Source organism: Xyrauchen texanus, chromosome 13, assembly GCF_025860055.1.
Source record: "Xyrauchen texanus isolate HMW12.3.18 chromosome 13, RBS_HiC_50CHRs, whole genome shotgun sequence".
NCBI classification, from domain to species: domain Eukaryota; kingdom Metazoa; phylum Chordata; class Actinopteri; order Cypriniformes; family Catostomidae; genus Xyrauchen; species Xyrauchen texanus.
The window spans coordinates 5,273,582-5,417,760 of record NC_068288.1 but is presented as its reverse complement, the minus strand read 5'-3'; the positions used below and the strand labels follow the sequence as shown (position 1 = coordinate 5,417,760).

At 37.6% G+C, this 144,179-nt stretch overlaps 2 protein-coding genes across 4 annotated transcripts; both read right to left on the bottom strand.

The window, feature by feature from the left end:
• Positions 1-8,138: 8,138 nt before the first annotated feature.
• On the bottom strand, positions 8,139-30,667 carry LOC127654199 (RNA-binding protein 26-like). Of its 2 annotated transcripts, none has more exons than XM_052141274.1 (22): positions 30,312-30,667; positions 28,911-29,029; positions 26,713-26,849; positions 26,487-26,578; positions 26,151-26,395; positions 25,800-26,063; positions 24,912-25,151; positions 20,464-20,604; positions 17,716-17,850; positions 17,485-17,596; positions 16,056-16,215; positions 15,806-15,970; positions 15,387-15,506; positions 15,247-15,306; positions 14,981-15,103; positions 14,163-14,237; positions 13,732-13,899; positions 13,160-13,264; positions 12,766-12,969; positions 12,587-12,673; positions 12,174-12,287; positions 8,139-8,957 (listed from the first exon to the last, which is right to left on the bottom strand). In XM_052141274.1, exons 1-22 carry the CDS (start codon positions 30,368-30,370, stop codon positions 8,868-8,870), a joined length of 3,015 nt encoding a protein of 1,004 aa, XP_051997234.1. In that variant the 5' UTR covers positions 30,371-30,667; the 3' UTR covers positions 8,139-8,867. The 2 variants fall into 2 exon arrangements, with proteins under 2 accessions (XP_051997234.1, XP_051997235.1); XM_052141275.1 differs by having other exon boundaries at positions 26,487-26,575.
• Positions 30,668-32,172: 1,505 nt separating this feature from the next.
• LOC127653892 (neurobeachin-like protein 1) lies at positions 32,173-143,886 on the bottom strand. Of its 2 annotated transcripts, XM_052140713.1 has the most exons (55): positions 143,654-143,886; positions 142,976-143,151; positions 142,789-142,878; positions 126,935-127,026; positions 120,509-120,670; positions 118,877-118,958; positions 118,382-118,509; positions 115,258-115,340; positions 114,576-114,661; positions 113,169-113,511; positions 111,839-111,945; positions 108,687-108,770; positions 100,559-100,642; positions 100,071-100,169; positions 99,390-99,964; positions 97,944-98,076; positions 97,714-97,833; positions 94,709-95,095; positions 90,950-91,039; positions 90,636-90,810; positions 90,066-90,199; positions 89,767-89,926; positions 86,388-86,490; positions 86,089-86,245; positions 69,415-69,573; positions 68,256-68,415; positions 66,914-67,002; positions 65,747-66,316; positions 64,066-64,241; positions 63,550-63,838; positions 61,079-61,390; positions 58,825-58,974; positions 58,512-58,669; positions 55,929-56,053; positions 55,659-55,782; positions 55,346-55,494; positions 55,085-55,218; positions 54,741-54,842; positions 53,211-53,306; positions 53,000-53,124; positions 52,040-52,180; positions 51,719-51,849; positions 50,557-50,666; positions 50,101-50,218; positions 46,522-46,619; positions 45,844-45,960; positions 45,537-45,626; positions 44,726-44,835; positions 42,966-43,138; positions 42,739-42,833; positions 42,481-42,597; positions 39,826-39,987; positions 39,566-39,714; positions 39,234-39,369; positions 32,173-36,568 (listed from the first exon to the last, which is right to left on the bottom strand). In XM_052140713.1, the coding sequence occupies exons 3-55, from the start codon at positions 142,837-142,839 to the stop codon at positions 36,467-36,469; spliced, it is 8,202 nt and encodes a 2,733-aa protein (XP_051996673.1). In that variant the 5' UTR covers positions 142,840-142,878; positions 142,976-143,151; positions 143,654-143,886; the 3' UTR covers positions 32,173-36,466. The 2 variants fall into 2 exon arrangements, with proteins under 2 accessions (XP_051996673.1, XP_051996674.1); XM_052140714.1 differs by lacking the exon at positions 108,687-108,770 and having other exon boundaries at positions 142,789-143,151.
• Positions 143,887-144,179: the final 293 nt, after the last annotated feature.

Below are 144,179 nucleotides of genomic sequence, written 5' to 3'. Positions count from 1 at the left end.
AAATTCAAGAACTGACTGTTCACTTGCTGCCTAATAAATCCCACCCCTTGACAGGTGCCACTGTAATGAGAAGATAAATGATATTCACCTGTCAGTGGTTTTAATGTGTGGCTGATCAGTGTATACTTATCCTGGTTATTTTATTGAAATTAAAATCTTTTTTAGGAGTTATTTTCTCTTTTGAATGAATTCAGAAGTCTCAATTTAATGACATACAGAGAAACATCTTCTGGAGTTAATTCACTCTACTAAAAACAATAAAGCTAAATGTGACATTTATTGTTATAATAGGTTTTTCTGGTGTTTGATATAATTTTAAGTTATAGAATTTGCAAATTTATCAATTAAATTATTGTTTTGATTTTCTATAACATTTTTTATTTTTATTTTGTTAATAAATGAAAAATTAATGACAAATATATCTTTTTTTTTTTTCCAATGGTTTCACTTTCTTTTAATATAGCAAGTGTTTAATACGGAAAATAACAATATTCTGAATCTATATTAGCTGGCTATGTTGAATGATATAAATAGTAAAAAAAAAAAAAAAAAAAAAAATACCACAAAAAAACACTATCTAGGTGTGGCGGGGGGGGGCTGCGGGAGAGCGGCAAGGCTCCTCGCCAGGGCCGTAATTATCTCTAAAACCTGTCTTTCATTAAAGTGATGGTGGAAGGAGACCTTAAAAGGCACGCCTTATGCTTCAGATCAGCAGCAACAGGTAAAAATATAACTTGTTGCCTTGAGCGGCGCATTGACAGACATTCCACGGGAGAACTCCAACAAGCTAGACAGCTGCAGAAGCCCCACGTCAGTGCCATGCATCACGCATTTGGCTTTTAGGTGATAGTTAAGACTTGACGTGCTTCTGTGGTAAATGTATTCCGCACTAAAGGACACAAAGTGCTTTAGATATATCACAAGTCCCATCTGGGTTTGTTTTGTACATGGTCCTTCCTTCATCAAGTGATCATCGACACGTACACTAACGTGGTGTGTACGTTAGTGTAATGACAACCAATTTTTCAAACTTACACAGAGCTATATTAAATGCCAGAATCTAATACCAATATATGCGTTCATGTAAAAAAAGTTACATTTTAAATTAAACGTGTTAAATTTGACTGCTCCAAGTATAAACTAGGTCTGTCGATTTAACTGGTTAATTCAGTGCAATTAACTATATAAACAATTACGTGTTTAAAAATGATCGCAATTAATCATTTCTCTTGACCGTAATTAGGAATATTCCTGCCATCAGAGCAGCTGTACACAACAAAAGCACACTCAGCTTGACACTAAGGACAGCATAAGATGAGAACGAGTTCTTGTCATTCAACTTAGAAACGCTTGTTATGATACGATGAAACCAAAGCGTTGTGAAAGTGACCATCTGACCTAATGTGTACATTGACACGTCCTTAGAAAAACCCTTATAATAAATCTATCTCTGACAGATTGACAAATTCAATTGAAAAATGTATTTCTGTACACTGTCAGTGATAGGCTTATGTTCAATAATATAGAAATAAACAATAGATTGCCTTCTAAAGAAAATTTTTGTCTTATATATGCAAATATTTATATATGCAATTAATTGTCATGTCATGTAATTAATAAGATTGAAAATATTAAAACAGATCTGTTGTGAGCTCCGGGTTGTTAATTGATGGTATATGCTTCTGTTAAAGCCATCAGTATGGGTTATTTCAAATTAATAATAACAACACAAAAAAATAGTTTAATAGTGAAGAACTACACTACCCATGATCCAGCAGAGAAAGACGCACCAATCAGAGAATCGTGCAAACAAAGTGAGCAAAGAGAGCTCTGCAGCAATCGCCAGCAATCCAACTTTTTCCTACGTCCTGTGATGCTTAGCACAAAATGTGGATGTTACTTCCATTGTCAAGTAAACACAGTTGTTGTTGTTGTTGTGGCATACGTCCATTCATTCCTTCATTGTGGTATTGAGATTTTGAGGAGAGGGTGTCTGATTTCATGATAACATACACCAATCACTATGTTAGTTAATAGTCATAAAGACAAAGAAAGTGTGAACAAAACCGGCGTGCTGTTTCTTCCAGATGCAGTTGAAATTGCACATTTCAAAAAGTGCAAATGCAACATTTGAGCAAAATTCTCAAGAGTACTGTTAGTTCAGCTTCAAATGTGAGAGCTTGTCATCTCATCACCCTGCATGTTCAAATCAGACAGACACACTGAAGATGAGCCTTAAAATTCTCGTGTTTGGGTACGTAATCGCTTTTTCAAGTTATCATTAAGTTATTTCTTTTTAAATCCGCACGCAAGTTTAAACTTTTGTTCAGAGGGTGATTTACAGGTGAGAGGTGGTGCTTCGCTGCCGTCCAGTACACAACAGGACAATGTTTAAACCTCAAACGTGATGTGGTAACATGCTTTTTTTTTATGCAATCACAAATCGTTTTGCACCTCGTTTACATCTATATATAGTGCTGACCATTTGTGATCGGATCATCTGAAACACGTCTTAATACCAGCTGTAAACAGGGTCTAAAATGAATGCAGCCACAGCTAGCGAATGCTATAGAACAACTTCTGGTGGAAGTCGCACCCACATTAATTTCCCCAGTAAGACCCGTGAAAAGGTGGATAGACCTTTTTCACACATCCCTGTGTCGTCAGGTCTGACTCAGTTTTGTATCGGAACTTCAACATGCATTCGGTCAATGGACGGTTGTCATTTTTTTAACTACCTTGACTGAACTTGAGACATTTTAAACTGATTATTTAGCTTGACAAGGAGCTTTACTATGCGTGTCATCTTCAAAAGTATCTGATGTGTAAAATAGAGAGTTGATTTTCTGGTAAAGTGTTACAGTCCATGAGGAAAAATGAGGAGCTGAACAATGCTCATGTTCTTCTCAGAGGAATAAACATAGCGAGCTCAAGTCTGAGAAGAACCCTTTTAAAGCCAACACAATCCTCCCACTCAATTTACCTGAAAGTTTAATACATTTAAAACAGTGTACGGGAATACTTTTATTGGTTGGATCAAGTTACTTTATAGACACCCTGTAGCAGCGGTACAAACAAATGGATTAATTTCAGATTATTTTACTCTGGATAGGGGCACCCGGCAGGTGTTTTCTCTTTCCCCCCTTATGGTTCTGTCTTGCCCTGGAACATTAGCAGCCACGAAAAGAAAGGAGGATAATTTTCCAGGGGTGATGGCGGGAGGTGTGGCGCATTAGCTTTACGCAGATGATTTTATATTATTCGTCTCCGACCCCACTAGATCTATGCCTTGCCTCAACAGGATTATTAGTTCTATTCTAAGTTCTCAGGATACTGCTTTGGCCCTGACAGCGAACTGCCCATTAACAGTTTTTCAGCTGGGCGCCTTCCAGTGGCTCAAACAGGGCATTATTTGGGTATATTATTCCCAGCAAATTAGTGTGATTTAGTTTACTTTTGACCATTTAATAAAAAGGTTTTTGAGTGATGTGGGCAGGTGGGCTTCATTACATTTATCTATGAATGGGATGGTTAATGTTATTAAAATGAATTGTATTCCAAAATTCAACTCCCTGCTACAGTAATTATGGATTTATATGTTTTTAGCATACTACCTGTTGTAACCGAGGTATAAGCTGACTCCAATCATTGAAAATTAATTCACATCCCAAGGTATTAAGGTAGAATCACCACGCTACCATTTTTTTTTTCTTTTTCAAATCAGTGGTTCAATTGTCATCATTGTCTAAAGTTTAGAACTCATAAGTATGCAAACTCAATCACTGATTCACAAACATATTTTCCAGGTTTTTTTTTTTTTTTTAAAGAATAAGATAAACGCACCAACTTAAGCCATTTGAATGATTCAAGTATGGCAAATTATCTGCACAATTGTGAAAATTTGCTGTAAAAATAATATTTTGTTGTGGCTTGCTTCTGTTTCGCAAATGTATTCAGTTATATTAATTGACTAGTTTAGTGACCACACTGGATATGCCACTTGGTGGCAACAAATGGACAAGTGGTGCCTTATGTGGGTATGCGAGTAATTTAATTATTTTGAGATGTTCACAACCAAAATCTGACAAGAGAATTTTCAGTTTGTTTATGAATGACAAGTTTCATGAGTGCCGCTTCTCACTGTGCACACGCTGCTGTAGCAAAGCATGCGATTGGCTGTAGCTGTAACCAATTAAGTGATCTGCCTCGATTGAACCGTGATTACCAAGCACACGATTGGCTGCTGCTGCTGTAATCAATCACGATGGTGTAAGTGCCTTTAACCACTGACGTTCTTTCCCAATGCACAGCCAGCAGCAGTGACCAAACGATACAAATTTGTGTATATGACTTCTATTCTGGGTCCCGATAGTTATCATGTTTGAATACATGTAACGAAAACCTTGCTAGCTATAGAAAAATTATATTACTCTAAAATATGTTCCAGGACAAATAATTATTTTCCAGGACATTTAGGTATTTTTCTAAATTTCCCATGACTTGAAAACAGCATTGCAAAATTCCAGATTTTCCATGACAGGTGGGAACCCTGTTAAATGTTTCAGATAAATCGTACATCAAAAGCAATAATTCCACCTTGTGGGTGCTGCCAACAACACTAAACAGAACTAGCATGGGTTTGAGTCAGTCTGTCTGCGCTTATAAACTCAACTACATATTTTTATATATTTTGCAATTTCCATTATATTGATTCTCTACTTACATTCAGCAACTTCAAATAAAAAGTTTTATATATTCCCAGCTTTTGAATTGCTTTAAATCTCTTGCAATGGGATTGTACCTTTGTTTTCAAACACTTTTTTGCTTAATGTTTAAAGTTGGTAATGTTGTGATTCGCCTCAGAACTTGTAGGCCGTGTTTATGGCTCTTTTATTAATGATTTTATGAAATTAATGGGAACAAAACGTCTGGAACCAAGAAGGCACCGTCAGCTGGGTCCTTCTCTGCATCAATAAAACAAAACAATATGCTTTTGATTGACTGGTGTTTCCTTTTTCTATATTGAGTGGTATAAAACCCAGTTCAAAGGAACCATTTCTTCCCCCTTCTAAGATATCCAGAAAAATGCCCTATCAAAAATGTCTCCCCGGGACTGTATTATGATATAGGGATGGAGATTTAGTCTCAAACTGAGCTCTGTGCATCTGGCTGAGGGGGTCCGTTTATTTTAAAGGATGTTGGGGATAAACACTAAATTAATCATGTTTTGACTGAACTTGCCAGGGACTGAAATTTGCTTATGAAGGCCTGTGATCACATAAAATATTTAAGTGTTGTTCTCTGTACTGGCAGGAGGGTATGAGAGGCTGGGCAGGGGGACACCATCATCACCCCTCACATTCCATTAACACAGAGAAACAAACACCAGACAAGTACGTTTGCAGAATGTTTTTATGAAACAAAAGTGAATAAATGAGACTTAAATTATTTCATGAGAACTTAATGTGAGTTGTATATAGATTGGAATTTGTATCACACAATGATTTACAATACATGAATTTAGCAGCAATGACTCAAATCAGGAAGATACAGAGAATATCAAAAAGGGATAGTTCACCCAAAATTGTATATTCTCTCATTATATACTCACCCTTGTGATATCCCAGGTGTGAATGACTTTCTTTCTTGAAGAAAATGTGAAAAATATATCAGTAGGTCCTTAAAACACAAGTGAATGGTGATCTTATTTTGGATGCTCCAAAAATCACAGATAGCATAAATGTCATCCATAAGCCTCCAGCTGTTAAATAAATGTCTTCTAAAGTGACACGATCGCTTTTGATGCTCAAAAGATAAATATTTAAGTACTTTTTTTTTTAAACTCTAAATCATGCTTCCAGTCAGAAGCAGTACGCGAGCGTGACCTAATCGCATTGACATTTGAAATGCGAGAACTGACGCACGCGAGTCAAAGCTGGAAGAGCAGTGCTGTTTCGAGTGATTAGGAGGAACTCTGTACAGAAGCTTTGTTGGTTTTGGATTAGATCTGTTTATATTGGTTTCTTTACTCACAATGGTGGGTTTGTGCATTTTTCGTGGATGTCTCAACCAAAAAGGAAAACATGATATTATATCTGTATCATGGCAACGGTAATGTGTCCACTTTCATTTTAAGGACCTACTGAGATATTTTTCTTCAAATGTGTTCTAAGAAAGTCATGCAAACTTGGGAAATCATGAGTAAATAATGAGAATTAAAATTTTTGGGTGAACCATCCTTTAAGTCTGTCTTGATGGTAATTTCACACCTTTATATATGAATACAAATCATTTATAGGAATACTTCTGTGGAACACAAAAAGAGAATTTTGAGGTTTCTCTTCACATTACTTGTGCTTTAGACACCAAGTCTTCTGAAGCCATACAAGAAACAGTACAAATTTGAAATTGCCTTTCACTGATAAACAAAAAAACAATAAATATTCATCATATTATCCTTCTCTGGCTTTGAGCGAACAAGACATAGAATTTGCTTGAATTTTAGACTAAATAAATAAAAGTTCTAATTTTGTCATTTCCTTTGATCAAATATTAGAAATGACATTTGAGTGAAAAATTACAATATTTTAAGTTTTAGGAGAATTATTCCTTTTAGATATTCTCGATTAAAATTTCTCAGTCAGATATCATTTACTTTTTTTAAATAAACTCATTTATCTTACTGACACAAATTACAAATTAAAGAGTCTTTACAAATGACATCGCCAATATAAACACTTTAGCTGCAGCTCTCCAAAACTCTAAATTCGTTAGCCAATGCTTCTTGCCATAAATGCATTACGCGGCGTATTCCGCTGGAAACACGCTTGGCTTAACAAATACATCACATCATTACAGAGCAGTTGGGCTGTGGGGGTCCACGACGCAGTAGCCCTCAGATTAAATAAGCCTATTTAAGAACCGCATTTTACATCTCTCAAAAAAACGTCCTGAATTCTAGGCAATTTCCATAGTGACGACCCACACATTAACTGACCCAAAAAAGCTTATTAAAATGTTATATTACGTTGAGATTGAGGTCAAAGGTCAAATTTAACTAGGGACGAATGGGCGCACACACACTTTAGGCTTGAACGAAAGTGTATACAAGAGAGATCGGGTCCTAGTCATGGAAGAAGGGGGGAATTGGGACAGTAGTACAGCATGAGACCATGAACGAGGGGGTGAAAGTGGGGAACATGTCCATTTAAGGGCCCCCTTGCTGGGCTGGGTGAGGTTTAGTTGGTGGGGGTAAAGCTGAGCTTCATGACACACTACAATAGCAAATCAAATTTCTCACAATTAGCTGAGTTTCTCTGACAGGCACCAAGGTGGGAGAGCCACATCACCAACTGCTACAGCTCTGACTGGGTAATTCGTTCTCCATTATGCAAATGTAATGCTCTGGGTTTGAGGGGGAGCCGGATGCATGGAGCCTGGCTAGCGTGCGAAGGCACCAAGGGTCAACAAATATTGTAAAAACTGGATTCAGTGTCCTGCAGGAGATAAAAGTGTACAATTTTATCAGAGGTTGACAATGAAATGTTGAAAAAAAAAAAAAGACCATCAAGAATGTGACATATTTATCGATTAGTAACATGAAGGAAAGAAAGAAGTGTTTCAGAAAATTGTGATATGACATACGTGGCTCAAGCTTCATCCATGCATAATTTTTTTGGTCAAATTTTTATGTAAATCATCCCTCGTCAAAGCACATTTCAAATTAGAAAATAGTAATTTTTTTCTCCTTTTTTCAGATTTACAAGAAACTTTCTGCTTACCTTTGTTTATGCTGCTTGTGCTGATATCATGGTACAGTAGTTATTTTTGGAAATTTTCTTTTGACCTATGATGGGTAAAATGCAGAGTTAATATTTAATAATATTATAATTATTATAATTAACTAAAAAAATAATATATATTTATCCATATGTAAATAAATTGCAAATATAAAGGAAAAAAAAGGCCATATGTAAATAAACCTCCATGAACAAATGAAATAAAAAATATAGCCAGCGCTAAACAAAAAAAAGAAAAGAAAAACTTTGTTTACCTTTGTTTTTGCTGTGTGTGCGCGCTACTTACCTGCTGGCATGTACAATGGAATTATTTTTGGAAAATTGCTCTTTTTGTGAGGATTGGGGTTTGGGGATTTTGAAATGGTCTCTATTCAGCTGTATAGATATTTTTCTCCTTAAAACTGCTAATGCAGCAAAATATTTTTCTCTTTTTTTTTCTCTTTTTTTCTTCCCATCAGCTGATATTTTTTTCTAGACCATTTCAATTCTTTATTTTAATTATTTTTTACATTTCAAAACAAAACCCAGCAGAGTAATTCAGAAGCAAAGAATTCTTACAAACCATTAAAATTCATACATAAAATATGTACACAAAAGCATCTTCCTCATCAGGCTGATTATACTAAGGAAAGCGTTCATTATGTTGTCATAACAATGTCTCAAGAATGCTCTGCAGTGATCTTTGAATTGGAAAAAAATCCTCATATTTTTGTCTTAAACTATCAGTCTAACATTTTCAGAAGAGTTGAAAAGAAATCTGGGACAGCATATTTGACCAATAAAAAACAAATGCAGCAGGCAAAAGTTAGTCCATGTTTCGACAATACAAAACAATAGATGAGGGCAAAAAAACAAATCGTTCATGTTATTTTACATCTCAATCTTGTACATTTACAGTCTTTTGATAGGAGCTTTACTCCATTTACTGCTCAGGGTTTCTAAGTAAAATAAAATATCCAATGAAATTTTATTAAAAACAACATTTTCCAAAACACAGAACTGCAGATCAGATGCTCTTGCTCGGGTTATGGGATGCAGTGCCGCTGGAATGGAGAGAAGACTTTGTCTTCATCTGCGCCATGAGCGCGACTCGTTATCTTCTTCCTCCTCGTCATCGTCCTGCAGCAGAGAATCGTCCACGAGGGAATCATCGGCAAACTACAGCCAATCAGGACACAAAGATTCAGACATAATGAAACACAAATATAAAACTTTTACAGATAATCAATCGCATACAGGACTGAGCAGTATGAACGTATATGACGTGGTGTGACCTGAGATTCTGCGATACCATTTATACAGTAAATTACCATACCATTTATGGTAAATATATTTCCTCGGCTATCAGTGGGCAGGACTGCTTAACATTTTCCTGAGCAACAAGTGTAATGTGAAATTACAAAGTGGGACATGTCCCAAACTTGTACTGTGACTTTAGTTGTTTGCAACTGTCTATTGTTTTTAACTCTGGTGTTATACTAATGTCAGGCTAGAAGTACACATTATATCAGTTTTACTGATTAAGAGGTGCCCATAGATGCTTTTTGGAACTATCTGTTATCTGCAAAAATCTAGGCCAATAGTTGTGTTCCTCAGTGAGCAGCACTAGAAGATTCTACAGTTAAAATGTACATTGTGTCTCCAACTTAATATCTTGTGAATAATAATAAACATTATTCCTCATTAAACCTCATATGGAAATTATATCTATATACACACACACACACACACACACACACACACACACTGTGTATATACACTCACCGACCACTTTATTAGGTCCACCTAATTCAGTTAATAACATTCATGCGATTATCTAATCAGCCAATCATGTGGCAGCAGTGCAATGCATAAATTCATGCAGATATGGTTCAGGAGTTTCAGTTTCTGTTAACATCATCGATCAGAATGGGGAAAAGTGTGTGTGCGATTGAGTGATTTTGACCGTGTCATGATTTTTGGTGCTAGACGGGCTGGTTTGAGTATTTCTGTAATGGCTAATCTCCTGGGATTTAAGCGCAACTGTCTCTAGAGTTTACTCAGAATGGTGCCAAAATCAAAAAACATCCAGTGAGCGGCAGTTCTGGGGAAGGAAAGAGCTTGTTGATGAGAGAGGTCAACGGAGATTGGCCAGACTGGTTCAAGCTCACAGAAAGGCTATGGTAACTTGGATAACCCCTCTGTACAATTGTAGTGAGCAGAATAGCAACTCAGAATGCACAACATGTCAAACCTTTTGGCGGATCATCTACAACAGCAGAAGACCACATTGGGTTCCACTTCTATCAAGAACAGAAAGCTGAGGCTGCTGAACCAAAATGGACATTTAAAGACTTGAAAAACATAGCCTGGTCTGATGAATCTTGATTTCTGAAGAGGTTCACCGTTGGTAGGCCCACTGAAGCCTCAGCTTTCTGTTCTTGTTCTTAATATTTATATACATACACAAAACCCCTCACCTGGTGAATATTAGGGGTGTAATTGTTCTTAGTAAAAAGCCGAACCATACAGTTTTCCAAACACGGTTCAGTAAGCATTTGCTCTGCAGTTCATCTCTAGTTTAATAACATATCTGGATCATACAGAAAATAAATAGACATGCGCAGTTGTAACCTCCACTAATACACCTGTATAGATGTGTAGATAGACACAGTTCACCGGTTTCATGTAGGTCAACTATCTACAGAGAGAAGCTGTCCTATTAACTGTTAGTATGTTAAATCAGTTGATAACATAGGGCGGGGCCAGGTCATGATTCTACACAACAGGCCCCTTATCAGGCTAATCAAGCCTCCAAGTGTGATAAAGGCCGACTGAGGTGCAACAGAGAGAGAGCATTTACAGGCAGCTGTCCGTCATATGTGTGTGTTTGTGTCTTTTGGTTTAAGTTCTTAATTAAATATAATTTATTCTATCAAGCCGGTTCTGCATGCGCTTGTTGGCAAAAGGGCAAGCGGAGAAAACAAGCCACAATTCTTCTGTCTGGGAACTTTTTCTTTATGCAGTCAATTACAACAGCCATGGACAAAAAACATTTCCAACACAGGCATTGTTTGCAGACATTGCTAGACGCGAGTGCTGTATTCTGGCAATATCGATATTTGCTTAGCTATTTACACTGACATCACCCATGGATATATAGCACGCGAACAGAGCCGCAGGCGAGCCGAAACTGCACAGACACACTTTAAACAGGCACTCTGTGCTATTTCAGAAAGACATGAAACAAGAACTAAACCGCTTGGGGTGTTCATAGCCAAAGTTAAGTTGCACTTACTCTATTGACGAAGATGTGGGATTTCCACGTATGATTAAAATACTCTAGGCATGTTACAACATCCACTCTCTTATTCATTTTAATAGCAAGTTTATTTCTTCTATAGTGATGTACAGATTCTGAATGTTGAATAACCGTCGAGTTGAGTTTGAAACACACTTTATGTTGATGCATGCAGCGTAATAATGCAGGTATTAATTTAAAATGTAGAGTTAGTAATTAGAGACAGTTTATTTTTAGTTAAGGACACTAACGAAAATAAACCATGGTTTTACTATAGTAATATTGTAGTAGCCATGGCTGAAGTAACATTGACTACCATGCTGTCACCATAATTTTCTAGCCAGAAATCATAGTTTTGTTACAATTAACCATTGCTTTACAACAGTAATACTGTAGTTTCCATATAGTAACCTTGATTTTACTACAGTACATTACTAAATAGTGTATTTACACTTTGGATTTGAAATACCGAACCGTACCGAAGACATGACCCTAAAACCTTGATACAACCCCGAACCATGAGAAATTTAAACCAATACACCCCTAGTGAATATACAGTCAGTAGGCACCAAATAATTTTTTTTCTGGTAGTTATTGGGATTTTGGGTAAAAAATTATTTTTAAATGTATTCATTTTGGACCATTTTGGTATGAACCTGATTAATTGGTTCTCCACCTTTTACACTAGATTAGTTATTGGTCTCTGCAAAATCCACCATCTTTTGACCTGGATGCCAGACTTGTATGTTATGAATTAAGTTATCTTTTAGTCTGCATCTATCATCTTCCAAATAATAGAGAGAAAATAATCAAATGAGATTATGTATCTTTCATTTAATTCACTGGGTTACTGAAAATTAGGCCTTACAAATTGGCTATTTAATGTATAACCCATTTTATTATTGAACTCCCAGAAAAGCTAACTTTATCGTAATGTACACAGTCACGTGATATAAAATTACTCATACTGTAATTTAAGATTTTAGAACCACCCACCCCTAATCACAAACAAAGGAATTGGAATACAAATAGCCCCGAATTATCAACAAACACAGCAGTCATCACACATTTCAACTGAACAGTGAAGGCTGTACCTCCTCATCCTCAGGTTCGGCCTCATCTGGGTCTGTAGTGTTGAGGGAGAGCGCAGGTTTGTGCCAGGCCAAACGGAGTTCTTGATTATTTAACCGGACACCATGAATTGCTGCCTGAGGAACAGAGTTGCTTTAGAGTCTATATAAAGTGTGTGCATGTGGGTAGTTGACATGAAACACTTTTGGGAAGTTGGCAAGTCCTACAGTGTGATATCCTATACTTTACAACCTAAAACTACTTTAAACAGCATTTTGCTAATATGTAGCTTTTATGAACTTTTTAATTAAGAGACAAAGAATATTTGTTCTTTTTAGAAATTAATTTATCAAAAATCACAAAAGCCAAAGTAAACAAATTATGTGTCAACCATTCATATGCATGTGTGTGGATGTTGTGGGAAGCACATGAGTACCTGTTCTGCCTCAGCGCGACTTTTGTACATAATGATGGCACTTAGTCTAGAATCCTCCATCTGGCAATCTTCAATCTCTCCGAATTGCTGGAGGACCATAGGAATATCAGTTAAGACTCAAATACATGCTCTCCTCTCTTTGCAAGCAGTTTGTTTGCATGCACTTTTAAGTTACTTACTGCAAAGTGAGGCAGCAGGTCGACTCGATCGGCCTCACTGAAGCCACTGATCTCTAAACCTCTGGGTCGATGGTCCACCACAGCATGAGCTGGAGCTCCTCTCCCACGCCCCCGAATACCCCGGCCCCGGCTCCTCAGGGCCCCCCGACCCCTGGCGTGGGCCCCCCTCCCACGGCCTGGAGTCAGGAGCCCCCTTTTGGCAGCCTGAACAAATTAAAGTTTATGAAGTATTATAGTGCCTCATTGTGGCAGGTTTGAGACATCAATTTAAAATCTTAATTACTGACATATATTATTCCCCTCTAAATATTCACATTACTGAAATGTAAAATGTTTAGTTATAGGTGTTGTACATTCACACAATTAAAAAATGAAATTTCTCCTGGTAACATACCTCTAACTGTAGCTGAGTGCATTTGATCTTGAGTTCAGCAGTGTCCTCTCCTGCCTGTATTTTCTTATAGAGGTCCAACTCAGTGTCCAGGAGCTCCTTCTGAGCCTGTGAACATGTCCATCAGAAGAAAAAGGTAAAAAATCGAAAAAAACAAACCCTCATTAGTCCATATATTACCAGAAATCTAACATTTGCACAAACAGACTTTCTTTAGTTAACTTTGGTACCAATTCAACACCAAATTGACTATACCACTCTTTCTACAGTATTCGAAGTACACAGTATTGCATTAGTAGTCTTGACACTGCTGTATGATACCTAAAAAAATGTAAGCACTATTTACTTAATTTGTATCTTTGTTCTACTGTTGTTATTTGTTATTGTTTGTGATTATTTTATGCTCTTTATTTTATTACTATTTATTTCTCTTGAGTAATTACTTGAGTTAAAACCAATGTTTTTATTTATATTTAATAGAGAAATACTTAAAGAATGAATCGTTTAAATTGAATTTGCTAATATTTATTTTCAAACTTGACTAGGCTACAAGGGGTGTGCTCAAAACTATGTACTTGGGCTTTGCTCTTGGGCGTGCTCTTGAGTGCATTGTTACAGGACAGTCCTTTGATCTCCCCCTGTAGTTTGCTGATGCTGTTGGTGAGTGTGGTGAGTGTCTGCATGATCTGAGCTTTATCCTCTGCCTTCATGGACTTGTTCTTCTCCAGCTTACATATGAGCAACTGAAGGACACACACACACAAAACAAAATCAAAACTGATGAAATCATGTTAAGTCGGAGAGAAAAATAAAACTGCCAAACAACAACAAAAAGCTAATGGTACTTCATACTTATGAAGAGTTAATTCGAGACAGTTCAGATATGTTCTGTAGTCTAAATGTTATGCAAATAAATTTTTATCTTGGCAGTTATCACTAAAACATAAACAGAAGTATATTTTTATTTTATTAATATGTGGTAACAAAGATAAAGATTAATGCACACCTTCTGCGTCTGAATGTGCTTCTCCAAAATCTCCTGTTTCTTTTTCCTGACATCATGCTGAAGCTTCAGCGCCTCCTAGTGAAAGAACACAAAACAGATATAGGACAAACTTTCCCTAAAATGCAATAATAGTGCTTAAAAGTCTGGTTCCGGAAGAAAAAAAATCCCCTAAATTGTTTCCATAGATTTTCAACGATAGCTTACAAACATTTTAAGAAGACAGACCTTTCCTGACATTACCCATGGTACAGAACGGTTCACTAATCAGAGAACAGTGGCCGAGAAAGCCAGCAAAATGTTCCTCGGAGCAATCGCCCACTCCCATGATGCACTGTAAGTGATGTAATCGAGTCATTATCCCTTTAAATGAATGATCTAATTGTACATATCAGAATATTTTGGAATAAACTTAAATGTTTTTCTATGCTTATAATCAACAACCTAAAATCAATAGCTTGATACATTCCCAATGTTTGTTATTCAGTTACAACATTTGCAATACTTCATGGTATTGCAGTTTGTAACCTTGTGAAAGATGTTAAGTACACAGAGCTTTGTACCTTTGTCTGATTTTCAATTTTTTTTTTGCCTCAAAACAAAGTTTCTGATGTTGTGATTCACCTCTGAGCTGGTTGGTGTGGTTAATGGCTTGTAACTCTTTTAGGGAGGATTTTATGAAAAGCCTATGCAAAAAAACGAATGGGAAAAATACTTCCAGAACCCAGGCGCTGAACAAGTGGGTGGCCAACTGTTGTGCTCTCTTGTGCCTGACAAGTAAATGTCACCTGCAAGTTGCTTTGTAGCATATTTACACAAACCTGTTTCCTCTTCAAGGCATCCTCTTGGCTGACAGCTGTACTGAATTGTAACCCCTTCTGACCTGCTTTCAATGCTGCTGGATTATAAACCGTCTTAGTAAGGCCGGTGGATGTGGAAAAGACCTGTAAGGATGTGCAAGATTTTACCAAGAATGCTGTCTGAGAGATTAGCCTGGTCACTATTGGACAAAAAAAGCTGCAATGTGGATCAGACTTTGTGAAAATAGTCAAAAGTCTGGCATCTCAGATACTACAAGACAACAAACCTTTCCTCCAAGACCAGCTGGTTTAGAGAAGCCCAGACGTTCTTTCACTGAAGTTGTATTCTATAGAAAATAGAAAAACAGACATTGTTAGACTGCAAACACAGAAGAACCCATACACAAACATAGACGGGTTCATTCACCTGTGGAGCAACCCTGCAGTCCTGTAGGGGTTCAGGGTGGGGTGTGGGCAGGGGTCCGAGCCGGTCTTTGACTGACTGTTTAAGTGTGGTCACTGGAGGCTCCTGGGTGGCCTGTAAACTCTACACAAATGACAGATCACAATCAGAGCTGCACACAGACAGCACTAGTAAATCTATATAGTCTCAGTTTGTAGAACCTCAAGGTGTGCATTTAAAATGTAGACTCTGTGCTACAATTGAAAATAGCTCACAAAATAGATTCTTAAACATTATCAATTTCTCTGATTAAACTGAAATGTTTCTTTTTGGAATTGATACATTAAATATTTAGCTTTTATGTTAAACAGCATTTTGCTAATTATTATGCAGCATTTGTAAATGTATAAATCATATAATTATAAAAAAATACATTTTCATACCGGAAGTGGTGTGGGATGTGCGTGATCTGTTGTGTCCTCTCTGTGCCAATGTACTTTGATGAACCGGTTATTCAGCACAGCCTCAGTGCTCTGTATAGCCCGTTTCGCTTCTTCAGGGGAGGCAAACTGGATAAGCGCCCCCTCCGGGTCATTGTTATATGCCACCTTAAACAGAGAAAATATGTCTATAAGCCTTCTGTGACCATGAAATACCTCAGACAATGGACACACTAGAGGTTAATCACAGTACCTGCAGGTTGACGATGGTGCCAAACTTGCTGAAGTGCTCGTTGAGTTTGCTGATGTTGTTGAGTTCAGGTGGAATCTGTCTGATGGCCAGTTTGGTGTTTGCTAAAGAGTAAGGAACCTTTCTTTGAAAGCCATGATGGTTGGGCTTGTTGAAGTTTGGTCTGAGGAGCAAACGAAAATTGTTTTTAAAATATTCAGTTAGGTCAATTAAACAAACAGAGGACAAATAAATGCACATTTTAATAAGCCCTGCTTGTTAATACAGAATCACGTTAGATATAGGAATTAATGTATGAATGAACATTACATTTATATAGTGCTTTAAGACACTACACTCAAAGTTTTTTACACATTGAACGGGTGTGACTCCTTAACCACCACCAGTGTGCAGCATCCACTTGGCGCACACTCACCACACACCAGCTACTGGTGGAGAGGAGTGAGTTATAGAGCCAATTAATGGATGGGGACAATTAGGAGGCCATGACTGAGAAGTGCCAGTTTGGTGAATTTGGCCAGGACACCAGATTTACACCCCTACTCTTTACAAGAAATGCCCTGGGATTTTTAATGGCCAAAGAGTCAGGAACTCTGTTTAACATCTCATCCAAAGGACGGAGCCTTTTAGTGTCCCCGTCACTATACTGGGGCATTAAGACCCACAAAAACCGCAGGGTGAGCACCCCCTGCTGGCCTCCCTAATACCTCTTACAGGAACAACCTTAGCTTTCCCCAGGAGATATCCCATCCAGGTACTAACCAGGCTCAACCCTGCTTAGCTTCAGTGGGCAAAAGGTATTGAGCTACAGGGTGATATGGCTGCTTATATATGCTTTCAAATTATTGCAAACATTTAAAATATTCTAAATAAATTGTGTATTTTTCTCAGATAAAGTAATCACTGATTACATTTAAAATATTATACTAAAGGCTCTAAAATGTTATAAAATTCAGACATCGCATTTGACCATTAGGACTATATTTCCCCCACAGCATTATATTCAAAATTATATATAGGAGATTAATCTAGCACTATTCTGTCATAAGACTCATAATTTTTTCTCGCAGTGCATATTCACTCTCGCGCTTAAGATGGACATTTGATACCTTTTCAAAGAGACCGACTTTCAAAGAACAATGACTTAGCTTTCTTAATTTGTATTATAGCGACCACTGCCACCTCGTGGTCGCTATAATGTGGTTCGCTCTCAGTGGGGCACATGGTGAGTTGTGCATGGGTGCCACAGAGAATAGCGCGAGTCTTCACGGTAACGCCACGTGATATGCATGGATTGATGGTCTCAGACTTGGAGGCAACTGAGATTCGTCCTCACTACGCCACCATGAGGACCTAGAGCGCATTGGGAATTGGGCATTCCAAATTGGGGAGAAACTCTAAAAATTATTAAATAATAATGATGCCTTCATACTTGTCAAACCAGGGTTTCTTTGCAGGAATCACTCTGTCATGCATTCCAGCCCCTCTCTTCCTGGAGTCTGTTTCCAAAACTATCCGCATACTGTTGCTGTTTGACATTTTCTCTAAAAGAATTACACACAATAAAGAGCACAGCAAAGAGAAAGAAGCGCTCTTATTTAAAGAGCGCAAGACTTATATTCATAAAGAGCCAGTTTAGGAGAGATGACTGTTCTTCTTTTACCTCTAGGGGGCAGATCCACTTCTCCCATGGTCAGACCAATAAGGTTAGGCCGCTGAGCGTTTACCCGGTGTCTGTACATGGGCCGCGAGTTCATGCTGGGAGCTTCGGGATTATACACATCTGGCTCAAAAGAGTCTATATCAACAAATAAAATAAAAACAACAAGTATAATGCCATAATTATAAAACAACAACAATTGCAACAATTGCAGCATTCTAGATTTAAATATTTCTGTACACTGTAAACTCTAAGGTTGCCAATACTGGAAAAATCCAGTTGCCTTAAATCTGAAGTATTTAACTTTTTATGTGTTAAACTACTTTCTCCTATCCCAGCTTAATATGCAGACAACTCAAATAAAGCCATTCACAGGTTAATTTTCTCGCAAACTGAAAGCACTGCGTTTCTTTGGCACTAAGAAAGTTGCTCTGTTTTGAATCCGCACCAACAACGTTACTCAACCAATGGCACGAGTTGGGGGCAGGACTATCTATTTGTTTGACCAACGGCAAATGTGGGGCGTCTTCACCATTTTAAGAAGTTTATTTTTGCACTAGACCTTTTTCCACACGCCGGGTTATGGAAGGCGTACGTAAACGATAGCATGGTAAACTTCAACAGCAGTGAATGGGAGACCACAGCAAACATTATTTTCACTGAACCATTTGCTCCAAGAGCAAAAGTAAAAATCCACTGTTACACTTGAATGACTTTCCAGAAGAGGAAAAAAATAGAGTGGTGGATCAAGACCAAATTTACTGTCACTCTCTCAACTGTAACTGAAATCCCCTCATTTTATTAATATTTTATTTATTTATTTATTTTAAACAAATTCCAGGGTAATATAACAAAGCATAACGGTATAAATTTACACTCAATATTTAAAAACATTTATAAATTTACACTCAATATTTAAAAACATTTATCATCTAAAAATAAATCATGAGATTTATGCTGCTAAACAAGAAAGAAACGCATCACAGTCTGTGAAAATGGTCCATTCCATTTGGTGGCGCTAGTGTCGCAGGAATTACATACTTCAGATTTAATTTCAAATTACTTGAGGTCAAGTTTGAACCTTGAACTTATTTTTCTCAAAAATCGATAGACTTAAGGTTAAGTGTAAATAACTCAAACTACAAAACTGTGGCTATGGGGAATACCCACACTGCCTTGCGCTTGAATTATTTAATTATGCTTCCTTGGTCAAAGGACTCATATTGGGGCATTTAATAGTTATTAATACATGCATTTCTTTGGATAAATAAGTTTATTTAATGACTGGCCCCTGAAACAGTTAAATCTTCATTATTTTAGCAACATTTTTGTCAATTCAATTAAAATTATTAAGTTCAAACAACATTTAAACAGCAAATCTGATATAAGTCTACTTGCATCTAGTTACCCTAGTTTAAATTGTTAAGTTCATTCTATATGAACAAGTTAAGTGAACTTAATTACACAAGTTTTGGTGAAGCTATGACTCAATTCAATTGAGGGAGCGAATTTACTCAGAGTAATCTACTTATTAGGGTTTTCAGTGTATAAAGACCTTAAAACTGTATAATTGACGGCTGTCTCAGGTAACCGATTTTCTGCATTGCTAGTTTCATGCATCTTCCATCACTCCATGCGCTCTTCTAAAACAATAATTTTACCTCTGATTACTATTCCATGTCCGTTAATATATTTGTTTGGATGAGAAGCTGCCTGTCCATATTCTACACCAGTGGTTCTCAACTAGTTTTGCTTCGGGACCCAGATTTTACATAGGAAATCAAGTGGCAACTCACCATAGTAAAAACGTAACCTGTATTTAATGTATCCTGAGTCGCATTTCCTTTTATCTTGTGTAGTTTTGTTCATGGTTTACAAGTATAAGGGCATGCATCAAGTTACATTATTTTTGCTATTGATGTCAACAACCAAAAGCTACAGGAGGTTTTCTCTCCCAATTTAAAAATTTAAGAGCATATTTATTTATATGCTATGAGCCCATTATTATCCCGTTTGTTTCCTAATTTCCTAATTGTTTCCTAACCTCATTGAAGCAAAATTACACAGGAGGAAAGGCTCCTCATTACCATTGTTAGGTCAATGTAGCTAGTCTTAAATAATAGTAGGCTAATAATAATAATAAATTATATATTGATGAAAAAAATAAATACTAGCCGAAGAACATTTCGAAACTTTAACACTGACGCTGTTGATATAAAAAAAGAGAGGTCTGATAGATTCTACCTATAGATTATTTCATGTGAAACTATAACTTTGTCAAAATAGAACAGTTAATTTTACTAATGTAAAACCGTGAAACAACTTTGTAAAGGTGATGATGTGTAATGAATGCACAGTGTTGCTCTTTTCCTCAGTGCTTTTTGGCATGTCAGGGCTGCCTACTGTTTCAGAGGTTTGACTTGACTTCCTCCATATTGCTTTAAACTAGAAAAGTCTCTTGAATTGAAATTGGTCACATCAGTTTTGAGGTCTGCGTGCAACAATAGAAACACTTCTACACTATCATATCCGTTTCAAAAGTATCAAAGTCCACTTACAGTGTTATTCAAGATTTCTTGCACTAAAAAAAAAACAGATTATTTACTTTCATTTACACAATTCCTCATAAGGGGAATTCATTTGAAAATGAATGTGCAGGCTCAAGATTTGACATTACATGTCAACAACTTATGAGCCATCACTTTATTACTGGATTATAAATAAACCCTGCTGTGCATCTAGAACACATACCTGATGTGAAGAGGGAAGGTGGGGGCTGAGTGATCGGAGGCCGGATCCCTGAAGTCACTATAGTGGGCACAGAGCTGGTTATGGAGTTTGGAGGGCCGTCCATACCAGACGGTTGCAGAGCAGGAAGAGGAGGAGGAGGACCTGAACGAGAGAAGTTAAAGGTCAGAACAACTGTGTCAATAATTATTTTTCAAAGGCCAAGCAAAGAAAAAAAAAAACACATTAGAATAGAACAGAATATTGCTTGTACTTTTTTTTTTTTTTTTTGATTGGCACAGTTTAAAGCATTTCAAAACTTAAACACGACCAATGCTGGTGGAAAAAAGCTATTAAATTCTTATCTAAATGGATCTTTATATCACATAGTTTTCATACCATACATTAGGGCTGCACGATTTGGGGAAAATGTCATTATTGAGGCTAATATTGCGATATAATAAACAAATGGTAACATGAGTCAACTTGCTTGGTTATCAAGTAGGGCTGTAACGATACGCAAACCACAACCGAAATCGCGATACAAACATCCACGATCCTGTGTCACGGTTCCTGAAGACCGAACACACGCCCCTCTCCAACCCCAGAAGCCTGCCAACAGTTACAGATGCAGCCCCTTGAGCTCTTTACACACACTACAATAAAATTCATTTTCAAATTTCACAGTAAACATTACATGTAAATCATTAAATTATTATGGAGGTGGCAGTGAGAGAAGCTGGGTTGTCTCCTCATATTAAGGGTTTTGCATACATTTAAACTTGCTTCGCAAACAGGATTGCATGCTCCTTGTATCAGTCGATTGCTTTGTCACGTGAGGAAAGTCGTGGCTTTCCTTCACCGCAGTGCCACAGCAACAGCTGCTGCTCAAAAGATGCTTGAGATTGCATCACAATCTTATCATGGATGTTTTTACACGATGGAACATCTCAATGGAAATGCTGGAACGCTATATCGAGCAACAAGCTATATCGCTATATCGAGCAACTATAACGTCAGCCCTCTTGAGCACAGAGGTGCACAAAAATGCCCGTCAACTCGATACTCTGAATAGCGCCGACATCAGTGATGCCTAAGAAATAGTAAACCTTCTTAAACCGCTAAAAAAAAAAAGTCACCACCGTCCTGATCTAATGAAAAGAGCGCCACCCTGTCACTCATTGTGAACTTGAAATCCACGTTCGAACAGAGCATGACGAGAAATACTCTACAAATATAGCTAACATGAAAACAGCCATCCTGCAAAACCTCTCAAGCAGATACACAGAGGAACAGAATTATCTGCTAGAGTACTGCCTTGGACCCCAGATGTTGATTGTTGCCCCACTTACTCCCTGAACAACGCAAAGAGGTTATCCTCCGGTTGAACAAATCGAACCAGTTACAGCAGGTATGTATGCATTACTAATTGTGTGAGAAACTGTGTACCGTAATTTCCGGACTATAAGCCGCAACTTTTTTCCCACGCTTTGAACCTCGCGGCTTAAACAATGACGCGGCTAATATATGGATTTTTCCCGCTTTCAAATTTTATAAAAAAAATAAATAAAACAAACATTCTGTGATGTGCTCAGTTTTTTGCCGGCGTGAAGCTTTCATTAGACCAAATTGCCGAACGGGTTAAGGTCAAACAACTTTTTTTGTTTACCGTTTAGATTAAATCGAGCGCGGTCAAACTTCCGATAATTCTGATTACGGTAGTCATTTTGTCACCCTCATCATGGCAAAGACATGGAGAAACGCATATGATGCTGCTTTCCAGTTGAAGGCGATTGATCTGGCTGTTGGAAAAGGAAATAGAGCTGCTGCACGGGAGCTTGGTCTTAATGAGTCGATGATAAGACGTTGGAAACAGCAGCGTGAGGAATTGACTCAGTGCAAAAAGACAACTAAATCTAAGGCTATTCTGAGGCTATTCAACTCCGACACCGAAGGAGATGACTTCAGTGCACAGGACGAGGAAGATAGTGACCAATGTCTTTCTTGGTAGGCTACTGTTTACTGCTAATTTTTTATTTTTTGTTACAAGCCATGTGTGGCAGCGGGGGCGTGGTCAAGCACCCGTCCGGGAGAGAAAAGCGGTAAGGGCACTTACACCTGAGCTAAATTACGTCTAACACCGGTGTCTAATTTCAAGTGCCCTGCTTCATGTGTCCTTCTTAGGAAAACTGTCACACGGGGACCAGTGTGACAGTTTTCAGCAGGGCACTTGACGTTCCAGGTAAGGCTTTTAATGGCCACAGCAATGTTTACAATCAAAGTTTCTCAATTCTTCTATGCGCCAACACTAGACTGACGTGTGTCACTCTCTCAGCTCTGTGGCTGCTGCCTTTTTATGCCACTCTCCCCATGCTTACTGAAATTAGACATAGGTGTTAAGACATAATTTAGCTCAGGTGTAAGCGCCCTTACCGCTTTTCTCTCCCGGACGGGGGGGCTTGACCACGCCCCCGCTGCCACACCGTGTTTCGTTAAAGCATATTTATTTTTGTTACAAGCCGTGTTTTGTTAAAGCCTGTGTAAAGTTCATTTGTTTCAATGTACCGGTAGGCACCTGCGGCTTATAGACTGGTGCGGCTTATTCATGTCCAAAATAAAAAATGTAAAAAAATTCAGTGGGTACTGCTTATATTCAGGTGCGCTCAATAGTCCGGAAATTACGGTATTTGCATTTGTGTGTGTTTGTCAATCCATTTGCATGTTGGTGTACTGTAACCGTAAGTAATCCAAACAAACCCACAAGCGGTTTGTGTTGAGTTGAGCTTACTTGAACAGAACAATATTTGTTTTAATGTTTTTTATTTTTGCACTTTTACTGCTTTAAGAGTTTCTCTCTTAGGCTTATCTTAATTCTAATTTCATGTTAAAATTAAGTTTTATTGTTCAGTGACACCTAGTCAATTGTTAATTTACATATAGAAGGTTAAAATACAACAAAGAAAGTTATTGAAAATTGTTAATGCTTTGGAAATAAATCTGTTATTTGAATGTTTATTTTTTTTTAAATTTTGTTCAAAATATCGTGATGCGTATTGTATCGTTAACCCAGTACCGTGATACATATCGAATCGTGCGTGTGCTGAGTGTATCGTTACACCCCTATTATCAAGGAAAATGCACAAATGTAGAGGTACTGATAATGCTGAAATGTGTATTTCTCAAATCAAACATACAAACTAGCAACAACAACTATAAATGCAGTGTTTTCAAATAAAAATATTTTTACAAAATTAAATAACATCTTTGCATTACTGCAAACTTGTTATTTTCTCAATATTACACCTAAATAAAATGGAACAATAAATAAGAACACACACATTTTCATGAAATTAAGATTGTCTAAACAAACATGGACATTTAATCAGGATGTAACATGTACTTTCTATAAACTCTTTTGAAAAGGAAACTGGATATAAAAGTGTGGTTCACTCAACCACTAAAACTGCTGTTGGTTGTGTTTTTTTTGTTTGTTTTTTAAATGACCAACTGGTATTTCCAAATCCTCTTTCTAAAAAGTTCTACTTATCGCTGGTACCTCGTCCAGTGTGTGGATCATTTTCTGAAATCCCACTTTGCTAACGGTGCATCATGACTCTTTATGTCTCTGTGAAGACTTGTCATATTGCGTGACACTCGCAAACACATCTGTAATTGTGCTTTGTTTACTGGGCTTTTTAATGTAGTTTTAGTCAATGAAAACTGTTGACATTTTAGTCATATTTTAGTAACATTTAATCATATTGATATTTTAGCCACTGAACACTGTAAACATTTTAGCCATAAGAGTATTATTGATAAGCATTTGTCAATCTTGTCCATCCAAAACCATTATATATATATATATATATATATATATATATATATATATATATATATATTTTTCACATAAGATTGATCTTATCACGATGCTCATCAATGATGCTACACGTTGCAAGCAGCGGGGGTGAGACAAGCGTCTCCGTGTTAGAGTGCGCATCACCCGGCAGAACTTTATATCTCTCCCGACCGCACAGAGAACAACAGTTTTGGAGTTTGTGTTTATTTGCATGGCACACTCCCCGTATTATATGAACTTGAATTAAGGATGAAATAAAGATATATCGCCAAGCCGTGATCGGTGTTATTTTTTTTGGCCATCAGTTCAGTGCTCGGCATCCATCTTCACCTGATTTCCACGCTGCACACCGGAAACTCACATGACATGACCACACGTGCCACTCCCTAAACTGAGACTGACTGGTCATCTTTTTATTAGCGGTGTAGAAAATGGGCAAACAGCTCTCAGAGAGAATGGGCTGTCATGTCCACACATGCACTTATTTAATTTAATCACAGCATTTTGCCATCATATAACCGCACAGGACGACATCGCGATTGCGATATGATTAATCGTGCAGCACTACCATACATCATCTATTTTTGCATACAGTTATGCATGTGATGGGTCGTACCTGCAACAGGGGGCAGGCTGGGAGGCATGGTGCCCGGTGGGGGCACAGGGGGTCTGAGGTTCACTGGTGGGTTCAGGAGAGAGGGAGGAGGTGGGAGGCCAGGCGGAGGTGGCCCGTCCACCACAGGAAGTGGTGGCGGCTGGAAAGGAAGTATGCTGGGAAGATTAACGTCCTCCACCACCACTGGGTCACTGCCATGGTCAAAAGGACACATGTCTCCTCGCATACAGAAGCCTTTCTCTGCAAGACAACACAATCAAAAGTTGCAATCATTGGTTACTCTGTAACGAACTTAAGATCTGTTCTAAAACCAAGTGAGCTGCCTTGCTGTCTACTGCCTACATACTAGGCAGTACTATGAATGAAACCTCTTAAGCAGGGTGGCCAGGGGTGGGCCTGGGCCCATCCAGAATATCAGATATTATTTTGACTTCAAATATATTTTTATAAAATAGTTTAAAAATGCATACATTTTTATTTCGGAGTGTGACTGCTTTACTGTTGTTAAGGGAAAATTTAGTAAAAACTCATTTTGGTGAAAACTTAGCCCAAAAGATTTTTTTGGCTTTTAATTAATATTAATATCTTGATATGCCCTTGCTCTTAAGAGGCCGATTTGGAATGGTACATAGGAAGCAACTACACTCCAAAGCTCCTCAAAAACTAGACCCACAACTGATTCCTTGGAGCAAGCATGTTGCTCAGCAAACACCACAACACTTTAAAAGGCATAAATTACATTGGAAAAGAGCCACATTCACTGCAAACTAATGGAAGTATAAGCATTCTAATTTATAACGTATGGATATTTTCACATTGCAATAAGATGTTTATGCATTGGAAACAACTAAAAAGGTCAGCAAGTTAAAAACTCAAGAGGTTCATTACCATCATAGTCACGGCAGCGTTTCCTTGGTGGGCCACCTCTGCCGAAGGGCGTCTGATCCTGAGGGAACTCCGACCAGCTCTCTGTGGTGCTGTTTCCATGGTGGCTGGGGGCGATGACAGTGATCGTGCTACTGAGGGCAGGCACTGGGAAATGAGCAGAGGAGTTTCCAGGAGTAAGAGGTGTGGGGTTGAAGCCATCGGCGGCAGTCCCCTCCTGACGCTCAGGACGACTGTGGTCGTACTTTGACTTTCCAGAATCTCGCTCTAGAAAGGCAATAGGTTTGAAAATATATCATGCAATTTATAATAGACAATAAACTACGCCAAACTGAGAACAGTGAATAGTCACACCTCTGCTTCTGCTACGACTCCTTGAGCGAGTTCGTGATCGGCTGCGATCTCTATCTCTGTCACGATCTCTCTCTCTGTCCCGGTCACGGTTGCGGTCTTTACTCCAGCTGCGACTACGACTGCGACTGTAACTGCGGCTGCGTTCTCTCCTGCGGTTGTAGCGCTCTCTGTACGAGTCTCTTCGGGGTGGGTTGCGATCGTAGTCTCGCTTTCTGGAGCGGTCATCTTTCTTGCGGTCATCTCTCCTGCAAATGCATTTAAAGACTTTAGACACTGGTGACAGTGTAGCTAGTATGGCATTTTGGAAAAACAATGACTATGGAATGTTAGTCTCACCTGGTGTCTCGGCCATATCTGGAGCTAGACTGAGGACTGTGGTTTATTCTCCTGGGGAATTTTTTTTCTCTTTCCTCATCTCGGCTTGGCTGCTTTTGCACAAACAGAAATGAAAAAATAAAAATACAAAAATGTTTAGGTTAAATTTAAGGACATACTATCATTTAAAATGAATGTTGACAAATATCTGATGGAATTTTAGTTTCAATTATTTTTTTTATTTGACCTCTTCTCTCTTTGATTCATCCTTCTCTGTGCGCTGGATAGTCTCAATTCTGCTTGTGGAAGCTGGCTGCTCGGGTTGAGGTAGGTAACTCTTTGCGTTCACAGATTCAAAAAGTTTATCCACAAATGTCTGTGTCTCTGCACAACCAAAAACATGTTAAAACAAAATTGTTCACCCAAAAATGAAAATTAAAAATTATTTACTCACCCTCGTGCCATTTCAGATGGCATGACTTTCTTCAGCAGAACACAAATGAAGATTTTTAGAAGAATATCTCAGCTCTATAGGTCTATACAATACAAGCAAATGGTGACCAAAACTTTGAAGCTCTAAAAAGCAGATAAAGGCAGCATAAAAGTAATCCATTTTACTCCAGTGGTAAAATCCATGTCTTCTGAAGTGATCCCATCTATTTTGAGTGAGAACAGACCAAAATATAACACATTTTTCACTATACATCTTGACATCAGCAGTCTCCTTGGCAATCATGGTTTCAAGCTCGATTACACTTCTTAACACCATCTATCAATCACACACATGTGTAATCAAGCTTGAAATCATTACTGTGCCTTGAGACTGCAATGGAAAAACATACAGTGAAAAAGGAGTTACATTTTGGTCTGTTCTTACCCAAAACCTATTGAACCACTTCAGTAGACTGATTAAACCACTGATTATGGATTACGCTGCCTTTGTGCTTTTTGGAGTTTCAAAGTTTTGGTTACCATACACTTGCATTGTATGGACATACAGAGCTCAAATATTCTTCTATAAATCTTTGTGTTCTGCAGAAGAAAGAAAGTCATACACATCTGGGATGGAATGAGGGTGAGTAAATAATGAGAGAATTGTCATTTTTGGGTGGACTTTTCCTTTAACAGAAATAGGAATTCATAGAACACAGACAATCCTGAAAGTCTGTATACATTTATAGCAATTTTTACATTTAAACAAAGGCCATTATGATCTTCTCCTGGCATCAAGGATTAAAAGGAAAATTTCAACCCATAATGAAAATGCTCTCATTATTTAGTAGGGATGGGACAATTTATCGAATTTTGATATATTGCAAACAAACAAAAAATTATGCACCATATCAAGGCAAAACTCGATATTTAGACATTTGAAACATTGTTTTCAGTCCATGTGATCATAAATGAAATGATCCATTAAACATCATAATCTCGCTATCACTTGATTATACCCCTGCTTCGCTTTTTTCTACGCTGTTTACAGGGTTCACGCAAGGTCCTTGAAGTGTTTAAAGTGCCTGAATTTAGCTTTTAGGAATTTAAGTACTGGAATACCTGGAAAATCACCTTGTTTTGTTGAAAAGTGCTTGAGATTACAACGGACCATTTTTTCCATGTAATTTGTGTCCAAAGATGAGATCCCACACTCCACTTTCATTGAATAATGTGCCTTTTAATATCCTTTCTGTTCTTTACAGTCAGATAAAAAAAGTAAAAAGAATTATTAATTTTAATAACACGGATGCGCTAAAAAAAAGAAGAATTCTCTCATGTTAATAAATGAATAGAAACACCTGTGTGAGTCTGTGAGATGCACATTAAACTCTTAAAGTGACAGTACCATTATAGCACTTGTTATATGAATGTAAACTTAATGTTATTACTTGTAAATTGTACACATTATTTCAAACATTGACAGCTCATATCACTATTATATTATCTGTTCAGTTCTATTGGTTGCTCTGCACCCAATCAGCCTAAATGTAGTCCACTATTTTTGAAAACTTTTTTTTTGTGATCTATTCTTATAGTGAAAGGTATGTGTGGAACTCTTATTATTTAAACTTTGAGCATTTAAATTGTGTATTAAAGAACTATATTTTGATAAAAATTATAAATGTACATTTTACATAAGGATTTTTAAATAAACAAAATTTTCTGCCGTACTTTGTCATTTAAGTGTCATCATATCGAATTTGAGATATATTGAATCGTGAACCTCATATTGTATATTGATAACCCTATAAAAAGTCATGAAAGTCAGGAGTGAATAAATGACTATGTCTTTAACCTATCAACCAAATAATGGAGTCAGATCTAACTTCAAGGAATAAATGCAACCAAATTGACATCTAGATAGGGGTCTTGTCTTAGTTTGAGCAACAGCCCCCTTGAGAACTGCATCACCACCATTTTATAACCATGAGCTATACAGTGTAACTTTACCTTTCTGGAGAAATACATCCAATTGGTCAATGCATAGTGCTTTCAACTCCTTCTCGGATTTGTCTTTCTTCACCAAGGCAACCACATATTTCGCAAGTGCAGAAGGATCGGCATCACATCTATGGGTAAAATACATTTAATTTACATTAAACCCAAAAAGATCTGCTGTCACACAAGTGCAAACATAAGGAAAACGGTTGCTTTACAGTTGTGATGGTGTTCTTCGGCTTGCAAGCCTCACCCTTTTTCCTTAAAATATAACGATGGTCATTATGGCCAAAAAGTTCAAGTTTTGTTTTATCAGACCAGAGGAAATTTCTCCAAAAAGTAAGATCTTTGTCCCCATGTGCACTTGCAAACTGTAGTCTGGCTATTTTAAGGCGGTGTTGGAGCAGTGGCTTCTTCTTTGCTGAGCAGCAGCCTTTCAGGTTATGTTGATATAGGACTGCCTTTACTGTGGATATAGATACTTGTCTCCCCGTTTCCTCCAGCATCTTCACAAGGTCCTTTGGTGTTGTTCTTGGATTGATTTACACTTTTCGCATTAAACTATGTTCATCTCAAGGAGGCAGAATGTGTCTCCTTCCTAAGTTATATGATTCAGCACACCTCATATAGGAAGCTAATTGTCTAAAGGCTTGACAATCATTGTCTGGAATATTCCAAGCTGCTTAAAGGCACAGTTAACTTAGTGTATGTAAACGTCCGACTCACTGGAATTGTGATAGTCAATTAAAAGTTAAACAATCGGTCTGTAAACAATTATTGGAAAAATTACTTGTGTCATGCACAAAGTAGATGTCCTAAACGACTTGCCAAAACTATAGTTTGCTAATATGAAATCTGTGGAGTAGTTTAAAAATGGGTTATGATGACTTCAACTGAAGTGTATGTAAACTTCAGACTTCAACTCTACCTGTCCTTGATGCCAAAACAACCACTTTAGAAAAACTTCACAACAACTTTATTTAGGCTCTCTTAAATAGAAAACAATGGCTGGTAAATCTATGACTGCTATGAAAAGCCTTAGAGTTTATAAAAATTAACATAAATATTCAAAAGGACTACAATTTAAAGGGAAAGTTAAAACAAAAAGTGAAAATTGTCATTCACTTTCTTTTTTATCACATACAAGTGAAGTGAATGGTGACGGAGTCTGTCATTCTCCCTCATGAGGGAGAGTAAACGATGACAGAATTGTCAACGCGTTGGGTTAACATTCCCTTAACGTGTTTTCAGTAAATGTATTTGAAAGGAACGCCATCTTTAAGAAACCTTTCTACACATAGACATTCATGAAGACATGAAAATTATATTAAGCATAACATAAAGCAAAATATTGACATAAATCACGTGTACGAGCATCACATAAGTACACATTGCACCGGCAACCTCACTTACATGGGTTCAAGAGTATTCGAGAGCCATGTCTTCAAGGCATCGAGGTTTTCAATTATCATTTTTCAGTGCAGGGGTATTTTTCTGCAGTTCTGCCCCTGTGAGAAAGATGAGCTGCAGGGTGCTTATGCTCCAGTCAGGCTGCAGTGCGTTTGTACTGCCAGGCCTCAGTCACTCACTTATGCGCTGTCCTCATAAACTCCAGCTGAAATATCACATATAATAACACAACCACGGAGGAAGATGGCCGGTAACGGAAAACTCAGATGTGGTCAGTAGTTCAGGTTCTATCGGGACAGATTTCTGCGTAAATGTGACCGAACTGTCCGCCACACTTTCAGCTCTTCTTTCTTACTTTAGAGAAATGGCGACTGTTTACTCTCGCGGGCAGACCTCGCGAGAGCGCGCGGCCGCACTCAGTCAAACGTCCAGAGAGTTTCTCAGAGGGACCTGGGTGTGCAGGCAGCATCAGAATCACACTTTAAAGGCGCACTACTTAAAAATGTATTGTAATTTTGAAGCATACGAATAAAATCATGAGCACTCTCACATGGAATGAAGACTCTAGTCACATCAGTAACCTTAAAAAAGCTTTTTAAATCTACATGAAATGCCCCCTCATGGTGGCTGCCATGTTATGATCACATGTCTCGTGCCTCATGGATTTAATTAATACGGAAGAGGATTAGGGCCAAGCAATAATAATAATAATAAATAATAATAAAAAGATTAAAGTCATTATAATGCGAGATTAAACTCGTTAAATTTCGAGAAAAAAGTCGAAATACAATCTTGAGAATAAACTCATTAAATATCGAGAATAAAGTCATTATAATGCGAGATTAAACACGTTAAATTTCGATAAAAAAAAGTCGAAATACAATCTTGAGAATAAACTCATTAAATATCGAGATTAAAGTCATTATAATGCGAGATTAAACTCGTTAAATTTCGAGAAAAAGTCGAAATACAATCTTGAGAATAAACTCATTAAATATCGAGAATAAAGTCATTATAATGCGAGATTAAACTCGTTAAATTTCGAGAAAAAATTCGAAATACAATCTTAAGAATAAACTCATTAAATATCGAGAATAAAGTCGTTGTGTTTCGAGAAAAAACTCGTTAAGTTTAATCTCGCATTATAATGACTTTAATCTCGAGATGGTTTTATTTTTTTATTATTGCTTGGCCCTAATCCTCTTCCGTAAATTAATCATGGCGGGTATGCCATAAAAAAAAAAATTCTTATATATAAGTAAAATAAATCTTATTTGATATCATAGTGTTGAAAAGCCTAATGTTGATCACTGAATAATAATAAATATTAAAAAAAAACAACAGAAATAGATGTATGTTTCAGTTGAAATAATGAAATATGCTTTCTTATGATTTACTTTTCATGAGGGTTTTGTTATATACACAAATTAAGAGGAAATAAATCTTAATAAAATACTTTATTTGAACACTTTTAACTATAAATATTAACAAATAAAACTATGCAATAATAAACCATTTAAATTTCATAATAAATTTCCATTAAACTGAATTGACCATATATAGAGGCCTATATATATATATATATATATATATATATATATATATATATATATATATATATATATATATATATATATATAATTAATAAAAACTATACCATTAATTTAATCCATTTAATTTAGTTAAAGATTACGCAATTAAATATGAGGAAAATAATTTCTGATATTGAAATGCTTAAATCTTAAAAATGTGTTTGAATATTCTTTTGTATATGGAAGCAATACGAAGTGGCTGCAAAATTACAACCACTGACCGTACACCAACTCTTGTTACCATGTGAGAAAAAACTTTGTAACTGTGACTTTTCAACAGGGCTTTAATGATAAATCTTCACGTATACAAAGCAGTTTCTTTGTACTGATCAAGAAGACATTTAAAACAATCTCTTACAATTTGTCATACCTGGAAAGTACAAAAAATAAAAAATACAATTCATGGACATTGAAATAAAATTCATGCTGTACATTTCATATTGGATTCATAAATAAGCACAGATTTACACACACGTCCATTAGAGACTAAAGTAAAGCAGCTCAGTATCTCATAGATCACTGCTGAAGTTTGTATGTTTCCCGCAGAAACCATGACTGTCAACGAGGGGCCACGAACAGTCATGCTATACAGTTTGAGTCTAAATGCACGACGACAGAGAATAAAAAGGCACTCCATTAATTTAAGTAGAGGAAAAACTACATCCAGATGTGAGTATAAACAGCCATGTTTGGGATCTCCCATTTGAAAAAAACAAAAAGAGTTTCAGAATAAAAAAAAAAAAAATAGGATAAACAAAGCATTGATCTCTTGGTATAATTTCCAGAACAAATAAACCCCACAACACACTCCATCCCAGTTCTGACTTCAATTCAAAATTTTGCAGGTCAGCACCATTGCAACCTAACACACATTTATGGAAGAATATAAAACACACACCTAATAAAATGAACATCTATTCTGATCAAGATATGTGGAATTTGGTATTAGTATCTTCATTAATAATAATCTTCATATCATCAATCATCTGTAAAAACCACGATGCTCAGTCCTTTAGTACAGTAATGAAATTTGTTACCCAGAGAGACTAATGTAAAAAACTTAAAGGAATAGCTAGATAATAACCCAAGAATCATCATTTACCCACAAAATTTACATTTACATTTACGGGGGAAATAGTCCTTTAAAAAAACAACCTTTCAAACAAAACCGATGCAGACAAACATTTAATTATGTTCACACGCACATTTTCTGTCTATTATGAAGAAAATAACTGCATATGGAGGAGTAAGAACATCAGTCTGAAACTCTAAGGCCTGGAAGATTACCTGAATAATACAAAAAGACTGTATGGCATAGAAATATCAAAGAGGAGGGTACACAGAAAACAGCATGTCACCTGTCTAACAAAATATGAAACATTGGTTCTAGCTGATCCCGTATTACACAAGCACCCCCTCCCCTATGTAGTGCTCTGTTTGGAAACAAGGAAGACTGTGGAATATCGATAAGCAAGCGCGTTACCATGGAATGATTCACTAACCGAAATCTGAGGAACAAACTGTATTGCTTACTTTAATTTCACACGGAGCCCTTCAAAAGTTTTCCTCCTCTGTCATTTTAATGATTTATCAAGCAAAAACTTTTTTATAAAAAGTTACTGATAAATGTTTGAACAACAAATCTATTAGGGGGGACTCACAAAAACATTCACATAAAAAAAGGATTTCAAGATTTACACATTTAAATGTAATAAAATTCCATCAAACCAAATTGATCTATCTATCTACACACACTCACACTCCATTAAAACCACCTGCCTAATATTGTGTAGGACCCCTCGTGCCTAACAGAGCCAACTCGCATCTCAGAATAGCATTCTGAGATTATATTCTTCTCACCACAATTGTACAGAGCAGTTATAGACTTTGTCAGTTCGAATCATTCTAGCCATTCTCTGTTCATCTCTCTCATCAACAAGGTGTTTCCGTCCACAGAACTGCCGCTCACTGGATATTTTTTTGTTTTTGGCACCATTCAGTGTAAATTCTAGAGTCTGTTGTGCGTGAAAATCTCAGAAGATCAGCAGTTACAGAAATACCAGCCCGTCTGGCACCAACAATCATGCCACGGTCCAAATCACTGAGATCACATTTCTCCCCATTCTGATGGTTGATGTGAACATTAACTGAAGCTCCTGACCTGTTTCTGCATAATTTTATGCACTGCAGCCACACGATTGGCTGATTAGATAATCACATGGATGATTGTTGGTGCCAGACGGGCTGATTTGAGTATTTCTTTAACTGCTGATCTCCTGGGATTTTCACACACAACAGTCACACAACAGTCTCTAGAATGGTGCCAAAAACAAAAACATCCAGTGAGCGACAGTTCTGCAGACTGAAATGCCTTGTTGATGAGAGAGATAAACAGAGAATGGCCAGGCTGGTTCAAACTGACAAAGTCTACGGTAACTCAGATAACCGCTCTGTACAGTTGTGGTGAGAAAAATAGCATCTCAGAATGCTATTCTGAGAAGCGGGTTGGCGCTGTTTGGTGGCATGAGGGGGACCTACACAATATTAGGCAGGTGGTTTTAATGTTGTGGCTGATTGGTGTGTATAATATATATATATTTTTTTTTCTTTTTTTTTATAATTATTTTATACATTTGATTTTGTTAAACATTACACAATTAAATTTGATGGAATTTGTTATGAAATTGAAATGAGTAAATCTTAAAAATAGGCACAAAACGAAATTGTGTAGTAGCCAGGTCACATTTTTATGAAAGCCGGATCCTGCCATGAAATTAAAAAATTATAAGAGCAAATTATGACTATATCTCACAATTCCAGCTTTGTTTCTCACAATTGAGAGATATTAAGTCACAATTTTGTGCTATCAACTCGCAATTACATCACATAAACTTAAGTTTTTAATCACGCAATTGCAACTTCATTTCTCGCAATTGTGACTTTTTCTCAGAATTGCGAGTTATAAAGGTGCAATTGCATAAAAATAAAGTACAAATTGTGAGATACATTCTGAATAAAAAACAAAAAAACAAATAATATTCCATGGCGGGATCAAAGCACCATATATTTCATCCCAAAATCAACTGAGATATAAATAAATAATGCATAAAGAAAATGAAGCTAATTTTTAGGACCATTCAGTTTTTTATTACAATATTATTTTCATGACATTTACTGTAAGCACAGTTGCCCAACTTATTCTCATTATGATAATCAATTCTGACATTTTACATTTAAGTATTTGTTCACAGCTCTCATAATTCTCAATGGTTGTATTCTTTTACTGCTTTTATGTTGATTTAAATACAATATACTACTATTCTTTACTATTATAATATATTACAAATATGCTAAATACTATCATTTTTTTCTCTCTTCATATCAACATAAAAGCAGTACAGTGTGTGTGTGTGTGTTTTAAAATTTATTTATAATTTTATTTTTTTCGGTACAAAAATTACAATTAGGGGCAAAAATAATTACAATTGTGCTTAATTCTCATGAAAATAATACCACGATGCAACATATCTTAAAAATCCTACAAATATGCTTCATTTTCTTTAGGTAAAATATATTTTCTCATTGATTTTGGGGGTGAAATATGGCCAAGACATGTTCTTGACAGGTTTTGTGAAATTCACCCATTATATGAACTGTAGAACAGCTTATACAACTGTGGCTACATATAATGTACATCCACAACATAAAAAATATATATTTTGTTTGTCATTGAAATAACTACACCACAATTCAAGTAATAAATGAACACCCATTCAACAGCTACACATAGAATGTCAATGTTTACACCCCACAAATGTCAGTTTTGTTATAAAGCATTGTATGCATTAATCTATTAGTTTATGTGAAAATGTCTTTGTGATTGTATTGTGAGAACTAAAATGGTGCAAATTGTCATCCACATATTGCCTGTGCCAATGCACAAATGTGCAAATAAATAAAGCCTGTGCATGTCTCTAGGTTTTCAACAATCAAAATACAATCAGAAATGTTACTTAAGATAAACTATGAAAGTGATAAAATATGACAAGGCCACTGAAAGCATCGGAATGAATAGAAACTTACATTAAAACCAAATAAAACACAAAGAATATGCAACCACAGATTTTGGCATCCAAGATGGTGGAGACAAAACATCTTGTGATAATGATGTTGATGATTATGATGAATGTGTGATGTAGATAGCAAAGGGGCAGGGCATAAGGGCCGTGGCAGAACGAGAAAGAGGGCGGGGTCACTGTAGTGTCAACATCACGGTTCTGACACATATAGTTAAATAGTGCCTGCACCATTCCAACTATAGGCCTTTAGCAAAACATACAAGAAATAAACACACAACCGTTCTGCTCAACACACACACACACACACACACACAGGTATGTACACAGATTTGCATAAAGGTGCCATTTGTACTAAAAAAATCCTTCATATTGTTTCAGCAAGAGGAAAGCCATCCTCCAAACTGAAACAATGATTTTGGGAGACAAGAGTGGTGATTGACAGGGCAGTGGACCAATCAAACAGGAGGGTAGTGATTTAGTGGCAGGGTCAGTGCTGGTCTTGGGTGTGATACTCTGTTTCTCCAGACGAGATCTGGGTGAGACGCCTACTGGAGCCCCAGAGTTTCCTCGTAATCTGGCCAGAACGCATCTGAGGAACGGAGGAGAGGAAAGGAGAGGACAGGGCAGTGAAGGATATAAGTAAAGAGGAAGTGAACAGTGAAAAAAAAAAAGATTTGAGTGCATATGGTCATCGGTGTTTGATTAAAATTGAATTTAGTGCAAAATCAAAAAGGTAGATTTCAACTGAGCTAAATCAAATCTAAACAAAAATGATGAAATAATAAGATGATAATTGTAGGTACTGACTATTTGTACAAACCATTTTTATCTGAACTAACAATTTATGCAAGCAACACACTACGGAAGTAGGCAATTACCCAAATGCGAATGTTTTGGGGCCGTTCACACTGAAATGGAAGTTTTTGACCGTTGCACAGCATCTGATTTGTCAGCATCTTGAGCAGTAGCACCACGTTTTTAAGAAGCCATATGAAGTTAAAATAATTTTTACAAAATTAAGAATTCTTGTTGCACTTAAATCTGTTTTGAATACTATTCTGATATTAGTGAAACATTGTAATATGGCACTTTTCATACCAATGTCTCCTTAAGATGATCCGCTTATGTTTTCTTTGGATAAAAGCGTCTGCCAAATGAATAAATGTAAATGTAAAAACTTTGAGGAACCTGCCTGTATTCTATTTGTTGCGCTGTATCTAGTAATCTAGTGTATCTGGTGTTTAAGTAATGGTAACAAATGTCAGTAATCAAGGGGGTGATAGAGTTGCCTTCAAATGTCTGTTTCTGGTAAACTGTAACAGCCTAACAGGCAGCTAGCCATAAATATGACAACATTTTAACTAGCTCAGCAAGATTCTCTTCAAACTGTTGCTCTGGCATAATAGACTACTTTAGGAAGGTCACATAAGACATTAAGCAATGGTTTAGTGTTACTTATGGCAATGTTGAAAATTCAATGCAAACTTGCTATGGACTATAAATTGCATTCAGACACAATTCAGAATGCAACGACGCCTGAAAGCGCTTGAGTTCATATACTTCCGTAGAGTTTGTATTGGGCTTACACTTATCAAAACATTCATTCATCCGATGTAGAAACACAAACGTTGATATTTAAGAAACAATCCTTGAGGAACATATTGAATTGTTTGTAATATTAAAGAAACGCTCGTATTTTTGCATTCAACCACATCAAACACACCAAAATCCTTCTTTTAACGATTTCACCAACCCTATCTCATGAAAGTTATACATGTTTCCAGTTTGCTATTTCGTATGGTCTTGCATGATGTTGTTCACATAAACTCACACGACTTCATCACGTTCAAATTTCTGGATGTTTAATGCGGAGGTAAGCGCAAGTTCAGCGAGGCGTTAAACAAATACTTATTAATATTATGCCCTTGCCCAAACCCCTTATCTAAACCTAACGAATCAGTAGAGTGTCTAAACATTATAGGAAGCAAGTATTAGATGGAAACGATGTCCAGCGACGTCATTGGCTGTAGTGAAAGTCGTAGGAATTCAAACGAGTGCAGTCGCATGATATCATTATGTGATTAGCCAAATTTAGAAAGTCATACGAATCCTGACAATTTCATGTGTTGATTTCACAGTTTTAAAGTTATTTCACAATTGAGTGTGTCGCTACTAGTTATTAATTGCTACTGTTAGCAAGCTTAGTAGAATCATTAGGGTGTGTTAAGGCCGAAACACACTCTATGCAAGTATGTGAAGGCAGATGCAGTCCAGCTGAACATGCATAACGTGTGCTTTTGCATTACTGTGACAGGAACAAACCGCAGTACTCAAGCAGGCATTAGAGTTACCTTCAAACGTATGTGCCATTAAACTGGATGTGTTTCTATTCTGGTAAGTTTCAATAAATATAATGACGTTAACTTTTTGCTCTGCAATATTCTCTATAAACTTTTACTCCACCATGACAGTAATTGACTTGAAAGGAAAAACTCACCGTAGAAACGGTCAATTCACACTAATCTCGATATAGAGCCCCTTGTCGCAACATTGAGAATGTAACGCATAGTTGGGTTGAGTTATGAATAGCGGTCTGACATATTTCAGAACACAATGATGCCTGAAATCAAGCTTGTGTTGTAAGATGCATCTGCGATCACGTATTTGTGTAGTAGTTTATGTTTCAGCCCTAATTAGTTTACACTGCTAATAGAAAATAGTATTTAGCAAACAACATTTACACATCACACAACTATAGGGCGATTGTGTATTAAGCAAATGCTTAAGTTAAAATTCCTTGGCAACAGTTTCAATGTGTTGCTAATCTATTACGATAACACACGCATTTGCATTGTTATGTGTTAGCTTGATAGTTTGGCGATAAAAATAGCAGAAACTTGTCCCCAGATAACTTTCTCAAGGATATTTTCAAAGAAACAAGTGGTTCATAATTATAGTAAATAACATTGTTTGTTTTTTGTATCTAAAAATGTAGATTTTTTTTTATAGGGGCAGGATTATGGTTTGAGTTAGGGTTAGACTTGTAGTTTCTATTTAGATGTTTGTGTACTTTATGAATCTGAACTTGATATGTTTGTGTGCACGTGTATCTCTCTTTTAAAAGATGCCAGGGCTGAAAGTGTTCTGATCTCTGAGATGCAGCAGTCGTGCAGGTGACCAAACCCGTAAGGTACTCATAAGAGGTGAGCCCTCCATCCTTTGGGTGATGTAATTCCTGAAGGAGTTTTTTTTACCTCCGCTGGTTTTCCGACACCCACCACGATCAGCTTGCCATCGTGGAGTCCCACCAGCATGTGAGATGGTTCCTTAGTCACGGACACACAGCGGATAGGCACTCGCATTGCCATTGGCGATACGCACAGAGTCAGACTGCCATGGTAACCGGGAGAGAGGATGTGTCAGGACAAATGTTGTTAGGACTTTACTTAAAATCTGACATTATATAAGATACATGATCAAAAACACAATCTTCTTTAGAATAGAACTGAGAGTCACATAAGATCATATACTCTAAATATATATAAAACGGAGTACATTACGGCATTATTTAAGACAGAGACATTACCTGTACAGATCTCTGACTGAGAGGAAACCCTGCTCACTGCCGATGACAACGTACTCTCCTGAAACACACATGTCTGTCAACTGCTCCTTTAGAGCAACACTGCACAGGTGTTTCCCATTCACAGAGTACAGGTGCAGAGCGTTCTTATCCTGAACGCACACATGAAACACAAGACAGAGGATCTGATTACATGGGCACAACAATGAGACTCAATTTGTGCAGGGAGAGAGGAGAAGCAAAGAGATTGGGTGTGTTCATACTTTCAGAGTGGCTTTGCCCTCTATGCAGGTGTGCACCACTAGATGTCCCTCCCAGGACACAGCGATGTGCGTGATGGAGACAGGTAGAGAGCTTTCAGATGGTGGCCGAAGTGAGCGCATGTACTGACCCCTCCTTACAGTGTGGATGATCACTGTTCCATCCTTTAACACACATTTAAGACATTAAAAGGGCAATTTTGAACACTTTTTTTGTTTTATTTAATTATTATTTAAATCAATGGACCTTCTCCTAGGCAAAGTTAGATCCTTTTTATTTTTTTATTATTAAAGGGATAGTTCACCAAAAATGATAAAGGTGCGTACACACTGCCAGCGACATCGCGCGCGACAGCGACTCAATACCATTCATTTTCAATGCGAGCACAGCGACTTCCAGCGACACGAGCTGTTGCGACCGTTGGCGCTAGATGTGGGCGTGTCCAGCGACGCGACAAAGTTGAGAAAAGTTCAACTTTGGAGCGACTAACGGAAGCGACAGCCAATAGGAGAGAAGACGGGAGAGCTCACGTGATCCTTTCTCTCTCTCTCAGCTCCTGCAGTAACAGAAAGGTGGATGAAAGGCTAATTCTTGCTGTTAGAAATTTTCCAGTGCTTTATATGCCTCTTCCCACGTACAAGGACATTTTTAAGAAAAATACTGCGTGGAAAGGTGTAGCTATCTGAGATCGCGGGGATTTTATGGACCCAGACAGACCGGCATTTGCATTTTCGCCGCAGATAAACAGCCGCTATGGCAAACAGCACGCCTTGTTTCTCATTCATCTTTGATATAAAGCATTTTATGTACTGATTCCATTTATATTTAGTCTTTTCCCTCCAAAATGTTTGTTTTTAGTGGCAAGAAAAGAGATTCGCTGTCAACAGCAATGGAGTGGCATCCATGAATGTCATTTATAAACGTTACTAGGCAACCAGTAGTGGGAACACCCACTAGCGACTTCACCGCCAGCCACTGGCGACCTGCAGCGATAAAGTCGCTGGCAGTGGGTACGCACCTTAAGTCTCTCATTATTTACTCAGCCTCACATCTCAAACTCGTATGGCATTCTTTCTTCTGAGGAAAACAAGGTATTCGTTGGAAATGAAAAAGATATTTTGTAGGATGTATGAAGAGTTTTTGTCAATGGGGTACAAAACTTTCAAGCTCCAAAAAAGATATAAAGGCAGCATTAAGGTAATCCATCCATCAGACGCAAGTGGATTAATCCATGTCCGCTGAAGCAATATGATAGCTTTGGGAGAGAAAAAGACCAAAAAGTCCTTAATCACTTTAAATCTTGATCCAGCCTGATTGAAAGATGGTGATTCTTTGATGCTGCACATGTTACCAGGAACAAAATCAATTAAATATTGCATTTTCATTTACTAGTGTTTATCATCGATCTTTAGGGGACAGCAGCACATTTTAAAAGAATCCAAAACCAAACCTTAACCCTCCATCATTTTAACTTGCATCTGCATTTTAATATAACTGAACAGGGTGTGAAAACCACAAACCTGGCAACAATGCGTCTGGTTTATGTACAGCACTCTGCACATGCCTCAAGCGAATAGAAGTGTACAAACAAGCTTCTCTCATGAAAGTGCCAAGATTTAAAGTGAATAAAGACTTGAATTATGGCCTGTTTCTTACCAAAGCGACCATATCGCATCAGAAGACATGGATTAAACCATTCAAGTTGAATGGATTACTTTTATGCATTCCTTAATGTCCTTTTCAGAGCTTGAAAGTTTTGAACCCCATTGACTTACAAAATGTTTTTTTTTTTTTCAGCAGAAGAAAGAAATTCATAAGAGTTTGAGATGCCATGAGGTTGTGTAAATTAGAAGATAATTATCATTACCAACTATCCCTTTAAGTCAAATGGCAAACAAATGTTGACACTTTAAAGTCTTGAAAGCATACCAAACAAATATTGCATGACTGTAAAATAAGAATGCGAAAGTATTACAAAATAAATAAGGTCAATACACATTCATAAAATGAAATTGTGAGGATTTCAATATATAGTATGACAGTTTAAATTGTTTTGTATTCCTTTGATTCTCTAAAACAAAGGTTTTCAGGCTGGGGTTCGGAAACCCCCAGGAGGGTCACAAGGGGGTACTTTGCTACAACTTAATTGGAAGTAAAATATTTGTTCTATTGAACATAGCAATGGAAACGCAGCAACATTGTTTTTGCAATATTATTTTAATATTAATTCAACCCGATCTAACGCAAAAGAAATGTGTATGATTGTGTAGCATATTCAGGTTGATTTAGTGATTTTAAATTATATTGTGAATTCAAACCAGTAAATATGATTTATTGTAGTTTTAAGCAGCAAGTAATAACATATTTGCATTTAGTTTCTCTACATTACTGCAACGTTTTAATAATCTATGAATGGGTTTTTATACATAAAAAAATATAGCTGCCTTTACATTTTAGGAAGGGGTTTCCTTACAAGGACACCCCTTCCTAAAATGTAAAGGCATCAATAAGGGGATCATCCTATTTCATTATCATTATACGCTAAAAGCTAAAATCATGCTTTCATGATAATACACCTTTAAAATATTTAATATGACAAAACTAAGCATGGAGTGAATGTTTTGTTTTTGAATGTGTGACTGAGAGGTGCATCTCACCCGAGATCCAGAAACCGCCATGTCCAGTTCTGTACTTATCGACACACTCACAACCTCATCTGTGTGTCCATACAACACCTGCAGTGGTTTAGAGGACAGACCCACAGGAGCACCACCCTACACACAAACGCGCACACACAAAGAAAAAGAGACATAAAAAATAAAAACCTTCTTTCTTTGAGGTTTATTTTGCTTAGATCTACAGGAAGACAACTGAGTGACTTGATCAGGTGTATTTTCCAAAAGAGGAGACTGTACCTGTTGTAGCACCTGCCACACCATACAGGTGGTGTCTTTAGAGCCAGAGATCAGGTGAATCCCAAAGTGATCTGTGGCCAGGCATGTTACGATGTCTGCCAAGAGAGAGAAAATGAACATTTGTGTTTGAAAGATAGCAGATCTTTTTTTCTGCAGTTCATAGTTAAAATGAGAACATATAGTCCGGATGTGTCTATTTGTGTGATAAGAGAGAGAGATTGTATTACCCATGTGGTGGATGTGCTGCCCCACAGTTTTGCCCTTGACCAGTGATGTCACTCTCAGGCTGTTGTCCCAGTGACCTCCACTGAAGAGCAGCTTCCCGTCATGTGACACGACAAACAGATGAGCTGTGACTTCAACACCTGGAGAGAACGGCCCTGCCAAAAACCTCTGAGTCCTAGAGAGAGAAATTATTTGGATGTGTTCATTTGATCCATCCTAATTATTTTGTTAATTTTGTCCTTTTTTTCATGTCTTATATTTAATTAAATTAAAATCTATTTAAATATTAGTATAATAGAATCATATATACACTATATGTTAATTTCTTTTTTGCTACTTTATAAAGTTTTGATCAATTCAATTATATGAACATTAAATCTATCTATTGTATTTCAATTTTTCCCTTTGTTCATTTTTTGCTACTTAAAAATGTATGTTGATTATGTTTTTAAATTGTGTTATGTTTCATTAAACTACATTTAAATCTATAGCTATTTGACAATTAGTATAATTTTTATTGTATTAATTTCTTCCTTTTATTTTTTGTTACTACTGTATTCTATTACAGGAATTGTTAACAATTAAATCATAATATTATGCAAAATAGCTTTAGATTTTATTAAAAAAAAATTTTTTTGTTCCTACATTAAATCAAATAGTTTTTAAATGTTATTTTGTATTTAATTAAAAAAGTAATTAAATATATAATTATAGGATTATTAGTATAACAGTATAGTTTTTAAGGTATGTAAATGTAATCCTTTTTTTTGCTACTTTAAAAATAACTATTTAAATTAAAATAGATTGAATTTAATTTACTTTTTTGAACTACTTTAAAGGAATTATTATGTTTTTAAATTGTGTGAATGAATTCAATTAAATATATAGCTATTTGACTATTAGTCAAATAATATAATATAAAATAGTATATTTTTTACATTATGTAAATGATTTAATTTAGTCCTTTGTCATTATGTTGTGTTATGTTTAATTAAATTAAATTACAATGTAATAAAATATATAGCTACATAACTTTGTATAATAGTATATTGTCTAATATTTTTAATTGTTTGCTACTTTAAAAGGCATTGATATTATATTATTAAATTGTGTTATGGTTCAATAAATTTAAATACATGTAAATTAAATTGAATCTATAGCTATTTGATTTTGACCGTTTAATAGTATATGTTTTTTCCTTCATTAATTCTGCTTTAAATTTATGTTTATTGTGTTATTAAATTGTGTTAATTACTATTTGACAAATATTGTAATTTACATTGGATGTTAATTTATTCCTTTTTTGTTGCTACTTTAAAGGTATTGTTAACAATTAAATGATACTATTACACTAACAGTCATATAGCTATTGATCTAATTTATTATAATTTTGTAAGCTTTTGTTGCTAATTTAAGGGTATTGTTTTTTATGTTTTGAAATTGTGTGACGTTCCATTAAATTAAATTGAAGTTAAATTAAATTACATGTATAGCTTTTTGACTATTAGTATAATTTCTATTGTATGTTAATTTATTCCTTTTGTTATTTGTTTCTACTTTAAAAGTATGGTTGTTATGTTACTAAATTGTGTCATGTTTCAATACATTTATTTAAAACTATACTGTCCCTATTTGACTATCTAATAGTAGCACCAAAATGTGCTCAATAACAACTGTTTGTCATGCACAGCAAGTTGAACTTGAAATGAAAGAGATATATTGGACATCTACAAACAGGATGATAACGGTCAAGGAGACTCACTTTGGACTGACTACAGTGGGGTCTTTGATGAAGGTAAAATAGTTGGATATGTTCTTGTCATACGGCAGCCAGCCATGAGTTCCCATCAGGCAGTTCTGGCTCAGCGTAACCTTGATGACCCAAAAAACACATTTACAAGCAGAAATCTCACAGGGCCTTAAAGACAACAACATAAATGGCATTCAAAGCACACTTAACTTCCATAAATTAGGCATAATGCACAGTCAGCCAGTCATTACTGGGGCGGCTGTGGCTCAGGTGGTAGAGTGGGTCGGCCACTAATCGCAGGGTTGGTGGTTAAATTCCCAGCCCACACAACTCCACATGCCGAAGTGTCCTTGGGCAAGACACTGAACCCCAAGTTGCTCCCAATGGCAGGCTAGCACCTTGCATAGCAGCTCTGCCATCATTGGTGTGTGAATGTGTGTGTGAATGGGTGAAAGCACTTTCAATACCACTAAGGTTAAGGTTAAGGTTCCAGAGAGCGAAACAGAACTTTCAGTGGGGAATAATATAGGACGGGACTCTATTTTATCCATTGCGATTTGATCAGATCATGAATATATTACATATAAGGCTATTATATTATTGGTTAATTTATTGCCCCACCAACATGGTCTTGGTTGTTTCCGAGTTGCAGAAAAGTTATTACAATTTGATGATCGATCACAAATACTAACTTATTTAAAAACATGCACTGATGAAAATAAAACCCAAGATATTTATTAAAAAAGTAGAAAAAACTCAAGAATGATTTCAAGTTGTCTTTACACCTGCATGTAATAAGTGGCTAATTTAGCTCAAGACTTACCAGAGTATCTGGACTTCCTTGTGAGATAAAGGAATGTGATTGGTTCTTGGGGACAATGGCTTTAACCAGAGGAACGTTGTCGCTGATGCCCTGAAACACATATGTAAAATTCCAGCATTCTAAACCTGTAACTTACAAATACATTTACATTTTACAAGATGTACAGTAAAATAAAGGTATGCAGTTATCAGTGTGTGTGTGTTCCTTGGGAATCAAACCCACGACCATGGCGTTGTCAGTGACATATTCTACCGGTTACAGGAACTTAAAGCAACATCTACTGATTCACAGTTAGAGGAACAGTCACCTCAACGAAGAACGATTTGAGTTCAGTCAGGTGCTCGAAGATGTTGAGAGGACAGGAGTCCAGACGAGATCTCCTCTTCACCAGCTCCTCCAAAGAGAGACGCACAGGATGAGGCTCCTAAGCAAACGTACACACACACACACACACACACACACACACACACACACACACACACACACACACACACACATATGCATTAAGATGGATGGTTGTGTCAAGCACCAAATGTTTTCCTGTATCTGACCCAAAAGCAGTTAATTGTTATGTAGTAAAAAAGTATGTTGTTAACAAACTCAATCCAAACCACATCCATGTATGGTTTGAAATCCAAATTTTTTGGAATGTGTCAGATTTCAATTAGTTTTATTCATTCATTGAGACACTGCACATATGTCCATAACTGTGTCCAAATACACTCACACTTCTGGTAATGCAGAAAGACTGGTACGGTTACATTTTAATATTGACTTGGTACCAATGTATCAGTACTTTCGGCAGCCCTAAATGCAAACTTTGTAGATCCACAGAACATAGAATACACCATATGAACATTCAGATCCGATTTCTTTACTTGCAAAATGTTAGTGTGATCAGTCAGCCCTAAAGATAAGATTTTCAAAACAGATTGGATGTGTGAACAAAGCCTAATTACACTAAAGAGAAATCATAATGTGTTACCTTCAGTAACTGGCAGGGTGTCTGTCCAAAGTTGCTGATCATTCCTTCTAGAGCTTTTCTCTCCTTCTCATCTGTGATAGCATCCAGATCAACAGCTCCTAAAAAAACCCAAGTCAGAGCAGTTTTGACTAATTTAAATGTCTCAAACAACTCAATACGAACTACTCAGATCGAAACAACAAACCTATAAAAATACCCAGAATCATTTAAAGAGCAACAAATAAAGTAACATGGTAACAATGAGGTTGTATTTGTTAACATTAGTTAATGCATTAGGTCTCATGAACTATCACAAGGTTTAGGGTTTTTTCAAAATCCTTAAACCAAGACCAAAATTTGTAACACTAACTCCTCATAGAGAGCTTGTAAGCTACAGTGCATACACCAAACTTGGCACAGACCTTCAGACTGTTCTGGAATGGTGTACCATGTCATTTCGAACTGATTGGAATTATGGTTTTCGCACAGGAGATGATCAAAAGTAGGAATAATTCCATAGACTTACATTGACAATGTTCAAATAGGACAACAGAATGCTTGTTAATTCAAACTCCAATTGTCAAAAATTCAAATGCAAACAAACCCACAAAACGCAGATTCTCACTCACTCACTCACTCACTCACTCACTCACTCACTCACTCACTATCTATCTATCTATCTATCTATCTATCTATGTCTGCCTGACTGGCTGTATGCCTGTAGAAACATTATGTTTAAAACTTTAAAAAACATCAAAATGTATCTTGACAAACTTTACCAACCTTGTTTTAACTGCATTTATAAAGCTTTATAAACATACTATTGTTTATTGTTAGTTCAAGTTAATTTAAAATGCATTAACTAAGGTTATAATATACACATTTGTTTTAAAAATGTATTCTATAATAAAATCAACATTAACCATTTATAATTGGTTAACGATTAATAATTACTGTAAATGTATTGCTCACTAGTTTGTTAACAAATACAATCTTACAGTAAAGTGCTACCAAGAAAATTTTATAAATGCGTGTAAAATTGTTGAGCATATCGTCCTTATTTTTTAAACTAGAGCGCCGCCATTATCAACCTTGAATGTGGACCACTTCCGGTATAAGCCACTTCCAGCTATTTCAGCTATACAAAATAGCTATGCTGCTTTATATTACAGGCTGGCAATAAATGTCAACATATTATCATTAATTCGGATTATCATAAACTCATTGGTTTGAACGCATATAGTTTTACCGTTTGACGCATTTTGCTATTGTTTTATCACACACAGTCGCACAGGCAGAGTGAATGAAATCAGGCGATGACAAGAACAGTCCTAAGCGCTGTCTGACACACCACCCTCCACAAACTTTACACAACCAGCAGAAAGATGAAAGATGCTGGGAAAATGCTACTTCAACTTTCTTTGCACCAAAACTGCATCTTGTTTAATCTTGAAAAAATAAAACGCCTTTTACTCTTCGTTCTTGTCAGAGATTATTCTCTTTCTTAGCAGTGCATAGTAAACAAACAAGCAGATCAAGCATTCAGCATGGCTTATGAAACTTTGCCTATAGAATCAAATAAATAAAGACATCACAGGAGGTTATGCAGTACATATGAACAGAGGTTTACATGGAGACAATAAAGACTGCATCGGTAAAAAAGAAGCAGATTTCATTATCGTCTCTTCAGTACAACAACACAGCATCAATTATTTAACTACTCTTTTACTATCAATACTGACGTTAGAAAATTATCCAGCATTGGCACATAAATCTGTTGTACATCCTGTGGTTGTGTGATAGTTTATAAGCCCAGAACACCAACTCTGGTATTATAACCTTCTAGTTATTTACAATATGGTCTAGTGACTGTTCTTTTTAGTGAATGAGATGAACTAGTTCAAATCGGACTGAATCGTTTGATACAGAAAAAATAAATGAGCAAAGACCTTAAAAAAAACAAAAAAACTATTTCCAAATGCCTGAAGGTACCAAGTTAATCTGTACAAACAATAGTACAGAAGTATAAACACCATGGGACCACGCAGCCATAATACCGCTCAGGAATGAGACTCATTCGATCTCCTAGAGATGAACATAGTTTGGTCCAAATCAAAAATCAATCCCAGAACAACAGCAAAGGACCTTGTGAAGATGCTGGAGGAAACAGGTAAACAAGTATCTATATCCACAGTAAAGGGAGTCCTATATCAACATAACCTGAAAGGCTGCTCAGCAAGGAAGAATCCACTGCACCACAACCACCATATAAAAGCCAGAATATAGTTTGTAAGTGCACATGGGGACAAAGACCTCTGGTCTGATGAAACAAAAAACTGTTTGGCCATAATGACCATCGTCATATTTGGAGGAAAAAGGGTGAGGTTTGCAAGCCAAAGAACACCATCTCAACCATGAAGCATGGGGGTGGCAGCATCATGTTGTGGGGGTGCTTTACTGCAGGAGGGACTGGTGCACTTCACAAAATAGATGGCATCAGGAGGAAGGAAATTTATGTGGATATTTTGAAGCAACATTTCAAGACATCAGCCAGGAAGTTAAAGCTCGGTCGCAAATGGGTCTTCCAAATGGACAATGACACCAAGCATACCTCCAAAGTTGTGGAAAAATGGCTTAAGGAAAACAAAGTGTGAAAGTAATGGTATTAGAGTGGCCATCACAAAGCCCTGAAAAAAGTGTGGCCTACAAACCTTACTCCAGTACACTAGTTCTGTCTGGAAGAATGGACTTATTGTGAGAAGCTTGTAGAAGGCTACCCAAAACGTTTGACCCAAGTTAAATAATTTAAAGGCAATGCTACCAAATACTAACAAAGTATATGTAAACTTCTGATCCACTGGGAATATGATGAAATAATTATCTCTACTATTATTTCACATTCTTAAAATAAAGTAGTGATCCTAACTGACCTAAGACAGTTAAATGTCAGGAATTGTCAAAAACTGAGTTTAAATGTATTTGGTTAATGTGTATGTTAACTTCTGACTTCAACTGTGTGTGTATATATATATATATATTAATCATGGAGAATATTGTGAAAACAGTCCAGGGAAAGGTTTGACCAAAGTCAGAGTTGATGTCACTAAATGCAATGTCAATGCCATTTCACAGCTAAAATAAAGCTATGGTAACAGCGTGATCACAACAGATCTGGACCCACTGCAGCCAGATGAGGTCAATTTCCTTCAGAATGCACACTCATGAGACACAACACAATGTAAAATATGAGGCTGAATACAGCTTCTTAAATCACAAGATTCTTATTCAGTAAAAGGATTGTGGTGCTCAAGTTCTTCGCCACTACACAACTTAAGCTCTAAAAATCTAAATATTACCTCGTCTTGGCAAATCGAATATATATTTTAGTCGCTTAGCATGAAATTTGGTTGCATTTGCGAGTAATTTACTTGCAATGTCGACGGATGCATGAAGAGCTTTCCACAGACTTACCTGAGATTACTATGGTCTTACAACAAATACTACAGTTAAACTTTGGTTAAAATGCAAGATGATTTTATCAATTATAAATTTTAATAATGGGTGATATTTAATTTTAGCTTGCTGGTCTTTATATCATACCTTCATATGTGCAGTAATAGAAGACATTAAGGGCCTCCACTGCTGCTGGGCCCCGCTGTTTATAACCAAATATCAGATCAATCCATTCATGCAGATGGGTGGACACATACTCTGATTCCTGCATAGAGAGAGATACATCATCTGCATAAAAAAAAGTCATGTGATATACTTAAACACTTATTTCCTATATATTTAATAGTATAAACATGAGACCAGCAGTCAATATCTGGCCTTTTGCTCAAGAGAGGAATCTATTTTTGCAGTTCTAGTTTTGTAACCTTTCACAAGGCTATTTTTCACTCTTTTAGCCATTAATAGCACAGAAGTGGCAAAGGATTTGTGACAAACAGAGCAACAGACATTAAAAGAAGCCTGTATTCAATTACACGTTCCTCCAAGGTTTTGTATTGAGGTTAGTGGGAAAAACTGTGATGAGGTCATCAGAAATTGACTCACCAGGGCTTTGCGGTGCTTGTAGATAAAATCCTCAGGGGATTTAGCCCATTTAGGCAGGATGACATCATTTACCCTCTCCTTAGAGATCTGCAGACGACCTAGGTCAAATCCTACAATAGCAAGAGAGAATAATTTAATACATATATAAAGGCATTTGAGTAGAAGAGAAGTAGGTAAAATAGTGACTGAGACTGTTTGAGAAGTCTATTTGAAAGCAGTCATTCTTTTGTTCCTCCCTCTAATATTGCAGGGGAAAAAATGGCTTTGTTTGCTCTATCTCCCTGCAAAAAGTCTTATTTCATAACAGTAGATGGCTGCAAGTACTAGGAAAATGTATTTTTCCTCTATCACGTTCTATAATAATATACAGATCTGAAATGTAGGTGGCACTCCAATGCAGATAATCACACGTGTATATTTAGAGTGTATTAACCTACCGCAATGTTTAGTTGAATAGCTTAGCTTCTGAGTTATCTAGAAGCTCAATTATGGTGTCAATGCAAAGCAGAGAGCCTCAGCTTTGCAATGAAGAACATTTCATCATCAATATTTGATAATTTTGACAATGATTTGTATATCATGGTTTTTCTACTGGACTGCATACTTTGTTCTGAACTTCTTAGACAAAACATTAGATTATTTGCCCAAGCAAGTTTACAGACAAGTAAACAATGGCTCATTTTAAAGAAAACATCCTAATGGAAGTGTTGATATAGAGTGAGTGGCTATTTGGGGCTTGCAGAAGCAGTGATAAGTGCAGACATAAGACAATTGTCTTTATTGTCTTACAGAGCTCATATTTCACTTTGTGATTCTTTGGATAAACATTCAAACTGTGGTGTCATCACAACAAAATAAACAACGTATTTCTATATCATTGCCAAAAGGTGGCACTCATTCACAACACAGAGGTTTTCAGGTATTATTTTGTTCGTTTGTTTAACCTAAATGCAAAAGTAATGGAGTTCTGTAAAAGCTGAGGTTCTAAGCTTTCAAATGGTACCATATATGCCTGACTTGTGGATCCGGGAACATTTATTTTGTAATCCTAAACTTAGTACACGCTCCTGGCAGCGGACATGGACCTTCTACCGGGTCCGCAGAGTTGAAGAGGTTAAAATCTGGTGTGTTTTAGAAAACCCTCTGTTCTGTGTCTGCTCACCATTCTGGTTCTCCAGGAATTCGGGGAAGTAGAAAAATTCTGGGATGAGCTCTTTGACGTCATTGGGGTTGTCCATGAGGGTCTGCCAGGTAGCCGGAATGGAGTGAAACTGACGGTCAGCACAGTCAAACCTGAGACAGACAAACAGTCAGACCAAATCCAGACAGTCAGACCAATATTGTACCAACTTTATTTTGATTTAAAGGGGACATTTTCTGGAAAACATGATTTTTCTTTAGTATGAGAGTTTGGTGTACTATGCAGACTCTAACGTTCACAACTCCATGACAGCAAGAGTGAATTACTAGCAAAGTAATTTACCTTTCACTCTGTAATTGGATGTGTAGGGACGTGAAGGGTTCGACTCTGATGAGGTAATGCATGACTCCAGCAGCATTTGAGTAGTGAGTGCCATAGTGGAAACGGTCAATGGTGCCAGTGGGGTCTTCGAAACTCTCGTACCTGCAGATCAGAGTAGAAAACAAATACCAGGTAGGACCAACAGTTGCATTCTTCCACAAAATCACTTTCAAAAATCAAGATGTATGCTCTGTTTCAAACCCTAGTGAGCTTCTGTGCAGTCTACAGCCTACTTAGACAGCTACCTTTTAAGACAGTATCCTAACATCATGTAAACCTCATAATTGACTGATTTAAATGAATTCTACTGTCGTTCAGTCTTAGCAACATGAAAATGACTTGTGAAATGGAGCTTTTTTTTTTTTTAATGGAACACTTTAACAATAGTTTTCAGTGCAGAATAAAATTTCAATTTATTTACCTTTCAAATCGTCTTTAATAAAATGTTTCAGTAGATTTTAGCCTATTGTTTGGTAAATGTTTCCCATTTGAAGTACACTAATGATTCCTAAACGTGTTACCAAGGTAGGCAGTTCAATTAGGTTTGAAACAAAGTAGGGATGTGGCAATGTATCGGTTGCCGATATTTATCAACCAATTATTGACCAAATTAGAACCATTGGCATATTGGTTAATAGCATGAAAACACATATGAAAAACGTATAGTTTATCTTTAATTAGTTAGTGACATACTTCGTAAAAACTAATAGCCACAATATATAGAAGCTTTTGTACCTTGTACAATCTTAAGGCATATCACCTTACAAAAACAGTGATCTGATGAACAATTAAGGTAAATGGCAAAATATCGGTATTGGCCCAAAATGTTCAGACCGGTGCCTCCCTACTAAAAAGCTATGGTTATAACATTACAACCTGCTAAACAATAGTGGTGCTTTCTAGAGAGAGAGAGAAACCCACTTTTCTCTGACAGCTTTGGCATTCCTCTCATTTAGTACAGCCACCGGTTTAGAGAGATCCCTGAATACACGTGGATCAGACAGATCCAGCTCTTCTGACGTGTAATCACACAGGATCCAGGGAAACTAAACACACCAAAGGAAATCATGTAAGTACATTTTGCAATGATAGGTGATATGTGGCCACACTGAAATCTGAAAACGCAACTCACCACAGGATACTGAGCCAGATCATTATACGTTCTCCCTGCAATAGTGTTCAACTGCATCAGGTAGTCAAAATTTGAGATTTCATGGTTCACCCATTTCTGATGAAAGAAAAAGAGAGAGGTTGCCTGTCAACAAAAACAAATCACCTTCAAATGTTAACGGCAGTTTATCATTACAGTGGAATTGATTGATTTGTAGAACACATACTAAAAATCGATACTATCTCTTTAAGAAAACAAGCAGTTCTGTAAAGTTTTATCTCTAAATGAGCACGTTAACGAGTGAGGACTCAAATGGCTTCTTTACCGCATCGTGCTATTCATGATTAGAATTAAATGTTTATGTTTTGCTGTTTTTGATCAACAACTGAGTGTAAAGAACAGAAACGTTATTAGAGCAGAAACAGATAAGAACAGAAAAGTTTAAAAGAAACATTATTCAATGAAAAATGGAGTACGTGGACCTCATCTTTGGACACACACTACAAGGAATGAGTTAAACCAAACTTTTACTCTTAACATGAACTTCTTCAATCAATCATTGGTGAGTGAAATCTGATCTATGATTAGCCTCTGGAAAATCACAGACATTTATAGTCGCCTAGTGCAAAATTTGGAGTGATTTACACACGTCGTAGTAGAGGATTGCGCATATAGTAAAAAGTTGATCTTGGGATTTAAAAAACAGATATTGAGATCGTTCATTTTTAACGCAAAACACTTTCAGTCTGACCAGCCACTAAAGGCCTTTTCACATCAAACGTGACACGATAATGAGAAGCGAATTACCATCAAATGGCCCTTTCCCATTGAAAGCAAAGAAAAAGACTGCCGTTGGCACATTCAAGCCTTTACAATAGGTGGAGCTAATCGACAAGCAATTCTACCCCGGTACATTAGGTGGCTTTGCACACCTTTGAACTGGTCTGCTCTCCACCCATGATGGACTATGAGAAGAAGTACTTGACAAGAAGATAGAAGAAAGAAAACTGATTTCTCTAAAAGCTGCAGCAGCGATGAAGTGCTTGTTGTTGATTTGCTTAACGAGAAAGAAAACATTCGAGACACTTCACAAACTATTTCAGTTCACCTGCTGGACAAGTTGACTGGCAGTCTTATCATGTGTACACAGTCTGAGGGGTGGTTAAATTTTCTTTCCTTTTTAATGCATTTGATGCAAATGAAATGAGTGTCCTCACTGCTTCAGCATTTAATATCAGTGGCCAAAACAGCTTTCTGTGGTTTAGCAACATATCTTCTGCTGGATATGGAACTGCAGATGCTCCACACATATTTTATTGGTCAGGGTGTTTCTTCACAGGGCGAAGAATAAATTTTTAGACACACTCACCGTAAAAAAATACTTTGTTTTGTTGGCGCGCAATTCGGCGAAAAAAAGTTCTATCCAGGTGTGAGGGGCTCGTCAGGAATCCAACATTTCCGTAAAAAATGTTAATCGCAGAGAGAAATCGCGTCGAAGCTTAGTGTTTGGTGTGAAAAGGACTTTAGACATATTTTTGTGTTTGCAGTTACCTGTGTAAGTCCAGAGGCTTTGAGGAGCTCCTGAGGTGAGTGTGTGTCGTGCAGTGAGAGAGATCGAAGCAGCAGCATCCGACTGTACACTTTATTGCGCACCTGTCAATCAAACCAACAAACAACCAATCATCAGAGACAGAACAAGTGCAACAAGAGAGATGAGATGTAAATCAATGTCCTAAATATTTTTCAGTGAGAACAGAAAAAATATGAAACCTCTAAATTCCAGTTAAGTCATGATGTTATGACAATGAAAGAAGATGAATAAAAAAAAGATGATTGCATCTATGAAAGCAAGAGACTAAAAAGATTAATTGGACTAATGTTGAAATATTCCTGACCTCCTTTTTGAAGTTGAGGAAGTAGTTGGTCTGATCAATGAGGAAGATTTCCAGAGCTGAGCGGCGGAGGTTATATCTGCGCAAGTGGATCTCTCTGATTTGAGATAACGGCCATTTGAAGTCCTGACCAACACCTGAGAAAACAAAGTGCTTCAATATCAACACTTTCACCACATAAATGACTTCTTACTGCATACTGTGTCTTTTAAACTGCTAAATATCCTACTGTCCCATTAATATCATCACTTCCCCTCTCCTCACCCTCCTCTTTCTCGGTGCTGCTGTCATAGAAGTAGATGTGTTGTGTGGTGAGCTCAAGACGGCCCGGATACACGTCCACCACCGTGACCAGCTCACAGTCCTCTGAGATCATCAACTTCTCCTTCTGACCCACCTCCTCGGAATCAGCCCTCATAGAAAGACAAAAAGATAGAGAGAACATTAATCTTGCTCCAGAAATCTTGAATCTGAGAGTATTTACAAATAATTGCACTGATTATTCTGTATCACTATATGTGTGTTTTTGCATTGGTTCCATTGGCTACTGCTACTGTCCATCTACAATGTAACTCACTGACTGGCCGATGTGGGATCCTCCTCTAAGAGTTCCAGGATGTCGTCCTCAAAGTCACTGACCTTCACCTGTTTCACGGCCTCCAATAGCAGTGACTCCGTGTTTATCTGCGGGTGCTGCACACCTGCAGTACCACACACACACACACACACACACACACACACACACACACACACACACACACACACACAAACACTTCTTAATTTCCAAATACCACACAACGCTCATGACAAGTTCCAGGTGACACTGTTTGATTATGTGTATCTTTACCCAGATTGTCTCTCAGTGCGCTTGCTTCTCTGTGAGGGTCAAAGTTGTAATTCCTCACAAGTTTCAATCGCATACGTGAGTAGTTCTCAGCGCTAGAAAGCTTCCAGTGCATGTCCTTCTGCTGCCTGTAAACAAAGAACACGTTTCTATTGTGTTGTCCTCACTGGTAGTACACAAAAACAAACAATCAGTGCAACTATGGTCATTAACATTACAAACAAATTACTGTAATGAAGTGATCCTTTTAACAAAACGGTCAAAAAAGACTAACAAACTTACAAACTAACGGTCTGAAATGACTGAATTCATCAGAGCATTTACTGACTGAAAAATATCTTTACTTGTCAACATTGTTAAAGAAAATGTACTCACAAAGTGTTTTGTTGTAATAAATGCAATTCAGTGTTGGGTAAATTCAGTGTGTATTTTTACATAGTTTTAGTCTTCTAACGATTTCGTCAAGTCATATTCATTCATTTTATTCAGTTTTACGCGGACTAAAATGGCATTTAAGTTTAGTCAACAAATATAAATAAATCTAGTTGATAATATGCAAAATGACAAAAGCATGTCAAAGTTCAACAAACCAAATGTTATATAATATTCAAACATTTATAAAAAAGTTAAACATTTTCTTAATTTACTACTAAATAAGAGGTTAACTACAAAATACTCTACAACTGTCCTTGTTGTGGAAACCAGAGCTCCTGAAATAATAGCAAATAATGAATATACTAAAGTATTAGCTGTAGAAGTTAGCCTACTGCATTGTGAACATCACAGTATCTGTGGTATATTAGATACTGAATCTGATTGGACAAGAGACATTCCACGAGCACTGATGGTCTGACACATCAGCACTCGGACGCTTCACTGTGTGTATCACTCCACTTGTGTTCGTGCCATTCTAAACTAAGGCATAAGAGCAGTGCATATCTGTTAAGAGTTACTGTCTTTATTTTTGAAATTACATATGTTAGCCAGCAGGTGGTGGCAAAAGATAATTTTTGAGTGTAATATGAGCCAGTTGGTGACGTGAAGTGAATCTGTTAGTCATTGTTTACATAGAACAGCGCTCCGTAATCGCTCGTAATACATTACCAAAGCTAGGAAATAGCTTTAAACGGACAACTTCAGGATTAAGGCTCATGCTGAGAGACACAACTGATTGATTCATTACAGAACTCACGTGCTTCCCTTTAATCGGAGTTCCCGCATTGGATAGATACTGTTTAAAATGGCGGAGGATATTGCTGTTTCTATAGTGAATGACTCTTGTGCACTGGCTGCAGCGAAATAGAGAAGAATACCCCCACTCGGATGTCTATTTTACACTGAAAAAGCTGACAGCATCTCTGACTGGGTGTGGCAACAGGTGATCGCACATGCTCTCACACACCACACACTCTCTCTCACACACACACACACACACACACACACACACACACACACACACACACACACACACACACACACACGTCTATCCTTGTTTATCCAATGACTTGTTAGAAAGAGCACAAGCCGTGATACTATTTCTAAAGTGACATTTTTGAATTACTAACAGAGGTTTGGACGCATCCAACAATGGCAGAATCAGATTCGTAGCATAAGAAAGTAGTTCCAAGCACAAACACGTTTTTATGACCGTACTTAGATTTCCTAATTTTTGACCTGTTCTTTGCACTGTTGTACATAAGCAATATCACAATCATGCTATATGGCCATACATCAGCACTGCTGTAATTACCTACAGCACTCGGCCTGTGGCCGAATCACAGCAGTGCTGATGTAGGGCCATATCGCACTCTTGTTCGTGTGATATTGCTTAAATATATTCTTCCATATACAGATGTTTCTCTAGATGTTAATATCTTCCAGTATTTATTTCACATCTGAAATTTTAATCAGTAACGTAATCTTATTCTCTCTAATTATCTCATCGGATTATTACTTATTGCATGTTTTGATGAAAATCTAATTTTAAGTGTTTTAAGCAGAGACAATTAAGTATCAACTTAATCATTACCACGCATACAGTAAAATAATTTCCAATTCTTTGAAAGTCAAGACCGACAGGTAATGTAATCGATATCTAGTCATATAATTACAAGAACTACATTTCTGTAATCTGATTTACGTACTCCATATTAAAGTTAGTTCATTACAACCCAAAACTGATGTTACTGTAATAAAAAAATATTTAAAAAAATAGATTAAATAAAGTAGTTAAAATGTGTCTGTGTACATTGCATTCACTTGTTTTGTTTTTTAAACAACACTTTTTTTTTTTCAAAAGGTGGATTATGTGATCATATTTTTAAACCGAAGATATAAAATGGTGAAATTAAACATTTATCTGTTCTGTTTTTTCCAGTTAGCTCACAAGCTAACCGGTTGGTCTATTAGCTTAGCACACCACTAGCTTCTTCTCCTCTTCCTTTTCATCACATTTCTCCTCGCTGTCGCCACCTTGTGATTCGGCAGTATGATTGCATTGAATAAAACTTGTTTAAGTTTAACTGTATAAGTTGCAGTTACTTAATAATTGTACGAACTCTTCATTTTGTATCTCCGAACACTCACTTGTCCACCCAGGGTCCTCTTTCACAAAAGAGTCCTCTGCGAGCTGCCCTCCACTGCCTGAGGATGGCGCTGTTCTGCGTGTGGATTTGTTTGAGCATGCTATTGTACCTTAAGTTCTCCTGTCTCCCACGACGATTGAACGGCTCCACAAACTGCTCCTAAAGTTGTTAGAAGAATGAAAAATGTCTTTACAAATGCATAAGTGGGATATAGAAGGCACTTCGATGCCTGATACCTTTGCATCTTGTTATTCTCCATTTAATTCCAACTCTAATTTAATTTAAATTTAATATGCAGGTATATTCAGTTTTACCTGAAAGTGTATCTTGCTCTCTCCTCTCTCTCGGTCTCTGCGGTGTAGATTGAGCATGAAGGCCTCGTAACAACCCTTCCAGTAGAGAGCCATGTTCTCATGCCCCTGACTGAACGTCTCAATCTCATACTGCTTCATATATGGGATGATCTGACAAAGAAAACCATGAAGCTAAACATCTACAACGCATCAATGGTTAAACATATTAGAAAAAGGAAACTTGAAAGTTTTATCCTTCAATATGAAATCAAAATGAATCCTTTTTTTTTTTTTTTTTAAATATAATCCAATTAATAAAAAAAGTTTTTTTGTTAAAGCCTTTTACCACTCCTGACCTTTAACCAACAGTCATATTAAGACTTTCACTTTTCACAATCTGATTAATTTCTGATAGATATAATCATGTTCTGTCCTACAATTTTACACATAAGTACATCATTACATAAGTAAAATGGGTTGCAAACTGAATTTCATCTTAAATTTGAAGTTTTTGAAGTCATTTACAGTTTGATTCATGTGAAACTAGTGTGAAAACTGCATTCCAAACTCAACAAAGTCAGTTTGAAAAGAGGATTAACGTTCAACTCATGTGCAACCCAGTTCAGTTCATGACCAAATAAATATATACTGTTTTCTGGTTGACAACAAAATAATTTTGAAAATGTACTGTGCAAATAACCTGAAGTATTGGGTAGAGATCGACCTATAATTGGTTTTTACAGATGTTTTTGACAGATGTTTACTTTGTAAATAATTGGTAATAGATTTATAAAAAGGGTCAGTTAAAAAATGCCATTACACTACTGTGCATTCAACAGGAAACTGTAGTGTTCACAGGTGAAGTATCTTATTTCATAACATTAATAATATTACATAATTTATGTAACTGGTCCTGCTCGACCCACTCTGAACGAGATTCGAACCGGCGTCTCCGATGTGATGCAGATGTGAGAATATTTAACACGTAGAGGTTTTAGCTTTTTAATCAAAAACAAAGATAAACTTGCATGGAATGGGATATTTGTAAACACTTAAAACTCATGTTTTCACAAGTGCCTAAAACTTTCACTCAGTTCTGGATATTTATTATTATGCAATAAATATATATATATAAATTACAATATTTAAAATGCATATTATGTGTTTATTGCTGTACACATAATGCATGCTATAGCTTCTTCATTCTCTTCTCACTGCATTTAAAATATGACTTAATATTCGAGAGGCTGTATGATTTTAGCCAATCAGAATAGTGGGGATTGAAGTTTAAAGGGACAAATCCAAGGCAAAAACCGAGCTTTTCTGAGAGAAGGCAAGGAACAGGGTCGAAAATTATAATTTATTACTAAACTATGAGTGCTGACTAATGAGTTTTAGTGCTAAAAACTTGACTAACATTATCAGTGGACCTCAGGGAAGATAATTAAATGATAAAAATAGCATTCCCTTTAAATGAATGGTTCACCCGAAAATGATAATTCTCATCATTTACAAGTCATCTCAAACTCAAAAGAGTTTCTTTCCTCAATGGAACACAAACAATACACACATATCTGATGTGGTGTTAATATATCTATATAGTACAAGTCAATGGTGTACAAACGTTCAAGCTCCAAAAAGGACATAATGGCAGGGAAAGGGTAATCCTTCCGACTCCTTCCGGTGGTCTAATCCATGTCTTCTGATTGGTTTTGGGAGTGAAACAAACCAAAACATAACTTTATTTCCACACAAATCTTGACATCTACAGTCTCCTTAGTGCATTGATGATTTGAAGATCAATAACACTTCTGTATTGCTTCAGAAGACACTTATTTAAACCAGTCGAGTCATATGGATTACCTTTATGCTGCTGTAATGTCCGGTTTGGAGCTTGAAATTGACTGACCCCATTGATTTGCATTGTATTGAAATACAGTATTTACATTATATAACCATCAAAATATCTTTGTTAGTGTTTTGCAGAGGAAAGAAAGTCATTTAAGTTTGAGACGGCATAAGAGTGAGTATATGATGAGAGAATTATCATTTTGTGTGAACTATTCCTTTAAATATATCAGTTATCGGACACTTCAACATAAAAATAATTGGTATCACTATTTGTCGTAAAATAAAATCAATATCGGTTGATGTCTATCATTGGGACAACTGAATTTGGTTTCAGACTCAAGCAAACCAACTAATTCTGATAATAACTTTGAAAGCAGGTAGTACAGACAGAATCACTCTTGAGTCTCATCCAAGAGATTCTTACATATTTGTCGAGGTAGACCCTCCACTCAGGAGAGCTGCAGTACAGCTGGAAGTCTTCAAAGAAGGATGGGCTTCCATTATTGTCAGGAAGAGAAGGGAGGTGCAGCTCCATGTACAGGAGTTTATGAACTTTAGACAGGAGGGTCCGGAGCAGAGGCACTAAAAATGAATATTTCTCCTCCATTCGCTCCTCGCACACAGAGCGCCTGAGGATACCCTCCACACGACCCAGAAGATAGCAAGCCTCATCCTGAGAGTCAATCGTCTTTGTCTGCAAGATGCCGTTCAGCTTTGCCGTCGCCATGGCACACACCTAAGTGAATAAACAAACACTTAAGCATACAAACTGATGTTAACCCAGATAAACATAGGAAATATTGATGCATCAATGAAAACATTTAAAAACAGTTGACGATTACTGACAAGTACCAATCATTTTAGCAACACTTAGAAGTTTTGAAGACAGTGTGTTTAGTATTGTCCATATTAAATCAACAGTTAAGAGCATTCAATTAAAAACTGTGAAAGCTATAAATATAATTTTTAGATCATTTAAATAATATATTTTGGTTAAATATAATAAAAAAATATTTTAGTTATTATATAAACTAAATTTAATGAGTTTTCACAGTATACATATTATACACATACTGTTTTTATATATAATGACATTATTGGCATATATATATCTATATATCTATATATATCTATATATATATATATCTATATATATCTATATATATATATATATATATATATATATATATATATATATATATATAAAAAGCTTATGAGAATTACAGACTAAAGCATTATATTCTCCAGCTATAACTTACTCTCTAGACTCAAGATAAAAATGGCATATATATGGGATTAAGGAAATACAGCCTGTTGGAAAAATACATTATTATGAAATGTCACTAAGGCAAATATAATGAGAGATAAAACATTTCAAAACACAATGCTTTGTGACATCAACTTGTATTCATCACCCATTATACAAAAAAAAATAAAAATTTGCAGGCCATGGAATTAAATATTAGAAAACATTAATTGGGGAACACAAGAGAATTTATTAAGCTTCCACCTAATATGAAACCTGGTGTTTTCTATTCATTTAAGCAGAGACTAAATGAAGTAAACAAACTGTTGTTTTCTGAAAGTACAAATTGTGTTGGTTGTGTTGAACTTTACAGAAGTGATGGTTTATTTATATTTAAATTATTACTATTATTATTATTAACATTTATATTTAATTTGCATTGATAATTTTCCACCTGTTGTCATAGACATATAATTCTGTGATGGTAAATGGGGCCGGTGGAAGAAGTTTGAGATGGTAAATGTTTGGATTTGGGGAGGTGGTTATAGAATTTTTTTTTACCCCTTTGTTATTTTCATAGCCTTTTCATTTTGTTTGAAGTGCAGTTTTATTTTAGAAACATATTTAATTGTTTTTTTCAAATTTCCATAAATGAATATATTTTTACAGCAAAATCAATAAAGCAAAAATAGTGTCCGATCTCTCGGCAGGAGAGTTGATAATGTAATTGGAAATTGCAATATTTTCTTTATAAAACTATTGTGAAAATATTTCTTGCATGTCACCCTGCTCTCATATAAAAATTATATATATATATAATGTATTTAATTTTCATGAAAAAAAAACTAAAACAGCCTCAAATAGACAATAAAGCTTAGCACTCATTTTACAAAAATTATTAATATAAAGACATTTTAATTTATAATTAATATATTACATTTTATTTAATACACTTCTCAAATTTATGTACAACAAAATTGTATTTACAAAATGTAATATATCTAATTAAATATAATTTCCCTCAAAAAACAAAGAGCATCAAATAGAGATAATACAGCTTAGAAATAAATTATTTAAAAATAATAATTTTATGCAAAATGTATAATTAATAAAATACTGCATTTTATTTAATAATACATTTCTCATTTGTGTAACAAAGTCACAGAATCTATTATGCAGCATGATATCAGATAAAAAAAGCATGGATACAAATTTTACCTAAAACAACAGCAGACATATGTTACTGTCAATAAACAATATAATGGACAATTTTATAAATATTCACTCTAAATGTCTATTCCACTTGCATAACATGAAATCAGGCACTAAAGTTTGGATAACTGCTTTGTGATCATGAAACTTGTCAGAGAAAGATTGTATACTGTTTGAATTGGGGGGATGCAATATTTGTCTAATCAGACCAATGCTGTTAATTAAAAAATAAATGAATAAACAATAATATTTTCAATTTCAGATACCGATATGATGTAACATGCATCCAAAGTATTGGATATTGGTAAGAATCATCAATACTGATCGACCACTCATATGAATGTTGTCTAAGGTGGTTATGATTCCACCAGTATATGAGCACTGATATTGATGGCCCAACATCAGTACCTGCATCAATGCATTTCTATCTCTCTCACCTGAGGATCTTCCTGTGCCATGAAGCCAAGCAGCAGCCGAAGCCCCACCTGAGACAGCTGAAGCCACTGCGTCCCTGCGGCATACCACACCATCAGCCCATCCATCAGAGTCACTGTCTCCTCCAGAACCTTCTCAGTCCACAGGGCCGGATTCACCAGACCCTCAGCCTGCAGGAAGTCTTGCACAATGTGAAGAAGGCGCACAGCATTCTCTGTATGCTGAGGTAACGTTGCCGTCGTCGCCTCTCTGTTGTCCGTCACCGCCCACTCCAACATCCGCTCCATTAGACTAGATATAGAGGAAGAGAGAGAGAATGAAAGAAAGAAAATTACAAATTAACACAAATGGTCAAATAGGAGTCAAAGTTTTCAGAGTGACAACCGCATTTAAATGTGGGAGCGAAACCTGTAGATTGGCAGTCTTTGTGTACGGAAAACAAAAGTCACTCCTAAAATTGCAATGGTTATCATAGCAATAACTACAGCAATGTTTTATTCAGGTGAGTTTCCGCTCACCTAATTTTGATGTGGTCAACAGGCAACAGCAGCTCATTGGCAGTGCCTAGTTTGGTAAGGGCGGAGAACACCTGCCCCCTGTCCAGCCAGGCGGCATCATCTGAGCCCTCCACCCCCCTCAACATCACACATAAGATGATTTCCAACAGCAGATGCGCCAGTTCCTCCTCCGTACGCTGGGTGGCGAGAGAGCATTACATCAATTATTCAAATGATGTTGGTTGAAATCATCGATAAACCGTTGACAGTGTTTTGCCATCATCACCCCACTTTTCTGGAGGACATTTATGCATTTCTGACACATTATACTGTATACTTATATTATTTTTTTCTATTACATACAGCATTTGAATGAACCATAAAGGGCCGTCCATTCACCCAGAATGCATTTTGTGTTGATCTTTATGATCTAGTATTTCTATGTGAACATGAGCTAGACATACATTTTTAGTGTTGTGCTGAATCTCGCTGTTTTTTCAGCACCTCGCATAGGAGCGGCACGTTTTAGACAGTTACAGAAAAAAAAAGAAAAAGAAAAAACAAGTCAACTTTTAAAAGCGAGCTTCAATGTGTAGCGCCACATTTAGCTTTTTAACCCAAGAACGTGTTTGGTCTGAATGGCCCTTAATAGTTACAAATAGTGCAACCCATCTTTTATCTCTTTTTGAATTAATATTTCAGTCTAATTATAATTTGACTAGGGATGTCAAGCAATTTTTTTATTTTTTATTAAATTAATAAGATAATGTGCCGATTAATCGAATTAATTGCAATTAATCACATATCAATATCTACTGCTTAAGTCAAATAAAGGTAATTTAGAATAATTAAAATAATTACATTTTATAATAATTATATAGTTTATTAATTTGAATATCGTTATTAACTTTTAAAAAGCTCTTCCTGCCAGCAATGTAGCTATGGTGTGACATAGATACGTCTGCGAGTTCAGGCAACAATTCTGAAGCAATTTATTTACATCAGAAGAATGAATGTCACCCAAGAGTTCGGCTATTTCAAATAGAATCAGAGCCCTGGACAGAAGTGCTGATTTAAAGTTAAAAACTGTTATGTTGTTTCTTACATAAACATATCGATTCAATTTAGAAGACATTCATTGATCGACTGGAGTCGTGTGGATTACTTTTATGCTGCCTAAATGTGACTTTTGGATCGTCAAAGTCCTGACACCTGTTTACGTGCATTATAAGGACGGACAGAGCTCCATCTTCTTCTAAAAATCTTAATTTGTGTTCTGCTGAAGAAAGACAGTCATACACATCTGGGAGGCATCAGGGTAAGTGAATAATGGTAGAATGATCTATTCCTTTAATTGCATACATTTCTTACAAATTACATGAAAGATAATGTATAAAAAAAAAAAATGTATGCAATTAATCACCCCCCCCCCCCCCCCATACATAAATTCCATCATAAAGAATGTTCCTACTATTGCAGCAATTCAAGCTTGATGTAAATCAAGTTAAATCGACAGCCCTAATTAAACAAGAAAACAAAAAAAAGTCGGATTTGTTGTATTGTTCACATTCACAAAAGCCAGAGGATGACAAATTAAGGTAGACACTTTCCATACACTGACAACTTTAAACAAGACTGCACAATTTGAAGCTTTTTTCCTCTTGCACACATTTGGAAACACATTTCAGATCTGTATTCTCACCTCGTTGTTAAAAGACTCTCCCAGTGACAAGTTATCACTGAAGAGGAAGCTGTCGTCATTCAGAGAGGAAGTTCCAGGATAAGGTTTGGCATTCTCCAGAGGAGATGGAGTGCTGGGCATGCTCCCAGGAGTCTGACTGCCACTGTCCACAGGATTAAAGTGATGCACTTGGGACAGGTCCAAACTCAAGACCCCTGCTTTGCCAGACCACGCTTTGGGTGTCGGCATGTCCCCGGGCGTATCGGACAGAGATATCAGGTCTCCATTGTCGAGACTGTCTATGGACCTGCTGTCTCCAGCGCCATCTGACACGCTGTCTCGCTCTTCGTATAGTCTCCCCACAATGTCACCAAGAGCTCTGCGCTCAAGAGGTGGCTCAAAACGGTTTCCTCCACTGCTGCGATTCAGTTCGAAACTCCCCAGACTGGCTGCATCACCGACACGGCCCGAACTGGAACCTCCATCGCTCCCAGGTCTCCGAACAAACAGACGCATCAAAGTGTCCTGCCAACACATCTGCCTGGCGATCTGATGCGCTGCTTCCTGCTGACACTGCAACAGCGTATACAGCTGCAGGAAGAGAAGGAAACGAGACTGAAGAGTGACTGCTAAATGTGGCTGGTCCATCTACATTTGGACTAGGCTTTTTCTCTATTATTCCATTTTGTTTTTGTTTGCATTGTAATGTGCATTTAATTTGCAATTTAGATTTCATTTTTTTTTTTTTTTGTTAAAAGAATACTTTATCCAAAAGTAAAAATTCTGTCTTATAATTAAGTGAAAAGCAACTTAAATTTCAGTCTGTTCCTCTCACAAACCTATCATACGGTTTCAGAAAACTTCAGGAATATACTACAGTGCAAAGGAAGAATGCAGTAATTGCACACTTTGTTCAAATTAAGTGGACAATTGGGTCTCTTAGACTATGGTCTGTCATGAGACGGACAGGTTTGGCTCAACTACACTCTGATTCATAGAAACTTGGTGTGAAAACTGCAGAATCCACACCGAAAGCAAGTTATTTTGAAGCTTGTGTTGGCATAATACCTCTATTTTGCCTTTGTAGGCCAGTATAGTGCACAGCTCTTGAATTTTTTTTTTGAACTGCCAGTTTTTGAATTTTCAATAACAATGTTGGTGTGTAAGAAATAAAGGATGTGCACTCACCTTCTTGCACATGGTCAGACGTACACTGGGACTAGCTTTATGTGCCAGCTGAACTACAGCCATCAGGTCTTTATAGTTCACCAATGTATCTACAGGTCAAAGAGTAAAAAGTTTAAAATGGAAGGCAAGTTTTTTTTAACCAAACCAAACAAAAACAAAACAAAAAAACAAAAATGAAAAATTTTGCTGTAAAAAAAAAATATTTATTACATTAAGACCATTTAGCCACACTGACATGTTGCGCAACCGATAACTTTTAACTGAACTAATCTAAGCTGCCTTTCCAATGTAAAGCCTAATTCACAGATATTTTAAAAGAAACATTTTGTTTTTGTCCCATCGGTTTAAATTCTCTGTAGACCTAACAACTGTGTTTACATTAATACAGCAGATGTATAAGTAAATAATTATAAATTAGTAAATGCATTCACTAACATCACCTGAATAACTGCAGATGAGACCAAGCCTAAGGGTGTGTTCACACTTGGCAGTTTGGTTCGATTAAAACGATCTCTGGTGTGATTGCTCTGTAAGTGCAGTTCATTTGAACAAGTGTGAATGCTGTTACCCGAACCTTAGTGCTCACCAAACAAGCGGACCGAGACCGCCTGAATAGTGGGTCTCGGTCCGCTTCCAAATTAACTGACCGCCGTCAGCTGTCCTTGCAGCATATCTTCGTTTGTGTGTGCAACGGAGGAATTCCTGGTGCTGTTGTGACTCCTTTACTCATTTTATTAGCTCTTTGTTTGTTCTCAGATGGTAAAAATACCACAATATATACATATATAAATATAACGAGCACATTTTGCCCAGTAGCCAGCATTGTTTTGGATGATCGGCAAGTTCCGTCCAAAAATATACGTCATAAAAGCTGTCCAAGCAGGTTGTGACTTTTTCCTAATGCCTTTGATTTTGTATCGATATGTTCGGTGTTAAAAATGCCTGTGTGAACGCTAAGCGAACCAGGATTAAATGTATCATTTTCTTTTTTGGCCCGCACCAAGAGAACCGAACTACAAGTGTGAACACACCCTAAATATAATCTGAAAACAGTGAATTAGGACAAGAATTGGATATGAGTGTTTAGGCCTAGATGTAGGCCAGATGACCAGATATCAGATCGGATTTAGAAGCACATTTCAAATCGGAAGTAAAATCAGATCTCATGTATGTTTTTGCTGTTCACACATATAAAACTTAATCTGATCTGTGCCAGATATTGGTGAAATTAAAAAAAACTATATGGGAAAATGCTGCCATAGATTACAAGAACTTGCACTAGTATGCAGCTCTTAAGTGCCGAGTAAAGCTGTGGGTGGATTAGGGTGTTAATCAGACTGACCTGTGGACAGCACTTGATGAAGCAGGCACTTGATGAGGGTGGAGGTGAGGTGCAAATCTGAGAACAGCAGACTTAGTCCAGAGTAACCCACATCCCTCAAACGCAATCTCTGTTTACTCTTCTCATACACACGATCACACTTCAGCATTCGCTCAAAAAACTGCAAAAAAAAAGAAAAACACACACTGACACAGTTTGTATTTAAATACAACACTATACATATTATGAACATGCTATAGTACTGTTAACAAAGCAGTAACACTTTATAACAACTTTAAATCATTGTTAATAAAGATTAGATAATGTTGACTGGATAACAGAACTATCGTTCAGTGCAACAGTACATTCAAATATGAAATACATAAATCAGTTACATGACATATAACTATTTAATTTCAAAGTATTAAAATTAGAGGTCGGCTGATAGTGGATTCTGCAGATAGTTAAGGTGGTGGAAAAGGCTGATAACCGATTAATCGCTGATAGTTTTTAATCACCAGATAAGGTTTAATGAGGCATACAATTTATTATTATTATCAAGATATGAAGTTGGAGACACAATGCATGTGCTGACGGGGCATGTTTCCATATAGGTGCAGTTTTCTTTGCATGCCCACACTTTAATTTAGAACACTTGATTATCTAATCAAAATAGGCATTGAAGTGAGGATAAAAGTATGGATCCTCTAGCACCGGCCACAGAGAAACACAAAAGAATAAGGGGAAAAAATAAATAAATGGGCATAGATTTTTGCCGATAACTGATATGAACTATCTGCACCGATTAATCGGTAAAACGATATATGATATATTAATAGATGCAAATTTGATAACACTTAACTTGAAACATGTACACATAATGCATTATAAAGGTATTCATAAAGCAACAATCGGCATCGATTAATCAGTAAAACCAATATATCGGTCTACCTCTCGTTTCCATTCACATCTACTGTTCTCTATACAAGTGAATTTGGTAACACTTTAGTCGAAACCTGTACACATAAAGCATCAGAAAGGTGTTCATAAAGCAACTATTGACACAGATTAATCGGTAAAACCGATATATCCGTCTACCTCTAATTAAAATTTTCTTTAATAAACTATTAAGTACAATATTAAAGCAATAAGCCACAAAATTAATATCAATTAAAAGTACCTTGAAAACAAGCTCTCGGAGGCAATCAGTGTGTTTGTTGTTGAGCAGCAGAGCGTAGCAAGAGTCGGCCGCTCCTGGTTCAAACAACAGCAGGAAGAGCTGATCCCGCGCTGTGCTCGTCTGCAGCAGAGTCAAAAGCAGCTCAAGTATCCCACACAGCTACAACAAGACACAGAGAACAAAGAAAAGCTTTATTAGGACTGGGTATCACTAACAACTTCATGATACAATTGATCCACTTCAGTGTCTGCTTGAGACTTTTCTGAAAGTTACTTTTTTAATTAAGTATTTCATGCCATTTTGTATCCTGTTCAACACTGGTAACAGTGGCAGTCCCAGATTCTCACAACAAAACAATGTGAAAGAATGGCAAATATAACCAAACCAAATACCATATTAACAAATATGAGCTGCTCAGGAGGACAGAGTTACTGGTGTTCTTTATTTGTTTTAGTATAGAGCTCTTTGTGTTTGAATCTGCACAGATCACAATGCTGCTAATAAGTGATAAAAGGACGAGAAACAGGTAGAGAAAGTGATCATGCATATCACATATTGGATTGATTGGCAGTACAGTAAATCCACTTTGTGGTTAATGTAAATTGTAGTTTGGCAATAATTAAGATAAGATAATGGCAGAGGATGTTTGCTCGGCTGATTAAACAGGGCAGATCAATAACAGTAAAGGTGAGAGCTTCGGTCCTGAACTCAAAAACTAATTTCTGTGCTGTCTTAAGCAGTCAGTCTGTTCATTGGCAAAATCATGTCTACACAATAAGAGTAGGGGACGCACCAATATTTGGGCCAAAGTGGTGTCAAACACACAAAATAGTCCAATATGACCCACTCAGCATCCGTGGTCACGTGGGTAAATTTGCGCTGAAACTGGAACTATGAGTTTCTCTGTCAGAGAAACCCAGTTCCTTTTTCTCAACTCATTGCAATAATGACAACTAGGATAATGGACAATAGGCCTGTCACGATTATTAAATAACCATCTGATCGTGGTTATTTGATCTAACCACGGTTATTTGAGACAACCACTATTATTGAGCATTCAAATTCCAATGACATTATAAGTCCCAAATAAGTGAATTTTAAGCTAATATACTGTATAAATGCCACGTGTTTGTGTGTCATTCAGTTGAACTACGTGTCCAAGCATCACTAGGCCACACCGCGGAGGTCAACCAGCTCCTGTCCCGAAGAGTGCGTGAAGCGTTGACAACAGAGGCTTGCAACAAACTCCCGCGAAAATATATATAGTATAAACTTTGATAGTGAACGCAGATAGTGAATGCATAAGGGCTTGTTGGTTTAATCGGAGCATTTAAATAATGTGTGAAAGTGAAATAATTAGGAACTAATTATTTTACTATTGCATAATATAATACAATATATATATATATACATATATATATATATATATATATATATATATATATATATATATATATATATATATTTAAGAGTGCGATATGGCCTTACATCAGCACTGCTGTGATTCGGCCGCAGGCCGAGTGCTGTAGGTAATCACAGCAATGCTGATTTAGGGACATATAGCACAATTGCGAGTGTGATATTGCTTACAAACAACAGTTTAATGAACAAGTACATTTAAAAAAAATTAGGAAAAACTGAGTACAGTCATAAAAACGCATTTGTGCATGGAACTTTCTTACGTGACCAATCAGAATCTGCGTCCAAGCCTCCGAAAGTAATTCAAAAAGTTCACTTCAGAAACAGTATCACGGCTTGTGCTGTTATTGGATAAACAAGGATGTGTGTGTGAGTGTGAAAGAGAGAGAGAGAGACAGAGAGAGAGCGTGAGCAATCACCTGTTGCATACTCATTCAAACATCCGTAATATACAGGTGAAACTCGTAAAATTAGAATATCGTGCAAAAGTTCATTAATTTCAGTAATTCAACTTAAAAGGTGAAACTAATATATTATATAGACTCATTACAAGCAAAGTAAGATATTTCAAGCCTTTATTTGATATAATTTTGATGATTATGGCTTACAGCTTATGAAAACCCCAAATTCAGAATCTCAGAAAATTAGAATATTGTGAAAAGGTTCAGTATTGTAGGCTCAAAGTGTCACACTCTAATCAGCTAAACACCTGCAAAGGGTTCCTGAGCCTTTAAATGGTCTCTCAGTCTGGTTCAGTTGAATTCACAATCATGGGGAAGACTGCTGACCTGACAGTTGTGCAGAAAACCATCATTGACACCCTCCACAAGGAGGGAAAGCCTCAAAAGGTAATTGCAAAAGAAGTTGGATGTTCTCAAAGTGCTGTATCAAAGCACATTAATAGAAAGTTAAGTGGAAGGGAAAAGTGTGGAAGAAAAAGGTGCACAAGCAGCAGGGATGACCGTAGCCTGGAGAGGATTGTCAGGAAAAGGCCATTCAAATGTGTGGGGAGCTTCACAAGGAGTGGACTGAGGCTGGAGTTACTGCATCAAGAGCCACCACACACAGGCGGGTCCTGGACATGGGCTTCAAATGTCAAGCGTCTTACCTGGGCTAAAGAAAAAAAGAACTGGTCTGTTGCTCAGTGGTCCAAAGTCCTCTTTTCTGATGAGAGCAAATTTTGCATCTCATTTGGAAACCAAGGTCCCAGAGTCTGGAGGAAGAATGGAGAGGCACACAATCAAGATGCTTGAAGTCCAGTGTGACGTTTCCACAGTCTGTGTTGGTTTGGGGAGCCATGTCATCGGCTGGTGTTGGTCCACTGTGCTTTATTAAGTCCAGAGTCAGCACGGCCGTCTACGGGACATTTTAGAGCACTTCATGCTTCCTTCAGCAGACAAGCTTTATGGAGATGCTGACTTCATTTTCCAGCAGGACTTGGCACCTGCCCACACTGCCAAAAGTACCAAAACCTGGTTCAATGACCATGGTATTACTGTGCTTGATTGGCCAGCAAACTCGCCTGACCTGAACCCCATAGAGAATCTATGGGGCATTATAAGAGAAAGATGAGAGACATGAGACCAAACAATGCAGAAGAGCTGAAGGCGCTATTGAAGCATCTTGGTCTTCCATAACACCTCAGCAGTGCCACAGGCTGATCGCATCCATGCCACGCCGCATTGAGGCAGTAATTAATGCAAAAGGGGCCCAAACCAAGTACTGAGTACATATGCATGATTATACTTTTCAGAGGGCCGACATTTCTGTATTTAAAATCCTTTTTTTATTGATTTCATGTAATATTCTAATTTTCTGAGATTCTGAATTTGGGGTTTTCATAAGCTGTAAGCCATAATCATCAAAATTATATCAAATAAAGGCTTGAAATATCTTACTTTGCTTGTAATGAGTCTATATAATATATTAGTTTCACCTTTTAAGTTGAATTACTGAAATTAATGAACTTTTGCACGATATTCTAATTTTTCGAGTTTCACCTGTAAAAACAGAAGTCAAACAGAAGCTCTTAACAGATCTGCACTGCTCTTACACTTTAGTTTAGAACGGCATGAACATTTACTATGTTCATAAAATAAAACATACGAGTTCAAATCCAAGTGTAAATGTAAAATTAACCAAAACTTAAGTTGACCAAAAAGAGAGACATATTTTAATTATTTAGGAATATTTTGATATTTATTTGATTTTTCATGTCAATCATAAATTTTTAAAGCCTTAAAAGGAAATCATAGTTTATCACAATTTTATTATTTGATTTATATTTTTGAAGTTAAATATGAAAAAATTTCTTCTTAAGGTGTATGCACATGCAGAAAAAGCGCATCTTAAAAAATTTAAATTTATATGACAATTAATCGTGAAAGCCCTTAATGAGAAAATTAATAGTCACAGACCTAAAACAGATTTTTTAAATCGTCATAATCGCAATTATTTATTTGACAATTAATCGACAGCCAAATTTCATAATCGTGACATACAGATAAATGGAAACTGTTAAAATAGAAAAACATGCATTTGTCCATTGTTGTATATTTTTATGGACTTTACTAGCACGTTGTAGGGTAAAAATGTGCTTATACTAGGCAAAAGTCAGTGAGTTTAAAAACGCTCTGCGGTGAGTTTAACAGCACTCATCAGTGTGTTTAACAGCCCTCAGCAGTGAGTTTAACAACGCTCAGCAGAGAGTTTAACAGCTCATAGCACTGAGTTCAACCACACTAATGGGTACATTTAAATATGCCAAATGGAGACATTTTTCCAAAAAAATTATTGTCCAAGTTTATCAAAAACTCCTTGTTAACTGAGAATATAAAATCATGTTAATTCTCCAGCAAGACCTTTTTGAAGTAATTTATGTCTGTACCATAAAACTGAACAATCCTGAATATTTATAAGTAAACAATGTTCATGCTACTTTAAATAATACCGCAGAGATTCAATCATTACTTTGAAAAATACTTTTCATCCAGATTGTTATTCAAAATAAACACTACGTTTATTTAGTTAATTCTCTGTATTTAGTCCACAGGTAGGTTTCACTTAACCACCATCACTGTTCATCTCACTCAACTACCTCCGGCATGACGTGCAGTATCCAATAGTGTAGCACCGTATTCAATAGTGTATAAGCACCTTGTGCCACGGAGTAGAGGAGAAATAACATGTTAACAATCTCCCTATAATTTAAACAAAACAAAAAAAAACTAACAAATAAAATGTTTATAAATAAAAAAACTTATATAACAAAGCTCACAGTTACAACAACAAAACAGTTGTAGCATATGCAAATGAAAGTGATCAGTCTTTTCAAATGTACCCACCCCTTTCTTTTATTTTTTTAAAGTCTCCACAGTCCTTAACTGAGTGCTTTCAATAACACCACAGCCCTTCACTGAGTGCTTTAAATAGTACCAGAGCAGGTGCTCCCTTTTTGGTAAGACAGTCAGCGAGTTGAGTTGTGTCCGACCAGAGCACCTTCTTTATCCTTTTACTCTGTATGAGCTCCTTTATGCCGCTTATTTCCAGTCTAAGTCGTTTCTCAGTGACCTGTTTTGTTGACCTAAGGGCATCAAACAGAGAGTTTTGTCCGTCACACAGATCAAGGGAGGAGCATTCAGCTCAGCATTTCCAATTGTGAGCTCTGAAAAGAGGGTAGCCAGAAAAAACAGCATTCTCTATTCCATCTGACAGGGCCAGAGTTTCCTCCTCACCACATGTCAAATTTTCTTAGATTGCCAACAGAGAGGAGAAAACTTGCCTGCTTCTCCCATAAGACCAATCAACATTCCCCCTTGTGTACCTCCATCAGGGAGATTTCCAAGGGAAGTCACGTTTTCAGATTTAAGCTTTCTAATGACCTTATTTGTCTCGTGAATAGACTGGACTGTAGCATCTTTTATATTTGACGCTAAGCTGCTTGCATCAATCATAATGTCTGGTCTGGTTTGTTTTGCAACCCACAGTATCGGTCCTATTTTTGACCTAAGCTGCTCTTTTTCAGTCTCATTAAGAGAGGCATCTCTCTGCACTGCTAGTGCTACTTGCAGGCAAATAGCCTGTAGGTTTTCTATATAACTGTGCTGATGTACATGAACTACACCATTAATAGTAACAAAGTCCATTCCCACAGAGCAGAAATTTTCATGTTCCTCAAGTCCAACATGAAACGCAGACTTTAGTGTGGGAATCACATCTGTTGAGAAGTTTTGTGAGACTGCCCAAAGAAAATCATCAACATGACATGCAAGTACTCCAGTAACCTTACACTGTTCATCCAACCAGTAAAATACTGCTGAGATCTACTTGCTGAGACAATCTTCTACCTGTACTCAGCATGATTTCGTTCACCTTGTTATACCAATACAATGAAGCATCTGCAAGGCCATAAACAAACTTGTTTAGTTTCCATAGAATATTTCCTTTCCAGCTTCAGTAGGGGGTCTGATATAGATTTCTCTGGACAACTGCATACCCTGTCAGAAAGCAGATTTGATGTCCAAAGAATGGACATGCCACTTATTTTGACAGATTACTGCTAATATTAGTCTCAGAGAGTCAGAAGCACAGGTTGGGGAATCTTTCTGCAGCTCATGAATATTAAGCTCTTCAAAACCTCTAGCAACGAGTCGTGCTTTGGGCATGATAACATTAGGAGTTTCTTTGAGACTACAGACCCATCTGGTAGAGACACATTTTTGACCTGCATCATCAGCTTCATCAAAAGCATTGTTTTTGTACCAATTCATGATTTCATCCTGTTTGGCTGCATCAAATGAAATGTCTTTTGTTATGAATGCATCAGTCTCCCTATCAGTTGATTCAATGTTAAGATTATCAACACATGACATATCCACAGACTCCTTTTGACCATCACTGCCATTAGGTTTAATATGTTGAAGATTAAACCAGTTTTTGTGTTTCCCAGAGGCTTTGCCTGCTCTGCCTAAAACCTTGGCTCTCTGTAGACCACCACCCTCCTGTTTCATGAATGTTATGGTCTGTACATCAGTAGAAGATACAGGGTTACCACAAACATTGTAATCTGTTTCAGTTTGTGTTATACTTGGATGAACCTCTTCTCCTGTATTCACTTCCCTGTCGCTGATGTTTTCCGGTTCGCTGTCTGAGTTTTCTTCATTATCTGAGCTTTCTGCTACATTGTTTAAGCTGCCTTTTTCACTTGCTGTCTCGCTGTTGTCTTGTACAGTTTGCTTATCCTGAAATTCCTGATCCTGTGTTTGTATGACAGAGCCTGGATTGATGTACTCTAGCTCCATCTTGACCAATAACTACCCCAGGTTCCTTCCACTCAAGACAGTCTGCTCTTTTGTAATATACCTTGTCTCCTGTCACATACATGTCATCTGTGGGCCTGAGCTGCTTACGTAGTGCCCTTCTTATCCGCTCAGAAGACTCTGCTTCAGTGAATCTTTCCTAGAAGCATGTAAAGCTGAAATGTGTTCTCCTACTCTAGCACTCATAGTGGTACATTCTAGAGTGGGTAGTTTATCAACTAATACAGAAGGAAGGTTAGGATTCTGTCCAAACACTAATTGATATGGACTGTAGCCATGAACATTCAACATACTGTTCTTAGCCATGAGGGCCCAGTCAAGGGCAGTGTGCCTGACACATCCATTTTCTCGTTTGACCTTCTGAATTATCTCAGTGAGCATTTGATTATGTCTCTCGAGTAGTCCGTTGATCCAGGGACTGTATCCTGCTGTCCTGCTGTTTTTGTCTCAATGTTAAAGTTTTCAGCCATGTCTCGATCTCTTCATTGTTGAATTCTCCACCATTGTCACTGTACAGCCTCTGGGAGGTGCCATGGACACTTATCCAAGTGTGAATGAAGGAATTGAACATTTCAGATGACTTCTTTGTTTTCACAATGTTTCCAGCGCTGAAACGTGTGAAGTGATCGATGATGTGGAGATACCATACACCTGGCTCCAACTCGTGCAGATCCACCGCCACTGTCTCATTATATTCTGAAGATAAGGGCAATCCCACAGCAGGCTTTGGCTTTGTCTTTTTATACTTCTGGCATATTTCACAGTCATATACTATTTGTTGTAAAATAGTATAGCATTCTTTGTTGTTATTTCCTGAACTGTGAATGAGCCTCTGTAGCCTGTCTGCCGACGAGTGACCAAACGGTTTATGGAGCTTCAGGAAGACTTTACGTTTTTCATTTGGAGACATATTATCTGTCACTTTTAGGACTTCCTCTTCAGTTTGGCCTTTTTTAGTTTCTTTGCCTCTGATATCGACACAGTAATGTCCAGAACTAGTAAATTCAAGAGGAATGGTTCTCTTACGAGAGGTTCTCTCGTATTGCAAGCTAGCTTACGCTACGGGAAAGATTCATCTTTTCTGAGATATTGAAGCCAAAAAATTATCCTTAATTTTGTATCATTTGTCAACGCAGTGCAGCAACTGCAGACCTTGAGCAGGCTAGCTAGCGAGCTCATTGGTTGCTCTGCGGCAACTGCTGCAGCCTATAGACGAACTTGGGCGAACTCGCGTCCAATGAGAGGCGTCCGCACTTACTGCATCAAAGCCCGCCAAAATGGGCGTGGCTAGAGTGCATATAAGCGTAGTTCGTAGGCTGGAACCCTGATTTTCATCTCTTCAGCGAAGCTCTTCAGATCTCCGAACTGGAAGCCGTCGCCGTTCGAGGGGCATCTAGCAAGCTTGGACAGCTCGAAGAAGCCGGCCATCTCCGCCACCTTCAGCCATCCTGCGAGCTACGCCATCCGGCGACGTATCCTTTTTAGAGCAAGCTAGTTCTTAACGAACTTCACAAAAGAGTAACGAGCGTCTTTTTAAGATGCCTCGCACCACTTGCACTTCATGCCGCCCCTCTCAGCACCGGAGACCGCCACATCATCTGCGCTCTCTGCCTGGGACTGGGGCATGCAGAGCTCGCCCTCGCTGAAGGCGGATGCGACCTCTGCGAGGAGCTTCCGATGTCGACCCTGCGGGCTCGACTCAGCGCTCAGAACCGAGCCGCCGGCGCCTTCCGTTCGCCCAGCGCAGGAAAAGCGCCGCTCCCAAAGGCTGCCAGAACCGGTGATAGAAGCGACTGCCTCGCCGGAGCCTCTCCCTCGAGCATCGCTCTCACCCTCCCCGCCCCCGGGATGCGCAGTTGCCGCCCAGCGGCCGCACTGCGGCCATCTCGGAGGACGAGGCGGAGGATAAGGGCTGTTCCATCATGGCTTCGGACAGCAAGGAGTGGTCAGGCTCCCACGCCGCCTCCTCGGCCCAGGAATCCAGCAGGACCGCGCCGAGTCGAAGGGGAACTAACACGCCTCCTCACACAGGCCGTCGACCGCCTCGGGCTCGAGTGGTCACTGCCCCCTGAGCAGGCTCCCAACAGACTCGACGGCTGCTTTCTTCAGAGCCGTCGCCGCGCAACACCCGCGGCCCGGGCCGCTCCCTTCCTGCCGGAACTCCACACTGAGCTTGCAAAGTCGTGGAACGTGCCTTTCTCGGCCAGGATCCGTTCCCACGTCTCCACCCCTCCCGCGGGCCTCGGTCTAAGGTTGCGCTGAAACCTGAGCAACCGAAGTCCTCCTAGCCTTTTTGAAAAAACACAAACACAGTGTGGACACAGCCCGCTCGAGTGTTAGAGTCAATAAACACGCGCTCACTCAGCATCACGTCGCAGCAAGCACTCCATTCTCTGCCCGCTTCTGTCACACGAGCCAGCAAACACTTCTCTGTATGTAAGTCCCGCGTGCCACGCGATCTATGCTCTCGCGCAAGATCACTTAACAGATGTGACTCTTTCCCCATTCACCTCAATCGGGAAGTCACTCACAGAACAGCCTGTCCCGGCTGTCTGCGAGCAGTCATGCATAAGCACAGTAAGCTGTGTGCAGCAATCAGGGCGATTTGGCCATTCACCCTCTAGCTTTACGCTTCAAAGCATGGGAAGCTATCTCAGGGATATCCAAATGGGTGTTAAGCACAATAAAACAGGGCTATTTGCTACAGTTCGATCGCCGCCCTCCCCGCTTCAGAGCGCGGCTCGAAACTTGTGAACACGGAAGCAGCCTGCATGCTTCGTTCAGAAATAGCAAACCTTCTGTGCAAAAGGGCCATAGAGAAGTGCAGCCGCTGAGCTGAGTCGGGGTTTTACAGCCGTTATTTTCTTGTTCCCAAGAAAGACGGCGGCCTCAGACCAATATTAGATCTCAAGGGTTTGAACAAGGTGCTTGCAAAAGACCGTTCAAAATGCTTACAATCAGCAAACTCCTCGCGCATACGCGCCAGGGGACTGGTTTATCTCTCTCGATCTGAAAGATGCCTACTTTCAGATTCAGATAAATCCCGTCACAGGCCATTCTTGAGATTCAGCCGACGGCCAGGTTTATCAATACACCGTCCTTCCGTTCGGCCTGTCTTTAGCACCCGTACTTTCACGAAGTGCATGGATCGCGGCGCTCGCACCCCTGCGGAGTCAGGGCTTGCGAATTCTGAACTATTTGGACGACTGGCTGATTATGGCACAGTCACATACGGAGCTTCTGTCTCACAGAACAGTTCTCCTCAGCCATCTGAACAGTTTGGGTCTTGCAGTCAATTGGACCAAGAGCTCACTACAGCCCAGTCAGGCAATTTCCTTCCTTGGAATAGAACTAAACTCTGTGGCAATGACGGCTCGCTTATCTACACAGCGCGCGCGCCGTGTTCAGCGACTAGCCACGTCCTTTCAGATGAACAGCCTCACGACTCTGAAAAAATTTCAGAGTGCTAGGTTACATGGCCTCAGCCGCAGCAGTACTTCAGCTGAGTTTACTGCGCATGCGCCCGCTTCAGCATTGGCTAAACACCCGAGCGTCTCGCCGGGCTTGGGACACAGGCCGCCAGCCGATCAAGGTGACTCAGACCTGCATTTCAGCTCTGCAGCCCTGGACAGTGGCCGAATGTTATCAGCGGGGAGTGACGATGGGAGCTGTATCTCGCCGAAAAGTCATCTCGACAGACGCGTCCAACACGGGTTGGGGCGCGGTCTGCGAGGGCTCTCCGGTTTTTGGCCTATGGTCAGTTCAGGAAAAGCTCCTTCACATAAATTGTCTGGAAATGATAGCGGTCGATGCAGCGCTTGGCGCTTCTCCCGGTCATTCAGGGTCACCACGTCCTGGTCCGTTCGGACAACAGATCTGTGGTATCCTACCTAAACCGTCAGGGCGGTGTCAGATCCAGGAACCTCTTCTATCTGACGAAACGCATACTGAGTTGGTCCCAGTGCCACCTCGCGCTCGCTGAGGGCGACGCGCGTGCCAGGCCACCTGAACGACGGCCCAGACAGACTGTCCAGAGACAATATTCCTCCAGGGAATGGTCCTGCACGCTCAAACAGTCCAGAAGTTATGGCGCATATTCGGCAGAGCAGAGATAGACCTCTTTGCGTCAGAAGAGAACTCTCACTGCCCAATATTTTTCTCGAGCGAGGACACGCTGGCCCAGGACTGGCCCAACCGCCCGCTTTACGCCTTCCCTCCGTCTCGATATTGCCACAGGTAATGCAGAGGATCAGGAAACGCGTCACTCGGTGCTCCTCATAGCCCAGCGTTGGGAGAATCAGACATGGTTCCCGGAGCTTACGCAGCTGTCACTGACAGCGCCGTGGCCCATCCCAGTGAGAGCAGATCTCCTCTCTCAAGCTCGCGGCACGATCTGGCATCCCCACCCAGAGGCTGGGCTGCACGCGTGGGTGATCAGCGACTACCCGTCGCTCTGCCAGAAGGGGTAATAAACACCATCATACACGCTAGACCCCCTTCCACGAGAAGACTCTATGCGTCAAAATGGTTTGTGTTTTCAAAATGGTGCACCGACAGAGACCTGGACCCACGGTCATGTGGGGTGTCGTCGCTGCTCGTGTTTTTACAAGAGCTGCTGGATAAGGGCAGATCCCCATCCACGCTCAAAGTGTATGTGGCGGCCGTCGCTGAACCCTTGCACGGCCAGTCACTGGGAAAAAATGAGCTGGTCATCCGCTTCCTCAAGGGAGCTAGAAGGATGAACCCCCCGCGCCCCCCATCGGTTCCTATCTGGGATCTTTCTATAGTTCTCGAAACTATGAAAGCCCCCCTTTCGAACCGCTTCAATCCGTGGATTTGAAATACCTTTCACTCAAAACCGTTTTTCTGACTGTCCTGTCATCAGTCAAACGTGTGGGAGACCTTCACGCGCTGTCAGTGCTGCGTGTCTTGAGTTCGGACCAAGTGACTCCAAGGTCATTTTAAAGCCTAGACACGGCTATGTTCCCAAGGTGATCGGTACTCCTTTCAGAGCACAGGTCATTTCCCTATCGGCGCTGCCAGCATCCGATAGCGAACGCGACGCCAAGCTCCTTTGCCCAGTCAGAGCACTGAGATTGTATACTGCGCGCTCCACCTCTTTCAGACGCTCTGAGCAGCTTTTCGTTTAGTTCGAGGGCGCACCAAAGGTCTCCGCCTCGAAACAGACACTGTCTAGATGGATAGTGGGCGCTATTGCTGCCGCATACGGCGTCAAAGACCTGCCATGCCCGTTGGGCATTAGGGCTCACTCCACTAGAGGCATGGCCTCATCGTGGGCATGGTCCAGCAGGATTTCCATTCACGACATATGTGTGGCAGCGGGCTGGGCTTCCCCCTCCACCTTTGTCAGATTTTACAATCTGGAAGTGCCCGCCCTGCAGGCAAAACTACTAGCGGTTTAATACGCTACAGCTCCCCTGGTGAGCTGCACTGATGGGACTCATTCCGCCGCTCTGTCGTTCCCTTCCCACTATGTGCTTATGTATCACACACACACTGGCCCGCACTCTTGCCGGCCAAATATTATTTCCCCACTCACAAGGGCTCCCCCGGGTCCCCCACCCCGGGGCTCATGCAGTGGACGCTTGGCAGCGCGGCGTTGACAATGGGTTCCCGTAGCGTAAGCTAGCTTACGCAATATGAGAGAACCTCTCGTGAAGAGAACGAATCAGTTACCTAACGTAACCTCGGTTCTCTCTAGATGAGGGAACGAGTATTGCGTAGCCGGCCGTGCTTCGCGCCACGGCGACTTTCGCTTCATTCAATGAAAACCAGGGTTCCAGCCTCACGAACTACGCTTATATGCACTCTAGCCACGCCCATTTTGGCGGGCTTTGATGCAGTAGCGCTGGACGCCTCTCATTGGACGCGAGTTACGCCAAGTTCGATCTATAGGCTGCAGCAGTTGCCGCAGAGCAACCAATGAGCTCGCTAGCTAGCCCGCTCAAGGTCTGCAGTTGCTGCACTGCGTTGACAAATGATACAAAATTAAGGATAATTTTTTGGCTTCAATATCTCAGAAAAGATGAATCTTTCCCGTAGCGTAAGCTAGCTTACGCAATACTCGTTCCCTCATCTAGAGAGAACCGAGGTTACGTTAGGTAACCGATTCGACTGTTTGAACCAGATATTCTGTTGCAGCACAAGAGTAATGACTTCATGAATTTCTTTACAGATAAAATTTAAATAATCAGAAATAAAATTGGAATTATGCAATCATCTGTCATAGCACCTCAGAAAACAATGTCTAATCATTTTCCTCACGTGCAACTTCAATCCTTCTCTGTAATAGGTCATGAAGAGCTAACAAAACTTATCGAAACATCAAAAGCCACAACATGTTTGTTAGATCCTATACCATCTAAGCTCTTAAAAGAGGTATCCGCTGTAATCTCAGAACCTCTTCTTAATATTATTAACTCCTCGCTATGCTTAGGACATTTCCCAAGAAACTTTAAAATAGCAGTTATCAAACTGCTTATTAAGAAGCCACAACTTGATCCTGGAGAATTGGCTAATTATAGACCGATTTCAAATCTCCCGTTTATGTCAAAAATACTAGAAAAGTAGTATCCTCCCAAATATGTCATTTCTACAGAGAAATAGTATATACGAAGAATTTCAGTCAGGATTTAGGCCTCATCACAGTACAGAGACTGCACTTATCAGAGTTACAAATGACTTGCGCTTATCAACTGATCACAGCTGCATTTCTCTTCTAGTGCTTTTAGATCTTAGTGCTGCATTCGAAACGATAGATCACGACATTCTCTTGAATAGGCTAGAGAATTATGTTGGCATTTGTGGAGTTGCATTAGCATGGTTAAGGTCATATTTAGCATGAGGAATTGTCAAACCAAACAAAAGTAAAATATGGAGTGCCACAGGGATCTGTTTTAGGGCCTCTGCTTTTCTCCATGTATATGCTTCCCCTTGGAGATATTATCAGAAATCGTGGAATAAGTTTCCACTGCTATGCCGACGATATACAACTTTATATTTCTTCAAAACCTGATGAGATTTCACAATTCTCGAAATTAGCAGCATGTATCAATTAAATAAAATATTGGATGGCCAGAAATTTCCTTCTACTCAATTCTGACAAAACAGAGGTACTAATTATTGGACAAAAAAAACTCTAAAAATAAGCCACTACAATATAATTTGACTCTCGATGGATGTACAGTTACATCATCTTCAACAGCGAAGAACGTAGGTGTTATAATTGAAACCAATCTGTCCTTTGAAAATCAAATTACCAATGTTTGTAGAACAGCATTCTTCCACCTAAGAAATATTGCTAAATTATGGCACATGCTCTGTTACAATGCCGAAAAACTAATTTATGCATTCATGACCTCAAGACTAAATTATTGTAATGCATTACTGCGAGGATGTCCAGCAAAATCAATAAATAAACTTTAATTGGTTCAAAATGCAGCAGCCAGAGTGCTAACGAGAACCAAGAAATATGATCATATTAGCCCCATTTTATCATTGTTACATTGGCTACCTGTTAAATTCCATATTAATTTTCAAATTCTGTTAACTACATACAAAGCTTTGAATGGTCTAGCTCCGCAGTACTTAAGTGATCTTCTACCATGCTATATTCCAACACGTTCATTAAGATCGCAAAATTCTGGCCTGTTAATAGTTCCTAGAATATCAAAATCCACAAAAGGAGGTAGATCCTTTTCATATTTGGCTCCTAAACTATGGAATAGTCTCCCAAACACTGTTCGAGATGCAGACACACTCTCTCAGTTTAAGTCTAGACTAAAGACTCATCTATTTAGCCAGACATACACCTAATTTATCCTCCAACCCACAATTAGGCTGCTTTAGTTTAGTCTGCCGGAACCAGAAACATTGATCATGATTTATATCTCTGCAATAAATTGAATGGCATCTATGCTTATATTATTTAATTTGTTTCCCTGTCTCAACCTCGGGACTCCTATCCTGAGGTCACCGGAACCGGCTAGATCCAGCACCATTCATTCTTCGTGTTGGACTCCACTGCTACGTGTCGCTGAATGATGATGAGTAAATGCAGCCGGTGCCAGCCAAACATCACTTCATTCTATAATGATATGCTTCAGAGGATTAACTGATGCCAACTCCAACTATAAGACATGGGATACATGAGACCACACCGAACCTCAACGAAATTACCGGCCAGGTTGAACTGCGTTTCACATTGCTGATCTCTGCCTGCATCACCTCGGTCTATTGATGGACTACGATCTTGAAATGGAACGCATGGACAATAACAATTGCCAACAAAAGCCTTCATCAGCCAATTAACAAGGACAATTGCACATATGTGAACTTCTGCAGTTAATCCAGGATGGACTTCAAAGACATTGATTTTGTTTGAACTGTAAGATTAATGACCAATGTTTAAACACTGACCCTTAACACTTACTTAGTTTAATAATTTTAAACCATGACTATACATAAGTAATATTTACATTATATTCATGATGTTAGCCAGAGGGAAACTGGCTCCCACAGTATGTCTGGTTTCTCCCAAGATTATTTTTCTCCACTAATCAACATCTTATGGAGTTTTGTGTTTCTTGCCACAGTCGCTTTCAGCTTGCTCACTGGGGTTATTAATACAATTATTATTTAATTACTTAATTTTGAACACGATAAACAATCGTATTTTATCTAATTACACAATGATGATTCATCGACATTATAGACATTAGTTTTATCGTCTGTTAATGCCTGATCTTTTGTAAAGCTGCTTTGAAAAGATGTGTGTTGTGAAAGGCGCTATACAAATAAAATTGACTTGACTTGAATTTGAACATCACTGCACTGTCCTTCTCCATGTCCAAAATAGTCCCTGCCTTCTTCAGGGACATTTTACTCAGCAGAAGTGGAATGTCAACCTTAACAACTTCAATTTGGCATTTTCTCAGTCCTATTTTAGCTGGTAGTTTCACATTTCTTGTGGAATACCAAATTCCCATCTCCGAACCGAAATGGTCTGTAACTGGGAGTTTCTATTTGCATCAGCTGGTTCAATTGCTCTTGGGTGAGACCATCAATATAGCTTGCCAGCCATTTCTCCCCACACACAGTACAGGTACAAGCAGTGTCAATAATCCCAGCGATTCAGTCATAAATATCTCTGTGTCTGACATGGCGGCCCTTGTAAACAATGTAATGTTACATTCCTCTACATTTGCATCTTCAGTTATTCTCACTTGTTCAGTTTTCTTGTGGGGACAGTCTTATGCCCATTGAAATGTATACTGGCAAATAGCACATCTGGATCTCTTACCAAACTTATCAAGTGGATAATGGCTGCTTTAGTTGTCCACTTTGGAAAGTTGCACTCCGTTCTCCTCTTACTTGTGTTCTTTGTTCTGTGAAAAACGCCACATCCTGGTTCATTTGTATTCCGTTCGACGAGCCTGTCGTTTTCCCTCCGAAAAACCTTTTTAGAGCAGACTTCATGGAGGGAAACTTCAACTCGGTGCAATAACTGGCTGCCATACTTGAACTGTCCTCTTCTACCAATGTTATTCAAAATAAACACTATGTTTATTTAGTTAATTCTCTTTATTTAGTCCACAGGTTGGTTTAACTTAACCACCATCACCATTCATCTCACTCAACTACCTCCGGCATGACGTGCAGTATCCAATAGTGTTTAAGCACCATATTCAATAGTGTTGTGCAGAGTTGAACAGAGTAGAGGAGAAATAACATATTAACAAGATAATCTGGCCCCTGAAAGAAAGTAGTTAAATAGCCCTGTGATGCACCATTTGGGCACATTTGAGACTGTTTTCAACATACTATGATTTGGAATTCACTTATTCTAATCTTGCATACTATATACCATAGTAAATATAGCATTCAAATTGGGATTCAGCCATAAATCTGGTTTTACCTGTTCCTCATCTCCACTGGCAGCAATGTATCCCAGAATGCTCTGCATCTCTTCACTGGTGGTGCCCTTGCTGATGTAATATTTGAGAAGGCCACAGAGAGACGCTCGGATGGTCTTAACATCATCTTCACTCAAATCTCCATCTTTACTTTCAGAGCTAGAGCAGGTAGAGAAAGAGGGGATGAATTGATAAATGAGTGATAAAGGAGAAAAACGATCATGAGGTGAACACCATGGTAACATAACAGCAACAATGATAGCTTGAGAGTAGCTAATGATTGTGGGAGATGTAGTCTTACCCATAGTACAGGCGAATGGTATCCAGCAGGAACTGAACTCCATATTTCTTGCGGAACTGCTTCCTGCTGTCTTTGATGACGGTGGACATGTACTGGATGTGACCTTCACCACATGACAAACATACATGCTCATTACAAGTGTGCCCAAGTACAGTGTTTTAAAATCACAAAAAACAAACTTACTATTTAATAACTGAAAAACATGACATATTTCTATGAAACTCAAAAACCCATCAAAACATTCGGTGTAACAAAGAGAACAAAAGAGAAGTTAACTTGAACTACACAAGCAAACACATCACCAGCATATTCAATTCTGACCAGGGTCCCATTTTTCAAACGTGGTTTACTTAGTTAGCAAGAGGTACAGGATAACTTGACATTAGCTGCACGATTTAGGGAAAATGTCATATTGCGATTATTAAGGCGATATGCAATTGTGATATAATAAACAAATGGTATCATTAGTCAACTAGCTTGTTTATCAAGGAAAATAATAGATTTAATAGAATAATAGATAAACAAATAGATTACTGATAATGCTGAAATGTGTATATCTCAACTCAAACATACAAACTAGCAACAAAAACCACTATAAATGAACAGTGTTTTCAAATTAAATTTATATCTATATCAGAATCAGAATCAGCTTTATTGCCAAGTATGCTTACACTTTGTCAATTTGTCTTGGTGACAGGAGCTTCCAGTCTACAACAATACAAACAATATATTACTAAATTATATTTATACTATATTTTTACTAAATTAAATAATAACATCTTTGCATTACTGCAAACTTGTTATTTTCTCAATATTACATCTAAATTAAAATAGAACAATAAATAAGAACATACAAAGATTCATGAAAATAAGATTGTCTAAACAAACGACAAAGATTGTCTTAATCAAGATGTAACATGTACTTTGTATAAACTCTTTTGAAAAGGAAACTGGATATAAAAGTGTGGTTCACTCAACCACTAAAACTGTTTTTCTTTTCTTTGTTTTTAAATGACAACTGGTATTTCCAAACCCTCTTTCTAAAAAGTCACACTTATCACTGGTATCTCTTGTCCAGTGTGTGGATCATTTTCTGAAATCTCACTTTTCTACTTTTCTCTGTGCTGTTTCAGGTGCTGATATAAATTTGTTGTGTTGCCACATGATGTAGCAACTTAAATTTTGCACAGTACCTCTCTCTGCTCATTGTCGGTTATCTTAAAGCCAAAATATTGCCATATAACCAGGGTTTTTCCTGGCACAAAATAAGGCGGATGTGGTACCATACTGATCAAAAATGTGACGTTAAAAACAAGAAAATGTTGGTTTTGCATTAATACACTCATAATGACCTGGCAACTGAATACTAGTGTAAATGTTTTCAGCTGTTTTTTTATTTAATCTTAGTCTTAATCCTGTGTCAAATGTCCTTTTTAGTTTTTATCATATTTAGTCAACCTTATCCTATTTCTATTTATAATTTTTTGTCGTTTTGTTTGACAAAGTCTGGGCTTTTTAATGTAGTTTTAGTCAATGAAAACTGTTGACATTTGAGTCATATTTTAGTAACATTTAATCATATTGATATTTTAGTCACTGAACACTGTAAACATTTTAGCCATAAGAGTATTATTGATAAGCGTTTGTCAATCTTGTCTATCCAAAACCAATATATATTATTGTTGTTGTAATTTTAGTGTTATTTTTCACACAAGATTGATCTTATCATTATGATGATGTTGCAAGCTGCAAACAGCGGTGGTGAGAGACAAGCGTCTCCGTGTTAGTGCGCGCATCAGGCGGCGGAACTTTAAATCTCTCCCGCTCAGATTGGGTCTCTTCCGCGACTGGTTGAAGCAGCTCTGACCGCACAGAGAATGACAGTTTTGGAGTTTGTGCTTATTTACATGGCACGCTCCCGTATTATTTGAAGCTTAATTAAGGAAGAAATATAAGATATATCGCCATGCTGTGATCTGTGTTTCTATCAGACACTCGAGCTGCAGTGTTCTTCTCATCTCGCATGTCGTCATCATTATAGACTGGTCATCTTTTTATTAGCTGTGTAGAAAATGGGTAAATAGCTCTCAGAGAGAATGGGCTGTCACGTCCACACATGCACATATATATTTAATAAAATCGCAGCATTTTGCCGTCATATAATCGCACAAGCTAACATCGCGATTGCGATATGATTAATCGTGCAGCACTACTTGACATTAACCTGGTGCATCAACTGGAATAGTTTAAACGCCAGTAAGCAGAAGTTGAGCATGTTATAGGGTTGGTCAATATAGCTACAAAATGTACTTGTCATTTGACTTTTGATTAAATCAAAGACTACAGAGAAAATAAAGTGTCTTGGTAACTTTATAAATATGTGGAGAACTTAACAACACTCAACAAAGAATTTATTAACACTGAGCGGAAAGTTTAACAAAACTCAGTGGTGAGTTTAACAACTCTCAATGGAGAGTTTAACAAACACCCTGGGGAGAGTTGAACAAAACTCAAACTATCTTTGTAAATATATAAATGTTATTAGACATGAAATTAATCTTCAGGTTATCTCTACATTAATCCGCATACATTTGAAAACATTGTTTTCGTTTTCTAAAAAACTGCCGTTTTTAAGCTGCTCATCCAAACTGAAATGTATGAAAACGCTTCAATAATTTTACTGCACATGTGAAAAATCTCCGTTGCATGTACGGTCTGAGTTCAACAACCCCCAGTTTTCTGCAAAGTTATCCAAAAACTTATCTGGCTAACCAAGTAGGCCACATGCCATGAATGAAACCCAGCTGATTAAATCTCTCTCTCACTCTCACTCTCACACACACACACACACACACACACACACACACACACACACACACACACACACACACACACACACACACACACACACACACACACACACCCTTTGTTTTAGAAAAATAAATAAAGTAATATGGGATTATAACATCACAGGGGTGAGTAAACAATGACTGAATTTTCTTTTTTGGGTGAACTAACCCTTTAACATAAAATTTTTAAACACTCAACGAAGAGTTTCACAATAATCAGGTGAAAGTTCAACAACACTCAGCAAGGAGCTTAAAACCCCCCAGGGGAGAGTTTAACAATCAAACTATCTTTGTAACTATATAACTGTTATTCGACATTAAATTAATCTTCAGTTCTTAAACAGCTAAAACTTCTCAAATTAAGCAGTAAGTTCAACACCGCTCAACGGTGCGTTCAACAACCCCCAGTTTTCCAGGTTTTTGCAAAGTTATCCAAAAATGTATCTGGCTAACCAAGTAGGCCACATGCCATGAATGAAACCCAGCTGATTAAATCACACACACGCACGCACGCACGCACACACACTGACCGATGCGCAGGGGGAAGTCTCCTTTGTTCCAGATGCTGAAGTTTAAGAGCAGGTGTGTGTGCAGCTGCTGCAGGAGCTGCGAGTTCTTCTCATATGTCACCTGCTCGATCAACAACTGGACAGCCACCAACACGCTTACATCCACCAGAAACGCTGGCAACTAGATACACACAAAAGGTGAATAAGGAGATACACAAGACAAGCTAAAATTCAGAGGAGAGACTGAGAGGCAAGCAGTGAAAAGTTAAAGACTAAAGACATTTAAAAGAAAAAGAAAAATCTAAAGTTAGCACGTATACCTTCTGAAGCAGAGCTCCTAATGTGGCCACACCATGAGAGTGCAGAAGAGTTTCCTGGTTTATCGGATGCCTCTGCAGGAAATGTTTGATCACCAACAAGAATGTCGCCACAAGATTCTTCTCCAGTCTGGCTTCTAAAATAATTTATTTAACGTTGCATTAGAATTTGGTAAAAATGCTTTTTCATTTTATGCTCCTTGGGCGTGGAATGAATTGCAAAATGTGATCAATTTAAATATACTTCCCCCTTTGACCACTTTTAAAGATCTTTTACAAACTGTTTTAAAGGAAACTTGTAATTGTTTTTATTGATCTGATTGTATATATCGACTATATGTTTTTGTTTTCTTTGTATATTTGCAGTATTTATCTTTTAAACTTTATTGTGAAACTTATGTGTGCTGCCGCCTTGACCAGGACTCCCTGGAAGAAGAGATTGTATTAGCTCAATGGGACTTTCCTGGTTAAATAAAGGATATAATAATAATAATTAGAAGACCGAGACTCTAATACACAAGAGATCAGTCATTAATCCATTCTATCAAGGGACCATAGTGAGCATTTACTCGCCTGACGCTCTGTTTGTGGGCAGTATCACCCAGTCCCCATCAGCAGGCGTGGTCGAGTCAGGAGTGATGTACTCTGACCCTAGGTGGTCAATGTGATGTAACTCAGGTGTTAACAATGTCAACTGTTCTAAGATTGGAAGCAACACAGGAAGACCTCCAACACAATTTATCATGTCCTAAAACGAAATGACAAAAAGAGTGCGAGCAGATGTTTACAACGGAGTTATTAGAAAATTAGAAAGAGTTTTTAGAAAAATGACAAAATCCATATGAAAAGGAAACAAAGTTCAAAGGAAGGAAACATGCCATACATACTTTAATATCCCAGTTGACCACTTTATTTCCTGTCAGGCGACCATACAGCAGATTAGGGGACAAGTCCAGGCAGATTGGGTTCCTACATGCCTGTGTATGCGAGGAGACAACTATTAGTAGAGCACACATTACATATGTGAAAACATGAGATTAGGTATGTTTGTTGATACAAACATGATATTTGTATGTTGAATCTTCACAATATATTCACAATGACTTTACTGATTAAATAAAATTAAGCAACATGAACCTGAGTGTTGCATAATTTTAATGCACTTTGAATTTGGTTAGTTTTCACAGATTTTATGTAAAAATATATGTAGCTAATCATTGTTGCTTATTATTATGTATTGCTTAATTGATGAAAAATCGAATGAAAATGATTAAATATCATTCTTATTTGTTTATTTTGCAAAAAAAAAAAAAGTTAGCATATCTGTAACTAGACATTTTCTGTCTTAGTTAAATTTGTGTAATCCTTCCTTGTCTCGCAATGTTTCAATAATATCTCCTATTTTAAACTTCAGTTGCAAATACTTTTTTGCGTGATACATTTATTTTTTATTGATTCACACATATATACATATATACAAGAAAAACATATATACACAGAATCAACATTTAACCCCCACTACCACCCCTCCCAATCCCCAACTACACCCGACCATCAACAAACACCCCTGTGGTCATACATGAGCACATACACCAAAATTTCTTTAAAAAAAATATATATATATATATATATTAGTATTTTTATACCAAAAAACATGGGTTGTGTCTCCATTTTCTGATTGGCGTCGCCAGCAGGTGGGTGTGTCTTTAAGACCAAGTCTATACAATCAAAAGGGGGTCCAATAGAATTGTATAAAGCTCTAGATGCAGACTTGACATTTTTTAGAATCCTATCTCACACTCCCCCCTCCAATTCCAAGTTTACATTTTTCTCCCATAATATCTTGACAGAAGTTAAAGCTCTTTCCCCCAGACTCTGAATTAGCAGCGAGTATTACACTGATGCCTCATGACCTTTTCCAGTAATCACAACTCCCAGAGTATCTGCCACTTTATGGGGGTGTATGCTACTCCCAAAAATAGTACAGAGCAGGGATATATGCTCGAGGCAACATTTAAATAAATGTCCGAATTTAACACTCTGGACACTTGTCCATTCTGAGTGCAAATGCGAGATAATTGGGTGTAACTTAACTTCTCAGATTAGTTCAATAGAAAGGTTTTGAAATGACAAAATAGGGTCAAGAACTTCCTGTTCATTAAAAAACCAGAGAGGGGCTCTCTCAGGTTTAAGCGACCAATGAGCCAAACTTCTGAGACAGAATGCATAATAATAAAACAAAACCTTTGGTAGGCCTAGCCCACCTTTGTCAATCGGCCTATGCAGTTTACTGAAATGTAATCTGGGACATTTACCATTCTAAATGAAGGAATTCACTATACTTGAAATAAGAGAGGGGGACATCTATAGGGAGAGACTGTAGCAGGTAGTTGAATTTTGGAATCCAATTAATTTTAATAACATTAACCTTCCCAATCATAGATAAATGTAATTAAGCCACCTGCCCACATTGCTCAAAAACCTTGCACAACTTCCCAGCACAACTTGCCTTTATACCCTTTTACTAAAAAAAGCAGTTGATTAAGGAGCTGGATTCAGCCTCATCTTTCCTTGCATGCTGTCTCATGAGCGTGCAGGAAAAAGCACTTGTGTCTCATTCAGTTGAACTCCGAGCATCTCAGGGAACCGCACCACGGATGTCACAAGAGCAGATGAACCACTTCTCAAGTGCTCTGATGTGCACGCCATCAACAGAGGCTTGTGCCAAACTCTCGCGAAAATATAAACATATTAATTTTGTGGACGCAAAGCGCTCCAGTTTCACTTAACGGCCATGTAATGGCAAATGTCCTTGGTCATTGTGGGTTTATTCATGCAATGTTAATAACACAGTGAGACAGAGGTGATGCCCTGCTCTATTTCTGTGGAGATGATGACATCCAAGAAACAGAATCTCAAAGTCTTTCTTCACAAGAATGAAGGGCTTGAGAGTTAAACAGAGAGCCCTAAAATAATGTGTGAAAGTGAAGAATTTAAGGCAGAAATATTTTACTATTGCATAATATAATACAATATAATAGCTATACAGGTAGACTGGGTTACAAAATTATTTATTTGACAATTAATTGTCAGCCAAATTTCTCAATCGTACCCGTAATTTTCATTATCAGGCTCCTACCTTGTGAATTGTTTTGTTAAAAATGTGTATGAAATTTCAAACAGTGACAAAAATGTATCATATAAATTGATAGAATGTGAAATTTGTACATTTTTAAAAAGCTAAAATTTGATTAAAATTATAAAGCAAAATTAAAAAAAACAAAAAAGCAATATACTATATTGCATGAATATATATGAAGAGGCCCCTTCTCTCAGTTTGCTTAATATATTTTTTAGTTACATTATGCTTGCATGTCATCAAAAGTCTGGCAAGTAAAAATTTAATTTACTAGCCAATGAAGATTCTCTCTCCAACATAATCATAGAGGGTTGCACTGAGGACCAATAGGATTCTACATAAACATTGACTTCTGTCTTTAACATTTGTTGAAATGCTGGGTCCTGTAGAAGGGATGTATTAATGCCATCTATATGATTTTCTTATATGCGGCAACATCTCTAAACACACAAAAGCATGATCTGAAACTAAAATAAAATTTTAGAGCATTGAGCAGTTTTGAGGCAGATGGAATAAGTGACTTAGATATACATACAAAAATATATATTCTAGAGTAAATCATATGAACTGATGAAAAAAAGATGTAGTCCCTCCAAGATGGATTCAGAACTCTCCAAATGTCTGTAAGACTAAGTCTGTAATAATGGCAGTTATTTTAATGTCCCCACAGGCTGACGATTTAAACATTTTCGACATCTTGGCCTCGCAGCACAATTTAGCAAATAAAACTATTACAATTCTCACTGGTTAATATTGCTTAAAAGGATAATTAAACCTCGAAAGTTTAAGCGGAGCTCGCCTCTTAAGCGACCAATCTTCAAATAGCGTCACGTGACTCCCCCCACTTTAAAGCCACTCTTGAGCAAAGCTTTAAATATTAAATTTATATTGAATATTTTTAAATCCCTGAAAAATATCGAGCTATACACCCAATGACCACTTTATTAGGAACACCTATTTAATCAGCCAATCATGTGGCGGCAGGGCAATGCATAAAATCATGCAGATCCAGGTCAGGAGCTTCAGATAATGTTCACATCAACCATCAGAATGGGGAAAAAGTTAATCTCAGCAATTTCGTTGTTTTGGAATTTTTGTTGCTAGATGGGCTGTTTGAGTATTTCTGTAACTAAGTATTTTTTACACACAACAGTCTCTAGAGTTTACTCAGAATGGTGCTAAAATCTAAAACATATCCAATGAGTGGAAGTTCTGTGGATGGAAATGCCTTGTTGATGAGAGAGGTCAACAGAGAAGACTGGTTAAAGCTGACAGAAAGGCTACGGTAACTCCGATAAACACTGTAGAATTGTGGTGAGAAGAATAGCATCTCAGGATGCACATCATGTTAAAACCTTAAGGCGAATGGGCTACAAAATTATAAGACCACGTCGGGTTCCATTTCTGTCAGCCAAGAACTGAAAGTTGAGACTGCAGTGTATAACTGCAGTAATAAAGTAGTCACTGAGTGTTTATTTTTAGCCATATCGCCCTTTGTGGACCTCACCTTTGGTGAATAGTGTAGCAGAAGTTTGGTTGTCAAGTCTCCGAGTTCAGCCTCTTGGCTTTTAAAGGGGGAAATACAGTTTGGTCCAGCACTGCAGAGGGATTTCACATGAGTGGCATTGAGGGCATCGTGAAAGACCATTACACTCCCCAGCTGACCCTGCAGTGAGGTTGGGCTGCCCCACTCGCTGTCCTGCGTCCCGGCAGAAATTAGTTTGGTGACGGACTCAGGCTTGGTTCCGAGAAGCACGCCCCAGCCAGGGAGGATCCCACCCAAAGATGAACGGCCGGATGGATTACCCCCGGAGAAAGGAGGGTCAGGGATTTGAGAGGGGGGAGGGGTCGTGGTGCGGTGACCCGCTGACCCGATGCAGCATGATGTGAAGGCCTGAGACAAAGAGAGAGTGACAAAGACACACAATTAAAAATGCAAGCAAAAGATGCATGTTTACACTACAATTGTAGCGTTTTCTTCATTTTCTCAATACAAATATTTAAAAATCCAGCCAATGTAATCGCACTGACATTAAAATATGATTTTTAAATAATTATTTGTTTGCATTGGTCAATAATCATTTTTAAAAACTAAATATTCTATCAACTATTATTTGTTAAAGTAGCTTACAATATAAAAAAAATAGGGTTATACATTGATTAAAATTTGTAATGTGCCGATCAATTAATACACATATCACATATCAATATTTATTAGAAAAGGCCCCAAAAATAAAGATAATTTATTGTATAATAATACAAATATTAAAAATATAACATCTAAAAATTATTATAATTCAGATCATTCAAACACATTACATTGTATACATTTATTGTTGAAGAAGAAAGCATTTAGACAGTCCAAAAAGGCTTAAATTAAAATAAAGTTTGTTTTAGTATCTTATTGCACATAACCCTATTATTGGCCTAAATCTGTTTTCACTTTTTTGAATTGTTGGTCCATGTACTTATGGGTCAGACAGACACTTTTGGAGCATCTCACTTTGGTTGTGTTGCTTTTCACTAGTTTTCAGTGTCAACTACTTTATTTAATCGATTCATTAGTACAAATTCTCAAATCAAGAATGATTCCACAATTAATCAAATAAAATAAAAAAGAATATTGAAAGATTATTACTTTTTATGGAATTTACATATGGATCAGGGTCATGCATAATTATATTTTAACACATTATTTGTAATCTAATTAAAGTTAAATTATCAGCCTTATTAAAAAAAAATGTCCAGAAGTTGCAGGATCAAACAGCTGTTTAGTGTATCAACTCATTTTGAATTGACAAAAATCACAATTGAATTGGAAACCAAAGAATAAAATAGTTTTGCTGCCAACTCAAAAATGACCCCTCCTAGTATACATGCATAAATGCACCATAAAACTCTATGGCTAAAGTGTGCTAATTGTTGTTTCCAAGGTGCGATTGGGGGGCTGAATAGAGAGCCCAGAGATGGATGTGTAAACTGCATTTACACACTGCCGTCACACATAATCAATCAGAAAATGAATAGCTGTGCTGATTAATTGTCAACTAATATTATACATGAACATATGTTGTAGCCTATCTGGGATTATTAGAAGGAATTGATTGGAAGACCAGGTATACCTACCAAAATACAACACAATTAGTGGCATTACTGAGCCTGTAATCCTATATTACAACCTTGAATTAAAAATATGGACAATCCGTTCACATTATGCAATTTATTTTTTTGATCCTCTGGAAAACATGTTCTGAAATGAGAGGCGGAGTGTCCAAACAACACTTAAAAACCAATCTGTTCAAAACAGAAAATGACATGCTTGTGTTCTAATTTCCCTTATTGTGCAGTGGGTTTAACTGGAACACTCCTAACCCTTTATCACTTGGACCTGGATCACCTGGATCACCTGGATCAATTGATCGCATGTTGAAGGCTGATGTCAATTTGTGGAATTATTTAGTGATTTTTGCACCCGAGAAAACGATGTTTTTCGAAGATTGATGCAACAACAGATTCAGGTAAAATTTAGTTGTAATTTCAGAGGCTTTAGTTGTAATCTCATTTTTTTTTTTTTATTACAATTAATTGATAGAAAGGATTAATCAAGATAAAAAAAAAATGAAAATGTTAACATAACAATGAACACAGGCTAAAATTGTGTGATAAACAGTTTAAGGTAGCAACACGTGTTATGCAGTTAAATCGCAATATAATTTTTCTAAACTGCTTAATTGACATAACTTCACTTCCATCATATATTAGAGTTGTGTTGGGGTGGGGTTTATGAAGTGTAATCTGCTGTCACATCACAATCGACTTGCATTGTGGGATATGGAGCTGCCTGAAGTGTATGTACATCAGTGTAGGCTCGCTCCCTCGGTCAAAATCGAAGGGTTGAGTGTCCGTCAACAGAAACTTACCTCACTCACTGAACGAAGTGGAAAGGACTTCCAAAATGGCGCCTTTATTCCCCCAAGGGGAAGTGCTTAGGGGAGTTAGTGAGTGGATGTTAAAAGTGAGGTGGAACACAGCCCATGAGAAACAATGATAATTAAAGCCAAGGGCTTACAAGCTGGACAGTGCGGATTCACAGGCTTTTAACCTTAACCTGGTTTTATTTTACCAGGTGTTTTAAAGGTAAAAAAAAAAATGCTGTTATCTTCAGAAGTACAAGTCCATAAAACTTAGCCGCCTGACAAATGGCTGATGATCAAATTAGTTATTTATCTGAGAAATAGCTAATGTTACCCCAGCAACAAATGTTTGACTGCTTATCCTAATGCCTCAGTGGTCTGTTAATTGTTTAACATAATTCACAGTTAATAAGACAGTTAACTGTCAATACAGTTCATTGTTTTAATTCAATTCAGTTCAGTTCAAATAATTATTTTCTATAGTTTTAGTCTACTGCTGCTTTTGATATAAATTACACCGTTATCTGAATTTCTACATTCTACTATGATGACATTCACATGTTTTATTAACAAATCGCACCCTGGTGATTTCACTCACCTCTGTCATGGTTGGATATTTTAGAGGTGACGATAATTTCAGCTGTCCATCCACATAAATATAGACCATACTCTGGCCAAACAGTTTCTTTCCTGGCACGTGAACAACACCAATACTGTGCTGAAGATCAAAAGCAAACAGCTCATTAAACTCCATTTCCCAGAGTGCATTTGTTTTTAACAAACAGAGCTCAATACATTCATGCTGCAACAATGAGTCATGTGACTCACCCACAGCGAATCACAAAAGCAGTACTCAGGCAGCATGACGGTGACATATTCTTTCTTAGTGCAAACAGCAACCACAAGCACTCCAGCAGAACTGATGAAGGCCTCAAACCCGGTGCCGCCTGGGGTGAAAAAACTACACACAAAAACAGGACAAGTTTTCCATAAATGAGCCCTCGCAGGACAAAAAGTACATTTTAATTAAAGGTATAACTCAACAAAAAATATACAATTCCATTCCAAACCTGTAAGACTTTATTTCTTCAATGAAACACAAAAGAAAAGGTTGAGCAAAATGTCTAAACTGCTCTTTTTCATGCAACAAAAATAAATGTAGGCCAGGCATGTCAAGCCATAAAACAAAAAGAAAGAAAAAAAACCATAAAAGTAGCCCATAGACTGTCTGTCTTTTTGAGCCAGATAAACAAAAATCTTCTTAGAGAAACAATTATAAAACTCTTAGGAGTTCAAAAGAAGGTATCTGGGTGATTCTTTCGTAACCATCCTAGTTAGATTTTAATCCAAAATCAAAAGAAACAAAAAATTAATTATTATTTGCAAAGGAATCAAAGCCTACTTTTAGGGCCAATAAGACATCTGTCATTCTAAAATTATTTTCATGACACTTATACATTTGTTTTTACCATATTAAGCATATTTTGGACCCATTGATATGAGAGGGCAATGAAGGCTATCCCATCTGGACCAAACCGACAGAAGGTCTACTGTGGCACAAGTCATAGAAAATTGTAATGATGGTTACGGGAGGAATGTTTCACAACACAGAGTGCATCTCATCCTACTGCGTATGGGGCTGTGTAGCCGCAGATCGGTTGTCTTTTCGGGAATACAACATTTTTGTAACTTTTTTTCTTAAGATAAAAATAAGAAGAAAATAGTAGTTAAGAAGAATTTTATTCTGAAGTATATTTACTTTAAGAATGTTCCGGCTCCTGAATCTCTTATTGTACAATAGCTTTCTGGGAGGAAAAGACTTAAATTTTAGTAGTTATTCACTGAAAATCGTCCACTCTACCATAGCTCTAAAATAACATTTGTGCTTGCATACATTAAAACGTAACATGTCAAGAAATGTTTTGCCAGGTTTGATGTCAATGATGATTGGCCACAACATGTGAGAATCAATGATTTAGTAAAAGTGCAGCAAAATATTCTGTGCGAGTCATCTTTGAATTAATCAAATATTTTCAGTGAAGAACAACTTAAGTCATTTTTTAAGCTCCACTGCCCCAGCCACTATTCACTTTCACTGATCGGAAAAGAGCAGCGTGAACTTTCAGCACAATATCTTCTTATGTGTTCCACAGAAGAAAGTCATACTGGTTTAGAACAACATGAGGGTGAATAAATTATTACAGAATTTTGATTTATGGTGAACTATTCCTTTAACAAAAAGTTAATAATACTTGTAACCCCATTATTTCGTACCTATACAACTGTTTCCTTTTCTCTCCTTTACTGGGTGGGCCCAGTTGATCTTGATCCAATGACAGCCAAGCAAAGAAGCTAAAGGCGGAGCCTGGCCAACGGAGTATGGTCGGCACGGCGATGCCAGCCATTGGCGGAGACAGGTCAAAATACTGCATGGCGCTCTCTAGGCCTTGCTTGCGCACCATGCCAAGGAGCGAACGCAGTACCGGGCCAACATATGGGTGAGCAAGGCCCAGCTCATCCTGACGCAGGAGTCTCAGCAGATGCTGGAGATCTGCTGAACTCAAGGACTGGCTGCCCAAAGAACCCAACAAACCTACCAGACTCTCAGCACAGGCACGGTGCAGCCGGTCATGCCTCTCCAGAGTCGACAGAACTCTAATGGTCATGCAGGAATTGACGCAAGTGGCTCGCGTCCGCCGGTTCAGACCGCAGATGCGGCGGAGCCAATCGGCAGCGAAGATCTGCAGCTCAGGAGAGTCCAGCTCTGGGAGCCACTGGATCAACAGCAGGAGAGGATCCACGTTACTGATGCCCAGGAGACCAATGGAGGAATGTTCACCTTCAATGGCCTGCAGGAATACAGGGAGAAAGAGAGAGAAAGTGAGAGCCTGGCTACCTGTATCACATGAAACACTGCATCAGTGAAACACAAAAAAACTTAAATGCTCATCTCACCATGTTCATGAGTTCCTTCAGCAGCTGTCTTGATGGTTGACCTAGTGACACCAGCACCTCGTACAGGTGTGTGTAGCCAATCCGTTCTTTAAACACTTCCTACATGGAAACAATGCAGTTTTATTCTCTCATTTATAAATTCTAACTCATTCACTGGTGAAATCTCTTGTTCAAGAGCTCTCCAGAAATTCTATAAGGAATGCACAGAATGCACTTAGAGGAATATTCTGGGTTCGATGCAAGTTAAGCTTAATCAACAGCATTTATGACGATGTTGATTACCACAAAACATTTCAACTAGTCCCTCCTTTTCTTTAAAAAAAAAAGCTAAATTGAGGTTACAGTGAGGCACTATTTGTAGGCACTACAGTGTTGCACTATTATGTTGGAGTCCTAGTAAAATAATTTAGAATTGGTTTGAGATTGCAATTCTAATATTCAGATTTATTAAGCAAATTTTAACTAGGGATCACATGGATATATCAGACCTTTGCAGCAGGTGACTTGTGCATCACAGTCGTGAGAGTTTTTATGGTTGCCACAGCAAGAGTGTCGAGCCTCCCCTGGAATACCTGATGGATGAAAACACAGTCTATAAGTGAAGACTTGTGTGTGGCCTGTTTTATTCCTGCCCTGCTCGATTTGCCATGCAAATTATGAGTGAAGAGCCATGATGAGCAGCTTCCATCAGAATGCTACAACAGAAGATTGCTTCCATAAACAGGCAGGAATAAAATCTGGCATCATGGAGAGAATAATGCAGAGTATCAGTGTAAAATTGGGCTCAACTCTGGCTCCTGTTTTTCAGATTTCTTCTCTGATAAACACAATAAAAATTTAACAATGTCTACGTGGATTTAAAATAAATGGCCACGTTTTAAAAGAACAATTCACTCAGAAATAAAAATTCTGTCATGATTTAAGCAATTGCAGTCATTTAATACCTGTATTACCTTCTTCTATAGAACACAAAAGGAGATGTATAACAGAACTTTCATGCAGCTATTTTCCAACAAAAGCATATAGTGACCAGGGGCTGTCAAGCTCAAAAAGGATAGAAGTACAAATCGAGATTACAGTGAGGCACTTACAGTGGAACTTACATGAATTCTAATGTTAAATTTGAGCTGTAAAATTGTTTAAACCGTTGCTTTTTACATTAATTTAGGGTTTGTTGACATTACATAGTACAAATTATGCATGTAAACAATAAACATGTAACAAAATAGAATATATGTGATATATTATCAGATTTATTGATGGAAAATATGGATTTGTTCATTTTTAAAGAGCTAAATGTGACAAATGATGAAAAGCTAATAAAATTGAATTAGTGAAATTAATATTCTTTAACACACCTAGTTAGAAGGTATATTGTACAAATAACAGCATTAGCTGAGACAATTTCCTTCATATGAAAGCAAAATGGATATGACCAAAATATACCCATATGAATAGATACTGAATCAAAAGCTTTTGAATCGGAATCAAATCGGTAAAAATAGATACACAAAACTCTCCATCCAACTTGTGTTACATTTTAAGTCTTCTGAAGCCATATCATAGCTCTGAGCAAGAAACAGACTTAAACTTTAATAATTATTTACTGAAAATCTTTCCTCCACCAGAGCTCTCAAATCTCATTAATGTATGCTGTTTCAAGCATGACACACCCGGTTTGATGCCAGTGAACCAATGATGTCAAACCTGGTGCAATTCATTATATTTAAAGTTTTTGATAATTGGAAAACTTTTAAACAGAAAGAAATCTTAATGCGTGTTTAAAATGATGTACACTACAATCCCATGAGATGAAAACTCTAGTCATATCAATCTTAAAGATAAAAGCTGCTTTAGTCACACAAGTAGCTGGCCATACATTCTTGAGCACTGCCATGCAGAGATCAAATGAGTAAGTGATGACAGAATTTTCATTTTTGGGTTTTGATATCCAAAGTAAGGAGCACAAAACTGAACAATGCTCAGAGAGTGAAACAAAAAACTCCCAGTTTCCAACACCAACCAAAACACAACACACACAAATTACATACACGGACCACTTATCCCCTCCACAACCCCAAATATATCTGTCCAGCCATGCCTTGTGTCTTATGATTTCTGATTGGCTTGTTGCAAAATCACGTGATCTGCAATTATCCATCAATATTGGCTACTTCAATATACACATAAAAATAGGACAAAGACTGGCTGGAGAGTGACACACACCAAGCAGCGATAACCGACCAATGACTGAGTAAAACCTGAAAACAAGTAGGTTCTTTAAAACAGCATGAAGCGCATGATGGCCCTAGGCTGATAATCTCCACAGGCAACACACGGCTGCTGATTTTACATTTGAACCCTGATACCATATCACCAGAGGAAAAGTGAATGGGAAAAGGGAGGGGAAACAAGCGAAGCAAAATAAAAAAAGAATGAAATGGTTATTAAAAGCATAAGTAAGTAAATAAACAAAAGACCACTCCATTACAAGATTTTACTTTAAATGTAGGAATGGATTTGTTTTTTGTTACTACAACAAGAAAGTACTACTCCATGGTAAAACAGGGTTGGTCACTTATGGTGGCCATATATTTGTATATGACATATGTTTCCTTGGAGGTGGAAAGTCAGGTAATGTCAGGTAATGATGTAAAATTATGCTCCAAGTACAGTAGGTTGTGAGCTAAGCAAAATGTTATCACAATATTAAAAAACATATTGTTGATATACAGTGATCCAACAAAAATCCAGATAGTTAAAAATACATCTTATTTTGCATTTTCTAATTTTGCTTAATACAAAATTTTACACAAAAGGTTGTAATTATTTACAACCCCAATTCCAAATAAGTTGGGACAGTATGAAAAATGCTAATAAAAACAAAAAGGAGTGATTTGTAAATTATATTCACCCTTTGCTATATTGAAAGCACAACAACTACACATCACAGTATATTATGTTTTACCTTGTGAATATCAATGTTTTTTCAAATGTACAGAAATTTCAAATCAGATGATTGCAACACGCTCCAAAAAAGTGGAGACAGGGGCAATTTAAGACAAATAACAATTTGACAAGTTGAAATAAGGCAATGTGAAACAGGAGATGTTAAACAGAGGCAATTGTGTCATAGTACTATATACTTTATAGGGAGCCTCCAAAAACAGCCTAGACCTTCAAGAGCAAGGACCATTCGAGACTTGTCAATTTGCCAGATGTTTCAGCAAATAATCCAGCACTTTGAGATCAATGTTCCCCAAAGACAAATTGGAAGTATTTCGGGCATTTCACGCTTTACAGTGCACAATATATTTAAAAGATTCAAAGAATCTGGTCAAATCTCGGTGCATAAAGGGCAAGACGAAAACCACTTCTGAATGCATGTGATCTCTGATCCCTCAGATGTTACGGTCTTAAAAAATGTAATTCAGCTGTAATTTGGGATAACTTTAGTAAACCTTTGTTAGTTAACACCACTCATCACTGCATCCACAGATGCAAGTTAAGACTTTACAATGCAAAGCAGAAGCCATACATCAACACTGTCCAGAAGCACTACCACATTCTCTGGGCTCAGTCTCATCTTAGATGGATAGTATCACAGTGGAACTGTGTATTTTGTTCAGCTAAAGACCTATGGATGATTGGGGGATAATACCACTTTCTAAACTTAACAAACTTGTGTCTTCAGTGCCAAATGATTAATACGTGTAATTAGAAGAAATGGTGATGTTTCACAGTGGTGAACTCTCAACTGTTCAACTTTTTTGGAGCGTGTTGCATTCATCTGATTTGAAATTACTGTACATTTAAAAAATATATCATATGTATAGTTGTAGTGATTTCAATATAGCAAAGGGTAAATATAAATGTACAAATCACTCCTTTTTGTTTTTATTAGCATTTTGTATACTGTCCTAACGTTTCTGGAATTTGGGTTGTATATATATTTGATGAATTTGGTGAATATGTGACTTCTTTTTGTATACATCATTCTTACAATTTTTCTTATTAATTTGATATTATTTTTATTTATTAATTTATAAATGTTTATTTGTATAATTATTTCTCAGTTTCCCTATTAAATTGTTAAACTTAATGTCCATATGTTCTATAAAAATTGATTGAAAATGGAGACTAAAACTACAGAAAAATGTCCTTTTAACTTAAATCTTTTTTTGCCCCAAGCAAAGTTAAACCATTCACACAGTTGAACATTTCATTATTATCTGAACAGTCAAGGATTGCAACAAAAACATGTAATGAACCAAATCTATCAAAATAGTTAGTATAAATTAAATAATAATTCATTAATCAATACATTAATTATATATATATATATATATATATATATATATATATATACATATATATATATACACATACATATACACTCACCTAAAGGATTATTAGGAACACCTGTTCAATTTCTCATTAATGCAATTATCTAATCAACCAATCACATGGCAGTTGCTTCAATGCATTTAGGGGTGTGATCCTGGTCAAGACAATCTCCTGAACTCCAAACTGAATGTCAGAATGGGAAAGAAAGGTGATTTAAGCAATTTGGGCGTGGCATGGTTGTTGGTGCCAGACGGGCCGGTCTGAGTATTTCACAATCTGCTCAGTTACTGGGATTTTCACGCACAACCATTTCTAGGGTTTACAAAGAATTGTGTGAAAAGGGAAAAACATCCAGTATGCGGCAGTCCTGTGGGCTGAAAATGCCTTGTTGATGCTAGAGGTCAGAGGAGAATGGGCCGACTGATTCAAGCTGATAGAAGAGCAACTTTGACTGAAATAACCACTCGTTACAACCGAGGTATGCAGCAAAGCATTTGTGAAGCCACAACACGCACAACCTTGAGGCGTAAGGGCTACAACAGCAGAAGACCCCACCGGGTACCACTCATCTCCACTACAAATAGGAAAAAGAGGCTACAATTTGCAAGAGCTCACCAAAATTGGACAGTTGAAGACTGGAAAAATGTTGCCTGGTCTGATGAGTCTCAATTTCTGTTGAGACATTCAGATGGTAGAGTCAGAATTTGGCGTAAACAGAATGAGAACATGGATCCATCATGCCTTGTTACCACTGTGCAGGCTGGTGGTGGTGGTGTAATGGTGTGGGAGATGTTTTCTTGGCACACTTTAGGCCCCTTAGTGCCAATTGGGCATCGTTTAAATGCCACGGCCTACCTGAGCATTGTTTCTGACCATGTCCATCCCTTTATGACCACCATGTACCCATCCTCTGATGGCTACTTCCAGCAGGATAATGCACCATGTCACAAAGCTCGAATCATTTCAAATTGGTTTCTTGAACATGACAATGAGTTCACTGTACTAAAATGGCCCCCACAGTCACCAGATCTAAACCCAATAGAGCATCTTTGGGATGTGGTGGAACGAGAGCTTCGTGCCCTGGATGTGCATCCCACAAATCTCCATAAACTGCAAGATGCTATCCTATCAATATGGGCCAACATTTCTAAAGAATGCTTTCAGCACCTTGTTGAATCAATGCCACGTAGAATTAAGGCAGTTCTGAAGGCGAAAGGGGGTCAAACACAGTATTAGTATGGTGTTCCTAATAATCCTTTAGGTGAGTGTAAATGTGTGTGTGTGTGTGTGTGTGTGTGTGTGTGTGTGTGTGTGTGTGTGTGTGTGTGTGTGTGTGTGTGTAGTCAGAAGTTTACATACACATTAGGCAAATACATTTCAAACTCAGTTTTTCACAATTCCTGACACTTAATTGTAGAAATAATTCCCTGTCTTAGGTCCGTTAGGATCACTGCTTTATTTTAAGAATGTGAAAAGTCAGAATAATAGTAGAGAGAATTATTTATTTCAACTTTTATTTCTTTCATCACATTCCCGGTGGGTCAGAAGTTTGCATACACTTTGTTAGTATTTGGTAGCATTGCCTTAAAATTGTTTAACTTTGGTCAAACATTCCTTCCACAATCTTCTCACAATACGTTTCTAGAATTTTGGCACATTCCTCAAGAAAGTACTGGTGTAACTGAGTCAGGTTTATAGGCCTCCTTACTCGCACATGCTTTTTCATTTCTGCCCACAAATTATCTATCGGATTGAGGTCAGGGCTTTGTGATGGCCACTCCAATACCTTGACTTTGTTGTCCTTAAGCCATTTTGCCACAACTTTGGAGATATGCTTGAGGTCATTGTCCATTTGGAACACCCATTTGGGACCAAGCTTTAACTTCCTAGTTGATGTGTTGAGATTTTGCTTTAATATGTCCACATAATTTTCCTTCCTCATGATGCCATCGATTTTGTGAAGTGCACCAGTCCCTCCTGCAGTAAAGCACCCCACAACATGATGCTGCCACCCCCATGCTTCACGGTTGGGATGGTGTTCTTCGGCTTTCAGGCCTCACCATTTTTCCTCCAAACATATTCATTATTGCAAAACAGTTAGATTTTTTGTTTTATTAGACCAGAAGTCTATTTTTATGGCAGTTTTGAGCAGTGGCTTCTTCCTTGCAGAGCAGCCTTTCAGGTTATTTTGATATAGGACTCGTTTTACTGTGGATATAGATACTCTACCTGTTTCCTCCAGCATCTTCACATGGTCCTTTGCTGTTGTTCTGGGATTGATTTGCATTTTGCACCAAACTATGTTCAACAATAGGAAAGATGCTTCTCCTTCCTGAGTGGTATGATGGCTGCGTGGTCTCATGGTGTTTATACTTGTGTACTATTGTTTGTACAGATGAACGTGGTAGCTTAAGGCATTTGGAAATTGCTCTCAGGGATGAACCAGACTTGTGGAGGTCCACAATTATTTTTTCTTCTGAGGTCTTGGCTGATTTCTTTTGATTTTCCCATTATGTCAAGCAAAGAGGCACTGAGTTTGAAGGTAGGCCTTATAATACATCCACAGGTACACCTCCAATTCAGTACACCTCCTATCAGAAGCTAATTGGCTAGTTGTCTATAGGCTTGACATAATTTTATGGAATTGTCCAAGCTGCTTAAAGGCACAGTTAACTTAAGTATTCTGACCCACTGGATTTGTGATATAGTCAATTAAAAGAGAAACAATCTGTCTGTAAACAATTGTTGGAAAAATTACTTGTGTTATGCACAAAGTAGATGTCCAAAACAACTTTCCAAAAATATAGTTTGCTAATATGAAATCTGTGGAGTGGTTACAAAATTAAGATTTAAATGACTTCAACCTAAGTGTATGTAAACTTCTGACTTCAACTGTGTGTGTGTGTGTGTGTGTGTATATATATATATATATATATATATATATATATATATATATAGATAGATATAGATATAGATATAGATATAGATATATAGATATATATACACACACACACACACACACACACACACTCTAAAGTTTGGGGTCACTTGACTGAAATGTTTCTCATGATCTTAAAAACCTTTTGATCTGAAGGTGTATGCTTAAATGTTTGAAATTTTTTTTGTAGACAAAAAAATAATTGTGCCAACATATTCATTTCATTACAAAACAAAACAAATTTTTTTTTTTTTAAAAGGGATGACTTGGACCGAATTCCTTTAATCCTGTTTTAAAAGCATCCCAGTGTGATACCTCAAGAAGTTGGTTGAGAAAATGCCAAGAGTAAGTTTCTGCAAATTCTAAGCAAAGGGTGGCTACTTTGTAAATGCTAAAATATAACATTTATTTATTTATTATGGATTTTTTAGTCACAACATAATTCCCATAACTCCATTTCTGTTATTCCATTGTTTTGATGACTTATCACTATTACTCTAAATAATAAAAAAAGAATGAGTAAGTGACCACAAACTTTTGAACGGCAGTATATATATATATATATATTTTTTTTTTTTAATATTTAAAGATAACCATGTATAATTATTTCATCATTATATATTGAATTATTGTTATATGAGGGTCTTTCTCAGCAAATATTTGTATATGCAGTTAAACGCGATTAATTAATTGGGACATCATGTAATTAATTAGATTAAAAATTGTAATTGATTGACAGCCCTTATATATATATGTGTGTGTGTGTGTGTGTGTGTGTGTGTGTGTGTAATTAATATTATATGTTTTTGAAATATATAATTAAAAATAAATAACTTTTTTAACATATAACAAAACAACAACAAAAAATAAAACAAATCAATAAGGCTTTCTTCACACTTACACAAAGTCTTTCCTCGGATTTTAAAGCAACCTCTCCATTATATATTTATTTTATTATAAATGTTATTTTATTTCTTTTAAACAATTATTATTGTTTGGCATAATGTAGACCTTTTTGGTGACTAGATATGAATACCATCTATAAATGTACCATTAAATACAGATATATTTTTTTTTAATTCTGGACATACAGACGATTGGTGAAAATACTTAAATGCTCAAATTTAGACTGGTTTAACTGCTATATTGCCCACTACTACCTGCAATATTTTTTTAAATTTGACTTTGTGACCTCAAAATAACCCTACTCAGGTGAGAGAGGGGTGTGACCTTGTCCTGGAGTGGTCGAGAGAGCGGCCAGGTTGGGGTGGGGGGGTGGGAGGGGTATTTGACATGGTGAGCGGGAGCGACAGGCAACAGGTGGCCGGTACCTGAATGTCACTCTCTCCTGTCAGTAATCTGTTGGTTAAATCTTTCTGGTCCTTTTCTGCTGCTGTGCACCTAGCATTAACCAGCTGCAGGAAGCAGCCGATCACAGCAAGCACAGGTGAGAGGAAAGTGCAAAGGATTAAAGGTTTCAAATATTACCTAATGACCCTAATGCCTAATTGTTCCATCTCTATAGGACAGAAACTTGCATGACTAGAAGGCAGTGAGTGATGCAGTTCAGATACAGTGTACATGCTGTAAAGCGTTACATTTACAGGTACAGTAAGACTACTTCAATAGCAACATACTTAGGTTAAGACACAGAGTTAACCATTTGAAATACACAAGTATGCACAAAACAGGGGTGAATTCACTAACAATTAATTTCGGCCCCTGTTTTAGCAGCCGATTCACTAAAGGTAATATGCAAGTCAGGCCATCTTGTGACAAAGTTAACAAAATCTGATAACAAAATCAGAATTGCATACATGTGAAAATATTTTAAAAAAGCATTTCTTTTAACATTCCATTTACTGCCAGCTTTCCGATAATAGCACAACATTAATTGCTCCATAACAATAGTGCAGAATTTTGAAAATAAAAGCACAATCAAAGCCTAATTTACATAGAAATGATGGTTTTAAAAGAATTACAATAATTTAAATGCAGTGTCTGGTTAAACTGTTTTGCGGGTGGTTGGTGAATAAAATACCACGCGTAACCAACAGATTAGTGAATTCGTCCCAAACTGTTCTTGAAGGCTAAGAAATCCAAACAGAAATTTACACAAGAAACTGATTGTCAAGATAGATTTTCTCATATGAATAAACACACAAGGACAATCCTGCAACTGCCAGCTAAACAATGAACCAATCAAACATACTGGATTCTGACAGGATCTAAAACACTCTCAAATAGGTAACACGTTTTCAACCACCACATTTTTGGCAGATGACAGTAGGTCATGAAAATCCTGTAACAATCATTGTGCAAATACAGCTCAACAGTATGGTTCCGTAAGTAAAAATCCCATAAAAAAGTCCATAGGAAATGGATATAGTATAAAACTTTCAAAATGTATTCAAAACTTTTTTAAATATGCTGAGGTTGCTCAATTATGCTTCTGTAGAACTTTTGTAGATTCAAAATACAATAAAAAAGTTTAAACAAGAAAAGTTAAACTGCCGACTTCCTAGTGAAGTACTTCATTACCAATAATCCTAAAACAAGATAGGCCAATCAGAAAACAGGGTTAGCATAATGAATATGTGTACATAAATACATCACTTCACAGGAAGTGGAGAGGGAAATCCAGTCATTGCGAATGAGCAGAGTACTGAAGTAGTGTGGCTAAAATGAATGCTAAAATGAAATAAAAGGTTGAGACGCTATTGTTTTAATTAAGCTTAATTTACCTCAGATGTGCTTTTGATGTGACCGTTACATCTATTATCATGACAGTTGGTCATAACAATTAAGACACAAAAAAATAACCACAAAAAATATATATTTTTCATATTAAACAGAAACAGTCATTTAACTTAAATGTATGGGTTACAAGTCTAGAGAAATATATTAATTTAAATATATAACACATTTTCTTTAGAAGTATACACGTGTATGTATTATATTAATTTGGATTTAATTTTATTTATTGTACATTTATGTTTTTACTTGAGTATATTTTGTCACAGGGGGTGAACCCTGTGATCAGCACAACTCAAGCATTGTCTGTGTTTGATGACGTTGCAGGGTATTCCAAATCAACTAATTTTTTCAAGTAATGTGGATTTCAAGAGATAGCCCGTGCTCAGTGAGTAGGTAGCAGTGAACACAGCGTAGGGACCCTGCGGATTGGAATGCACATTCTGATTCAAACTGGTAACCTGAGCTCCTGTGTTCAAACCCTGAGTTCTATTCAGGTGATTAATTAAAAAGACACGGTTCAAAAGAGTCACGTTCAGGGGGACTGGGTAGCTCAGTGACGCATGCTGCCACCCCTGGAGCTCTCTAGTTTGAATACCAGGACGTGCTGAATGACTCCAGCCAGGTCTCCTAAGCAACCAAATTGGCCCAGCTCTGAAATTAGTAGAGTCACATAGGTAGAGTCACACAGTAGAGTCACATAGGGTAAACTCCTGTGGTCGCTATATTATTGTTTGTTTTCGGAGGGGTGTGTGGAGAGTTGAGCGTGAATACCGTGGTGGATGGCGTGAAGCCTCCACACGCGCTATGTCTCTGTGGCAATGCAACACGTGATAAGATGCGCGGATTGATGGTCTCAGATTCATCCTCAGCCACCTGGATTGAGGTGAATCACTATGCGGCCATAGGGACTTAAAAGCATATTGGGAATTGGGCATGCCAAATGTGTAGGGGGGGTTGTGGGGGGGCATTCACATATTGGACATCGTGGATATAGAAATAGTATAGAACAGTGGCTCATCTCAAAAGAAAGGGTGAAAAGTGCCACAATACACAGTGGTGTGCACTCTAAATAAGTATTCAATAACTTAAAAGATGATATCTGACAAAAACGCATATGAACTCGACTGTCGCCAATGGCGACTAGATTTCATATTATTGTCACAATTATTTTACATTTTTGTTGCAGTCTGAAGCCCTGAAATTATAGTGCTTTTTTTATTCGTAAACATTTTGCAAGCACATATAGAGGTGAATATTTTCAGTCAGCAACAAACAAGACAAAAAAAAGGATCTGTTTTGGCGTTATGAGTGTGGCCATAGAAACAAATAATTTTTCAGTCCCAGAATGTAAACAGCCCTGAGTAGAAGCTCCGAATTGTCATCTCGTAATTACAGTAATTCCAAAAAGGAAGTAATTGCAACATTAGCCTATTCCCTCATAAGTATACAATCTTTCATTTAGTTATGTGCTTTGAATTAAATGTTGTAACGCTGTGGTTAACTTCAGAGCTGGTTGGTTTTCTTTAAGGCTTGTAAGACCTTATTGAAGCATTTCTTGAAAACCCTATGAGAAAATGAAAGGGTAAATTTACTTACGGAACCAAGATGGCTGAAAAAGAGAGTGATTGCTGTTAAACTCCATCTATAGAGCTAATTGCTTATTCTAGAAGTTTAACCAGACAGCAAGACAATCAGGAATGTTGTAGCAGCTGTGAAAGAAACTTACCTTACTATTCTGCAGAAGGCATGTGAGATGTTCAAAGCAGTTGCTGTTGAGGAAGATGGCCTGCAGAACGGGTCGGTCCGTACACTCGAACATATCCTGGATGGTTTCTGAGCAAACAGAGAACAGAAGCCAGTCACAAGCTGCAGTGAAGAAAGACTAAAAATCGCTCACACGCTCAGCGACCAAAAGTAATACATTTTTTTAGAGCGAGTGTCGAATTTGAGATGACATGAGCAATAGAGACCATGGGCGCTGCAAAAAAGTTAAAGAAGATCCACCAAGTAACAGACAGTGATCAGGAATTTCAGTTGGGATACTGTAGTCAAGTAGGAAAGCCTACTAGTAACCAACAGTACTGCGAATTTGCGACTTCAAGTAATAAAACAATTATCAGAGTCAGCGCCCCCTAGGCCAGAAACATACTTTACAAAAGTCAACGCATTGCCAACATGTGGTTCGGTTAAACATACATAAAGTGCCTTCTTGTGTTTCTGTGGCGGTAACAAACTTAGCAATAGATTTCCTCCAAAATCCTGCAGCATTAAACTGGATGTTAACATTTTGGTAGGTTGCAATAAATTGCTATGAATGACACAATATTCTCTTAAAATTGTTGCTACACCATGAAAGTAGTTGGCTTGAGAGAAAGCTCATCGTAGAAGCAGACATTATACACTAATGTCTGCTATATCGCCCCTTGCGGAAACCTTGACAATGCAACGTGTCCTTGCATTGTGCGATGATACATTATGGAACACAACTACATTCAAAATCCAAGGTAGGAATAGGCATTAAGTAATTTTGTAGTCGAGTACTCTTACCCACAAACATTAGTTATCAATTACCCAATAAAAATCAATACTGAAAGCATTCGAATAATGCACATATATAAACTCTGAGTCTACATAAAGACAAGATTCTACAGGAATGCAAGAAAGGGTGTAGATTTCAAAATATAACAAGTATTGTCACACTAAACTCCACCATTAACCAATGATATGACATCCCCTTATCTCATCCAACATTTCGAATCCATAGTACTGCCAGTGGACTTAATTGTAACTACAAGATTTGGTAAGAGATTTAGAGGAAAAGAACAGTATAATTCAGTGCTGCTCAAGGCAGATAAATGCAAAAAGGAAAATCAATTTGCGATATTTTAGTACAGTAGTGTTTTTAATAGTCGACTGGTGCTGGTGCAGAACAATTAGTCAATTACTCTTGCACATTCCTAATCCAAGGTGGGACTAGTTGTTGGATTTGCTAAAAATTGCAAGGTTTGTGGTACCAAATTATTGAAAGACTATCAAAAGTTATTTTTGAGACTCACCGAGCATGTTCACCTGTAGTGCCACAAACCGGCTCTCCCAGTGCCGCGAACGGGGTGGGGACGGGTGATCTTTGACCTGCGTGGTGGCGGCGGGGTCGGAGTTGAGCAATTTAAAGTAGCTCTCCAGCACGGAGCTGATCTCCACCTGTCTTTGGTCAGAGCTGCTGGTTAGCAGTCTGTGCACCACCTCTCTCAAACAGCTTAGCGTCAACAGAGCCTTTCTGTCCGGAGCCTCACTGTCCCAGTCCTCTCCATCTCCACTTCCGGTCAAACACTCACCTTCACCCAACACTCCCACCAGCACCTCCATCGTCGCCGGGGAGATGGCCAACAGAGCGTTACGCTGCAGAAATAGAAGACAAAAAGGAGGCGGGAACAAGCAATGATGAATTAAAAGACAAACAGGTGTGTTATTTTTGTTTTTGTAAACATTAATAAACATATGGATCATTCCTACAACTCTGTGCCATTTAATTCCCCAATGTAAAGTTGTAGTATTTATAATGTTTAATTTCACCCAATTATGTAATTTCTTCATGTCCCCAGCACGGCACGTCAAACACATAAAATGTACTATAATACTTACAATTTTACAAATATACATACTATACACACTATTATACATATTATACACACATACTGTAAATAGATATATAATATATACATGCATATATAAAATAATGTAAATAATGTAATAATATATGTAAATATAAACAATAATTATATACTGTATATACTTAATAATACTATAGATATAATTATATAAATAAATAGTTGTATTATTTATAAGAAAAACTAAGAGTGTGGGTCCTTAGCTTTCCAAAATTGAGTAGCCCTGAAGTTGTGGCTAATTTTACCCAGTAAAATACCATACTATTTTCCACCCTGATACATCCATTTCACTGGATGGAAATCTGATTTTCTTTATTATAATTTTTTTGCCATTTAGCTTCAGCTATATGACCTATACAATCTTTAACATGCCCTTTTAATGATGAATCATGAAGATACTCATAAAAGTAGATTCATTTTGCAAAAGTTTTTAATCCAAAAATGCACAGAATTGTATGAAAGACATTTATTTGTAAAAAATGTAAGCTTAGAAGTAAAAAAATCTCACTGACCGCATTTAAAATGTAACTGACAGCCACGTTATTGCAATATTAGCATACTGAATTGCGATTGGTCTTCTTTCTTGTACTTATTTGCATTCTTAATTGTTATTGGTCTATCTTGCATTTATTTATAAAACCTGTGATAATTAGAAATTACTTTTCACTAGTTCATGTAAAGATAACTGGGGGGGCCCCAAGTGTGCATGTGTGTGTGTGTGCCTCTCTCGTACTCTCTCTCATTTTCAAAACTATCACATTACTATTTAATCAAATTACACTTTAACAAGCTCACCTGTCCACCAGCGACAATGGCTCCAAACAGGTGCAAAAGGCAACATTTAAGACTTTCCTTCAGGTGCTCACTCTCCTGAAAACATTCTGAAATACACGCACATTACACATAATGAAATAAAACACAGCAGGTTTCTGCGTTTAACACAAATGAAAAGTAGCTATAAAAAGGGTAATATAAGAAAATACATTTTGAATGAAAGACAATGAAGCCTATTTTTAAGAACATTAGGATATTTTGCATTGTAACATTATTTTAATGACAATTAAGCATTTAAATCAGTGGTTCTCAACCAGTTTTGCTCTTGCAACTTGGATTTCAAGTGGAGAATAAAAAATTATTTAATGAAGCATGGGATGCATTTTCTTTTTGGGAGGATGGGTTTGGGACATGTCCCAGGCTGGATTCAAACCAGGACCCCAGTGAGCCAAAAGCTCATATATGTCTTTAGCAAGCATGCTTCTATCGACACCTTAATTGACACAATATGCCATTGCTCTACCACAAAAATGCAGACAAACCCAGAGCAGTGTGAGTGTACAATATAACCACAAAAACACTGAGGATGCTTGGAGAAGAGAGTCAGAGACATTGCTAGGCCAAATAAAACAATCATTAGATCTAATCAGCAAACAATCAAACAAGCCACATGCCAAACAAAAAGACAGAGAGAGGGACTTACGGTAGAAGAAGGGCACAAACTCTACAGTGAGTGGTGCTGCTTTAAATTTCTGTCTGCTTCGCTCCACAGTACTGAGCTGCTGTCTGTAAGAGCAAAGAATAACAAACCAGATAAAGAGTCATTGCTCAACTCTTTCATTAATGTTTTCTATATTGTATTGAATGTGGAAGAAAGGGGCTCTTTGAAAAAAAATAAAGGCAAACCATGATAAAAGTGAACTGTTACACCCCCACTTTAATGGCTATACATAATGTATAAAATAATTACTATAAAATTAATAATTCTTACCATAAACAATGTTGACCATAAAATGTTTAATTTTACAAATGTATATGTATATATATATATATATATATATATATATATATATATATATATATATATATATATATATACACACACAGTATATATACACACCGATCAACCACAACATTAAAACCACCTGCCTAATATTGTGTAGGAAGCATTCTGAGATGCTATTCTTCTCACCACAATTGTACAGAGTGGTTATCCGAGTTACCGTAGACTTTGTCAGTTCGAACCAATCTGGCCATTCTCTGTTGACCTTTCTCATCAACAAGGCATTTCCATCCACAGAACTGCCGCTCACTGGATGTTTTTGAGAGAGGTCAACAGAGAATATACTGAACATACTGTATTGAAGTCATATATATATATATATATACACACTATATTGAAGTCAGAAGTTTACATACTCCTTAGCCAAATACATTTAAACTCCTGACATTTAATCGTAAAAAACATTCCCTGTCTTAGGTCACTTAGGATCACTGCTTTATTTTAAGAATGCGAAATAACAGAATAATAGCAGAGAATGATTTATTTCAACTTTTATTTCTTTCATCACATTCCTGGTGGGTAAAAAGTTTACATACAATTTGTTAATATTTGGTAGCATTGCCTTTAATTTTTAACTTGGGTCAGACATTTTGGGTAGCCTTCCACAAGCTTCTCACAATAAGTTGCTGGAATTTTGTCCCATTTCTCCAGACAGAACTGATGTAACTGAGTCAGGTTTATAGTCCTCCTTACTCGCACATGCTTTTTCAGTTCTGCCAACAAATTTTCTAATGGACTGAGGTCAGGGCTTTGTGATGGCCACTCCAAAACCTTGATATTGTTGTCCTTAAGCCATTTTGCCAAATTTGGAGGAATGCTTGGGGTCATTGTCCTTTTGGAAGACCCATTTGTGACCCAGCTTTAACTTCCTGGCTGATGTTTTGAGATGTTGCTTCAATATATCCACATAATTTTCCTTCCTCATAATTCCATCTATTCTGTGAAGTGCACCAGTCCCTACTGCAGCAGATACTGCCACCCCCATATTTCAAGGTTGGGATGGTATTCTTTGGATTGTCCCCATGTGCACTTGCAAACTGTAGTCTGGCTTTTTTATGGTAATTTTGGAGCAGTGGCTTCTTCCTTGCGGAGCAGCCATTCAGGTTATGTCAATATAGGTCTTGTTTTACTGTGGATATAGATACATGTTTACCTGTTTCCTCCAGCATCTTCACATGGTCCTTTGCTGTTGGTCTGGGATTGATTTGCACTTTTTGCACCAAACTATGTTCATCTCTAGGAGACAGAATGCATCTCCTTCCTGAGAGTTATGATGGCTGGGTGGACCCATGGTGTTTATACTTGTGTACTATTATTTGTAGAGATGAAAGTGGTACCTTAAGGCATTTGGAAAGTCATCCCAAGGATGAACAAGACTTGTGGTGGTCCACAATTCTTTTTCTTTTCATTTTCCCATGATGTCAACAAAGAGGCACCAAATTTGTAGGTAGGCCTTAAAATACATCCACAGGTACACCTGCCATTCAGTACACCTCCTATCAGAAACTAATTGGCCTGACATAATTTTCTGGAATTTTCCAAAATACTTAAAGGCACAGTTAAATTAGTGTATGACCTAGTGGAATTGTGATAGTCAGTTAAAAGTGAAACCATCTGTCTGTGAACAATCGTTGGAAAAATTACTTGTGTCATGCACCATGTAGATGTCCTAAACAATTTGCCAAAACTATAGTTTGCAAATATTAAATCTGTGGAGTGGTTAAAAAATTAGTTTTAATGACTTCAACCTCAGTGTAAACTTCTGACTTCAACTGATATATCTATATATATAAAAAAAAAATACATTTACACAAATAAATATATATTTATCATAATTACTATAAAAACAAACAATATAAAGTCAATAAATGTATCAAAAGCTAAAAAAGAGAAGGAATTCACTTAAAGGGGATAACTTGCCCCCATATTTTATGACTTTCTGAAGCATGTTAGTCCAAAGAACTGATTCATTTCTGACCATGCAGCAATGTTACCTGCCCTAAAATAAACTTTGAAACACACACACACACACACACACACACACACACACACACACACACACACACACACACAGTTTGAGGAAAAGCTCTTCACAGAACTTGCAGAACCAGTCTACATACTGTACGTTTACTGGACAAACACAGCTGTGTTTTTCACTCTATGTTCACCTCCTTTGAGAGTGTGTGTCCATGCAGGTCAGATTACTGAACAACTGGGAAGTGAGTTGGCTTGTATATTTTGGGTTAACATAAATAGTATATAGCAACATCTATACCATGACTTGCAACACAAACCCAAAAATACAGACCATCCTTCTTGGAGCCAGTCATTTGTCTGGTGTCAAATAACTAGACAACAAAGCAGCATAGCCAATAAATTTGATTGGAACAAATTAATGAATTTTAAAAGTTAAACGGAACATTCAGCTGTAAATTCTGGATTGGTAGAAACCTTTTTTAAGAGGTTAACAAACAGAAGAGGCCAAATTCTGGCATTAAGCAGTACAACAAAAATGTTGTTGTTGTTTTAAGTATGACCAGCATTTGATGCCAGCACACAGGTGTGATGTTAGCAGCCAGTGTATTTTATGTAACTGATAACAAGAAAAGTTGCCAGCACAGGAGTGAATTTAAACAAATGGGTCAAAGTCTATGTAAGACGCATCACGTGCTTTAAAAAAAAACAAAATATGCAAGTCATTTCTCAAAAGCTGGCAGTGCTTCACAGTCTCAGCTTTGGGATCTGCATCAATGGCATTTCTCACCCATGAAACCGATGCCTCCAGTTGTGATAGGGATCATAAAGACTCTCACAGAAGGCCAAAGCGTGACGGACAAACTCCTTGGCCTGTGTCTGATCAGCCAGTTCCTTCTCTTTCGTCTTACTCTTCAGCTAAACAAATATAGAGAAATTAAACTTAAGTTACTTTATTACAGATTATTTTTTTTCTGTATGCAGATGTACAGTTATTTATCATGCCAATAAAGCAAAACTGACAGCCAATATAAAAGAAAAAGAGGACAGGGAAGATAAAGACAAAGATGAGAAGTAAAAGGAAAAAGGAAGGGATGGGAAGATCAAGGCAAATAGGTAAAATTAAAATTAAAATTTAAGGAAAATGAAAAGAAAAAGAAATGGAGAAGAGAACAAAAAAGCAAACACAGAAAAGGTCTACGACCATAAATGTTAGGTGACAAAAAAGAAAAAGAGATGGATGAATGGACAGACTGAAAGCTTGATTTGAGAGCGAGTGTCAGACCTGTTGGATGTATAGTGTTGTCATGTTGATGATATGGTTGATATAGGAACAGGTGCCGATCTCTTCCACGTTTGAAAGGTTCCTGTCAGACACATCACACGGCTGTTAGCCAACAGAGTTTGTGTGTGTGTCTGCGCACGTGTGTGTGTGTGTGTGTGTGTGTGTGTGTGTGTGTGTAAGATAGACTACAGTGAGACAGGGCCATGAGTTCCAGCTGTCAGAGAGATTCCCCTGCCACCACTATGTTCATAACTCAAACACTGACTGCCACTGTGCCAGGACACTAAACGCACACTACAATGTGTGTGTGTGTGTGTGTGTGTGGTTTACGAGGACATTTGTTTGGTTACAAACTGGTAATTACAAGGGTATTATGTTATAAATGTGGTCTATGAGGACATTTCTAGTGTCCCCATAATTAAAATCACTTACAAAAATGTTTAAAAAAAAAAAACACACACATACTATACAATGTTTTTTAGAAAATGTAAAAGTTTTTTGTGAGGGTTAGGTTAAGGGGTAGGGTTAGGCGATAGAATCTACACAGTTCGTACAGTATAAAAATCATTATATCTATGGAGAGTCCTCATAATGATAGCCATACCAATGTGTGTGTGTGTGTGTGTGAACAAATTATGATTGTATTTTCATGCGAATGGGCGTACATGTGAAATAGGTTTACTCTAAGAGGTACAACATTTTCAAAAAAGCTCTTCTCCTTTTGAGGCAGTGATCAAGGGGAAAATGTTTCATTAATGTATTAATGAGATTCCATCATATTAATTCGATAATGTCCTTAAAATGTACTTCTTAAAATGTCAGACGTTATAATGTAGGGTTAGGGATTGTTTCTGCCCATAAAATTCATTTAGTTTAATGAATTTTAAAGACCCCATGAAATAGCCTGTTGAGTGCAGTTTTCTTTCCTGTGTGTATGTATATGCTATTGGAATAGGAGCAGCTGTTTTACAATACACAAGTACACTCACATACATAGGTCAACACAAACAGACATACACTAAAAGCCACAACACTTTGGGGACAAAGTCAATGATGCCCTCATTAATATATCTAGATAAAAGTATGCATGTATACATGTGAGCGTGTGAGCAGCAGCTGCGGTTCAAGCAAACACACCGTCTGAGACATAGCGATGTTACAGTGAAAGTGGAAACCACACATGAATTCTGCAGCAGGCACTTGCCAAACTCACCAAACATTTATTAGAGACACATAAATACGTTTTTGCTGTTTCTATGTTTTCAGTTCAGCAAAATAGAGTGAACAGATTGTATAGAGTGTACAGCGTAATATAACCAGAATTGTTTTATTAATGTGTTATGCAAATCTTAGTGTTTTAAGCTCCTTACTGTAATATCATTATTGTTTTTGCAACAGACAGTGCTGAATATAAAATGTATAATAAAAATTAAATTAACAATATGGCTACAATCTATTAAGCTTTTTTGATGCTTATGGCTTCGCTGTAGTAAGCTACTTTTGGATATAAACTTTATAACACCAGGGTCCTGTAATTTACCTGCTTCAAATATCTGTGAATACATACAAAAGCCCTATGCTTCTCTCTCATTGGCCCCTGATGTGGGACGGAATGATTTCTGAGTGTCTGACCTGCAGATGACAATGAGGAACTTGAGAAGCAGTAGAGCTAGAGTCTGCTGCTCGGGCTCCAGCCCCTCAGACGCTTTCTGCACACACTGAAGCAGCTGTAGACGCAGGACCTGCAACATGTTGTCTGGTAGCAGTGACATAACGGGCGGCGTCTCCTCCAACCTGCATCACACACACACAAATTCAGTCTCAAACACAACACAAGACATGGTGAAAAACATCTAAAATTTCAGTTTCTACCAGAAAAGAAAATATTGTATAGAATCATGTTACTTGAATTTACTGTACTGTATTCACAAAACACAGAGAAAACAAAACTTAGTTCCATTGGTAAAATGACCAAACAGTACAGAACACGATTTTTTTGAAAAAGTTTGTAGTGTTTTCCTTTCGATATACAAATCAAAAGGGGGGTAATTTATATAAAGAAGTCTTAAATTTGCAGTAGCAAAAGCAGACTGTTTAATTGTCAGGGTTAGAGAGAAAGTGGGAAATGGTCATGAATAAAAAATTACGATCATGACTAACATTATACAGTGGCAAGTAGTATGTGATCCCTTTGGAATTAACTGCATTTATGTATACATTTGTCTTAAAAACAGTTTTTTAGCTAATTAGAGTCAGGAGTTGTCAAACCTGGCATCCAATTAATGAAACGAGATTGGAGCTGTGCGTTAGAGCTACTTTTACTTATAGAAAGCACTCAAACATTTTGAGTTTACCATTCACAAGCATCTGCTGATGTTGAACGTGCCATTCAAAAAAAGAGATGAAAAGGGTTACACAGTTATCTTGAAAAGATTAGATATTCATCTGTCCACAGTTATAGACAAATTGTCTATAAATGAAGATGATTTAGTACTATGGTTACTTTCCCTAGAAGTGGCCATCCAGCCAAGATGATTCAAAGGGCACACCACAGAATGCTCAATGGAGGTAAAAAAAGAACCCTGACTACCAACCCTGGAGTCACAAGTTCGAATCCAGGGTGTGCCGTGTGACTCCAGCCAGGTTCCTAAACAACCAAATTGGCTCAGTTGCTAGGGAGGGTAGAGTCAAATGGGGTAACCTCCTCATGGTTGCGATTAGTGGTTCTCGCTCTCAATGGGGCACATGTTAAGTTGTGCGTGGATCGCGGAGAGTAGCATGAGGCTTCACATGCTGGGAGTTTCCGCAGCGTCATGCACAATGAGCCACGTGATAAGATGCGTGGACTGACTGTCTCAGAAGCGGAGGCAACTGAGACTTGTCCTCCGCCATCCGGATTGAGTTGAGTAACCGCGCCACCATGAGAACCTACTAAGAAGTAGAAATTGGGCATTCCAAATTGGGAGAAAAGGGGATTCAAAGAATTAAATAAATGAAAAGAACATGTAAAAAACAACCCAAGAGTGACATCTAATGACTTGAAGAATCATTGGAACGGGTTAACTTCTCTGTTCATGAGTCTACTATATGGACAACATTAAACAGGCATGGAATCCATGGCAGGACAACACGAAGCCCCTGCTTTCCACAAAAACATTGTGGTGCATCAGAAGTTTGCCAAAGACCACCTTCACACTCCCCAATGCTATTGGGAAAATATTTTGTGAACTGATGAAAGTAAGGTTGAATTGTTTGGAAAGAACGCACAGCACTACGTATGGCATAAAAAGGGCACCGCATACAAACAAGAAAATGTCATCCCAACAGTCAAGTAAACTGGAGAGAGCATCATGATTTGGGGCTGCTTTGCTGCTTCGGGCCTGGACTGCTTGCCATCAGAGGGGAAAATGACTTCTCAAATTTATCAAGATTTCCTACAGGATAATGTTAGGGTGGCTGGGTGCCAGCTGAAGCTCAGTAAATGTTGGGTGGTGCAGCAGGACAATGACCAAAAACATCAAAGTAAATCCATGACAGAATGGCTTCAAAAAAAGAAAAAACACCTTTTGGAGTGGCCTAGAGAGAGCAAAAGACCTTAACCCAATAGAGATGCTGTGTAATGACCTCAAGAGAGTCGGTCACACTAGACATCCAAAGAATATGGCTGAGCTGAAGCAGTTCTGAAAGGAAAAATGTTCCAAAATTCCTTTTGAACATTGTGCAGGTATATCTAATACGCAGTTACAGGAAACGCTTGTGGTCATTGCAGCCAAAGGAGGATGGACCAGATATTAAATCCAAGGGTTCACTTACTATTTCCACAGCACTGTGAATGTTTAATGGAATGTGTAAAAGAAAAATATGAAAGATTATCATTCTTTGAGTGTTGTTAGCTACAGAAGATATCAATTAATGCAGAACACCAGCTAATTCCAAAGGATTCACATACTTTTTCTTGCCATTGTAAGTGTGTTTCATAAACTTAAATGGTAGAGCTAATATAATAATAAATACATAAATAATTTTATGCATTTGACAAATGCTAATTATCAAAGTTACATTTTATTAGTACTTAAGTTGGGAATCGAACCCATGACATTAGCATTTCTAGCATCAAGTATAAATGGATTTATATTCTGCCAATGTTTAGAATATAAGGGTGATATATGGATTAGAAATAAAATCTTCTTTTCGTACTATGAAAACATGCTGCAAATTTCAGAACTGAAAACTTCCCAGTGCAAAACAAAACATTTATTAAAACTAAAGCCCAAAGTATACTTCGGTCAGACAAGTACGTTAGGAGTCTGCATACGGTACATGTGATCCAAATTTTGTCATCAGCAGATTGCTTGAGCTGTGAACATCTGCGACCCGATTTTTGTCCCGATTGATGTGCAGAATGTGTGACTGGAATTATTTTCACTAATTAGTGAGCCCCCATAGTGGCAACAATTAGTGTTGAGCCGTTGGCATCACAAAAAAGTGCTAGAACAAGATGCAAACCCCACTAAACAGGAGACAAAGGTGGAAACAACAACGGATGTGCATGTCAAAAACGTGTTTGGGAGGAGGTCTGGGGATAGTTGCATTTGTGTCTGAGGAAATATAAAGACGTCTTTATGGGTCAAAACTCCTGAAGAGTAATAATCCAGCTGATCATAGCAGTAGCAGCGCACATGCACCAACCGCATGTAATCCGATGAGCATACACTCAGACAGAGACCACTTTATTAGGAACCCCTGTACACTTACCAATCAGTCGATCAGCCAATCGTCTGGCAGCAGTGCAATGCATAAAATCATGCAGATACGGGTCAGGAGCTTCAATTAATGCTCACATCAACCATAAGAATGGGAAAAAATTTTGATCTCAGTGATTTCGACCGTGGCATAACTGCTTTTACTGTTGTAGCCCATCCACCTCAAGGTTCAAAGTTTTGTGCATTCTGAGATGTTATTCTACTCACCACAATTTAACAGAGACCATAGTCTTTCTGTCAGCTTAAATAAGTCTGGCCATTCTCCGTTTAACTCTCTAATCAACAAGGTGTTTCTGTCCACAGAACTGCCGCTCACTGGATGTTTTTTGTTTTTGGCACCATTCAGAGTAAATTCTAGGGATTGTTGCACATGATTCCAGGAGATCAGCAGTTACAGAACTACTCAAACCAGCCCGTCTGGCACAAAAAATCCACAATCGAAATCATTGAGATCACATTTTTCCCCATTCTGATGGTTGATGTGAACATTACCTGAAGCTCCTGACCTGTATCTGCATGATTTTATGCATTGCACTGCTGCCACATGCTTGGCTGATTATATAATCACATGAATAAGTAGATGTATAGGTGTTCCTAATAAAGTGGTCACTGAGAGTACTTTGAAAGGTGAGCATTTGACTTAACGCAGATGCTAAGCGTTCGCATAAAAAAGTACCTGTATACTTTATATGTGCAAAAACATCTCGTTCTATACTTCTACAGCTTCAAATCAATTAGATGAATACATTTTACAACATAAGAACATGGATCTCCACACTCAGTGTTCAGAAACATCCCACAGAGTCATAGTGAGGCAATACTGAGATGTAGCACCTGCCACTCTGCATATCCTTTTAAAAGATGTGGTGGAAGTTTATTTTTAATTGCATCTCTAATCATCAGTTTGTGCTGCGCCTAGTCAGCATGGACTCTTCTGTCACCCAAAAAAAATAAGAGGCTGTTATAAAAGAATGGGGCAGTTAAAACTATATGGGACTCAACAGCAAACTCGCAGCCGGCGTGTGAGTGCAGCAAAATTATGTCATTCTTTTTAAATGTGAAGGCGCTTACACTGAAGTTTTGAAATGGTCATTGTGTTTGATTTGGTTTGGTAATGTGCAATGAATGTGTTGTATTTACAGTGCTCTAAATTCAATTTAATTAGCCACTACAAGTTATTATGCAAATCTAAAATAATATAGAAGAGGTGGTTAAGAAATTATTAAAGAAATATTACTTGTATACCAATTTGAATATAGTTATTACTAGTATTAACATAAAAATGTAATATCTTTCTGTAATTTCTTAATGTAGTAATAATAACCATTATTATAATCATTATTATTCAGTATTCTATTACAATGATAGATCGTTCAAGTTGACTGGGTACAAAAAATAAGACTGAATGAACTAACTAAATCGGTGTTGTTCAATGTTCATAGGGCGTGTTGCTAGCTGTAGATAAACTTATGCAAATACATTTTTTGTTTAATCTAATACAATATAATATTATATAATGGGGGGCACATGCTTATTTTCCCCAGCTGCAAGAGCTGAATTCTGTAGGAAACACTGAGAGAGAGAGAGAGAGAGAGAGAGAGAGAGAATGTATTTGAGGATTGTTCAGCCTTCTGGTGCTGCACTGAATCAAATCTGTGTTATAGCAGCAAAACTGTGAAGGCGAGACTGCCAACACGAATAAAACCCATTACAATCCAAGCTCTCTTTTTCATGCCTTTCCCAGCTCTCCTCTTGCTCTAAATTACATAATGTCATTTGACAGTTTAAGCACTTCATGATCACATGACCCCAGTTAGGAGAGCCACAGTGATATTCTCATGAAACACACATTGCACTACAGCCACATAGCTCCTTCACACACACACACACACACTCTCGCTCTCCTTCCTTTCGGTATCCCTTTTATTTCCCTCTTCACAACTAGTTCTACCCCTCTTAGTCTGTTATGCATGCAAACACACACAAGCTAGATTTCCTCTGTATTGCTGCACACTTGCATGTGAATGTGACATTGATGGCTGGGCGTCCATTAACTGTGGCTCGTTTCAAAGAGACAAATAAACGTGGATATTTTCAGCACCAGACAATCACATGAGTCAAAATATTTCATATTAGCCTAACCTGTTCAATTTAGTTGTATTACATCTTCCAGTTAAAAAAATAAAATGTCTTGTTAATCTCAGCCTCCGACTGCACACCAATGGATCATCCAAGAACAGTGTACATAACTCAAGAAATTATTATCTTGTATACTATTGTGTTTCCTCATGCTAAGTGAGGAGAATGGATGTTTGAATGCCTAACATGCTTTTGGCGGGAAAATTCACTTACCGTTTCTTAACGTATTTTTTTCTGCAAAGCGTGCAGAAAGCCTTATGTGAAAGTTTCCATTTCCGTGAGGAAAATGCAGTTTCAGTGTGGTTGAGGCATAGCAAAATCAATGCGTTTCCAATTGAAAATGTATTAGTCTGGACATGGCTTGAATCCTTTCCCAAATCTCTGCTTTGAAATATTTCACTGTCATAATTTACTTTATTTGTAAACAATAATATTTCTCTTATTCTGTGCCAAAAAGCAGAAATAAAAATCAGTTCTGCATATTGGTTAACAGACACGTTAAATTAAAATAATCTGTATTGATCCTAAAAAACACACAACATCAGTTGATCTCTAGTGATTATTATGCACTTGTTTATATTATTTAGTGTTTTTCCATGCTGAGTGAGGAGATTGGATGTTTTAAGATCTGTATTCAGGTTTCTATCCAAGATGTGAATTTTATTTTTGTTTGTGTTTGACCGATTTTTTTACAAATATTCACTTTTCGAATTAAGCAGTTAACAGCTTATTATAGTGTCTAAAATATGATTACAGGTGAAAACTCTATTTACCATTTCCTAATGTCAACGTTTTCCAAAGTATTAGAGAGCATTTTCAAAAGTTTCAATTTTTGATGGAGGACAATAGTGTTTCAGTGTGGATGAGTGGTATAAATGTTGAAATGAAAACATGTGGTCGTGGGCTAAATCTAATTTTGATCATTTCTAATTTCTAATCTCTGCTTAGAAACATTTCACTGTCATAACTGACTTCATTTGTCATCAATATTTTTCTTGTTGGTATAACTATTCAAATATTAATAGAGCACTTGGGAAATTCTCATAATATCCCAAAAATAAAATAAAATAAATATGTGGATGAAAACCCAGATAGTGAGAGGGTTTGACTGATAATTGATCACAGCTGGTTTGCAGTAAAGGCGTGCCAGCTCTACCTGGTGGGCAGTTTCTCGAAATCCACATCCAGACATCTCTCGTAGTAGCCGATGAAGATCTCCAGCCAGAGTTTCAGGTAGTCTGGGTCCTTCTACATTTTTTTGTAAAGAAAGAGAGAGAAAGTAAAGAATTAATCATAGAGATAATTATTCATGGAGATGATCTATTGCTCAGTGTGCCTCAGGAGTCAGTTATGTAAGGTGTGTCCAGACATTTCCGATGGGCATCTGATGACTATCAAACCTGCCTTACTACATTCCAACAGTAACAACAACCTGACATACATTCCTACATCTCTGAAAAAACACGAGACTGACCCAAGATTAAATCGGTTTAGAAACTCCCTTTCACACAGGTAATTATGGCAAGAATTCCAGCAACATTCCAGAACTAAAGATTAATCAATAAACAGAGCCAATTTGTTAGGTTGGCAGTGTGCTTTGGTTGCGAGTGCCTGTTTATGAAGACATGTGACACTCTTATTGCTGTAGCTGGAGTGTATCCCGAATGAAAGCGGACATTTGTGTGGTCATTGTTTAATCTGTGTTACTGGCATATCATGACTCAGGCGTCCAGAACAGGAAAATCTTGCTCAAAAATTTCTCTCAGGAATATCATCAGAACATACGTGTGTCCATACCAAAAAACAACTCGTAACATATCGACCATTAAAAGAGTAGGACAACACCACATCGATAGGTGCTTTCTGTATGCATTAAAGTTTTGCAAGACAAAAAAAAATATGACATATACAGTCAATGGATGTGTGTGAATGGGTGTGTGAATGAAAGGACCTATTCATGTGGCAGACACAGATGTCTATTGAGGTCTGGATCAGGCCAGAGGTGGCACACCCTGTTTATTTACAGCCGTCGCCACAGAACGGTCACTATTACATTAGGGTACATTATATAAAAAAATCTGCATAAATATATTTACTTAATACTTTGCCTCAAAGAACTTGCAAGACATTTGTTAGTCATCATTTGTTTTAATTATTTAAATATCTGCATGTTAAATTGTCAAAGTTTTTTGTTGTTGTTTTACAAATGAAGTAGACACATTTTTATAAGTATTAATCTTTGATACAAGTACATATATATAAATGCCATAAAATCAGTGGACATGCAGTAACTACAATTTGGGCAAGATTTTCTAGTGTTTTCCAGTGGTCTTTTTTTAATAATAGGTTCAAATGGGCAGATTCAATTCATATCAAATCTTATTGGCAAGAGAATCTCAAGTGTACATTGCATTATTATACACTATATATACAGATATAAAACATATTGAACGCTGAAGTTAAATTTGCTGAAGTTTAAAATCTCAAATTATTTTTTCTGTGGCTGCCTCTCTACAAGTATTAGCATACCTAGATGAAGGTCAGGTCCTTCAGTACCCATCGCACACCCGCTGGGTCTCACTTGCGCGGTTTTGCTTTTGAAACTGGTTCAGATGAAAGTGACCCTCTTTTCGGGCAATTCCAAGAGAGACAGCAGCTTGCACATTTCTCTCACCTGCTTGTGGGTGAAGTCTTCATTCTCCTTACAATAAATACGCTGCTGTGTTTATTATGCCCGGGACAAGGGATAAAACGATACCACTTTTCTCTTCCGATCCGATATCGGAAATCTCAGTATCGGCCGATACCGATTCGATACCAGTGTTGTTTTTTGCATAATCAGTATAGAATATATTTACATTATTGTGTGGATCTAATTGGGAGTTCTCTTTAATATGTAAAGATACACAAACCTCTAACTACACATTATTTCAATATAAATGTATAGCTTATTAAGAAACTCTTTATTATTAACTAGTATCCTGGATAATGTAGCAGCAAAATTAAAAGTAATTCCAGTCTTCAGTTGAAACGAAACATGTTTTATTTTATTTTTTCCATAAAAAAATTGTACTTGCATCTGGACTTTAAAGTATTAAGATCACTTTTTTGTTTAATTTAGTTGTATGATATCAGCCCACTTTTCATTCACACAGTTATTTTTTGGTACCCATTCAACTTTATTGTTACAAATTGTAAACAAATACTAATGAAGACAATAATAATAATAATAATAAATGATTATTATTATTATTATTATTGACTTTTCATTTTCATTTTAAATACAACAGTAATATATTTAAATTGTGCACTCTTTAAACCCTCACGCTTTTATTTTGACATTCTAAACTCTCCAGGAAGTCCTGTATGTGTCTGTTTGTAGGGAAGTTCACGGTATTTAAATTTGCTTCCTTTTCAAATTCTGGTAAAATGCACCTCTGGTACCGTTCTAAATGCATATTATTATTGAACCGAACTATTGAGCATTCTTGAGTAGCGCTCAAATATTGCACACTGCTGTGAGGCTAAAAATAGCCATGAGTGCATCACCAGCATCGCGAGTTTGTCTCAACAGAGCAGCACCATTCACTAACACGCTGACGCTGCACATATAATATATTTTCTTATTAAACACAGCCTTTTATCGCACATCTTCAAGTGGCTTTGAATAAAATGCACGAGTCATATGAACTACTTTAATGGTGTTGTCATTTTTGGAACTTAACTGTAACGAATATGACTAAGGGTGTTCACACTTGAAGTTCGGTTCTCTTGGTCCAGACCAAAAATGAAAATGATACATTTAGTCCTGGTTCGTGTAGCATTCACACTGGTATTTATAACACCAAACCTATCGATACAAAACCAAAGGCATCAGGGAACAGTCACAACCTGATTGGACAATTTTATGGTAGAACTTAACGAAAATCCAATGTTGGATGTATATATGGTGGTACTCAATATATTGCAGATATGCTCACTGAATATAAACCCAACAGATCACTCAGATCATTAGGATCACATCAGCTAGAAATACCAAGGGTTCACTCTAAGCAAGGAGAGTCTGCTTTTAGCTATTATGCCAGCCGCAGCTGGAACCAGCTTCCAGAAGAGATCAGATGTGCTCCTACAGTAGTCACATTCAAATCCAGACTCAAAACACATCTGTTTAGCTGTGCATTTACTGAATGAGCACTGTGCCACTGTGTGTCCGACTGTTTGTACTGTATTTTATTTTATTCTAAACTGTTTCAATTATTCTTATTTTTTATTCTTATTTTAATCTCTTCTATGTAAAGCACTTTGAATTGCCATTGTGTATGAAATGTGCTATATAAATAAACTTGCCTTGCCTTGCCTATATTTACCAGCTGAGAACAAACAAAGAGTAAATAAAATGTGTAAAGGAGTCAAAACAACGGCAGGAATTCCTCTGTAGATATGCGAAGAAATGCTGCAAGGACGGTTGACGTGCAGTTCTGACGCTGGTACAGAACTGTAATGGTCAACATAGCTCCTATGATGAGAAGAACCAGGTACGCTTGAGGTCAGTATTAGGCAAATTACATTAAAACACATGATTGTATTGAGCATAAATGAAATACCGTAATGTGCATTAAAGTGAGTATACAATTATGCATTTATAATATATATCTAAATCAGGGGTGCCCAATACGTCGATCGCGATCTGCCAGTCAATCGCATAGGCAATGCTGGTAGATCGCACGAAATTTAAATGTGCTTTCGTAAAATTTTTATAAATAAATTTTTTTCCTTCTTTTAGTTTCTGTCTGACTTGCACTTGACGAGTAAATTTTGACCAGGCGAGATTTTTGTTTATTCAGATGCCATGACAACAAGGTTCAGGCCTTCCAAGGGCTTCTGAGAACAGAGCGCGAAATTGCGAAGCAAGCAATGTTTGAGACTAGCTACCAGCAGCTTCTGGCCGAATTATGCAAAACTGTCTGTTTCCATTCAGTGCAAATCATCAGAATAAGGTAAATGCCCTGGCTATTGTAATCTATTGTGCTGTAGGTGTTTTGGGTTTAGTGTTAAAACTGAATGATATCAACATTGAACATTATTACATATATATTTTTTTTTTATTAATTACAAGATTAATTCCATGTAGGGATACATGCAGTAGTCCCAACAAGCATTTAAAAAAAATGAAACTGTGTTTTTTTTAGTTGGTAGATCTTATTAAGTTGGCCATTTAAAAGTAGATCATCATGCAAAAAAGTGTGGGCACCCCTGATCTAAATAGATTAGAGGTTGACCGATATATAGATTATATACAAATATATCGGCACATATAGTTGCACAGATAGTTGAAAGAGCCTCTACAGTATGTCAGTGCCTGTCAAAGTCAGGAAAGACTAAGAATCTTTTTAACATTCAATAAATCTATTTAAAAAAATATTGACCTATTAATCGGTTATCTGCCTTTCCACCTGCTCAGTTATAGGTATCGGCAAATTCCAATATCGTCAACTTCTAACTGCAAATAACCAGCAAACTGTTTATATATTTTACCACCAGAGGCTGCAGTCCCTTCAATGCTGCCCAAGTGGAAACAAATCTATCCTCATTGATTTTTGCCGATAACCGATAGTTCCGAAAGCAATTATCGCTGCTGATAAATCGGTAAAATTATATATCGGTCGACATGTAGTTGCTTTTGTCAAAAACATTTGCTAAATGACTACTTACAGTCCTATGACTACCTACGGTCTTAGTCTGAGAGCTCATTTCAGAATTACTGTTGAATATAAGGTTGCAACGGTATGAGATTTTCATGGTATGATAACCATCTCAGAAAATGTAATGGTTTCACGGTATCCGGTACTACACATCATTAGTAACATTATCAGTTACAATTACCCTTAAAGGAGTGAAAACAGAAGTTTTTTATTTTTTTTTGGTTGAACAAACGCTTTATTATAATTGAAACTTGAAAAAAAAAAAATTGTTGACTTGTGTGTAAAAGAAAATCTCCCTTTTGAAAATAAATGGAATAAATAAGAAAGCATGTAATTATAACATTATATAACTAAAGCATTTTAGTTTACATGTTAGCATAGCGTGTTAAATTAATTACTAAATGAAAAATAATATCAGCTTTGTGAGCTTTAAAGTAATGTCCTATGATTATTAACAATTAACATATACTGTAGGTGCGGGACAGCGCAGCTAGACTGCTCCTGTCTGTAACTTTAACTCAGTGGTTCTCAACTGATTTTGCTTCAGGACCCAGATTTGACATTGGAAATCAAGTGGTGACCCACCATAGTAAAAACATAACATGTATTTAATGTATCCTGGGTTGCATTTCCTTTTATTCAATGGGAGAACCATGGCATTGTTCTTTCCCTACTGTCAGTGACCCAGTCCAAATAGATCTGCGACCCACCAGTTGAGAAACACTGAGTTTTTTGCAAATGCAAATGTACAATGTACATGGTATGACAACCATCAATTTTCATATGATGGTATACCATGATACCGGTATACTGCTTCAACCCTAGTTGAATGGTCACATAATATTGGCCGAAATGGTTCTGGTTGTTGATCCGGGTCTGTTGACATGGTTATGGTTTATTTTTCCATTGTGGTCCTGCAATATCAGGATTACACTGGACTGACTTAGCTAGTTGTGAGTTGCCACATCACTACACGTCTCTGAATATGGTTAGCTGAGAAATCGGGGCTGGGCCATTTTCAAGTGGAAATGCTTCAGGAACCATTACTCACAAATACTCAGTACCGTTCGCCCCGATGGTGAAAAAGCGCTTAAAGAAAGCAGGTGTTGGCATTCTACAAGAAACTGGTCACTCAGTACCCTCACTAATGCTGGGTGTATGACCCAAAGCCACAACAATGTGCTCCCGTTCATCACATGACTTTGCTCACATAGTCTATTTAACATAATGTAATACTTTGACTTCTGGTATGCAGTACTTTATCTCTCTCCTGTTCCCTATCATTTAGCAACAGTCTAGTATTATGTGTGTGGTTTCAGTATAGAAAATTTTAATAATACTTCACAATAGGAACAGAAGTTCCTGTGAGGTTTAGATTGGGACTGTTACCATGGTGAGGAGGGTATTTGTGAGTAAGACAGCACAGCCCTGCCTAGTGACTTCACAATTTTAATCTCTCTCTCTCTTCCTCACTTTAACAAGTTTTCAGTCACTTTCTCACCACATGAGCCACTATCTCAGTATAGTTGTCTCTAACGCTCCATTCTAATATTACTTGGTCCTTAACTCCAGTCAGAATTTTGACAGAATTTTCATTTTTGGGTGAATTATCTCTTTAAATAGAACTAGTAAATGAGTGTTGCATGTGAGTCTGTGTATAAATAGCATACAGCACTGTAAAAACCATCTAAAGTCATAGCTGGGAGACAAGCCCTGATAATCCCAGGTCTTAACTAGGTCAAAGTTCACCACACAAGTAGCTCCATCCCATTCACAAAAAAACTGCCATTGTCACACTCCAGTGATTAATGTGTGTACAGTGAACACTCTTTAGTCTATCATTATCTCATTGTGTGTGTGTAGAGCCATGACTGTAACCAGGAAACACAGTCAAGCTTCTGTTAAACTGCTTGAGTAAACAAACCATTTGAAAAGAGAGCACTTCCAACATCCATGCCTCAGCCAGAATGTCTTCCTTTAATCATTCCATTGTCAGTCGCTTTCTTTTGCATTTTAGACATTTGACTATCTGGTAGTCTTGTTAATTAAACAGCAAAGATGCAACACTGAGCTATTTCTAGCAACCAGAATACCATAGACATGTTTGACTTGGGCAAGATAGCAATCACTTAGCAATTACCCAGAACACCCTAGCAAACAGCATAGAAATAGGCTAAAATAATAATCAACCCATAACAAAAACTGTTTGCATTTCCCTAACAGCCTCAGTTTCATTTCACATAAAATTAAATATGGCGTTTACCCTGCCTAAGCTCTATTGCATCCAAATCGATTGATGTGTGAAATAGGCTTATAAAGTAAAAATTCTACTTTGCTGGTTCCAATTAGAGATGGGCAATGATTTTTTAAAATTTTGATGGTAATATAAGATTAAGAAACAATATTGCACTGACTATTTTAAATGCACACCAGAAAGCCGTTTCTTGCGAGAAAGCTGCTTAAGACTGGAAAGCAGCATTTCTGTTTTCATGTACAGTGTTCACTTTTTTCTCTTTACTCCCGTATACATGAAGCTCAGTAAGTAAAGGAATTCAGAGGATGAACTGAACCTTGGATTTAGAATAGACCACACCAAACCTCAACGAAATTACCGGCCAGGTTGAACTGCGATGCACCTCACTGATCTCTGCCTGCATCACCTCGGTCTATTGATGGCCTACACTCTTGAAATGAAATACATAGACTATCAATTGCCAACAAAAGCATTCATCAAACAATTAACAAGGACAATTGCATCTATGTGAACTTGTGCAGTTAATCCAAGATGGACTTCAAAAGACATTAATCTTACAGTTCGTACAAAATCTATGTTTAAACACTGGCTCTTAACACTTACTTAGTTTACTCATTTTAAACCATGACTTGCACTATACATAAGTAATATTTACATTATATTCATGATGTTAGCCAGAGGATAACTGGCCCCCAAAGGGAGTCTGGTTTCTCCCAAGGTTATTTTTCTCCATTAATCTACATCTTATGGAGTTTTGTGTTCCTTGCCACAGCTTCGGCTTGCTCACTGGGGTTATTAATACAATTATTTAATTACTTATTTTTATACATGATAAACAATTGTATTTTATCTAATTACACAATGGTGACTCATCAACATTATAGACATTACAGTTTTACGTTCTGTTAAAGCATGATATTCTGTAAAGCTGCTTTGAAATGATGCGTGTTGTGAAAGGCGCTATACAAATAAAATTGACTTGACTTAAAAGCAGCTTTTCCCTGCAATGCTTGTGTAACCTCTGAAAACATGGGATCTGAGGAAGACTTTACTATTTTATTCTCAGTTGCTTCGCTTTATTTCAAGGTATTCCAAAATTGTTGCCGTGTTTGTATCCTTAACTCCATTGCGACCTGCAGCGGAATTGTGCGGATACCCTCTTATGTAAAACTCTGGGATTCCCCCAACTTACTAGAGCGCATACACTCGGATGTAAGGGACAGTAGTCGATATTTTAAATTGGTGTGTATAAATGGGTATATTTTATAGTGTATTTGCGTTTCCATTTTCTGACTCTACTCGCAGAAATATGGAATTATTTCTGCTGCGTTGACTTGTTTATCTGATGTATGGCTCCATACTAAGACGTTAGTTATCCGGTCAGTTCTACGAATATGCCAACACCCAAGAAACCTGTAAGAATGCAGCTAAAACATTTACATGGCCACATAAACTGCATTCTCTGGGAGAAACCTGGGTGTGTTTAACCGCTTTCTCTTAATCACTTAATCGGTGCAAGGAAAATGGTGTTCTTGTTTACATTATGTTTCAAGAAGCTGCTTTCCTAAAAACCCTGGAATAAACAGCTTTCTTAAAATGTACACAGTAATTTTTTCTCCATTAAAAATTTGTTTTTAAGTTTTACTGCTATAGAAAATAATTGTAATTTTTAAACGTGTATAAAATCATGACCACTCACATGAGACTCTAGTCAGCTCAGTAACCTTATAAAAACTGTTTTATTCTACATGGGGCAGGGGCGCCTTCATGAGTGCTGCCATTTTAGAATCACATGACCAGCTGTATACTACTCGCTTAATCTCAGTAACCACCTTGTTATTGGACACTTTCACCCTTGGATTAAATTAATCATATTCTACAATTGCATCTGTAACTGAAAACTATTGATTTTGAATGATGCTGACTACAGGCTACTAGGTGTAAGTCCAAGATGACATGAGCAAAGATTTACTGAGTGCACCTTTAAGTGCATGTACAAGTGCCCATTAAGTTTCTTTAAGACCATATGATAAGGTATGTTTCGCAATACTCCACAAATCTAGCGACTTGAGAGTATGAGAGCGTTTAGACGTTGATGTTTTAATAGCATCTTACAATTTAGTAGCAAAAATAAAAATGATGATAGAGTTGTTAAGTTTGATTCATTTACGTGAATCAACTCAAATTGTCAGTTTTAATCAATCGATTCAAACCTGTCATCCTTCAAAAAAATTGCAATATTTACCAACATTTTATTTTAGTAAAAATAGAATTAGATAAACATTGCTGTTTATTACTATGTATTGTTACTGATGCATAAATTAAAATGTCCACGTAATCCTCCTTGTGATCATTTGGTGAAAATGGTTTATTTCCTACATTAAATCTAATGACTACAACACCTGCTTGTTTGAAACAGAAAAAAAAATCATGTATTTCAGAACAAATACTTAAACATCGATATATTGGATATCACCAAAAGCCAGAGATATCAAGGTATAATTGCAGCTATATTGCCTATTTTTAAGGGGAAAGATAATAATTAGCCAATTAAACATGGGCTGAGGGATATTAACATTTTCATTAGCCTACATTAGTGCATTTAAGAGGAAATGTAACCTCACCCTGTGCTATGAAGTTCACAGACTGGTTAATGAATGAGAGCAGAGAGACTATAAACAAAAGCAAAGATCAAACTGATGGTGAGGCCTTCAGAATAAACAAAACCACGCTGGACCTTTGAGCTCATGACGGAAATTATGTCAAGGATGAGTTGGTGGTTTCAACAAACCTGTTTGATAATGCGAGATCATCTATGCTAACGATCATTACCAGAAACACAAAACACCATTCTCTATTGTCCACTGTTCACCACTAATCAGTGGCACAAAGGAATATTCAAACTTTAGTCACAAGTTTAAAGTTATAGTTCATCCAAAAATTAAAATTGCTCCAAACCGGTAGGACTTTTTCAAAATTAGAACACAACAGAAAATGTTTTGAAGAATGTTTCAACTGTTTTGTCCATTCAATGAAAGTCAGTTGGGTCCAAAACAACATTTGTCCCTATTGACTTTCATTATATGGACAAAAAAAAAATACATTTTTCAAAATATGTTCTTTTGTGTTCTACAGATAAAAAAATGCATGCAGATTTGGATTGTCATGAGGGTGAGAAAATTATGAATATTCAATTTTGGGTAAAATGTCCAGCACATTGACCTGAACTAATCCAATTGGACTCACAGACAACTGTTAAATTATCAACTCAAAATTAACTTGCTGCTCAAACTTAGGCAAAAAACACAGAACTTGAACAGATTCAAGGCTCTTTTAAATTACTTAAAGACCCCATGAATTGGCTTGACAATCAGTTTTCCTTGCTGTGGTGATGTACTATTTAATCGTAAGCTGCTCCAGGACATATGGAAGGGATCATCCTGTATTTACAGTATATATTTAATTACATATATGAATTTAATAGCCAATAGCCTTAAGTTTACATCAGAGCAATGAACCGTGATTTTCTACATGCAACTGCTAGTCAGAGGCAGGTGGCATTTATAATTTAATCAATATTTTTGTTTATTTTCAAGATTGCATCTTTTAAATGTCTTTATATACTAATAGAAAATGTCAACTTTTAGAAGTACATTTAGCATGGCCTTAAAAATCTAAAAGCAACAAAACTAAATGTTTATTTCATGTGGTATTTGGCACTGTGTAGATTTTTATTTACTATTAACCAGTTCTTTCTTAAAAAATACCACAAGGCCAAATGCAGATTCTGGGGTCAACAGGAAAGGTTAACCAAGACACATTCCATCACTGTGCATGCACTGAATTATCTCTGTTGATTTTTGCTAGTTACGTAGGTAAGTGTGGTTCTGTGAATTCTGGATGACCACCAGTTGGCGGTGCTTAAGCACTAGTGGATTATTATTATAACGCCAGCTGGCCAAAAGTTTGGAATAATGTACAGATTTTGCTCTTATGGAAAGAAATTGGTACTTTTATTCACCAAAGTGGCATTCAACTGATCACAATGTATAGTAAGGACATTAATAACATGAAAAATTACTATTACAATTTGAAAAAACTTCAAAAATCCCTGTTCAGCAATGACAGCTTTGCAGATCCTTGGTATTCTAGCTGTCAGTTTGTCCAGATACTCAGGTGACATTTCACCCCACGCTTCCTGTAGCACTTGCTATTGATGTTGCGGTCTTGTCGGGCACCTCTCACGCACCTTACAGTTTAGCTGATCCCACTAAAGCTAAATGGGATTAAGATCCATAACACTCTTTTCCAATTATCTGCTGTCCAATGTTTGTGGTTCTTTGCCCACTCTTACCTTTTCTTTTTCAGTTTAGACAATTGCTTTTTCTTTGCAATTCTTCCCATAAGGCCTGCATCCCTGAATCTTCTCTTTACTGATGTACATGAAACTGGTGTTGAATGGGTAGAATTGAATAAAGCTATCAGCTGAGGACATGTGAGGCGTCTATTCCTAAACTATAGACTCTGATGTACTCTTATCCTATTGTTTAGTCCTACATCTGGCCTTCCACGTCTCTTTCTGTCCTTGTTAGAGCCAGTTGTCCTTTGTCTTTGAAGACTGTAGTGTACACCTATGTATGAAATCTTTTTTTTTTTTTGGCAATTTCAAGCATTGTATAGCCTTCAATCCTCAAAACAACAATAGACTGATGAGTTTCTAGAGATAGCCATTTTTATTTTTGCCATTTTTGACCTAATATTGACCTTAAGATATGCCAGTCTATTGCAAACTACTGTGGCAACTCAAAAACAAACACAAAGACAATGTTAAGCTTAATTTAATGAACCAAATAGCTTTCAACTGTGTTTGATATAAAGGCAAGTGATTTTCTAGTACCAAGTTAGCAATTCAGCATGATTACTCAAGAATAAGGTGTTGGAGTGATGGCTGCTTGAAAAGAGGCCTGTCTAGATTTGATCAAAAATGACTAGTGATGGTGCTGTTTTTTACAGGAGTACTGTCCTGACTATACATTGTGATCAGCTCAATGCCACTTTGTTGAATTAAAGTACCAATTTCCTTCCGAAACAGCAAAATCTGCACATTATTCCAAACTTTTCCAGTGTATAACAACAATGTCACGTAGTGACGTAGGCTGAGCCTCGAGGATAATAGCTACATTAGCTAAGCGATCAGTCTCATTATGTCTTTCTAGCGCATTCCGAGTGACAAATAACTCTAAGCACTAGTGGATGACTATTACCAATATAGTCATGAGGAATTCCATCCACCTGAAAAACAGTCAAGGCTTTCCCTGAAGAACTTCACAGCATGAGGGTTAGCAACATTTGCTTGCTTCTACAAGGTCAAGGTACATGGAGAAGCCCAGGTAGCTGCTGCACAGATTTCTGCCATAGAGACTCCTCTAAAGGCAACCAAAGATATAGACACAGCCCTAGTTGAATGACAAGAAATATTTTCTGGCAGGGGCTTTCTTTTATGCCAGAGTTATCACCTCCACAATCCCATGTGACTATCTCTGCCTAGATACAGCAGCACGCTTCCTGACATCACCATAGCAAACAAACAGCTGATCTGTTAGTCTAAGAAAAATGGTAGCATCAACGTAACACCTCAAAGCTCACACAGGACACAAGAGTTGATCCCTTGACTCATCTGACGAACACTGAAATGCAGCCAGATGAATGGACTGATTCACAAACTGAGGAAACAGAACGTTAGGAAGAAAAGATGGATTTGCCCGAAGCACAACACCAGAATCATACGGCAACCAATGCATGCATAATTCAATTACAGATAATGCATATAAACTCACTGACTCGCTTAGTGGAAGCAATGGCCAACGGAAAGGCAGTTTTCAAAGATATCCACTTAAGGTCAGCTGTCTGCAAAGTTTTGAATGGCGGCACACAGAGAAAGTCAAGCAAGTGGTAAATCCCAAAAACCTTAAATGTCTCACACCCTTTAAAAAACTAAAAACAATATTATGGGAACCAAGAGAAGAACCATTAACTGGTAAATGATATGCAAAAATGGCTGCAAAGTATACCTTTTATGTGGAAGCTCCCTTGCCTGCATCCAAAAGATGTTGCAAAAAAACTCAAACCTCTTGAAACCTCACAGTGTGTAGGATCCAACCCACGATCCCTGCACTAAGAAGAGAAAAAATTCCAACGTGCAGTGTAGAGCTGACGTGTTGATGCTACAATAGGTTCACAATCAGTTAGAAGAGAATTAGACCCAGAGGCCAATCCCAAAAATGCAGACGGACTGGATCCGGGTGCCAAACACTGCCATCCATCTGCGATAGCAGATCCTTCCAGAGTGGAAGGTGCCATGGTCTGCCCATCAATAGTCTCAGAAGTATGGGAAACCAAGGCCTGGCTGACCATCAGGGAGCTAAAAGGAGCATCCTGTGGTTCCACAGGGAGATCCTGTGTAATGTCTCCCACAACAGCAGGAATAGGAGGAAATGCATAAAGTAGGCCACTGGTGAGACAGCGCTTACCGCCCTAACAGGCTGGATGTCTCTGTCTTCGCAAACCACAAGTGACAATGGGTGGTCGCATCTGATGAGAAAAGATCCACTTCTGCTTTGCCAAACTGTTGCCATGCCAGTGATGCTAGTCAGGGAAGATACCAGGTGAGAATCTTGTGAGTGAAATGCAAGGACTTGAGCAACTTCATGCCACCCTGATGGTTCAGGTGGAACACAGTCAAGGTATTATAGGGAAGACCACATGACGGCCAGCCAGAACTGACAAGAAATAATACAGGGCTGGGAAAACCGCGTGCAACTCCAGGAGGTTAATGTGGTCCGTGGATTAATCTGGAGATCAGTGGCCACAAATACCCCAGTGATTCCATGTTGCACCCCCACCCCATGAGGGAAGCATCAGTCATGAACACCTCCCAATGAGAAGGAATAACCCCTAGGGGTACACCTGTCATTAAATCTGACATCAATTCCAATGTGTCAATGCATGAAGACAGCGGTGAAAAACAACAATCAACCGATGATGATATCTGATGGAGTTCAACCGCAAACTGTTGTTCCACTGCTGGAGAGACCTGAGGTGGAGCAAGCCCAGTGAAAATCACAGAAGTGGCAGCAGTCAGCATCCACCGTAAGCAGTAGTAACACTCTGTATGGCAACATTGTTCTCAGCCGGAAATGAGCAAGGAGCTGCAGAATATTGTCTGCCCTAGCATGTGACAGAATGGCAGACATTGCACGAGTGTCCAGAGTCATCCCAATGAAAGTAACAGATTGCATCGGAATCAGGCAACTCTTTGTCTCGTTTACAGCGAGACCCAGTTTCTGCACATGCTCTAAAAGCAGTCTGGTTTTGCATACAGCTTGATGTCTTGTGGGGGCACAAAGCTGCCAGTCGTCCAAAAAAGGAAGGCTCTGCATTCTTCTGGACCATAGAAGATATAGAGCTGAACTTATGCACCTCGTGAAAACACCAAAGAGGTGCCCAGGAACTATTGGGAGGTCCTGCAGAGTCTTCTTACAAGCCTCTGTTTCGGTGGGCTGCAAGATGTGTGGCGGTAAGAGTACCTCGTTCACAGGTCACATGGCCCATAGTCAGAAGAGCTGTCTGCAGGAGCTAAGAAATTGAGGGGTCAATGTTTGCCAATTCCAATGTACTGGTGGTAGCGAGGAGTAATTGACAGATTGTATTCTCAGCATGGGTAATATAGGCAGCAGATTCATTTGCCTTTTTCAGCAGCGAATCTGTGCGACCACATTGGGCACTGGGGCATCAAACATTGCCCCGCAGGGCCTCATCAGGTGACACCACCAGGGCTGCGACAAGCTGCTCTATTTCTGGAGCATGACCTACCCCGATGGAATCTGCTTCAGCCATAGATGCTAGAGTAAAAGCGGTCTTTGACCGGCACTTAAGCGCAATAGGCCCCGTGAGAGCGTTAGAGAATTCTGACACAAAATCTTTGCATGGCGGCATAGCAAAGGAAGTCACAGCTGAGAACTGTCTAAAAAAGTTGGACTGGGCTGGTTGGGCAGGTGACTTGTCCAGCCCTAGACGAGCAGAGCGGTAAATAGCCCGAATGAGATACTACGACGATGAATAAAAAGTTATATAATTCCTCTGGATAAGGGCGGCAATTCAGCATGGAATTCTCACGGAAGAGAGTAAAAAAAATATATCCACACTCTGATAACTGGCCGCCGGATTGCACAGAGCAGCACAGCTTATCACATCCGAATAGAGATTTAGATAATAGATAAAAAGTTAGCGTGGAACCACAGCGTGGTAAACATTAACCACCCGATAACCCCTAGAAGCACGAAGTGTTACCGACAGAGCGTGAAAGTATATCAAATGAAAAACAAAACTCACCAAACGCTGACAAAATAATTCAATCCAGTTCCAAAATGTTTTGGAGAGCATCGTCACAGCTTACAAGAATGTTACTTTGCTGCTCTTGTAAGCTGCACTTAACAGCGCAGGATCGCACGAAGACTAATGACCTATCTCTATCAGGTGAAAAAGCGAAAGAGGCTGAATGCTGAGCTAATGTGGCTAATATCCTTGAGGCTCATCCTGCGTCACAACTGTTGGTATATTCTCTCGACCTATCTAGCTGGCACTGCGATAATCCACTAGTGTTTAAGCAACACCTCAGCTGGTCAGGAGGAATGAAACAGAACTCGAATTAAACCCGATCAAGTGACGTCACTGCTTGGGTTTGGCGATGTCCACAATCATTTCATCAATGAGCAGGACTGGACATGCACATCCACCTGCACTTAGCGCATCTTTAGAACTCTTCTGCATTCTGATTGTTTCATGACGAGCTATCAGATATAGAACACAGTGTACCGACAGGAGTCCCAACCAGCTACATGCACTGTGCAATAAATAAATAAAATATCCATTTATATGCTGTCCTTCTAATGCACAATTACAAAAGAGTGGTTTTATTTGGTTGTGTTAAGTGGTTTGCATATGCAAAATAAATTTGATGCACAAATACTATGAAAGTGCATGAAAGTGGTTTACCTTATTGCAGTACAGCATCCAAACCTCATACAATCTCTCTGTCGATGCCATTCTGCACTGCAAATTATGAGCATGTAGGCAGAAATATTCCTGAAAATAATCCAGATTATAATTTAATATCCCTGATCCTTCATGGTGTCAACATCCTGCCAAAAGGAGTTTGCCACTTAATTTGTGCATAACAAACCCAAGCAATAGGTGAATATCAGTCTGTGTTAATCCAGGGTGACAGCATGTGTCATTCCCTCTGTGCAAGGTGAAACTACATCCATCACGTGAATTATAGGAATCCCAGATGCCTTGGACATGCGTTTCCTGCAGTCTTCCACCATCAGCTTTTTTATTTTCCTGTTATTACAAGCCCTGTTGACAGATGCAGTAAACATAAAAAACAGCCCTATATTTGGAAGCTGCATGAATGCAATGCAATAACAACAAACACATTTGCATGCCACAGTACTGTATATACCTGTCTTAAATACTAGGCAAAAATAAACGGAGAGCCATGACATCATCCCAGTCCAACGCAACATGATCACAATGCCAACATTGTCAATATTCCTGAATTCAGAATATCAAGTTCCATAAACAAAATTCTAAATCTAGCACTTGACCATATCAGATCACATTCCTTATAATGCATTTATTAATTTAAGCCCAAATGTAGAAGTTGCTGTGGAATTTAGGGTGTTGTTGAAAACTACTAAACACAATACCTAATAGATGAAAAATGGGAAATGTTTTGAAAACATCAACACCTGGATCATATAAATATCAGATTATTATAATAAATGGCAAAAGCACATAACAACTGCTTACTTAAATATTCTTTAATGCATTAGTTTCTTGTTTGTCAGAAACTCACCTGGTTCAACAGAAGCAGTCCGTCGAAACTCTCGGCTGCTGTTCTTGTTAATGATCCTGGAATGCTGCTGCATTAAGCACCTTTGACATTTCAACCATGTCACTTTGAACAACAAAAACGGGCTTTGCACTCATTTTGTAACCAGCTCAGTCTGACAGTCCGAATATATATGACGAAAATCATCGGACTGGACTGAAACCGCTCCTTACAAATACACGGCACGACTCGAACGTCTTCAGTGTCTGTGGAGCATGAGCGCGCGCGTGCGCGTGCGTGTGCGTGTCTGTGTGTTGTGTTTTGTGTGTGCTCGGTGTGTTTTTCTCCTTCCTGGATGTTTTACGACAGGCCGCATTCATTTACGTTGCCTATGTGGAGCTCGTGTGAGTGGGCGTGACCGAATCAGGTTAAATGACTAATCCAACTTCAGCGAATTCTTTGCATACTGAATATTAATTACATCGTATTTGCAATCGTGCTTGAGGCTCTTCTGTATGGAAGCCCAAACCTGCATAAATAATAAATGAAT

Excerpts from the sequence above, each read along its gene's own strand:
- LOC127654199 (XM_052141274.1), bottom strand. The coding sequence starts at position 30,370 with ATGATAATTGAAAACCTCGATGCCTTGAAGACATGGCTCTCGAATACT. Across the intron at positions 17,597-17,715 it reads AGTGGATCTGCCCCCTAGAG|AGAAAATGTCAAACAGCAAC; the intron begins GTAAAAGAAGAA and ends TAATTCTTTTAG. Across the intron at positions 14,238-14,980 it reads ATGCCTTGAAGAGGAAACAG|GAGGCGCTGAAGCTTCAGCA; the intron begins GTTTGTGTAAAT and ends TTCTTTCACTAG.
- LOC127653892 (XM_052140713.1), bottom strand. The coding sequence starts at position 142,839 with ATGGCATCGACAGAGAGATTGTATGAGGTTTGGATGCTGTACTGCAAT. Across the intron at positions 97,834-97,943 it reads GCTTTTGTGATTCGCTGTGG|CACAGTATTGGTGTTGTTCA; the intron begins GTGAGTCACATG and ends TTTGATCTTCAG. Across the intron at positions 42,834-42,965 it reads GCAGCACATCCACCACATGG|ACATCGTAACATGCCTGGCC; the intron begins GTAATACAATCT and ends CTCTCTTGGCAG.